The sequence below is a fragment of the Podarcis erhardii genome (genome assembly GCF_964252035.2).
Source record: "Podarcis erhardii genome assembly, chromosome: 4".
Classification (NCBI taxonomy): Eukaryota; Metazoa; Chordata; class Lepidosauria; order Squamata; family Lacertidae; genus Podarcis; species Podarcis erhardii.
Window position 1 is genome coordinate 72,566,604 of NC_138508.1, and position 144,179 is coordinate 72,710,782.

Below are 144,179 nucleotides of genomic sequence, written 5' to 3' on the forward strand. Positions count from 1 at the left end.
TTGTCATTTATTATTGGCAATTTATAATAAAAGAGAGTGCTCTTTAAAAGTGGTTAGTGGCCGTTGTGAGGTTTTGTTTTTGCAGTGTCTGGTGCCCTCTGGTGGTTTCAGTTTGATACATTTAAAGTTGCATTCAGCTCTCTTTCTAGACAACTGAAAGCTATAGAAGAGTAGTGGAGATAATCTCCTTAAATGCAAAATGAATGAGGATTATTGACAAATTCAGGCGGAGGGGATCTAAACTATGGACTAGTTCGCAAATGTTTATGCCATGGAAACAATTTAATGCCCTTCATTTGGCATGGAATTTGTATCACAGGTGTGCATTGGATTCAGACAAATCATGAATCCGAAATCAAAACAGGGTGATTCAGGAGTCATCAGAAGTGAGTCAAGGGTTCTCTGAATCAATCCAAACCAAGTCTGGTTCCCACAATGCTCCATTAATGATTCAGAGGTAAACAAGGGCATAGACAGTGTGTCCATAAATATTGAAACAGTTACATGTACACCACTCCTGAGCAGTGGCAGATTCCAAGGGTCCACTGCACACCTCAGGTGCCTTTGTGATATGTGGTGTTGCTTTCACATATGCACAGGCTAAGCATGAAATGGAAATGTGGTGCCTTCCCACTTGTGGCATGCTCTCCATGAAAGAGTTTGAATTTTAAGCCTAATTTCTCTGAAAACATTATCCTAATTTCATTATATCATTTCAGTGCAGATAGTTCTTCAGCTACCACATATTTTAGGTTCGTTGGAGTGTGCTGGCTATTCAGACAAGACCAGAAGACACCAGGCATGGATTATATACAAAGCTTGTTGTGATAAAGATACAGAAATGTGTTGCTTCAAAGTTATCGCCAATAGGACAAAGCTGATACTTGCAGCTGATGAAGTAGTAAACAGTAAGACAGGAAGACACCTTTGGGTATGTGGGAATCCAATTTTGGAACAGGCGGCTCTGAATCTGATGACACAGTCTGGGTCCTACCTCTTTGGATCTCTAAACTGTGACACTACCCTCTGGTATCTGATTGGCTAAGTACCGAAATAGCCCAACCCATCCCCTGGGGGGTGTCATACCTAGTTTTGATTTTCACAGATGCTCTTGAAACTGACAGTTCATCATTCTTGACATCTGTGGCGATCACACAGGGTCCCCAGACTTTTAACGATCTATTGATCCCTGTGCCACCATTGTGCTCGCTTCCCCGCTGCCACCAACCAGTTACTCTCTGGTAAAACACTGAGTCCAGTCAGTAGTTGAAAATGAACAAAACAAAACAAAAACATTAACAAATTTATTTTCCCCCCAGATAATATTCCTGTCAGTATCTTAACTTTAGTTTCTTTGCCGGCCTATACCTTCCTATTACCTTCTGACTGATTATCTTTTTTATATATATATACTTGGTTAACATTTTTTTATTTTTATTTTTTTAAATAATATTTTTATTAAGTTTCACAAAAGTTAACAACAATAAAATCAACTCAAATCACAAAAACCAACAAACGCACACATCAAAAATACAAACAAAAAGACAGAATAACAAAAATAAAAAAGACTCTTTCAAATTAATAGCCTTCCAGATCTTATTTTCCTTGCTTCCACCCGCCTTCCTTTCATGTATTCCACTTTAAAATTAGTTCAGCAATTATCATATTACTCTGACTGATTATCTCAACTGTTTGACTGACTCCTCTTAACAAATTCTCTCACTTTCTCACACCAGACTAGCCCAGCCCACAGACTTATCTTCTCTGTCTCTTCTAACTCCAGACTGTCTTCTCAACCACCCTAACTGGCCAAGGGAGCCTGCGTACAGCTTCCGGGTCACGTGGCCAGCATGACTATGCCACTTCTGGTGAACGAGAGCAGCTCACGGAAACGGCATTTACCTTCCCGCCAGAGCAGTACCTATTTATCTACTTGCACTTTGACATGCTTTCAGACTGCTATATATCTGACCACAATTTCTTACTCATACCCCTGTACAGTGGTACCTCGGGTTAAGTACTTAATTCGTTCCGGACAAAGTTAAGATCAATAAGGCCTTTAAGAACCATATTGTCAGGAAAGCAGTGTTTAATGTCTGGACAAAATATAAAGACTTATTGGAAAATAAAACTCCAAGGTGGCTTTCACCTCTGGAAGCTAAGGCCCGAAAAAGACCCAATATGGAGGCCAAATGGCCAAAATATTGGGAAATATTAGAAAAAGATGGAGACAATTGGAAATTGCAGAGTTTGGAGAAAATGAAGGATAAGGTGCGAGACTGGTTACATTATGCTCAGATTAAAGAAGTTTTTAAAAATGACAAAAAGTTAGGGTTCCAGGTGGAGAAATCGAAGTTAGAAACAGAATTGTTAGAACCAAAGACCAAGGTATTATCTAGAATGTATAACTTGCTGCTAAAGTGGAATACACAAGACGAAATGGTTAAATCGGCTATGATAAAATGGGCACAGGACATTGGGCATAACATTATGTTTGAGGACTGGGAAAGGTTGTGGACCACCGGGCTGAACTTCACCGCATGTAATGCTCTGAAGGAAAATGTTATGAAAATGATATATAGATGGTACATGACCCCAGTTAAACTTGCCAAAATATACCATTCGTCTGATAATAAATGTTGGAAATGTAAAGAAAATGAAGGAACATTCTTTCACCTCTGGTGGACATGCCCTAAGGTGAAGGTCTTCTGGGAAATGATATATAATGAGCTGAAAAAGGTATTTAAGTATACCTTCACAAAGAAACCAGAGGCCTTTCTTCTGGGCATTGTCGGCCAGAAGGTGTTAAAGAAGGATCGAACATTTTTCATGTATGCAACAACGGCAGCAAGGATTCTCATCGCAAAAAAACTGGAAAACTCAAGATCTACCCACACTGGAAGAGTGGCAGATGCAGCTGATGGACTATATGCAACTGGCCGAGATGACCGGCAGAATCCGTGATCTGGGAGAAGAGAAGTTGGAGGAAGACTGGGAGAAATTCAAGATGTATTTACAAAAACATTGTAATTTGGTTGAATGTTAAGAAGGATGCTAGATTATAAAAAACTGGTCACCACTAAACTAGATTTAAATTTGATGATAAGTGAGACTAAAGAAAATATAAAACTTTTTGGAAGAAGCGCTAGATTATATGTGTGAGTGGACATGAGATTGTAAACAAGTTGATAATTTGTTTGGAAAAAATTTTTTAACGATGTAAATGGGAGCGGGAGACGTGAGGGAGCCCAAAGAAGTGATGAAATTGTTGTGAAAGAAGTAAGATTGTTTATTATGTGTGCATTTATATTTAAAAACCTTAATAAATATTTATTTAAAAAAAAAAAGTACTTAATTCGTTCCGGAGGTCCGTTCTTAACCTGAAACTGTTTGTGACTTCCACAGAAAGGACTTGTAATATCAGAATATAAGAGCATCCATATATACCATAATCAGTAGGGGTCTAAGGTCCTGTACTCGCACACCCCAAGCCATAGCACTGGATTCAGAGCACAGAGAGCAAAATCATGGCTCTTTGCAGGTTCCCAGCTTCAACTGCAAGGACTGGCTGTTTTATTTTTCTTATATTCAGTAACAATATTACCTCCAGACATCTAGCCATTAAACTATTTACATGAAACCACAGAAAGAGGTTGTCCGGGGGTTTGGGGTTGGGTATCACCAGTATTCTGATAATATCCAGCTTTGTTTCTCCTTTCCACCTAAATCCAAGGAAGAAGTCTCGATTCTAAATTTAAAGGTGACTTGCACAAAAATACCTGCACCCATCTGTCTGATCTTTTACAGTGTTCATCTGAACAGAAGGTGCGAGCACACCTGCAAATTTCATCTGATTATGCTAAATGATAAAGTTTTAGACAACAAAAAGAAAAAGAAAGAAAGAAACACCCAGAACCTATTTATTTGATGATTGGTAGGCTTTATCTAACCAGGAGGGGCTAGTATGTCTGCAAATTCCATTAACTTGTAACAAAAAGCATTCCAAAGTGGAAGCTGGGCTCTGAATGTGCCATCTCATCTCTTGATTACCTGTGCAGGCATGAAAGAGAATCTCTTATAACATGCTTGCTGTTAAATATTTCAAATACTAAATACCATATACCATTACCTCCCAGCTGTCAAAGACATGCCAATCATCAAATATTGTCATATATGAAATACCATTGCATGTAAGCCATCAAGTCCCATTACATGCCAACTATTGTTAAACATCAAAAGTTGAAAGCAAAATGCTCTCCGGTGTTAAATATAGATGTCATATAGATTGCTTTTTGTACTTCTGCAAACTTTGGCATTTTCCTGAGCCTGCTGATACCCTTCCAAGTAGTTGAGGCTACATACCCAATGGGACTCAAAGCCTGAGCATCAGAAACAGAAGGATTGATTAAAAGGTTTCAGCGTAGTATTTAGTGAGCAAATTTGTTCTAGCTTTCAGTCAAACATTGCACAGATACTTTTGATGACTGAAGCAGTATTTTTTCAAAAAATGAAATGGATGCTGTGATACCATGAGCCACAGAGCTGCTGCTGGTACTACGATTAAGAAAATGTTGAGTGGCAGAAGGAAGCTAAAGTCCCTGCAGCAGATGCCATCTGTCCTATAAATACTCAGACAGATGCTACTGCTGTGCCAATTGCTCATGTCTTTCCTGGTGTGTTCAAGGTTCTCCTAACTTTCCTTTGACAAATGTGAAGCTTTTGCCAAGAACCTACCCTGCCAAATGACCATCTTTTATAACACGGAATCATTCCCCAGCTGCCAATTGCGCTCAAAGTCATGACGCTGGCACAGTTTACCAACATATGCATTCCGGAGGATAACTTTAACAACCAGAGTGCAACTGTGCTGTTATCACAGTTGTACACATAACCCTTTATGTGTTCCTGTTAATGTGAACTATGCAGCTCAGCTAAGATGCAGCTGCCAAGGCAACAAATATTCTCTCACATGCTGGGCACAATAACCATTTGGATCACATTTTAAAAGATAAATGTTTTCCTTAGTCCAAGCTAACAGGTGTGAAAATGTCTTGGCTGGGCAGGAAAGAAGCAGTTCATAAAACCAGCCACTAGAGGCACCATGCAAATATAACAAACAAATATTTAAAATTAATAAATAAATGTGTGTAAAGTAATACATTCAGAAATTATGGCACGATCAAGTGCTTAGCACTGAAAAAGTATAGTAGCACTCTAAAGAAAAGCATGCTTGGAAACTAATCCAGAGCAAATGTATGCTTAGCACTGAGGAGATAGAAAGCAATGGGCATGATCCAGCTAAATGTAAGCATTTTTGCTCAAATGGTTTTACAGGAAAGTAAAATATATACTACTTAAACCTCCCACTTGGGTGGGGGATGAGAACTTAGTGTCTGAATCATGTTCAAGCCTTATATGGTTTATGCCCATGCTATCTGAAGGACCATATTCCCTACTACAAACCTGCCCAGGGCCCAAATCTTCAGTGGAGGCTCTTCTCTCAGTCTCTCAGTGGAAGCACCAACAGGGGAATCTGCAAAGGAACTGCCAGGGGAAGAAGGATCAGTGCCAGGTGGTGGGACAACGCTGAGTGGTCAGAGGGAGAAGAAGGGACAGAGTGGGAGGAGGATGATTCAGAAGCTGAAGAGGCAACAGGGTTTAGTGAGCAGGGAGAGACTGTGGCAGATAGTAGCCCAGAATGAGATGCAGAAGCTGAGGTTGGAGAGGAGCGGGGCCAAGAGGCAGAGATGAGGCAGGCTGTTGAACAATTCCAGGGATTTCCCCCCTCCTGTTGCAACCAGCTCCCCTCCCCTCTGTTCTCCCAGAACACATAGAGGAATGAAGAGGGCAGAGCAAAGAGAGACAATGAAGGAGTCTTAGATTGCTTGGGAAGGGCCAGGGGGAGGGGGAGTCTTAGGGAGCAGTGGGAAGTCAGGGATCTTCAGTCCTCGCAACTGCCTCATTAGGGCAAGATCTACTGGGAAGAGTTGCTGTGATCACTAGGCCTGAGCTTTTTTAAAAAAATAAAAAATTAAAGAGTTAACTTCACTGACACCGCATGTTTTATTGCTATCCTACACCTTACTCCAGCTCCTGACATCCTAATGAGGCTAGACTGGCTCTCTATTTGTCCTTCCATCAGAAGGTGAAGGCAGTTTTATTCTGGCAGACTTTGGGGAACAGACTCATTCAAGGAAAGTGTGTTTAATGGTGCTGTGCTGTTTTTACTGGATAGGTTTACTAGATTTGTTTTACATTTTTAAAATTGTATTATAGTGCAATTATTTTTGAATTATTATCTGTTATATACTTTTAACTTTCTAAGTGAGTGCTGTATAATTGTAAATCAGAGGTGGGGAACCTGGGCTTCTCCAGCTATCACTAGAACGCAACTCCCATCATCCCCATTGGAAACTGGAGTTCAGCAAATTTTGAGGGCCACTGGTTTCCCACCCCTGATGTATGCGATTTCATTTGCTAACAGATCTATATTTAACTCTCTCTTTTTTAGAAATAAAAAAAAGCAGCGTGGTGCAATTCTCTTATTTGACAGATAGCTAAGGTTTGAGGTTAGGTGTACAGAAAGATGCTCACCTCATCCTGAACCTGCAGTTTCATTCTCTCAATCACTGTATTTTTAATCACTTCATCCAGCCCATTAATTGACTAAAGGTTTCTATAAAATACTTTCAGCTAATCAGTTAAGGAATCATTACTGTTTTACATTTGGTACCTGTCAAGAAGGAGAACAATGTAAATTATAGCTTAGTGAAACTTCTCCGCTTTAGGAACTTAGGAAACTTTAGGAACTTAGGAAACTGCCATATACTGAGCTTGCATTCACATGGCAGTTTATTCCATTTTCACGACCTTTTCCTAACTGTAAATTTCCACATTTTATATGAACTTTCACATGATGTAAAAGCCACTTCTACACGCATTTCCTTATTATTTGCAAATGGGTCTTTTCTGGAAGCAAATGACACAGAAACAAGCATTAAACCTAATTCCAGAAGTAGCTTACATCATGAGCTCAAATATAACACAGAATTCAACAGTTAGGGGAAAGTCGTGAACATGGAATAAACTATCATGTGAAGGCAGCCCAAGTCAGTGCTATTTTTCTAGAAAAAGAGGTTTCAGAACTCACCATGAGCGCCTCACTTGTTTGCTTATAATGTCAATGGCACCCACCTGATAGGTGTCAGAACTGAGTTTCGGATGAAAAAAAGCCCTGCCTTTAGCCCCTCAAGCCCAATATTGCAAACACTTAGTGACAATAACCCTCCAGAGTTTCAGACATGAATCTCTCCCCACCCACCCACCCCTACATCAAATACAGCTTATTAGTGAAGCTAAAGTTTATTTCCTATGGCTACAGGGTGTGGAACACCAGCTTGCAAGTGAGTACAGTGGTACCTCGGGTTACATACGCTTCAGGTTACATACGCTTCAGGTTACAGACTCCGCTAACCCAGAAATATTACCTCAGGTTAAGAACTTTGCTTCAGGATGAGAACAGAAATCGTGCTCCGGCGGCACGGCAGCAGCAGGAGGCCCCATTAGCTAAAGTGGTGCTTCAGGTTAAGAACAGTTTCAGGTTAAGAACGGACCTCCGGAATGTACTTAAGTCGAGGTACCACTGTATTTAGAAGTTTGAAGTGACTTTTTCTCCTTCTCTTTTGACAGGGAGACAGTTGTCTAATTCTTCCAGAAGAGGGTGCTGTTCTCTTTCAGGAGGTAAGGCGTCTCCATGCCTAAAGATTCTGGAAATGCAATACAGATTATGGGCACTTCTCATGGGCACTGTATCTTTAGCCATGGGATGGAAATACTGGGAAGTAAAATTACTGGGAAGGAAATGAAGCTTTTTAACCCTTTAAGGTATGTGCTTGTGTTGTGGGGAATATCTGAAACAAATCCAAAGTTTCATGTATTCTGCTCTTAAAGGTGTAGGAGCTTTTTCCTCATTTCAGCTGGCCATCCTAATAGAATTATGCTGGAAATCACTTGGATTTATGTGGGGGATACTGCATTAGTTTTCCTGCTTACAATGCTGGTGCATCTTCTTTCTAGCATTCATTTCAAACTGCAGTACCTGTTGTATTATGAAACTGTGGCTTTAGCATACCGGCATGTCATGCGAAATTTCATTCACCCCAGTGAGGATGGTGTGACACTATAACAATTGTCATTGGACAATGTTGCTACTCACCTATCCTTTCCACACAAGTGTGTACTTCAGTTTCCCAATGAAAGTAGCAGGAAAAAACCTATATGCCAGTATTTCATCCACACATTTTGTCACTTCTGCAATTTTGGGGGTTGATGGGGTTACTAATTGTTTTTTTCTGGAAGAGATTAACACAAAAATGAGAGTTAAACTGCCACTATATTCCATGTTGTTCGGATGTCTGATTATCTCCTTCCAAAGCAACTACTCTATTCCAAACTTAAAAATGAAAAGCGTAATGCTGGTGGTCAACAAAAGAAGTTTAAAGACTCTCTTGAGGCAAATCTTCAAAAATGTAGTTTAAACACCTACAACTGGGGAACACTGGCCTGCGAGCACTCCAGTTGGAGAACAGCCTTTACCAAAGGTGTCATGGGCTTTGAAGACACTCGAACTCAGGATGAAAGGGAGAAACATGCTAAGAGGAAGGCACATTTGGCAAACTCTCAACTTGATCAACTCTCACCCAGAAACCCATGTCCCCACTGTGGGAGGATGGGTGGATCCAGAATTAGGGACTCACTGCTAAAGCTGTGTTCATGGAAGACAATCTTAGTCGGCTATGAGTGGACGCTGAAAAAGAAGAAGAAATTCCACTAAATTTGCAGGAGTTGCTTTTGTATTGTGTGAAAGCTCAAATATATTGCAAAAGCTAACAGTTAACTCAGTCTTTGTGATTTATTGTTTTTACGTGTCTGTGATTGGCATTGACATGTGCCTTGTTTAAAAAATGGGTTCATAAATTAACATCAGCTGGTATTTCTCGGCTGGTCCTGTGTGACAGCAGAGCATTGAAGGCTAATATACTGCGGGTAAGGCTGATAATTAACTCCCCTGAGAAAACCATTTTCATCAAGGGATAGTGGCACTTAATTTCTAAATGAAAGAAAAATATATAATTTTCCTTCAAGAATTCCCATGTGATAAAGGCATATTCTGCTCTTGGTTCAGGAGTTAAATCAACATGAGTTCAAAAGACAAGTGAGAGGGGAAAGACCCGCTTTGTGTTTTTATTTCCTGTACCTATTTTTGGAAACATAACCCTCGTGACTTGATGTAACAGGATTTGATAGAGGATTCAGCATGACAATGTTGCAGTTGTTCTGTGTGCAGGAAAGCAAAGGGATTATTCTGAAAGCTGTACTTAAAATGAAGCCCTTATTTGGAATGCAGACACCATGTGAAATTCACGCTTGGCTTTAAGCTTCCCTGAAAAGAACACCTCTGTTTATAGGGAGGGACTGCAACTTGGTAGGCAGGCAGGCAGGCAAGGAACGCCTTCAGTTTCCAAACAGGGTTGCTAATTGACTGGGGAGAGGGGGTGCTGAGGTACCCAGACTAGTTTTGCCTCTAACACAATGGTGGTAAACCTTTGGCCCTCCAAGTATTGCTGGATTTCAGCTTCCATCCTATCTGATCACTGATCATGCGGACTAAGGCTGGTGGGATTCCAACAATACCTGTGGGATTCCACAGGGTCCCCCATCCTTTTTTTTAACAAATATGTAGGCACCAACACATAGATTGTGAGCAAATCAAAAATAATTTAAAGATGGATGACCAATTTGTTTTATTTGCCTATCATGGAAATTTATCACTGAACACCAGGATTTTCATAGCACACATTGTATCTGTTTGATAGAGGAAAGGTGATTGCATGCTTAAGGAACAGAGTCACAGACTAGGCACTAGTTTGAGTTCAAAAGAGCAAGGTGGGCAGAAGTCATGCAACCACTGCTTCCAAAAATCTATCAGCTATGGGGAGATAAAGCAGCTGCCAGACACCTGCCTTAGCATTTAACTCGGCAGGTGTGCTCTCAGATGGTGAAGAGTCAGCAACTTGGGAATTACTGTTGCACCTGCAGACATCTGAGCACCAATTACATCAAACAAATTCCATGCCGTGTATGAATTGACCAACAAAAAGGGGAACCCAAAAGAGCAGCTGGAAGCAAACAGCAGAAAACACTGGGTTCAATTTTTTGTTTTTGTTACCAGGTATGAATTGTATAGAACTTTCATTACTTGTTTAAACTATTGAGCAGGAGAACAATTCTTTTTCTAAATGCCACTTACATGCATTCTAAAGGAAATAAAACAATGGAAGACACACTGTCAGAGTCACCCGTGGTCCCAGCTCACAAGAGACCAAAGTCCAGTCCGGCTTATGTACAAAAGCTTTTATTGAAGAACATTCTTAGCTTCACAGCCGAGCTCCGTGACTATACGTCTGTTACGCTTAGACCGCTGAAGTCCCCTCTGAGTCAGTCCCGCCTCTACACCAGTTTAAGAGGCTTGTACTGGTCCACCTCTTCCTCTCTTTCCTTTTCCGCAGGGTCTTTCTGCCCCCCTGTGTTCTCTCCCTTCGGGACTCCCCAGAGGCTGAATCCTCTGGCGCCTCCTCCCCTCTCCTTCGGGCTTTGGGACCAGGCTCCTCCCCAGGACTCTCTTCACTTCCGCGCGCCTCCCATTTTGAACTTGGCGCGCGTACGTTGCTCCTGACCTTCCCTTCGACAGTTACACTGCCCTCGATACTACTTTCCTCCCCTTCCGGCAGGACGTCTTGCCCTGATCTCCTTCCCCTCTCTGCTTCCTGTTCTGCTCCTTCTGACACACTGGTCACTCCACCCCCTTCACTCCGTTCCGGCGGAGCAGCCGGTCCCGATCTCCAACTCCCACTGGGGGTTCCCCCTTCGTTTCCCTGCTCCTGACTGCTTCCCCCTCTAGCTCCCCTTGGCTTGACCAGAGGGGCTCCCTTTTGGGAGTCCTCCGATTCACTGGACGGACTCATGGACAATCTTGGGTCATTGTCGTCCTCTTCCTCGTCACCCTGGAATCCTTCCCCCTCGCTCTCTGTCTCCTCCCTCATCTGCGCCTCTCTCCCTGAACCCCTGACACACACGCACACACTTCACATGGTCAAATTACAAAATTGGCCAAATCACAAAAGGCTTAAACATTTTTTCATTGGTGATGGACATGACGGGTAGAGAGCTGCATGTTTGACTATTTCATAGAAGAAAGAAGTGCAATGCTTCCCTAAAAAATTATATACTGCTGTTTTTATTCGTATTATTATTATCGTCCCACTTGTATGCCAAAATGGCCTCTAAGCAGTTCACAGCTATAAAATGAATGTTATCTTAAATTGCAGAGAACTTTAAAGTACGGTATTCAATTAAACAAACCAGGTTAAAACAGTTAAAAACATTTAAAACAATAAGATTGAAAATTTAGAACATCATTTGTGCCCCTTCAAGGAGCTCTGAGCAGAATACACAGGGTGATCTCCTTTTATCTACATAGCCATCCAGTGACTTGCAGATTTCCTTCCGATGAGGAACATGGCCTGCTCTTGCTTTGAGGGACCATCAGTAAAATGCCCTCTTGTGGAACCACTCCTCCATTAGTTAGAATCATAGAATCATAGAGTTGGAAGAGACCACAAGGGCCATCGAGTCCAACCCCCTGCCAAGCAGGAAACACTATCAGAGCACTCCTGACATATGGTTGTCAAGCCTCTGCTTAAAGACCTCCAAAGAAGGAGACTCCACCACACTCCTTGGCAGCAAATTCCACTGTCGAACAGCTCTTACTGTCAGGAAGTTCTTCCTAATGTTTAGGTGGAATCTTCTTTCTTGTAGTTTGGAACCATTGCTCTGTGTCCGCTTCTCTGGAGCAGCAGAAAACAACCTTTCTCCCTCCTCTATGTGACATCCTTTTATATATTTGAACATGGCTATCATATCACCCCTTAACCTCCTCTTCTCCAGGCTAAACATGCCCAGCTCCCTTAGCCGTTCCTCATAAGGCATCGTTTCCAGGCCTTTGACCATTTTGGTTGCCCTCCTCTGGACACGTTCCAGTTTGTCAGTGTCCTTCTTGAACTGTGGTGCCCAGAACTGGACACAGTACTCCAGGTGAGGTCTGACCAGAGCAGAATACAGTGGCACTATTACTTCCCTTGATCTAGATGCTATACTCCTATTGATGCAGCCCAGAATTGCATTGGCTTTTTTAGCTGCCGTGTCACACTGTTGGCTCATGTCAAGTTTGTGGTCAACCAAGACTCCTAGATCCTAGTTGTCCCCTGGTGCCAGCCACAGACAGTAATGTGATCAGCACTGGGCACTGCAGCATCAATCTGGGGCACTGTGTGGAATGAACATGGTATTTGGTTGGCAAACATAGTAGGTCCAGCTGTGGCTCCAGAAGATGCCCAGTTGTGCCAGGTGCTGACACCAAACCTTCCAAAGAGACATGGCTGAAGTGGTACTACTCTGGCATGGATAACCACAGTGTTGCACCACAATGTCATGTTTCTCACAGCATCAGCAGCAAAACCACTGCTGTTGCCTTGAAATGCAGGACGATCTTTCATGCCAACTTGGCCTGCTACTTTACCCTAGATTGGAAGATTTGTCTAGTGAATTTAGACACTGCAATATTGCTCATCTGTTTAATATACAGCTTTACTCTTCAACTTCTGAAGCAAAGTTTATTTTAGTTCCAAGCCACTGCAATCTCCAAGCAGTCGTTTTAACCTTTCTTATCGCCCTTTCCAAACAATATTTGTATCAGAGGCCTTTGAATCATGTCACTGTATCCCCTGACTGGAGAGTGCATTGGAAAATAAATCCATATAGCTATGGCAACAAGAGAAGTATCAGATTCCACACCCTGCTCCCGCTACATGCTTCTGGTGTCAGAAAATGGAAATGCCTATGAATTGTTGCTTAAGACAGTGCTGCGCATTTGATATACCCAAGCAAGCTAACAAGAGAGAGTGTCTCTTAGCTAAAAGGGATACAGTTTTGAAAAGCAATTTTGGCGCGCGCGCGCACACACACACACACACACACGGGTATATTGCAGGCAGAGAATTACCGAGGGGGAAATAAAAGCGACATTTAAATGTTTAGAGAAAATACCACCCCCTCATAAAAGAGGTTCTTTACTGCCGGGGTGGGGGAGGGGATACACAATATTCTTCTAAACCTGTTTATATCAAAAGGAGACCTTTTCATAACAGAAACAAGTCCTCGTTCTCCCCCATAATGTATTTACACAGTTTCAGCCCTTGCTCTCTCATGCTGACTGATTCAAAGGCTGCACCTGCACTATGCATTTGAAGCCTCATCATCCCACTTTAAAAGGTCATTGCATCCCTCAAGGAATCCTGGGAACTGTAGTTTGTGAAGGGTGCAGAGAGCTTTTAGGAGACCCCTAGTCCCTCACAGGTTGGATAGCTCTGCCAGACAGAAGCAACTACAGTGGTACCTCGGGTTAAGTACTTAATTCGTTCTGGAGGTCCGTTCTTAACCTGAAACTGTTCTTAACCTGAAGCACCACTTTAGCTAATGGGGCCTCCTGCTGCCACCAGAGCACAATTTCTGTTCTCATCCTGAAGCAAAGTTCTTAACCTGAAGCACTATTTCTGGATTAGTGGAGTCTGTAACCTGAAGTGTATGTAACCTGAAGCATATGTAACTGTAGACTCATTGTTGGGAAGGGATATCCCCATCTTCCCCCTTCACAGGTTCAGGGCTGCCTTCCTCACGTGTCTGCCCTACCCCCATCAAGAGGCACCCGACTCTCTGACTCTCTGAGACTTCTGAGCTTTCAGGAGGAGTCTGGAAGCTTGCAGCATCCCCTCAGCCCCACCCTTTCCCAGCTGCCATCCAATTAAGCTGATTGCTGGTGATGATAGACATGAGTAAGCAGCTGGTCAGGCAGCTTCTTTTTCCCTTCCCTCACAAAGATCATGGATGAGCAACAACCCTCCTCAGACTCCCTCGCCATCTCAGAGTTGGCATCCAGAGTCATACTCTGCCTCTAAACATGGAGGTCCCATTTAGCCTTCATGGGGAATAGCTTCTGGTAGGCCTGTCTTTAATTCTTCTAACAAACCATGTTGTGGTAGCAAATTCTGTGTGTTGATTATGCAGCATGAAGAAATACACTTCTGAATCCATTGACGGGGCGTGGCCAACCATTGACCAATATGGCGGCATAGACCGTCTTGCCCCAGTCCTTAAATAAGCAAATGCAACTGAATTAAAAATTTCTATTTTTCTTAAACCAGGAGCCCCTGATGGGACACACTTTCTAGAAGAAAGAAAAACAAAGCAGACCCGCTTAACCTGTGGATCTCTCCTTCAGTAGCCGTGGAACATTCATCAGGCGTCTCAACCTCACAGAAAAGCAATATGGTGCCCAAGGTAGAAAGAAGCAGGAGCAGTAGACCTGGAAAGGTAAAAAAAAATTATGAACTAACTTCAACACAAAGTTTAGGTCCCTTAATCAGAAATTGATTAAGCTAAGACTGGTCACAAGCTCTTAAGCCCCTGAGGGAAGAGAAAGCAAACTTTCATGAAACTATAACAGAAGTAAAAAGAACTGCTAATGAAGCACTTGATCTGAATGTTAAAAACAGGATCTCAGTCCACTCTCTTAAGTGCTCTCAGACAAACTTCCAATTACAACTGAATGCATTGCCAATCTAGCCATGTGGTATGTCCCAAATGGCTGCTGTGCTCTCAAGGGAGAAAATGGGATGTCCCAATTTTTCCAGGGCAGTTGACAGGTTTGTATTTGTACGTGGCAAGTCTGTAGCCTATGGGCCTAGTTGGAGGCTGGCTTGCCAGGCCATTTTGGGCAAACCGCACCTACTTTATCCAACATCACAATGTCAAGCAGAAGAAATTGTATATCACAGCTGCAAACAAAAAAATACATCAGGTGCACACTCTAAGTGCACTCCTTGTTCTTCCTTTGAATTTGGCATCTTTTTCTTTTTTGCCAACCTTAGTTTTCACAGCCTGGGTTAACTATGCCCACAAAGGAACATTTCCCCCTTTGCTACATCTTGAACTCAAACTGGGCTGCAACAGAAAAAAGTCCCTTTGCAGGTGTGACTTAAATTAGCCATGTTTGCAAGGGAACATTTTTCCTTTGCAGCTTGGAATGTGTTCAAGCCATGGCTGCAAAAAGAAGAAAACACTGAAGCGCATTTTCTATTCTTTCCTCTAAAGTTGTGTCACTTGTTATTGTGATGTTAGCTGATTGCTGACTCACAGATGGACAGCTATTCCCACCTTTTGAAGCGGCTCATCTGGAGCTCAGAATCCAGCTCATTGGCAAGATCCTGTTTCCCATCCCTGACTTAAATAAACATGCGAGGAGGGGGAAAGGAAGGAAGGATCCATGTTACCTTACATGTATTCAAAGCACTGTGAACCCTGTGTTGTACAGAGTCACTCCTGAACACATGGAAAGTGGTGGCAGACAGACATGGATGTCCATGCATGCTGTCCCCTCTTTGCTTACTCATTTAAGCCTTATTTTGAACACATGACTAGGGATCATAAGACACCTCCATTTGGGATTAGGGAGTATGAAATCTCTCCTGTGAGTTCCAATGCTTCATTGGACCTCTGCATGCATAAGAACCTGCTCACTTGCAAAGAACCTGATCAAACTATTTTGAATTACTTCTGATCAATCAATTTTGATCCCATTGACCATTATCTTCATTGGGTTCTCAGCACTGATTAGAACTAGTTTCAATATACTGTATACTATTTACAATATGCTATTTACAAGTGGTGGAAGTTGCTGCTAACACAAAAAAATTATTATGGAAAAATGAATGCATTGCATCTCTCTTTGTGTGTAATGCTGGAGAAGGCACAACCCAAGCAATCTAAGGTTAGGTTTGATTCCCAAACTTACCGTAATTTGAAACTGGATCAACTCCTTGCTTTGTCTCAGGGTGGATTCTCCACCTAGTCAATTAATTTGCAAGTTGAAGGCGTTCAACTTCTGAGCCCTTGGGGATGCCAAGTGCTCTAACACTACAGTGAAGAGGGAGGATAGTTTTCCAAAATAAGCACACTGACGTCAGAAGCTTTTGTGTTGCTAAGAGAAAGAATGAGCATGGCTTGGGAAAAGCACGCTGTTTCAACAAATCCAGTCGAGTTGGCAGCCAAACCTGGCGAAAGACAATGGAAGCAGTTTGCCGCAATACATACCAGATTGTTACATCAGCCTAGGTTACATGAGCTAGCCACATATGTGAGGTTATTGAGGAGCATGCCAGAGAAGATGATCATCTTCTTGTTCATGCTTGCTACAGAGACTGCAGTAAAGGAAGGGATGGCCTACCAAAGGGTAATTATATACAGAGCACAGTGGTCATTTAACAAAAGGGAGGGAATTTCTTGATCAATTTCCTTTAATCAGCAAGTGTTCCAAGCTTTCATGGTCCATTAATTTTTAAGAACTGATCAGGAGATAGATGGCTTGGTTTCTGTAATTCTGCCTAGTGATTGTGGACTCTGTATTACCATTTAAATAGCATCATGGTCCATGGAGCAATATGCATATCACTTTCACTATGGTCCCTAACTGCTCAACAGATGTTCCATTATGATTACACCTCTTTCCCTCCAACAAACAAACAAACAAGGCAACTAACAAACTTGTAGTGTAGCCTTTCTATCGAATAACATTAACACAGCACATAAACTGAACTTTCAATGACTGAATGGAAAGCACAACTCAGCCCTGCTCTCAGGGGCAATGCCAGCGGTCAAGACACTGAAGACCTCCCCCTTCAGAAATGTTGCTCGCATGTTGCATCAATACCAGTGTGCCTCAGCAAGGATCTGCACCCCCAGTAATCCACATTCCATCTTATCATGCCCTCTGGCGGCCACTTGCACAATGCAAACATCCCTATCAGGGTCAGGAAGGCCTTCCCACATAGGATTCCGCACAGTTTGGAAAAACAGTTATGCAGCACTCCAGAACATGTGGGGACCTTCACAAACACTGCTGTATACACAAAAGCTTCTTTGCTGAAAATGTCTATGTTGCATGTGCAGATGCTTAGAGGTGAGACAAGCCGGTGTGCGCAGTATCAGGGGCGGGGCTAATCATTGTGAAACAATGAATAATACTGATGTGGTAGTAAGTCCCATGCTTCCATGGCACAAAGTCCGATTCTACTCATGATGATAAGATGATAGGATTTCATTGTAAAAACTAGCACTTTTTTAATATTGCAAGAGTTTTGTGTTAAATGACAAGGCAACCCCTTATATAACAAATGACAACAGCATACTTAATTCCCAAGATCCCCTATGCCACAAGGCAAGAGCATGAGCACAGGATGACACAGTTAGAAGCGTCATAAGTTAGACCATGGGCAGAATCGAACTAAACAGTTCCACCACTGCAAGGACTTTCAGCTGTGCAGAGGAACTTCCATGCCCTTTCTTGTCCATGTGTCCCCATATGACCCATAAATCTGTTTTAGAGTTTTCCCAAATCCTCCTAAGTAGATGCACAGAGCATGTGGGAGAGGAAAGGGGCAAGGAAGTTCCATCGGGAAGCTAAAAGTCCTTGCACTAGCAGAACTGTTTACTTCAGTACTGCCCTATGTACCTACCTAGTGAATCAGGAGGAAAGACATACAGATGTTATTAATACAGTGCATATTAAATAGTTTACTGAAAAGCAGGGTTGCCCGTTTGCAACAGGAGAAAATGTTTTTTTAAACAAACAAACAAACAAACAAACCCATGAAAGGACTTTAAACATATTTGATAGGTGACATTTCCATGCTTATTTATTTCATTAAAATTTGCAAATCATGAGAAAATGTCATAATATTTCTACAACTTTGCATTTAGGTGTGCATGTGGCTTTTTGTTTTGTGTTTTTTTTTTTAAAAAACAACCACAGCTTTGCTTTGCTCTAAGAGTGCCAAATTGTGTGATATATAAATTTGAATTCTTCAATATAACTGAAGGCGGGAACTTCTGCCTTCCAACTTGAATGAATTTGAATGCAAAATAAAAAAAATAAAATTGGGCTGTCTCTTGATTTCTTATTATGATTACCCAGAGCATCTGTGCAGTTTTTGTTAACTGTCCTGCAGTCTAATTAACGCCTCGTAAACTGCTGTTAGATGGCAGGAAACTCAGGTTTATTATAGAGCACAGATTTGACAGTGAATCACAGCAAGCTCTTTACTTGCATAATTCACAATTACAAGCACTTGTTTGGCACATGCACACTTTGATATTTTTGCATGTATGTTTCAAGTAGTATAGGAATATACCTAAAAGGCGTAAGGGCCAAAGAAGCCCTTATTCTGCTTTTAACCTAAAGAATGAATCTAGTCATTAACAGTGCAATTATAGGCATGTCTACTCAGAAGTAAGTCCTGCTGAGACTTACTTCCAGGTAAACATGTCTAAGACTGCAGTCTAATGGACAGTTTCAGTGCAATCCTAAGCATGTCCATTAGGGGTATTTCCTATTGAATTCCAGGTGAGTGGGGAGTATTGCAGCCTTATGTTCCCATCAGTAGATACTAGTCATGATCATGAATGTTATCTCCAGACGTGGGAGTTGCTCTTGTCTAAATCACTGAGCCTCTTGGGCTTGCCAATTGGAAGGTCGGCGGTTCAAATCCCTGTGATGGGGTGAGCTACCATTACTCTGTCCCAGCTCCTGCCAACCTAGCAGTTCCAAAGCACGCAAATGCAAGTAGATAAATAGGTACCACTGCAGCAGGAAGGTAAACAGCATTTCCATGCGCTCTGACTTCCATTGCAGTGTTCTGTTGTGCCAGAAGCGGTTCAGTCATGCTGGCCACACAACCCAGAAAGCTGTCTGTGAACAAATGCTGGCTCCCTCGGCCTGAAAGTGAGATGAGTGCTGCAACCCCATAGTCGCCTTTGTCTGGATGTAACCCTCCAGGGGTCCTTGACCTTTGACCTTTACTAGTCATGATCATTGGATATTATCTCCAGGATCAGAGGCAACATACCTCTGAATATCAGCTTCTGGGGAGCAGCAGAGCCAGAGAGATACTGCTTTCCTGTCTGGCTTGTGTGCTTGCCAGTGGTTGTTCTGGAAAACACAATGTATTAGATGATACTTTAAAAAAAAATATGTACACACTTGTATCTCACTTTAGAAGGGGTGTCTTTTTAAACCAATGAACTATGTCAGGGGTGGCCAACTCCCAAGAGATTGCGATCTACTCACAGAGTTAAAAACTGGCAATAATTTATCTATCATCTATTATTATTATTATTATTATTATTATTATTATTATTATTATTCCCCCTTTTGGGGGGTTCAGGTCAAAGTTGTGGAGCTTTTTTTAGGAAGGAAAACCCTGTGTTTTTTTTAGGGAGGAGGGAAGCCCCATTTTGGGGGGGTGCAGGACAAAGTAGTTGAGCTACTTTGGGGGGAGCCAGTGATCTACCAGTGATCTACCACAGACGTTCAGTGATCTACCAGTAGATCATGATCTACCTGTTGGACGTGCCTGAACTATGTGAGCCCCAATATTTCAGATGATAATAACCATTCAACAACAGTGTCATAAAATCAAGTCACCTGTAACTGCAAAAAAGCAAGCAAGAGCAGTTCAAAACCTAGCACAAACACTTCAGTGGAAAATACTACTAGTAAAGTAAAACCAGCAGTCTTGTGAAACCCAGCAACTGATGATGCAAACTAGGATGGAGAGGCAGTGGTGAGATCAGTGCAGTACAAAAAGGTTTGCCCTACACTTGCTGCTGCTCACTCTTCCCATTTTCATTCCCATTCCCAGCCAGAGGGAAGTCAGGGAACTGTGCAGCGCCATCATACCACCTGCTAATGCCTAGCACAACTCTTTAATTAAAAGTAGATTAAAATGCAGGCATTTTCAAAGCCTTTTTGCAACAGATAAGAACCTGCACCAGGCCAATGGCACATCCAGTGGCCACCTGGATGCCTATTCGAAACTGAGCAGGACCTGAGCACAAGAGCCCTCTCCCGTCTTGCATTTTGCAGCAAATGGTATTCCGCAGCATTACTGCCTCCAACCATGCCTGCAGAGGATAGACTTCATGTCTAGTAGCCATTGATGACCTTATCCTCCGTTAAATTCCTCATTCTTCTTTTAAAGATGGCCAAGTTGGGAGCCATCACTGCCCCCTGTGAGAACAAGTTCCATCGTTTATGTGCTGCATGCATTATAATATTCTCAATAATAATAAAGAAGGGGCTCTTGGGATGGAGACGCAAAGAGATGGGGCCACCACTGAAGATGTCTCTTTGGCTCACCGATCCATTAGATCTTGATGGAAAACCAATGGTCTGATCAACAGGATTCTTCTTATGTTATATTCTTCTGAACCTTAGGTGCTTACCTGCAGTGACCATGGGACCCTAATTTGCATTGCGGGGGGTGGGCGTGGTACCATAACCAGTGAGGCAGCAGCTATAAAAGTGTGTTATATGCAGTTTGATGTATGGCTTAAATAAGGAATATGTAAATCCTAGCTAAATTAAATGCCGTACATCAACACATAGGCTGCTGTGCCAAATTAGAACAGCTCATTTTTCCTCCCCTCTGAGACAGCTTGTGGCTGTAATTCAGACAGATGTATGAACACAATGCATGCAAGCAAAAGTGTATGAGATGATGTACAGATGTTGCTGCAAATTGGTCTAATCCTGTGTTTCCCATCCCCATTAAAAATTATCAGTTATATCAGTGATAAATTGCTTGCACATTCCTATTGGTTGTGACAACACAGTTTCGATTTTGCCTTTATCTTCCGTATATGTTGTAGATATACATTTAAAAACAGCTGCCTGACCTCTTATGCCCCGCACTTAAATTTGCTGATATTAACTTGGAGTTGAGTGCAGTTTCTGTAGTGGGAGGATTGCCAACTGAACATATTTTCTTTTAGGGGCAGGGGGAGATTTGAGTTCAGGCTGGAAATACCCAGGTGGCTGTGTGTTTTTGGATGGAAAGGTGTTTCTCAGGAAAAGAAACCTACATAAGGGAAAACACCTGACCTATATATCCCGTGCTCCATTCTCTTCCAACTTGCATAGCATACTTATTTCCAGTGAGAGAGCCATGTGGCAGACACATTCCTGCTCAGTAAAACTAGGCAGCTTGTAAGATTTATTTTTGATTATTATTATTTTTTTTAAAAAAAGGATAAAGACCATTTTACTCTGCATAGGCATATATTTATTCACAAATTTCATTATTATTAGTAGTAGTATTTTGTAGGCAAGCTTTGGCACTATACTTGCAAGACTTCAGAACTCATGCAGACAGAGGCTACATACACACCTAACAGTTAAAGCACATTGAAAGCACATAATTCCCACCCCCTCCAAGAATCCTGGGAACTGCAAGTTTGCCCCTCACAGAGCTATAATCCCCAGCACCCTTAACAAACTACAGTTCCCAGGATCCTTTGCAGGGGAAGTCATGTGCTTGAAATGTGGTTTAAAGATGCCGTGTGCGTGCGGGCTTAGATTCTGAACCTGCGTAGAAGATCACACACTACTGTGGGATACACTGGGACCATTGAGTAAGGATTATTTATGTCCCTATCAATTTAGGCTAGCCCTAGGCTGGGTAGTGACCCTGTGGCCCTTCATGTATCAGGGACTGGCAGGTTAGTGTGCATCAGGGGCAGGGGCTGGAGTCTTGGGACTTGGGAGAGGGGGAGCAGTGGTTTGTGGGGGCCTGTACCAGGCAGGAGGCAAGAATCAGAGGCAGGGAAAGTTTCAGAGCTGGAAGGTGGAGCAGAGCATGGGTCAGAAGAGGAGGAGGAAGAAGCAGGTCAGGGAACTGAAGGGCAGATGCTTGCCCACCCTCTCCTGCAACACTGTCTTCCAGAACCGGGGGGGAGGGGTTGAAACAGGATGCACAGAGGATGTTTCCACACAGGCTACATGCGTACAGCAGCCTGTCGGGGGAAGGTACATAAACGGATGGAGGTCCTTTTAAAGATTTTTTTCAATTCATTATATATCATTTCCCTTTTTTTATCTTCTCTACATTCCCACCACATATGATAAAAAGTACCTTATTTTTCTTTACATTTCCTATATTTGACCCAATTTTATACATTTTTGCTATTTGTACTGGTGTGATATACCATCTGTACATCATTTTCATATAATTTTCTTTTAAAAGAGAACAATCTGTAAATTTCAAATCTACTTTCCACAATTTTTCCCAGTCCTCAAATTGTATATTATGTCCTATATCTTGTGCCCATTTGATCATGACTGATTTGACCTCCTCATCTTTTGTTTCCCATTCTAGCAGAACACTATATGCTTTCTTCAGCAGCTTCACTGGGAATAGTTGCCTAGCCATTAGATTGGGGTGCGTAGATATCCAGAGCTGTAGAAGCGACTGCAAGTGTTATCTTTGACAATAAATACTTAACTCTCTGCCATGTGCGTTTCTCAGCTGGGAAGCCCCCTTGACACCAAGCGTTGTTGGACTCCCTACTCTCATCATCCCCATGGCGAATGGTCTAAAAAGGTGAGAGCTGTGGTCCAGCTCAGCAGGTGTTAGCTCTATGGTTGAAGGTGCCATGATAGTACAGTGGTACCTCGGGTTAAATATTTAATTCGTTCTGGAGGTCCGTACTTAACCTGAAACTGTACTTAACCTGAAGCACCACTTTAGTCTGTAATCTGAAGCGTATGTAACCTGAAGCGTATGTAACCCGAGGTACCACTGTACAAACTAATGTATGGTCACAGATAACTGGTGAAAGGAGTGACACCATGTGTGTCCCACTTCCCATCCAAACTGTAATACTGTATATAATAGGGCAAAGTATGTGATGATGTCACTGCAGTGTACTTTACCTCGTCCCTGCTCTTCTTCGTTGGTTGTTGCTTTCTGGAGCAAAGAAGGAAACTCCCTGTGTGAGTATGACATATCTTGTCCCCTGCCTTACTGAATGTTATATGTGAGGGTAAGAGGAGGAGGAGGAGGAGGAGAAGGAGGAGGAGAGTTGGTATTTGCTTTGGTTTATTTAATAGAATTTATATTCTAGTAAAGGGTAAAGAGACCCCTGACCATTAGGTCCAGTCGTGGCCGACTGGAGTTGCGGCACTCATCTTGCTTTACTGGCCAAGGGAGCCGGTGGACAGTTTCCAGGTCATGTGGCCAGCATGACTAAGCCATTTCTGGCGAACCAGAGCAGCGCACAGAAATGCCCTTTCCCACTGGAGCGGTACCTATTTATCTACTTGCACTTCATGCTTTCGAACTGCTAGGTTTGCAGGAGCAGGGACTGAGCAATGGGAGCTCACCCCGTCATGGGGATTCAAACTGCCAGCTTCGAACTTCTGATCGGCAAGCCCTAGGCTCTGTGGTTTAACCCACAGCGCCACCCACATCCCAATTTATATTCTACTTGATTGTAATAAAACCTCAAAGTGGCTTATAAAAAGTAAAACATTAAAATTAGTATTAAAAGACAGCTAATCTTGAAGCTTTGCAGAGGGCTGGAAGGGACAAGAGAAGGAGAGGGAGCTCTCCTGCATACATGGAAGTCTGTTGCTCTAGCAGAGCTGCAGCCCATAGAACTTGAGAACCAGCCTAATTATATTATTCTGTCATGTTCTGTTGGCATCTCTCTCTCTCTCTCTCTCTCTCTCTCTCTGTGTGTGTGTGTGTGTGTGTGTGTGTGTGGAGAGAGAGAGAGAGAGAGAGAGAGCGCACCTGTATGTATTTAGTAAGCAATGTGAGATGCAAATCTGAATCCCAATAGAGTTCAGGCAGTACTCAAGTGTTCTTCTGGTAAAAGTCCAGCTAAAATAAAAGGCATGTCGGAGGAAGGGAAGGAAGGAGAGGGAAAGGGAGAGGGAGAGGGAGAAGGAGAGAAACAAGGTCAAGCTGATTATCGAACAGAGAAAGACAAATCCTATACAATTTACTCTTTTATTTCCCTCATATTTTTCTTCCTGCTTATAGGAGGTTAATGTTATACACCCCCAAGCATCCAAGCAGGGAGAATTTTGACAGATTCTGGCATTTAACCTGGCTTTAGTTTCTTTCAGAATGAGGATGCCAGAGGTTTATTGATGTTTTGTAATACAGAGGTACCTCTGGTTACGTACTTAATTCATTCCGGAGGTCCGTTCTTAACCTGAAACTGTTCTTAACCTGAAGCACCACTTTAGCTAATGGGGCCTCCTGCTGCTGCTGTGCCGCCAGAGCACAATTTCTGTTCTCGTCCTGAAGCAAAGTTCTTAACCCGAGGAATATTTCTGGGTTAGGGGAGTCTGTAACCTGAAGCGTATGTAACCTGAAGCGTATGTAACCCAAGGTACCACTGTATTTGTATTTACAAATAGGCAAGTGGTGATACAGCACTGAACGCCTCAACTGATCCCCCAAAGTCAGCTGTTTCCTTATCAGACCTTCAGAGGGAAGGGATAATCAGCAACTACAGATTCTTTCAGAGAGCACCTTTATGTGTATTTTCAATAGGTCCATTGACACTTCTGTTTGTCCTGTGATTTCAAGTCATGGGGCTGAGAAGCCCTTTTTTTTGTCCTGCCACTTCCCCCAGGAAAACCTGCTGTTTACTGTTTCTGAATCAGAGCAAATGTGAATCGGGCTTTCCGTGGGTTGACATTTGTGCTGATTCAGCAGTAAACAGCAAGTTTTCCTCTTAGATGTCACAAACAGAAGTTTGGGTGGGTGTCTCTCTACCAGTTTGCCCCTGGCTTGCCTCATCCTTCTGGCAACTGTCATCTTGGCCTTCAGCCATTTTAGCTCTTATTCAGACGCATCACCTTAACGTCATGGGTTAACAGTGTCTCCTCAAGTCTTTAAGAGATATTGCCTTGAGGCTACATACACGGATAACTCTACTCACAGAACCCTGATAGGAAACCCATAAGAATGTGTGCTGTGAACATACGCCACTTAAGTCATGCTTTGTAATAGTGGAAATTGCAGACTAAGTCTGAACCTGGAAGAAAGCAGAAGGAATGCAACGTAATTCGGGCAATCCTTCTGGGCTCAAACATGCAGCCCATCCCACAGCGTCTTCATCCCAAACCCACAAGTCCTTTCCCCATGACTTTGTTCAAGAATGCATTTGGCGTTATGGTGCTGCCAATGTAAAATTCTTTATCTTTGATCTCGATGGAAAATAAATCAGCCATGTGGAAAACATACCATCCAGCTGCTGCAAGCTTGCTGATCATAAGTACTATGAAACGTGGTCCCTGGGAGATTCAGTTTGGATCTGTCTAGCATAATGGAAAGGATGAATCTCTTAGGACTGCATTTTTCCATGTTCTCTGCTTTTTTTATTTTACTCTGAGTTGGAAAAACTGGTTTCTCTTCCTTGAGAAAGGGTGGGGCTAGAGGGAAAACACAGGGAAAGACTGAAAAAAGGTCCTAAGATTCAACTTGTATCTGTGTTTTGTTTTTGTTTTTTAAAAAACTGGTCTCTTTCTTGGTCTTTCTATGCTCTCTCTGCTTCATTCTGTAATTTGGATTCTAAGCCACTCTATGTAAAGAAAGCTCTGTGTTCTCTATTCACTATAATGAGAAATAAATAGAGAAATAAAACTGTAACTTTCCCCCCTGGTCAAAGTGCATGAAATTTGCAGGCATAGGAGCCCAATTACAGGCAGGCAGACACATCTGGGAGTTGTTGTGCCGGGCTTCTCTAATGTTTGATTTTTCAAAAATAAAAAGTCTACAGCTTTTTCATCATCTTCCCAAATTGGATGCAGTTTGCAGCCACAGGTAGCTTTTATGGGAGCATGAAGCCTGCCAGATTTCAGAAGGATAGCTACGGGGTGTCTAAAATACTAGGAATTACTGAACCTACCCTAGTGTTTTGTGAGTAATCAGTCTGAAAACTGTTGGCATGAGAGAGGTGTCCCTGGTATAAAAACCCTGCAGACAGGTGCATCCAAGGGCTTTGGTGAGGGAAGTAAAAATGATTCACTTTCCTCCATACCCCATATTAGAGCCATACTTTTATTTTGTTCAGTAAAACTCCCAAATCCATTATTAGTTTTGCATTATTTGTTAATTCGTTTTTAAAAAACAATTAGAATTTAAAAAGAGAGATGCAAAGAATATTATTTAGAAGTGTGGAGGAGGAGATTTGTCTCTTGCTGTTTGATAGGTTAAAATGTTTTATTGGTTGTACTTTTTTTTTTAAAAAAAGAACTTTACAGCTTCACACTAGCCTTTCTGGTGCCTTTTGTGTGCTTTGATAGGCCCCACTACATGAGGCTGTCAAAGATTTTGCCTGCAAAGTTGTAAATTGCTTTGGTGTGTCTTTCTTTTCTTTTTTTCCTAGAGTGGTATATGACAGACAAAGTAACCTTCAATGAAGCTTTTAAATCTTTTTTAAAACAACAAAAACAACTGTTGACTGCTGTGCTCAAACAACAACCAAAATCTGGCACTTTTCAGTGTTCTCCAGGCAATATTTTGCACAGACTCCCTTCTTGAAAAGCCCATGGGCAGGGTGGAGACAGGGACTCAAGGATAAGAGCTGCAGAGTGCCTGCTTGTTGGGAATGGCTAGATGACACCTGAACAAAAGCCTTCCTTTTTGGAGGGAGAAAACACTGCAGCATTTTGTTGCAGATGCCACTTGTATGATTTGACTTCTGAGCTGGCAGACAGAAGCCTCAAACATCTGTGATTTGAACCCAGTATAATGAGCTGTGCTCTAAAAGAGTCTAGAGCAGGCTTTCCCAAACTTGGGTCTCCAGCTGTTTTTGAAGTATAGTTCCCATCATCCCTGTCCACTGGTCCTGCTATCTAGGGATGATGAGAGTTGCAGTCCAAAGACAGCTGGAGACCCATGTTTGGGAAACCCTGGTCTACAAACTTTCCTGGTTACTATATTTGATCACATGTTTATTTCTTGGCCAGGTGTGACTGTGACTGCTGGAACCCACCTGTCTAGGCACCATTATTTATTTTTTATTTATTCAATGTGTATACTGCCCTTCATCCGAAGATCCCAGGATGGTTCACAACAGACTATGAGAACATCCAGTGCTTTTACTTAACGATGTTGTTTGCTAAAAAGCAGCTGGAACATGTTGCAGAATTGCATGGAATCTGTGAATTAAAATTACATTAGTGTAATTTTACTATTAGAGTTCCTTCAGTATAGCTCACATCACAGCTGCTCCAGAGATGCCACTGATCTACATTCTTGCTACACTGGAAAAAATTGTGTAATAACTGAAACTATCAAGCTTTTAAAAAGAAAAAGGGGGGGGGACCAATCCAAGTCCACAACAGAGATTGCTATTTGTGGCAATTATTTTGTCCCTCTACTAAGAAAAAAATATCTATACCAAATGTTCACTTCTAATATCCTTGGCTTCTCTAAACTAAGGTTCAAATGAGCTCAGATGAATATCTTAAAGTGCATGTATGCCTTTAGGCATTTGATGAAGTAATCCATGTGGATTGCCAAATTGTCATATATGGAACTAATCAGACAGGTTGTTGCCAGTTTGAAATGCTGAATTCATTTGACTTTGTCTTCACAAGCAGGAGGTGATTACTTTTCAGTTGCCTGATCTCAAATATGCATCTATATCCCCATTCTTCTGAAAATGTAACAAGATGTTATGATTTCAGGCCAACACATTTAAAGAAAGCAAACATTTATTTATTTTTTAGTTACAAATGTTATTGTTTTTCATATTCATAAAAACAGTTAATTTTTTTTCCAAATATACATACAATATAAACAACAACATAACAACCTTGTTTCACACTCCCTAGCTTTCCCCAAGAGCTAGTGAGACAGGAAGGATGGGGGGGAAAGAATGAAGGAAGCAAAATATAAAGCTGCTTCAGGCATAATGTTAATTCATGGCTTAGTTTTGCATTCAGAAGTAGTCAGGCCAGGGGCCTCTAGTTTGCCTATTATTCCATCCTTCCTATTGTTAATTATTGTTGTGGTTGTTATTTATTAAATTTGCATACTGCCCTTCATCCATAGATCTCAGGGCGGTCCACAACATAAAAATACAAGAAGAAGAAGAAGAAGAGTTTGGATTTGATATCCCGCCTTTCACTCCCTTTAAGGAGTCTCAAAGCGGCTAACATTCTCCTTTCCCTTCCTCCCCCACAACAAACACTCTGTGAGGTGAGTGGGGCTGAGAGACTTCACAGAAGTGTGACTGGCCCAAGGTCACCCAGCAGCTGCATGTGGAGGAGCGGAGACGCGAACCCGGTTCCCCAGATTAGGAGACTACCGCTCTTAACCACTACACCACACTGGCAATATGTTCATGCAGTAGAATTGGAGGCATTTTTTGTGTGATTCCCCCTCTTGTTATTTATTTCTTTAAAATATTTATCCTTCCACAATTTTTGCTCACATAGCTGTAGGTGGCATTTTTACACACACTTTTCCTTAGTATATGGATTTTTGTAGACCAACACACACACACACACACACACACACACACACACACACACACACACACTGGTTCTCAAACTTAATCCGTTCCGGAAGTCTGTTCCAAAACCAAAGCGTTCCAAAACCAAGACTCCCATAGAAAGTAATGCAAAATGGATTAATCCATTACAGACTTTTAACAACCCCTAAAACAGCAATTTAACATGAATTTCACTATCTAACGAGACCACTGATCCATAAAATGAAAGCAATAAACAATGTACAGCAGTCACACAATCAATCAGTAGCTGAACAGAGTTCCACACAAAAACAAAACAAAAAGAGCTGCAAAAACAGAAACACAAAATAAATTGCAGAAACAGACAGACCTCAGCATACCACTCAAAACACAAGTACTCAAAATGGAAGTATAACGCTCAAAACGGAGCATGTTTGGCTTCCAAAAAAAGTTTGCAAACCAGAACACTTACTTCTGGGTTTGCAGTGTTTGGGTTCCAAGTTGTTTGAGTACCAAGGCGTTTGAGAACCAAGGTACCACTGTACACACAAGTTTTTACTGGATTGGAGTACAGCATTGCAAAATTAAGATGAGTGTAGATTTTGAAAGAAGGCTGTGCTTTGGTTCTCATATTGTTTTGGAAACGGTGGGAATACAATCTGAAGTGAGTTTTCACCACATCCCTACTTGTAAGTAAGTGGTATACGATTGCAGCCTGAGAGTGCATTCTTATACATGTTTACCAAATAAATCTGATGGCTTTCAAGGAGTTTTAGTCACAAGCGTGTGTGGGATTGAAGCCTCCCTCCCTCTTTCTCTTTATAGATGTGAAAAGAAAAACCTAAATGTTTTCAGATGTTGACATTGTATGACTTAAAGGAGATAAAAATATTCAGTAGGAAACACACTTTGTGAATAATAAAATACTAAACAGATCTCCCCCCCCAAAAAAAAAAATGCCTACAACAGAGTGTGTGAGCAATAACTGTTTTAGCATTAGGGTTTTACATTATTGTACTTACAGCATGTGGATTATAGTTCTTTCTAGAGACCCTTAAAATCCTATTGAGATGAGGATATCTTTAATCATGGAAGTAATCCACAGCTTAGAGCCTCTGTTGATGTGCGTTGCTATGAAAGACAACAACAGTAGTGAAACAGCTCCTGTGGTCTCTGGTGTCATCAGTGACTTTAGAGGCAAAATCCATTTGGAACCATTAAAGATTAATTTTCAGAATTGGAAATGCATCCTGGCAGGCATGTGCAGAGGCATTTTCCTTGCACTGGGCTGTTATATTACACTATTGCTATTGTCTTAAACCACTGCTTCAGTATATTAAATTTAACACCACACGCCCTCTCGGTTCTTGCCGCCCCATTTAGTTTGCCAGCTCTGCAAAATTCTATGGTGGTGGGAGGGGGTAAAAGTACTAGAATTTTGATTTGGAGGCAACTCTAAAAAGGCACACGAATGGTCACTAAAGTTGTGGATACAGCAATAGCATTCCCTTGTTGGCCTTTCATCCAGAAGCCCCATCGTTCCTTGTCTCTTCTCTCCCTTCTGCTGAGAACTCTGTCCCTAGACCCTGTGTTGTTATGTACTGAAGTTCTCACCCTGGGCCAGCAGGGGGATACTGTACATTTTCACTCAGGTCCACATATGCAAATAAGGGATTGAAAGTGACGTTCAGTGATTGGATAGTTACAGAAAGATTGTTACTGTTGTCTTGTAGTTGAGCTCTATATAAGCAGGTTGGCTGAACCCTTCAGTTCAGTTCTGTTCTGGCCTGTGAATATTGTTTAGCTGTTTATTGTTGAGCTGTCTGAAGAATCACTGTGTCGTCTGATATGTTCACCCACAACTTAACATGTGTGAAGGTTCCTGCCCCCATCTTATTCCTATTCTCCTTCCTTCCTTCCTTCCTTCCTTTCCACTACCCATAATTTCATTAGGCCCCTAGTTTTCTGGCAACTATCTACTCTGTTTCATTTTGTTTAAACCCTCCCAGCTAGCCTTCCTGCCTGCTCACCTTGCCTGTTTCTTCTCCTCTTATCTCACTGGCTTTCAGCAATACACTACTTCTGCCCTAAAATCACATATGAGCTGTTTTTTGCAGTTACTGACCTTTCGCTTCTTCAACTCCTCCTTATCTGTCCATCTGCTCCCCAGGGCCCTTTTTTGTGTCTCATGCACCTAATCTCCCTTTATCTTACTCCATGGTCTGTGTTCCTCCCCCCCCCCCCTTCCTTTCTTTCCTGCCTCTGCAGCTCAGCACTATGCTTCTTAGCTTTTTTTTTTACCTGTTCAAATCTTTTTACCTTCAGCTTTCCAACCTCCAGGCTGTCCACATACCACCCAGCTGCTCCTTTCCCAGGTGCACATATTAAATTTTAATCCCAGACAAACTGATGATTTCCTTTAGTGAAGCCCGAGTGCAGAGATCCTGTCAGCCGTGTCCCAGCATCTGAGCTAGAATGTTCATAAGCATTCTCTGATATCACAGTAGTTTAGCCAATGGAGGCTTTTTTAAATCAATCAACCAACCAATCAATCAATCAATCTCCATGTACAACACAGCATAATTAATTCAGTTTGCAACTTCTTTTGTAGATCGGATCAGCTACTGTCCAACAACAACAACAACAACAACAAAATTTATACACCGCCCATCTGGCTGGGCTTCTCCAGCCACTCTGGGCGGCTTCCAACAAAATATTAAAATACAGTAATGCATCAAACATTAAAAGCTTCCCTAAACAACATTCCACATCATCTCATACCAGCCTTACGTACTGTATTCAAATTTCATATACATATTGGAATGTCATTTATGTCAAGATGAACCTAGTAGTCTCATTCATTTCCATGCAACACTCTTAAGTGGCAAGTCATTCTGAATTCTGGTTTATATCATTAGTTGCCTCAATTAATTTATTGGTGGGGGAATAGTGTACTTATAGTGACTTTTCTATTACGCATACAACTCTTTAAAGCTCTTTTAAAAAAGTGTTTCTTCCCTTTCGGCTCTCTATCTTATTCACTAAAGGAGTATTGGTATGGGATGATAAAGAGGGATTTACTATTTGAAACAGCTCTCTTTTTTTCCCCTCCTCAAAAAAGGCCATCTGGTATCTTATCACTGTAATGCATGCACATACACGGCAAAGTATCTATTATAACGATAAACTGCTAGGGAGGTTTTCCATCCTCTTAATCCAGATGGTTTGTAATAACTTAGATCCACAACATTTTATACGGCCCTTTAGCTGTAAGGCTGAATTCATTACAATTATATCACACACACACACACACACACACACACACACACACACACACACAGAGCTTTCCTTGTAACAACATATTTTCACTTCAGTCTTATTTTTCTGATACTCTAAATCAGCCTTCACCAACCTGACGCCCTCAAGCTGTTTTAGACAACAACTCCCATCTTCCCAAGCCAGCACAGACATAAATATAGAGCTGAGCTAGAACTTTATTGAAGAATTTCCCACATGAAACATGGAGGTTCAGGGTGAAAGGTTTCGCAGAACTGTATCCCCTCTCAGGTTTTGCATGCCTACCTGTTTTCATGAGCCTCACAGCAGAGGTGATGGGGCTCATCACTGTCTTGTTAACTTTTTCTCTTGAAGGCTTCATGTACAGGAGTGAGAGAGAGCAAGAACCATTGCTGCCCTCACTCTGACTTGGCTTCTTAATTCTGCCCCTATTCCCCTCCCCACTACCTAAATCACCAAATATCTCCACACCCACCCACCCCTCAGCTTCAATGTCTGTGAGCAGAGCAGTGAAACTGCAGAGGCAGACAGGGATTACAGCTTCACTCTGCAGTAGATTCTGAAAACCTCTAAATAATAATGTCCTGTCTGAGCTGACAGAGCTGGTCTCAGAGGCAGTGTTGAGGACTCCTGGACTGTTGGTTTTGGGGGACATCAACATCCATGACTAGCCAACTGACTTGGGTGGCTCAGGACTTAATGGCTGTTCCAACATGTAATTGGCTCAATGCATGTGACAAGTCCCACTCTGGACCTTGTTTTCTCAACAGGGCAGGAAGAAGGTGATCTGAAATTGGGGGATATTGACATCAGTCTGTTCCAGGAGCTTGTGCTAAGTCATAGCTTGACTTAGTGTTACAAGTTAGCCAGGAAGCCAAGTATACAAGAGTAGTTACATGGGCCTGTATACCATGCGTGCATGCCAAAGGCACAAATAAATCTTGTTTCATTTAACAAAGTCAGTACCAGGACAATTATCTTTACAGAAATGTTTGACACCTCTGCTGATGCATTGTACCTGTTAATAGGAACTGTCATGTTGTAAATTTTACACAGCTTTGCACTCCCTGTTAGTGTTTAAGCAAATAGATGACTGACTGACTTTCCTATTTAAAGATCCCAAACTGAATAGCCACAAAAAGGTATTAGGCCTAGAGATGGGCAAGCACAGCTGTAGATCCCTTTTGTGATCCCATAGCCAGGATTGTTCTACGGATAATCATCTCTCCCCCCCCCTTTTTTTAAAGCATTCTGACCTGGCTTTGCCAAGTGCCACAATACAGCACCATCACTCCTGACATTCTGGCTTCCCTGAATGGAGGCCAGTCAGGGACTAATGCGATTACATGTCCAGGATCCTTTTAAGAGGAAAATGGTTTAGAAACCTGCAATTGGATTGAACCCATAATCCCTTGAAAGCAAGGTGGCTTTTCAAATCCCGATGCTGAACTAATGTGTCTAGGAGCCTTTTATAGGAAAGGCCGCAGAGGCCACAAAACCTGGTAAGGAGCTGTTTCTTTATTTTGCCTACAAGGCTGTAATATATTTTAGTGTTTATCTGTTGGGCATGAACTACGCTGGTATTCACCTCAGGCATCTGGGGGGGGGGGGGTTGAAGGAAAGAAACCATGCTGGTGCAGTCTGTGTGCTATCTGTGGAGAACCTAAATGGTTTGTGTTCCTTAAAATCTATCTTCCTCCTCTGCATTCCAGCAGTATTAGAAAGCAGCCACAGGCAAAGGTCTTGATACGCAGAACCCCCTTCCATCCCGCTGTGTGTTTGCAATGCAGCCTGGCCTCAATTACATGCATTGGAAGACTGTTTTATTTTCTCTGCATGAAGACACAAAATATTGAGACCTGTTTACTGAAGCCTGCTCAGCTTAACCAAGCCACTTTCACATGAAGGAGTAGCTTACTTGAACTGGATTTTGCCTCTTCTCTTACTGGGCTCACTCCTGTGCTTTAACAATAGTCTTTTTCTTATTCTTTAAAGAAGCTTTTCCTGGCAAGGAGACAACTGGGAGCGAAAAGTTCACTTGCAAATAAAAATAAACAAACACGGAGCCAATATATTACATATGTTTGCTGGCTGCTCCTTCAAGTGAGACATTTTTGTCTGGTGGCTCACCAAATAATCATTCCAGGTGGCTTTTCTGGATCTGGGGTGAGGAACCTTCAACCTGGGGCACAAATGTGACTCTTAGGGTTAGAGATATCTGGCACTGATTTACACCGTCCTCCAGTTCTTTTGCGAGGATGGATGGAATATGGCCTTGAACTGTAACATTGCCCTCTTGACTACCTGGATGGTGAGATATACATATAGAAAGCTCTGGCTTTTTCATGGTTGGACTATAACCTGCTAAACAAATACAAGAGTCATATCAATTGCCCAACCCACCACTGGCATTATTTATTGCATAAAATTTATATACCGCTTGATTGCATGTGGCCAGCAGAGGGTTGCCCATGAGGAAATGCGCCCTGTGGAATGAAAAATGTTCCACACCCCTAAGTCTCAAAGATGTCACCACCAAATATTCCTCCTAACCATGTGAGATGCACTGATGGAATGAGGGCGGGGGAAGCTGCCATTCCATGTGATACCAGTGACAAGCCACACAGAGCAGCCACCATGTGGGCGCAATTTATTTTTATTCATTAAATGTCATGTGACATCCAACTAGTGACCATGTTGGGTGAACGGAGCCTTCAAATAACACAGGATAAATTATACAGAAGTATGTGGCCAAGTCCAGGACTCATAAGGGTTTTCAAGTTCGTAAAGTTGGTATGTTTACAATCATACGAAGGTTGTTGTTTTTTCCAACTCAAAGGATTAGATCTTATTTCAGCTTGAGACTAGAGTCAGCCGGTAGCCTTCAGGAATGTAGTCAAATACCTCAGAAGCCTGGTCATGTTCGCTTGCTAGGCCCCTTAACAAAAGCTATCTCAATCTTATTCTGTGTGATGTAATCAATATGGTGTTTCCCTATAGTCTGTGGTCTTGCTGAGTATCATGGCATTTAAAAAAAGCATTCCATAGTACTTGACTCAATAATATAGTTGCTAGCCCAACTGGCATGTGACCAAAACACTGGAGCTATTTTTACCCACTGCCCACACACATTCCGCTTACAGTGTCAGTCAGGTTTAGGGAACTTGTCGCTTCTTGTTTTGGATATCTCATAGGGTGCAATTCTTTGTTGTATGAGAAAACACCCACATGATTCCTACTGCAGTAATGGCTGGCTTTCAGCTGTGGTGGGTGGGAGTGGAGTGATCTGTATAATTTGATCCAAAAAACTGCTTTGCCTTGAAACCTCCTGCAAACCAGGTTCGCTGCTGCCACAATCGCTGAGCATCAGCCAGGGGGATAGCCAGAGACCTGCTGTGTAGCAGCCAAGACAGGGGTGCTAATCTGTCAGCACTGTTTAGGGCAGGCATAGGCAAACTCGGCCCTCCAGAGGTTTTGAGACTACAAATCCCATCATCCCTGACCACTAGTCCTGTTAGCTAGGGATGGTGGGAGCTGTAGTCCCAAAACATCTGGAGGACCGAGTTTGCCTATGCCTGGTTTAGGGTATGACTACAAATGATCACAAGCCCCTCACATTGGTGTGTGTTCTTATGTGTCAGCAGCAACAACACAAGGTGCTGTTGGCCCTTCAGAAGTCATGGACTTGTATGCTGTCACCACAGCTGGGCCTTGCCATGGAGCTGTTTTCTTCTGAGTAAGGACATCCTCATTCCTTTGTTTTTCATGATCACTGGCAGTGTAAAGTACTGACATCAGATTTAAAGACATAATATTTTTTCTGGACCACCAATTTGGCAACCATATTTATGGACAATTTAACATGTCTCAAATAAAATTTACATATGGACGGGCTACAGTGAGGAATGGCCTATACACTCTTTAGTGGCTGTCTTTTAAAATAGTATAGTATAAGGCTGTAAATACCTTGTTGGCTTGCACATGTCCACTAGCTATTCAATCAGTGATAATAATGGCAAAGATCCCTAACCTATCATCTCTTGGTATGAGCTTTCGTGTGCATGCACACTTCTTCAGATACACGTGTATCTGAAGAAGTGTGCATGCACACGAAAGCTCATACCTAGAACTAACTCAGTTGGTCTTTAAGGTGCTACTGGAAGGAATTTTTTTATTTTGTTTTGACCATGGCAGACCAACACGGCTACCTATCTGTAACTATCATCTCTTATTGATCACCAGTTTCCATAGCACTCTATTTGCTTCTCATTGGTCGCATCCAAATACTTCCCAACAACCTTCACAAACTACAGTTCCGAGGTTTTTTGGGGGAAAGCTGTGACTCTTAAATTTCCACAAGAATTCTTTAAATCAGGCTTCCTCAACCTCGCCCCTCCATATGTTTTTGGCCTACAACTCCCATGATCCCTAGTTAGCAGGACCAGTGGTCAGGGATGCTGGGAATTTTAGTCTCAAAACATCTGGAGGGCCTAGGTTGATGAAGCCTGCTTTAAATGTATGTGATGGATGTGCCCTTCATTGATGGCCTGCAATCCTTCATGTGAAAATCATACGATGATTTCAGTTTTTTTCTACAAGTATTACTGTAGTACACTAAGGCTGCAACCCTGTATATGTTTTCCTGAAAGTAAGGCTAATTGAACACAATGGGGTTTAATTCTGAGTAGACATGCCCATCATAGTAACTAAGTAGGTGTGGTTGGGAAAACAATGAAGGGCAGGGATGAATTTGGTCTTCTGCAAAAGGAAGGCATATCATGAAGCAAATGATCAATAGCTTGAAAAAAATGTAACCAGGAGAAATGGCAAGGCCCACTTTCCCCAAATCATCTCTTTTAAATTTTATACCTTGAGAGTCTGCTCTAAAGGTACTCTGCTCTTAACCACCTGAGCTATCACAATCTTCAGGAAAATAATGTATGGTAATTGCTGGCAAGAGTAGCCAAGTTCACTTGCAGAGTTTTTCACATGTCAACCCAAGTGTAGTTGATAATAAGACAGAAGAATGCTTGAGGGACAGCAGTGTTTTGGAAAGCCAACAATTATCCAATGGCAGCTTAAAGTTATTATGATCTGACAGACACTTGCCAAGGGCAGTGCATGCTAAAAATATACCCTGCACACATTCCTGGGTTTTACTACCAGGACGTTATGATGAACATAGACTGCAGCCCAACTTCAGAGTATCTTAAAATTATTACTTCTAATCACATACAGACACTTAAGCTGTGCAGTAGTTCCTGCCACCTTCATTTCCTCCCTTTGCATTCAAGGATAGCTTTAGTCTGATTGTGTTGATTGGAGCCTATTGATTCACAGAGTCTTGGGTGTTGCTGATGTTTTAAAGGAAATCCCTTGGTTCCAGCATGCAAATGGATCTCCCTGCTACCCCACATACATTAAGTACATACAGTATTGTCAGAGCATTCCATGGTAGATCTTCTGCATATCCTTTCAGGGAATCTCATCTCCTGGAATTAGTCTAGCAGTCACATGCTCAGATGGCTCAGATCTTCCACACGATGTATGTGTGTGAAAAGACACACTACAGGTATGCTGTGTATCTGAAGAAGTGTGCATGCACATGAAATCTCATACCTAGAACTAACTCAGTTGGTCTTTAAGGTGCTACTGGAAGGAATTTTTTTATTTTGTTTTGACCATGGCAGACCAACACGGCTACCTATCTGTTACAGGTATGCTGGATAGAGTACCCACAGCTAGGGGGATCAATCTGAATTAGTTTGCACTTGAAGGTGAAGCAAACAAATGAGCACTTTTTGAAACAATGAACAAACACAGCCCTACTATGAGATTTGCACATCTCTGAATTTTGCAGTACGAGTTCTGCCAAGTAACATACACAAAAATGCAAATACCAGGCTAAAGTGTGCATAAAATACATATCTTTATAAACATAATCTACAAAAATGCATTATATTAGGCAAAATTGCATTGCAAAATATGTATATTAGGAGAAATTCACACTAAAATACCGGTGGATTTTCATGGGAACTTTTAAAAACAATATTCACCAACCAATATGGAAAAATGGAAAAAATTAACTTAAGACTAGAAAACTGAGAAAATGAGAGACACCAAAATAGATTGATTCGCCCATCCCTATCCACACCACACCTTGAAGTTTTGTATATACAAACCTTGTGGACATTAGCCCAGGCATTGACAATATGTGGCAGGACGCTCCTGAAGAGCTGATTCTCCTGGCTCCTATCCCTTCATTTCCAGCTTTAGGATACTGCTTGTGATGGGCTATCTAAGTTTCTTCACAGCATGGGTACCTCTCCCCTGGGATGCACAAGACATACAGTTTGGGATGCACAACTGAGGGACTGTTCTGTGAATCAGGAAAGACTTCATTCAAATCTGTCGTTGACCATAAGCTACTGCTTACCTTGCAAGTTTGGCATATGGATTGTTGAGACAATGGCCAAAAATGTTCATTTACCCACCACTTTATGAACCCCTCCTTTCTTTCTGCCACACACCAGTTTTGGCACAGAGACTCTGACTCACATAAAGCTTGGGTACCTTGGAATTTGCTGCAACATCTGAACCAGGGAACTCTGGTTTAGTGTCAGGAATAAACCAGATAGTAAATCAGATTGTGGTTTATGAAGCTATGGACGAATGCCCAAATTCAGTCAACACATAAGAAGAGGGTGGTAATCTAAAGTGTTATTTAAATGTGAAATATTAGATATATATTTTTAGAATGAATACTGCACCACATTGTGTTTATTGTGAAGCCAAAATTATTACAAGGTTTTGCTTTCATTGTCAACATCCATATCTTCCTCTTTAACAAATGCATTTCCTGAGCACAACTGAATCAGAAAGCCATTTCTAATAAATATTCATGATAGCCTCTCACTACCACAAGTACCTGTGTAGCAACAGCCAAGAGGGTGAAGAATGAGATGCTGAAAAGTGATCAACAAATGCGCTCTCAGTAGCAAAGGAAGAAGGCTGCAAAATCAATTCAGCTGTAGAGCCAAGATGAGATGGCTCAGCAAAAGCAAAGTGCTCAGGATTGTTTTGGGAAATCATTACTGCAGCTTGTTTTGGAATCTAAAATACACAAGCTTAAAATGCCATGATAGAAATAATATTCTCTTTCAGCAGTTCCAGAAGAAAAAAGTGTCCTCACTGTGAGATACTCAAGAGGCATAATGAACAATTTAAGACAGAAACACTCACCGGGGGGTGGGGGTGGGTGATGACAAATTTCAAAGATAAATACAAACAATCTAACACTTGTCATGAAGCAAGTGATATATGGGAGAACAATCATATACCAATGAACTCTGAAGTTCATTAGCATTTACTCTTGAGTAAGGGGGAGCTCCCGTTGCTCGGTCCCTGCTCCTGCCAACCTAGCAGTTTAAAAGCATGTCAAAGTGCAAGTAGATAAATAGGTACCGCTCTGGCAGGAAGGTAAACGGTGTTTCCATGTGCTGCTCTGGTTCACCAGAAGCAGCTTAGTCATGCTGGCCACATGACCCAGAAGCTGTACGCCGGCTCCCTCGGCCAGTAAAGCCAGATGAGCGCCACAACCCCAGAGTTGTCCGTGACTGGACTTAATGGTCAGGGGTCCCTTTACCTTTACGGATGTTTAGCAGGCTTTCCAAAACTGTGGTCCACAAATGTCAGTCAGGTGATCTGTAAATATATAATAAAAATCATACACCAACTAACAGAGAACATGACAATTGTGAAAAAAGCAAAAAAAGGGGGGGGGGTCTGCCAAGACCCTTAATAATTTTGGTGTATAGGATTCCACAGTGCTATTCTTCTAGAAAACAAGGTGCCAGAACTCACCATGAATGCCTCCCTTGTTCTCTTATGATGGCAATGGCATCCACCTGAGAGGTGCTGGAACTGAGTTCTGGTGAGTTCTTGCTAAAAAAGAAGCCCTGGGATTCCAGCCTAAAAGGATTAATCCTAGATGGGAGTTGGGGAGAAGCACATTGAATAGCTAAGGGTCTAGAGATTCATAAAGGAAGATCCAGGTAAAAGGTGATTTGATATTTAGATAGATAAATTAAACAAATAATTGTATCCAGTATAAGTCATACTTACAGTGGACCTCAGCTGGTGATATTCATTAATTAAATGAGTCTACTCTGAGTATGGCCAACAGATACAACCCACAGCTTATCTGTAAAAAAAACCATATGAAGTCCATTCTATCATAGTTGAACCCTTTCTATGATGCGGGTGGCGCTGTGGGTTAAACCACAGAGCATAGGGCTTGCCAATTAGAAGGTCGGCAGTTCAAATCCCCGCAATGGGGTGAGCTCCCTTTGCTTGGTCCCTGCTCCTGCCAACCTAGCAGTTCAAAAGCACATCAAAGTGCAAGTAGCTAAATAGGTACCGCTCCGGCAGGAAGGTAAACGTTGTTTCCGTGTGCTGCTCTGGTTCGCCAGAAGTGGCTTAGTCATGCTGGCCACATGACCCAGAAGCTGTCTGCAGTCAAACACCGGCTCCCTCGGCCAATAAAGCGAGATGAGGGCGCAACCCCAGAGTCGGCCATGACTGGACCTAATGGTCAGGGGTCCCTTTACCTTTACCTTTATGAGCTGAATAGAGAAACAGATAAAACACTGGCAACAAGCAGATTCCAGCATTTAAGAATCAAGTATGCTTTTCTTTGTTTGGTCTTATTCTGATTTGTGTTTCCCAGTCACTTTAGAGGCATGAGAAAAACAAGAAATGCGAATTTTACCTTTTTAGTGGTACCTAGTTTTTGCACACACCCCTCTCTATCCTCCATCTGGGCAAGCAATAAGCAGTAAGGAAACATTCTAGCCAAGGAAAAATATCCCAGAAGGGTGCAAAGTGAGGAGGAAGGGTGAGGAGTATGGCCTGAGAAGAGTCCTGAGGGCCAGAAAGAGATGCTGTGGACAGGCACATTTGGTCCCCAGGCCTGAGTATCCCCATCCCCATGCAAAGTGTGATAGAACAGTGGTAGCTTTTAGATGGATTTGTGTCTATCTGATAATTTACTTTGGGGTGTGGGAGAAATGATCTGGCAAGCCAAGGATGTCCCAGCTTCTCAGCTGGGCGGTGCGAGCCTTTGATCTTAGATGACAGCAGGTAGCATTGCCCATCACTATGCCTTCTTCCAAGACCCAGCAATTCCCAAAGAGAATCTATTTAACGATGCAACTGCAATGAGCTGCTTTAGAACACACTTGTACTGTGTCGGAATGAGGACGGTAATTGCCTTCAGCTATCTAAGGAGGGTGACACTGACAGAAAACAAAAGTAAATATTTAATACTGAAAGGAGTGCATAAATGTTAAGGACTAAGTACATTTCTAGATCTGCAAGGGCAATTAACTTTTGGCCTGTTTAGATGTTGCTGGAACTGTCTACATTAATAGCCTGATTTATAGAGGATGCCTTGTAAGCTTTTGCGCTAATGCCTCTTTGATTGTACAATTGTTGGAACTATGTATGCTTGCCAGAACAATAACATTTGAAGGGCTGGGTTTTAAAGTTCACAAAAATGCAAGTGCAGAATTCATCTCTTGTGCAACTCAGAAAGGATTCTCCATATTCTGCATGACTGACCCAGAAATGCTTTTCTTTTGCTGGGGTAGGATGTTTCTGTTCTAAGTGATTGTCCTGGAGTCAAACCTTGATTCTAAACTACAACTTAATTAACCACGATCTTAAAAAGAACCTGTTTTGCCAGCGCTTTAAGCATGACTCAGTGTCATTGTGAGCAAAGGATGCTTTGTTCAATGTAGAAACATGAAAGGGACTGACTATATCATTAGAATACGCCATATTATGTAGATTTACTTCTAGAACTTATATGTCCACCAAATGGTGGAAATGTGAGCATAATCTTACCATAGGAAGGATATCGCTGGGAAGGCAAGTTGCAGTCAACATTCCTCTTTGTAACCAGTACTGACCCATCATCCTTCCTCTTAATGCTTTATATGCCAATCCTTTGAGATCCCATACTCCTTCGATTTCTCCTTTGCTACCTCCCTCTCTTTCCAGATTTATCTTCTCTGTTCCTTTCGACCAGGGGCAGGCAGGAAACTTTGTTCAGCCCAGTAGCCACAGTCCATCTTACACAACCATCTAAGGACAGTGGGGAAAGCTTGCAACAAAGGTGAGTGGAGCAGTGAGTGCAACTCTTATCTTTGCACAGTCAGCTATATTCCAGATGTGCAAAAGTCAAAGATTTCTATACACACCTCTCTCCATCCAGACAAGCAAAAAGCACTGTCAGAGTCTAAGGACACATTCCAGTCAGGCCAAGCGCTTAAGGAGAATGTGGAACAGGACTTGTGATGGATTAGGTAGAGTCTCAATGGTCAGATAGAAAGGGCTGAAGGGGCACCTGCCCACAGGCTAGAAGTTCCTCATACCTGTCTTATATCTCTGTCACCTCCTCTCTTTCATCAGCCTCCAGTTATTCATATCCCACCTTTCTGTCTCTTACCCTTCTGATTCCTCTGCACTGCCTTTCCTCCCTGCTTTCTCTTACCACCTTAGCTTGGCATCTTTACTTCTGTGCCAATTTGTCCAGTCTAAATTCATCCCTCTGCCTCTCGGCATCCCGGTCTTCAATCCTGCTCAGCTGTTGCCACAGAGTTTAAAGATTTGTAATCATGCAAATGGGACTGTATAAGAAGGTTGTTGTTGGCATCTGTCTGTCTCAGGAGGAGTGCACCTTTAAGGGGTGAAGTCAAACTGTCAGAAGGTTGAAGCACCAGCTGTGGCTGTAGAGAAAGCTATGGGAGAGAGATGGGAGAGAGATGTTTTGTTGCAGCTGGGGCAGATGGAGGCAGCTAGTTGTGTTGATGCAGATGCACCATGGTGTTTCTTCTCTCTGTGCCCCTCACAGTGGTTATTCCTCTTCTGCTCACTATTATGGACCTGACTGCCATTGGTACAAATACTTGCAGCCCTACTTATTCTGTCAGCTATACTATTTTTTAACCACTGCAGTTCTTAATAGGGGAAGTTGAGGACGTTATTCTTGGATGTTAAATGTTCCCTCCGGACTATTAAGTCTCCCTTCCTTTCAGATTTTTGATATCATAGCTTTTCTCTTGTTGGGCTGTGAGACCCCACATGCAGAACTCCATCTGTGGGCTTCACCTAGTGCTTACCTAGGGCCTTAAAGTTTTTTTTAAGTACTTTTGAGTAATCACCTTCTGCTGTTGTTTTATGCTGTTTGTTTTGCTGATGGCTGCACATTGTTTTAATACATTGCACACTGCCTTGCAATAGATAATAAAGGACAGTATAGGAGTTTTTTTCGAATAAAGATTGCTCCAACCTGTGCTTGCAAAGTGGCTCAGTAGAAGAGGGCATGCAGTAATACAGGCATACAGAACATTATGTAGCTATGTGTTCTCAACTCAATCTACAAACCCATCAAAAAACAATTCTTACTAGACTAGCTAATTCTAAAAAAAAAAGTCAATGCATACTGAGTTGACAAGTAATTGAAGAAGTTGCCTGTGCCCGCATATCTCATGAATATTATACGGTTCAAAGTATTAGTCCTTTCACCCTAATTCACACACTAACAAAATTTATACAATAAATACTAAAATGAGGAAATAGTCACAAGAAATGTTATAAAATTTATCTTCATTTTTGTCAACGTTAAGGCGGTTTTAAAGCAAAATGAACACTAAATTAGAAAATAAAACGTGATTAATTGAAATCATATGTAAACTCTGGACTAGCACAATTGCCATCTGCAGAAGAAACTCTGACTCATTAATCTCATGCGTATGTTTGAACAAGGTCCAGAGTCTAGTGGTTGTGTTTATATGATAAATTGGATGGTAAACTTGACATAACTCATGAATCACAGAAGTCAAACAATGCAGAGTCACAAATAGAAACACCATACAGTCTGCTCCCCATTCTTCTTCCTTATATATATGAAAAGAAACTTCACCATGGTCCCCACGTTGTACAATCATGTGAACCTCATTGATTTCCAAACAAATAACAGCCTGTTTGACAATGAGTTCAAATGTCAAGACAGGTCCATTGGCCTTGATGCTTCACTGTTCAACTAGGCACACAGTCAGAAAAGGATAATTCAGTTATTCCCTCATATACATATTTATTAAGAAACTGAGATGACATTTCTCTCCCATTTTCAGTAAGAAAGCAAATGTAACTTTTACTAACTCTGGAGAGTAGCAATATGGTTGGTGTAGGTCAATAAGCAGATAAGTTTTGAATAATGTGCCCCTGTTCTTAAGATATTTGAATTGGATGCAATCAGAAAATGTATGATATTGAAAACTAATGTAACGCCTTTGAAAATGACAGGCAGGAATCCAGGAGCTAGGGAGGCTCACAACTAGGAATGGAAGGATCTGCCAATTTCCATTCTCCAGTTTCTAATTTTTCCCAATCTTAAATTTAGTTCTTCACATTTCTACAGCAACTTGCCATTTTAAAAAAAGGAATGAACATTCATCAGCACTTTAGTTTGACTTTCTCCTAATAAACCCAGTTTTGTATGCAGTTTTAACCAATATGCATATTTTTGCTAGCAATTTTCCTGAGACTACAAAGCCATTTCCGACCCGACTGGGAGGAGAGGGGGTTGCAGGCAGAACCCTCCTCCCACTCACGCGGGGGCGGGACCTTGCCCCCACGTGAAGAGGGAATCCCCGGGCGTGCCTTCCACCCCACCCGCCAATCGGCAGGCCGGGGAGGTGTGGCCTAGCCCATTTAAGGCCAGGCACGCCCGGGGACCGCCCTCTTTCACCTTTCCCGGCCGAGCGGCATTTTTGTATGCTCTTTTGAGTGATTTGTTTATGCATGCTTTCTGCTAATACACTGGTACCTCGGGTTAAGTACTTAATTTGTTCCGGAGATCCGTTCTTAACCTGAAACTGTTCTTAACTTGAAGCACCACTTTAGATAACGGGGCCTTCCGCTGCTGCTGTGCCACCGGAGCATGATTTCTGTTCTCATCCTGAAGCAAAGTTCTTAACCTGAGGTACTATTTCTGAGTTAGCAGAGTCTGTAACCTGAAGCATATGTAACCCGAGGTACCACTGTACATGCATTTTGTAAATACTGGTTTGAAAACTGCATTGCAAAATTCAGATTAAGTCAAGTTTTAGAGGATTTCTGCTTTGATTTTCATAGTGTTTTGGAAGGTGTGAATTTGGCAGAGTTACCTATAAATGTGAACTGCATTGAATTTCTCCCCATTGAATTTCTCCCCATCTTCACATAACACAGTATCTAAGTTTGTGATAGACATCAGCCATTGTCAGTGGCACAGTTCTCAGCATTGACAGGTATGCCCACCCTCACTAGGCAAATCTAGTGGTGACAGAACTGTCCCACCCTCCACAGATCACTTTGGACAGATGGATGGCTCCTATGGTATCAATGATTCCATTCAAAGGAAGAATTGGGAGCACACTCTAAGAGCGTTCTCCCAATTCTTCCTTTCTTCCTTTGCAGTCATGGCTTGAATTCAAGTTTCCACTCCACAAATTCCTGCCAAAAACAAAATGTAACTCTTGCTTTCAGCAGGCTCCACCCAGGAGCTGCTAAGTGGAGTCGATCTCGATGGGACTTGCAGCTGGCACAGAAATAAAAAAGATGCAGAACCTCCTGCATAGAACCAATCCCGGCAATGCTTGCATTTGGCACCAAATTCAAAAGGTGCTGAATGCAAACCCTATGCTCCAAATGATGTCATATAATGCCAGCTGTGGGGCAGACGGATGTGGTGAGGGAAATTGTCTTATGGGCCAAACTAGGACCACTGGCAGGCTTTATTCAACCCATGGTCTGGAGGTTCCCACTTCCTAGTTTATGGCTACCATTTGCATGTTTAAATGCAAGGCTGAGTTATGTATTTTATAAAAATGCAGCCCAAAGTTCACGTTTTACCTGGAGGTACGACTGACCCACTGAACTCAGAGGAAAATACTCTTAAGCAAACATGCATAGAACTGCAGTTGTGCAGCCCAGTTCTGTGTTTGTTTATATAGAAGTAAGCTCCACTTTGTTCAGGAAAGCTTACTCTCAAGTATGTACTTAACAGAATTGCAGTGCTAGCCTTGCAGTTAATTATTTACTTGGGACAAGTAGCAATTCCTTCTGGGCAACTAGCCTGCTATGCCTGCTGCACAAGCTTCTGTAAGCTGTGACACATGTGCAGATGTTCTGGTCTATGGGAACCAGCGTATTATCATTCTTATTTGTCTGATGAAAAAAGATATTGTAACAGGATGCTATTAGGACACCACATGGAGACTGAAGGCTCTTCTATTGATTCATTGCAACTATTTGGGCTTCTGCCTCCAGTTCAGTGGAATGCAAACTTCTGTGTCATAGAAGGAGGCTTATTAAAACATGAGTCATATTGGAAAACCATTACGTATGAAAAAGAAAAAAACGATTTTGAAAATTTCCAGCCAGAAAAGTCAGACTGATAAAAACAAATAATATTTTATTGCCTTTATATAAATGACAGCAATGAAATACACAGCGCACAATCTATCCAAAATAAAGCAATTTTAAAATTATTACAATAGGAAATATTTAAGCAGGTGGTTAAGTCTGCTAGTTTAATTCAGTGGCAGTTAATAGTACTACACTTTGGCCTGGCTTGTCCGTAGCAATTGACATTCTTGAGCAGTGCTCTTCCTGTTGACTTCAGCTAAGTGTGATTTCACACACACAGAAAAGCTTTTGCATACTGAATGTTTACAACAGGGCTAGTTGCAGTTTTTTATTAGATCATGGCATCTCAGGCAGTAGGTCTCCTTAGTGGTCTTGGGAGCAATTGTACAGTTGTTCACACAAATGCCCCAGATATCCAATGGTATGGTTGTAGTGGGTACAAGCAGACCCAGCCAAATCAGTAGTAGTGAACAAATAACTGAAATAATTCCTCTAAGATCTTATATGGCAAGAAAGGAGTCTGTGATACAGAAATGGTGTCGGTCAACACTGCCTCCAGTCAAACTGGCTGGATGATTACATGAACTGTTAATGTGTCTTAGAGCCCCCCACCCCGCAAAGTGCCATTTTTAATTTCACTTGGTATGACATCAAGAAAAGTCAGAGGAACACATTTTGTTTCTTAACTGGCTGAGCCCCACCTAAACTGGGAGCAGAGCATAACAACCTCTTAGCCATTTTCCAACTCAAACTAAAGTTTTCAATCCAACACATCAGAAGCCAGCAGAGACACCCACGTTATACTGTCTTGTCTGGTATTTTACATACTGAGATTACAGGGTGAAACACAGAATGTATATATAGATGAGTAAAGGGAAACTAGGAGTTACCTAAGTAAATTAAACAGAAGTTATGTTACCAGAATAAAACCTTGTTGAAGAATGAAACATAGCACATCTTATTCTTTTATTTATGCTTGGATTTAAAATGGTTATGTTATTTGCCTATTTAACTGTGATGTAATTCAGGCACTACTTCCTGAAAACTTGTTTGCTGCAATTCTGGCTTCATCCTATTAGTTTCACTGTGTAGAATGACCTTTGCTCATTAGGTACAATCAATTACTAGGGTGAGAGGCATCTTTAAATATTTATGAACATTTGCATTATCAAGATTACTGCTCCTCATGAAAACTGCATTAGCACACAACAACGCATATTTTATACACACACACACACACACACACACACACACACACACTGTATAATACTCAACAAATCAAGATTCCCCCACCATACTTTTGCAATATGGAAATTTGGATGGAGCTTAGGGCTTACCTTTTGTTCTAGGTTTCAAATATATATTAGGAGCATGCATAGGTTGAGCAAATAGGACTGAGCAAACCTGTGTGCAGGTTTTCAGACCAAACCTTCAACCCCTTACTTCAAGCTTTGGAAAATGTGGTGCTGTGTTTTTAAATTTCATTTTAAATAGCTTCATTTCCTCCCATTGCACTATTTTTGTTGCTCCCTGCACATTTGAACATTCTATCACTATCCCTCCCCAAAAGCACACATTGACAAATCTGTGGCTATTAGTCAAGAAAAATCAGCCATAGTTAGCCAGTGGCCTTGATTCAAACATTTACTGCTAATAGCCCCAATTAACAATAATTCACTGCATGGCAGCTGTAATTCGGGCCTAATCCTCATGACCATTTTCTTACAAGGTGAGCAAATTGCCTGTTGAAATTGCCCCTATTAAGCAGCAGGCAAATTTATATATAATCTATTTATAAACCCCTTTTTATTATGCCAGGCTTCGAGCATTGAAGCTGGCTTGAGCAGTGGAAACACCCAATGGACATCGAGAAAAATGGCTTTGAGGGTCAAAATGCAGAGCTAAAATAGTTGTGCTTGAACACCTTCCATGGGTGTAGCCGGGTTTTAAGTTGGGGGACGAAGAGCCTCAGTTAGTTTAAGTACTTTTATTGATTTACTTGATTGGGGGGGGGGGGGGAGCAGCTGCCCCGCCTGCCTCCCTTGGCTCCGCCCACGCACACCTCTTTGTCCAATAGCCACTGAGGTAATGAGGTCTCCCACTCTCAGACGGGGGCGGGAGGATTGCCTTGAAGACCAATCAAGGAAAATGCAACTGGCGGCGTCTAAACCTAAGGGGAAGAGAAGCGCGCGCTTCTCAGGAATTTCCACAGCTCCTCCAAAGCACCGAGAAAGGTGCACGAAAAGGGCCGGGGTGTGCGTGGGGGGGGGGTGGTGCACCCCTCGCCCTTCAGCTTCTGACAGGATTATTTTAAAAAGGAGGGCAGGGGGAGACCGCGTCAGCAGCTGCAAGAGCCATGTGCAAAAGGCAGGCAGCAGCGTTGCGGCGTGTTTTCGTTGTAAATTTCAAGCAGCAGCTCCCTCCAGCCGGTCGTTTGTTGCTCCTCCTCCCGCTTTTCTCTCTCGCCTCGCCCGCGCGCCCCGCCCTCTCTCCGGCTCTTGCCGCAGCTGCAGGAAGCCAAGCCCCGCCCTCTCATCCCCGCGTGCGACCGACCGACCGGCTGGCTGGCTGGCGGGCGGGCGAGTGAGGCAGAGAGAGAGCGAGACTCGGGCCAGCCCCATTGTCTGCGCTGAGGCGCCGGCGGGAAGCGCGCGAGGAGCGAAGGCGCACGACCGGTCTCCAGAGAGCCAGGCGAGCGCGCGCGCACATCGCACACGCAAGCAGGCAAGCCAAGAAGCTGCGCCCGGGCGCGATGCGGGGCGCCAGCCGCCGCTTTGCAGCTGCCGAGAGGCTCCCCCGACACCCGGGCCGGGCTCGGGGCAGCGGCAGCTGCTGAAGAGGGAAGGAGGCCGGGCCGGCGCCGGCGCCCCAAACTTCGCCCCTTTGCCTGGACAGGGCGCGCCTTTTCTTCCTCCCTCCCCTCGCCGCCCCATGGAGACGCTGAGCGCCGTGCGGGCGAAAGTAGGGGCCAGGAGCCCCGGCGGCTGCGAGGCGGGCGGCACCGGCGAGCCCCAGCCCGCGCCGTCTTCCAGTCCTGCCGGCCGAGGCTCTCCGGCGCACCCGGCGCCGGACTCGCCCGCTTATCGACTGGAGGATCTGGAGACCTTAGCCACTGTTGGTGAGTGAGGCTGGGCGCCAGCCAATGAAAAACAAAGGAAGGGGGGATAGAACGTCTGCAGCCGCAGCCGCCCCCCCATGACCACCCACCAGGTTTAAGAGGCGTCTCTGACTGGCAAGGGACACCCCCCTCCTTTTTAGCGCCCTCGCGATACGTAATTCTGGTCACCTCTGGACTCACAATGCCATACCTCTGGGGCGCTCCCTAGACCAGGTAGTGAAATACAACCTTGCGGTGTCCCTCCTTTTGGAGATCATTCTCTCTGAGAGCCAAGGCAACCGGAAAGCTGTTGCTACTGCTTTCCTTCCCCAGGGCAGAGCCCCAAAGGATGCTGCCAGCTGCTAACACTGTGCCATCTCCACAAGCATGGATGGGCGCACCTCATGCCCAGGAAACAGTTTGTTTCTTTGGCGTCCAGGCTCACTTCTTAACACGATCTGGGCTTGGTGTCTTCCTTCCTGTTTTCGTATCCGGAAAGCTTCCCCAGTACTTTTTATCAGAGAGAAACAGAACAAGCTTTTTGCAGATGGCAGTTGAGAAGCAGGCAGGTGCCCAGCGGTGCTTGAGAACTGTCAAACCCAATGTGGAGAAGTCTGCTGTTTGGTCTCTGTTTTTCTGCCAGTAGTCTGGATTTTGCCCAAATCTGTCTGGTGGCAAAAAGCTGAACTGGTTTTGTAAACAGTGTGTGGTCCTGTTTATCCCAGAAACTACTCTGAGTTTGCAACCCACAAACCCTTTGAACAAAAATATTAGCATGTAAATTGCTCTGAGTCCTGGCGACATCATTGAGCTTTCAGCCTGTTTAACTGAATAATATGCTGTTTAAGCAGTGCATCAGTCATAACCTTATGTTGCAAGTAACTTTGATGCTTGCTTTCACAAGTGTTGTGTGTGAAGTAATTATGCAAGTTGATGTATGTTTATAGCTCTTTATGCTTATACTGAGTGTGTGCGCTCTTCCTACAGTTCGCTTGCAAATTCCATCCAAGCTCCTGTTAATATTAAACATGGCTTGCAACTGTGGGCTTGTTCTTCTGTTCAGCGGCTCGGGTTTCATGATATCCAAAGCATTTTAGTATTGCTCACGTGATGAGCTGGAATGTGTATTCCATTTTAAAGGCAGATAATCTGTCAAATCTTAAACAGGACCCAGGACCAAGGGAGTCTTTCACTTGGACATGACTTTCTTCCCCAAATTTCCCCTCTTGAGGGATGTTTGCATCTGATCTGCGTAGATGGTTTTGTTAGCAGGCATTGGCTGCAGTGGGAGAGGAAGGAGAAGGGACACAGGGGAGGAGAGGATATGATTACAGTGCCATATGACACATGGGGAAATCTGATGTGAAATACTCTGTAAGAGAGGGCACCTGACATAAACAACCGCTGCCATTTGTTTCGACTTAAAAGGCCCTTTCATACATTACTCTCTGTATTTTGTACAGTAGATCCCAACCTCTTGGTGCCTAGCACTGCTTAGGGTGGCGAACACCAAATAAAACCTGCCATCAGATGAGTTCATATTTATAAAAGTACATAGGAGGGGGAGGGGCAGAGTTCCTCGTTGCATGGGTTGTATTCAGTATGGCTCTAAGGTGATTTCTTCTTGCACAACAGAATGTTCTGCTTGTCTCCTCCCCCTGGCTTTGGAGCCCACCCCCCAACTGCTCAGGATTTCCCCCCAATCCTCTGGAGCAGATTTGGGGATGGCTCAGAGTCCATGAAGGAGGAGAGAGGATCTCGTTGCATTGGCGCTAATGCAGTGGTACCTCAGGTTAAGTTCCGGAGATCCGTACTTAAACTGAAACTGTTCTTAACCTGAAGCACCACTTTAGCTAATGATGCCGCCAGAGCCTGATTTCTGTTCTCATCCTGAAGCAAAGTTTTTAACCTGAAGCACTATTTCTGGGTTAACGGAGTCTGTAACCTGAAGCGTATGTAACCTGAGGTACCACTGTACTTACACTAATGCACAAATGCTGCCCTTGGAGAAAAGTGTATGACCATAAGTGTCATTTGATATAGTAAAATGAATTGGTGTAGGTTTAGGGGCACAGCCAGCCATATTGAAGATACCCCATCCCACATATGTGCATTTGTTTAGTGACAGAGTAACATCTGGTAGCAAGGAATTCATACAGGTGAATGATCAGGCTGGCAGTGAAGGGGTGTATCTCTCTGCCCCTCTGCAAGACTGTGGGCAGGAATATAGCTTGCTATGAAGCTAGTATCCTTTCTGTCTGCAGAGAAGGGTAAGACAGTAGTACATCACAGCCACAATGAAAACACAGGGTACTAGGGTCTTACCTGGCTGGTAACTTTGGGGTTTATCTACAAGATTGGCCCATAATCTTCCTGCTACAGCTCTTGGGAAGCTATATTAATTTTTTGTGCCAGTGTTATTCTGATCAATTTGGGTCTCAGCTGGTGGATAAACAAACTGTTTTGTCTTCAAATTAAGGAATTTATAGCATGGCTTGATTTGCCTGCTAGGCACATGGTTTTCATGTAAGGTGAACCTCCTAAAAAAGTTCTGGCAACTAGGAGGGAGCTGTAAACTATATATGTGTCGAATGGGTCAAGAGGCATGATCATTATTGGATACCCTGGGTCAACTAAGAGCGTCTGCAGTAAGGGCATCCCTGGGGGCCATGTGATAGGTTGCATCTTTCCCTCTGGCATTGGAGAGGGAGTTCTGATATCAAAGCCTCCTTCCCCAACTGTCCCAGCTCCTTGTCCAACTGGCATTGATTGCAGTAGAGCCAAAAGGGGTGTGTGCTAGGAAGTGGCTTGGATCTGAATGATAGAATGCCCAACATACCAACATACATACCAACAACACACCACAAACGGGTGGAAGATTTAAACACACTTCTGAACAGGTGCTAAATCTCTCCATGGGAAACAATGGGAGAGAAAATGAATACTATTGACATGATATGTGAATGGATATAGGAACATCCCTCCTTCCTTGCTTCTGCCCTGTGGGTAGAGCCAGGCAGAGCTTTGGATGGGCTGTTAGCCATCTTTGTATTTCCTGCCACCAGTTGTTCATGTATTGTGTGTATACCTCCTGTATACACCGTCTGTATACCCAGACAGTGCTAAAATACATAATGACAGTAACTCACTTCAGACATACTATCAAAGTGTTGTGACTTTCATGACTCTATTTTTATCTGTAAGCTAACCTACCTTGAGTTCTGTCATGGACAAAGGTCGGGTAGCAGTGCTAGAAACTCAGATATATAAGCTAGGTGATAAATGGCTCCTTAAACTAAGTTGACAGTCGCCAAAACGAAATGCCTCATTGCCATTTTGGGGCCAGACGCTTCGAAAGTCATTTTCAATACGACCTTTAGGTTCCTGAAATTCATTCTGATTGTGGAGATAAAATATAATGGATAGGATTCTACAGAATGTGTTGCTAGTGTATGAAAACAGTCAGGATCCAAGGAATCCCCAGCATGCACCTCCAGATGGTGGAGACGTCAGGTACCATTCTGGTGCCTGGGCATCTTTACTTGGTCACAAGTGGCTAATAGCCAGGTGTAAAATGTGCCTGGTGAATTTCAAATGCTGTGGGGTTGGAATAAAGAAATAAAGGCTCTGCTAAATGACATTCACACATTTGAATGGGTATCTAAGCAATGGAACCCTTTGCATGCAGAGATATACACCCGTTGGTCAACTTGTTTAGATGCCCATGAGCAAACATAAAGAGTGAGAACTAGGAAGCTTTATGACATTCAAGGTGGGACCAGCAGGATGACATTCAGTGTGTGGACCCAATTCATATGTGTAATGTGCTTATTGGCTCATGAGTTAGTGCGTGCCTTGTTTAGAATCCTAGGATTTTGGTTTTGCATCCAAATATTTTTTCAAGATATGGAGGACTACTTGACACTTTTAAAGATGCAGTTAAACTTACTCAGGTAGACCATAACACATATTTTGATGGGGCAAAATGAGCGTTTTCCAAACAAGCTTTTGAAATTTTTTTTTTTTTTTTTTTTTTGCTGGAAGAAAAAAGATGAAATTACTTATTTTATTTGCTTCTTCGTGTATTTAAAGAAAACCATGTTCACACCTATGTCTTACATTTTCACCAAAGTTTTCCCTTAAAACATCAGTTTTATTATCCTGCAGAGTGTTATCTCAAATGAGTGGGATGGATATGCTGAGAAAATGTGTTGTGCTCTATCCATTTACTGAACATTTCAACTAGGAAACTGTCAGCTTAAAGCGTAGATTTGATCTTTAATTCTCTGAGCACTTGGGTGTCCTCCCATTGATACCAAAGGGAATTTATATAAAGTATAGCTTTGTGCACAGCAGAGGTAATATCACTCCTACATACCTAGTCAGAAATTTGAATTCTGACATGTGCTACACCAAATGCAAGCAGAACTACATATCTGCATTCATTTTGATGCTTGGAGCAAGTTCTCGCATTCATTTGATAAAACAGTATTTGTGACTGCACAAGAGAATTGAGGATGGAGGAGGCATACTCTTCAATTAATTGAACAAATATATATATATAATCTTAAGTAGCAGTGTTTCTCTGAAGTTTGGAATTTATCTCTTCAGATATTGTCATTATTTATGGTTCTTTTTAGTGGGTGTAACATCTGGACTGGATACAAATTTTTCTAGCTATGCCTCAAACACATGGCTTTTATTGGCAGTCAGAACTTGCAGAATAAGTAAGATCACTTGCTAGGGTTATTTGCATGATTCCCCTATGAAAAACATGGCACACTTATCTGGCAATAAACTCTCTTGAACAAAGTGGAACTTAACTATGAACAAACATACCCTGGATTGCACTGTAAATTTGTGACATAACCAAAAGGTGTTATGGTGTTGACTTTCTTTCTATTGGCCAAACCTATAATGTAACAATGGCTACAATTCTGTAGACAAGTTGTTTAAGTCCCATGGATTTAAGTGGGATTGAACCAGCCCAATTATGTATGCTTTAATCTTCAAAAATAAAGATCCTATTGTCATTCAGGAATCCCTGTGAATAGTTAGGAAATAGAAAATTGGCTGATACAATCCTTAAACAAGGAATTATAAAAATAGTGAATTGGGTGATTGTTTCAGCTATAGAATAAAGACACAGACTTTTCATTTCCACAACATAGCATACTGCAAAAAGGTTCAGGCAAAGGCAATTAATCCTTATGTCTTGTTTTACCCATATGTTTCCAACACAATTGCTTTCAAGTTGTACTGAGTTACACTAGAAACAGTCATACCTTGGTTCTTGAACAAAATCTATTCCGGAAGTCCATTTGATTTCCAAAACATTTGAAAACCAAGGCACGCCTTCTGATTGGCTGCAGGAGCTTCCTGCACTCAAATGGAAGCTGCGTCAGACATTCAGCTTCCGAAAAACATTCAAAAACTGGAACACTTCCAGGTTTTTGGCATTCAGGAGCCAAAACTTATGAGTACCAAGGCGTTTGAAAACCAAGGTACAACTGTATTATTACCGTATTTTTCGCCCTATAGGACGTACTTTTTCCCCTCCAAAAATGAAGAGGACATCCTGCGGTCTCCCAACCTGGTTTGGAGGCTGTCAGAGGGCTTCCCCCTCCCCCAGCCCCGCAAGCTCCCAGAGCGATGCCAAAGCTGCACGCAGCTTCGGCATGGCTCTGGATCCCGTTCTGGGGGCTGGGGCCGGGGGAAGCTCGGGCTTGCGGAGAGCTTCCTGTTCTGGGAGCTGGGGTCGGGGGAAGCTCGGGCTTCCCCCGCCCCAGCCCTGTGCCTGGGGGGGGGGATAATTCCCCCCCTTTATTTCCCCTCCCACCCAAAAAAATTTAGGTGCGTCCTATGGGCCGGTGCGTCCTATAGGGCGAAAAATACGGTAATTACATTTCTATCCCACCCTTCCCCCATAGAGCTCATGGCAGCATACATGGTTCTTCTTTTATCATTCTTTGTATTCACAGACCTGTGTAGTAGGTTAGGTTGAGAGACAATTACTGGTCCAATTTCACTCAGTACATGATATATCTGAATGGGGAGTTGAACCTGGGTCTGCCTGATCCTAGTCCAAGGCTCTAAGAACTACTATATGTTGAAGTTTAAACATGCTCTGATAGGTGGTACGACCTTGAGCAGGCTTTCTCAACTGTGGGTCCACATATGTTGGACTACAACTCCCATCATCCCTAGCTTGCAGGATCAGTTGTCAGGATATGGGTTGTAGTCCAACAACATATGGGGACCCAAGTTTGAGTCAATATTGTGGACTACAACTCTAATGCCTAACCACTTGCTATGCTGGCTGGATCGGATAGGAGTTACAATCCAAAACACATGGAGTCCACCGTGTTGGCTACCCTGATCTTGAAAGTGCAAATTTGTCTATAGACTGGTCCACAGATTTTGGCTACGCTTATGTAGTTAGTTGTTTCTGACTTCTGCAAAGTCCCTCTTCTCAGGGGAAGAGTTCTTTTATGTCTTGCTTTGCAACAGGCATTGAAGGAGAGCAAAAACAGCAATAGGCTCACTGCTGCTTACCTTTTCCTATGCCAGGCATGTGAAGTGGAAGAAAAGATCCACATCTCCACTGATAATCCTGAACCATCTGGCAGTGAGAACCATCTAGCACTGAGCTTGCTGGCTCAGTCTCTCCTATCGCTTGTGCCTTTCTAAAGTTTAGAGCAAAGTAAAGACTTGATGGAGAGAATCTTTGGAGTTGGGGAATGTTGGAAAGGAAGTCTCTCCCAGTGGCCATGTTTGTGGCCCTGTATTGCTATTGTTTGTCACTATGGTATATATTTTTGAATTTCTATTTTGTAAACTGCCCTGTGATCCTTGGATGAAGGGCAGTATAGAAATTTAATAAATAATAATAGTAATAAATAATGTTACTGTCAACATGCATGTATTGTAATTGTAGACTTTAGCCGGCTAGTTTTTATGCCTATAAGATAAGAGGTCCATTGATTCAATGGGCCTTAAGTGTTGTTGAGTCCTCTTTTCCCTCAGTGGTCCTGCAGTATCTGGTCTGCAATGCACCTTTCTCTACATGCTTCAACTTTTTTGATGCCGTGAAGTACTGCTCTGCTTTTAGTGTCTGCTGCCTGACCCTATGTTTACAAGTCTCTTTGTGATATTATCCGCGAACTGTCATAGACTTCTCATCTGCTTTTTCTTGCTTTTCCCTTGTTAAAAAGGGCCTTGTATAGTTACTCAGGGAGCAGATTGCTTAAGGGCATTGGCCAAACCTTTGATTTTCTGTTCAAAGATCCTTCATCTAAGTGAAATTGTGCTGGAGGATATTTACATTATGGACTCCTGAATGATACCTTATGGGTGCAGTGGTCACAGATCTGTAATGTTACGGCTTTTTCTTAGGGCTGAGTGAAAAGCATTCCAAATTATCCATGCTATTTGTGGGTGACAAAATTTAGAGGGGCCATTTTTGCTTAATATTCTCTGGGATGAGGAGGTTGAATTCTCCAATAGTTTGCATAGGGGGGAAAACCAAAAAGCACAGAAAAGTCATCTTGTGATTCCCACCCCCCAACTTAATGTTAAATGAAACACTGTTGTTTATATTGATAGATGAAGGACTCCATGTTGTAAGAGTAAGACATGAAGGAGTAGCATCAAACCATAAGTGCCAACTTCCTGGGTGCCCGAGCACCCACAAAATTCCCCATGAAGGGGCCGGGCACCCACAAATTTCAGTGCCAGGATCATGCACATTGCATGGCACCCATGGCCCTGGGCACCCATGGTCGCGGGGCCAAGCTGACACTCCTGCATTAAACCCATTTTTTTCCTTCAGCAAATATTAAACTATATTGGGCTGGATATACAGTTGTACTCAGAATTCCCCATTCTGCATACTGGGAAATTGTACCAGCTCTGTGCATGTCCTAAATATCAAGGCAAAATGCAATGATTTCGGGGCAAATGCACATATTCCCGAGTTGGATTGTTCTGTTAACATGGAATGTTGTGATGGACCCTGGAATCCCAAACCATTTGAATAGGTTGCAAGAAAGTTGCAACAACCCCCCACATTTTCTGAGAAATGAAACCAAGCTGGCCAGGAAAACTCCCAGAGCTTGAATGACAAGGGAGATTGCAGAAATAAGGTGAATCTTGTAGTCACTGCACACATCTACCACAGATTCATGGAGAATTCAGGAGAACTATTCTGCTGAGACATCCTTTAACATATTTGGGTTTCTTTTTTTGTGGGGTGTATATGTGTTGTGTTCCAAAGAAAAGTATATTACCAGTTAGTTCTCAGAATGTTCCTTTTCTGATATATTTATCAGAGTTCAAGCCTGGTTTTCAGCCTTTTAAAAAACTATTATATTGCCGCATCTTTATTTTCATAAGTGAAGTGTTATGCTATGTTGCAGGGCATGTTCTATTAAAAGAGAAGAGGTATTGGAAAGGACACTCGCAGCACAATCCTATGCATCAGAGCTTTCCAAACTGTGTGTTGTGACACATTAGTGTGTCAGCTGCAGTGTGTACAGTAGTTGTGTCATGCAAACACTCCCCACGCTCATCTCATGGCTCAAAACACTCCCCACGCTCATCTCATGGCTCAAAAGGGCTTAGTTTAACCTCTGGTTTGCTAGTAAAACTGAATTACTATGTCACGAAATGATGCAAAACTGAATTACTGTGTTGCGAAATGATGCATGTCCAAATATGAATAGTTTGGAAAGCTCTGCTATACATGTTTATTCAGAAGTTAGTCACATTGATTTCCATGAGGATTACCCTCAGTTAAATGGATTACCCTCAGTTAAACGGCATTGAATGTGTTGGCCTAGTGTGGGGCTCCGAGGTGAGCTTGGCTGTCTGGCTGGTGTACCGGCCACCTAGCACACCAGCAGCCACCCTGTCAGGCCTGCTGGAGGCGGTGGCTGGCTGGGCCTTGGAGTTCCCTAACCTATTGGTATTGGGGGACTTCAACATCCATGCTGATGCCACTCCCTCCTCACAGGCTCTGGACCTGGTGTCTTCCATGGCGACACTAGGGCTCTCCCAGTTTGTTTCGGGCCCCACACATCAAGCAGGCCACACGCTGGATTTGATCTTTGGCATCGGTATAGATGTGATCATGTTTCCTTCAATGAAGGTGCCATGGTCTGATCACTATGCTCTGAAAGCCAGGATTGACGTTCCACCCCCACCCTGCTTGGGTGGCGAGCCAATTTGGGCTCGCCCGCAGAGGCTGATGGACCCTGATAGATTCCGTCAAGCCTTGCGGGACCTTTCTCCCCCTGGCGACTCATTGACTGAGCTTGTTGAGGCCTGGAATACCCAGCTCCTGGCAGCCATCGATGAGATCGCACCTAAGCGCCCTCTGCGACCCCGCAGAAACCGGGCTCCCTGGTTTACCGAGGAGCTCCGGAAAATGAAGCGGGACCTCAGACGGCTAGAGCGAGTATGGCGGGGTGCCCGTGACGGAGCTTCAAGAACATCTTATAGGGTTTTTATGAAAACCTATGAGATGGCAGTGAAGGCCGCTAAGAAGTCCTACTTCTCGGCCTCCATTGCATCCGCTAGCTCTCGCCCGGCGCAATTATTTAGTATAATTCGGTCTTTAACGTCCCTTGAAGGACAGCCAAATTTAAATAACAATTCGACACACAGCTGTGAGGCATTCGCGAGCTTTTTTGCGGAGAAGGTCTTGTTGCTCCGCCATGACCTCCCTGCCAATTTGGATACAATAAAGGAACTGGAGGCCCCTCGACTGTCCTCGGGTTCAGTATTAGACCACTTTGACTGGATATCCCCAGCTGATGTGGACAGACTCCTCCGAGCTGGAAAGCCCACCACCTGTCCTCTCGACCCGTGCCCGTCCTGGCTGATTAGAGCGTGTCCAGACGAGGTGCGGGGCCCCCTGGGGGATATCATCAATCTGTCTCTTGGCGCTGGGACATTCCCAGGGGAACTGAAGGAGGCAGTGGTGCGCCCGCTCTTAAAGAAAACATCATTAGATCCTTTAGATCTATCCAATTACCGCCCGGTTTCGAATCTTCCATTCCTGGGTAAGGTGATTGAGAGAGCGGTTGCTGAACAGCTTGGTAGGTTTCTGGATGAAACATCAGCTCTGGATCCATTCCAGTCCGGCTTCCGCGCTGGTCATGGGACCGAGACGGCTCTGGTCGCCCTAACAGATGATCTCCGCAGGCAGCTGGATCGAGGCGGGTCGGGGCTGCTGATTCTTCTAGACCTGTCAGCAGCCTTCGACATGGTCGATCACGAACTCCTAGACCACCGCCTTGCCGACGTGGGGATCCAGGGCACAGTCCTTCAATGGCTGCGCTCGTTTCTCTCTGGTCGGGGACAGAGGGTGGCGCTTGGGGGGGAATTGTCATCCCGCCACTCCTTGGTGTGTGGTGTGCCCCAGGGTGCAATACTCTCCCCGATGCTTTTTAACATCTTTATGCGCCCCCTCGCCCAGCTTGTCCGGAGTTTTGGGCTGGGCTGCCATCAGTATGCTGATGACACCCAACTCTATCTGTTGATGGACGGCCACCCGGACTCGGCCCCAGACACACTGATCAGATGCTTGGAGGCTGTGGCTGGATGGTTTCGTGGGAGCCGGTTGAAGTTAAATCCTTCGAAGACAGAGGTCCTCTGGCTGGGACGGGACGACTTGGGACTGAGGGGGCAACTCCCATCTCTTGCGGGGGTGCAATTAGTGCCAGCACCGTCCGTTAAGAGTTTGGGTGTAATCTTCGATACCTCCCTCTCTATGGAGGCGCAGATTGCAGCTATAACAAAGGCGGCATTTTTTCATCTCCGCCAAGCTAAGCAGTTGGCTCCTTACCTCTCTCGCCCTGACCTAGCCACTGTGATCCACGCGACGGTCACCTCCAGACTGGATTATTGTAACTCGCTCTACGTGGGGCTGCCCTTGAGACTGACCCAGAAACTCCAACGGGTGCAGAATGCCGCAGCGAGACTCCTTACGGGGTCTTCGCTTAGAGATCACATTCATCCGGTGCTATACAAGCTGCACTGGCTCCCGGTGGAGTACAGGATCAGGTTTAAGGTGCTGGTTTTAACCTTCAAAGCCCTATACGGCCTAGGGCCCTCGTACCTACGGGACCGCCTCTCCTGGTATGCCCCACAGAGGAACTTACGGTCTTCAAATAAAAACACCTTGAAGGTCCCAAGCCACAGAGAGGTTAGGCTGGCCTCAACCAGAGCCAGGGCTTTTTCGGCTGCGGCTCCAACCTGGTGGAACGCTCTGTCACAAGAGACAAGGGCCCTGCAGGACTTGACATCTTTCCGCAGGGCCTGCAAGACAGAGCTGTTCCACCTGGCCTTTTGTTAGGGCGCAGCCTGACTCCCTCCTTTGGCAATCTTTTCAAGACTTTAGCTTATGGTTGCCATTAATTTTGTTTTTAACTCATTTTTATAATGTTTTATAATGTTGTATTGTTTTAGTGTTGTTAGCCGCCCTGAGCCCGGCTTCGGCTGGGGAGGGCGGGATATAAATAAAATTTATTATTATTATTATTATAGGAATGCAGCCTCAGAGGGAGACTGGGCTTTTATCTGGGGTTTTTTTGGGGGGGGGTGTGGTATGGTTGTGTTGCAAGTTTAAAAGGCTCAAATGCTATGGAAATGTAACTTTTCTTCAACAGGAAGCTAGCATATTTATAGCCTCATCCTCTTTTTTATGTTTGTGATACACAGTTGCATCGTTTCCTTACTCCCTTTATGTCCTGAGATCTACAGTGTAGCATTAAATTTATTTATTATCTTTCTTTGTTGTCGCTTGGCACACATTCACTGATGCAAACTATCGTAGACTTGTGTGTTTAGTTTCAAGAAAACTCTTGTTTCCTTTTGTTGAATTGTTTTGTTTTGTTTTTTTGTCACAGTTACCTCCTAGCATTGCTTAGGTTGCCCTGTGCTTAGTCTTGAAAATGCCCTCTGGAATGGGAATTGTGAGAGCATGTGAGCTTGATCATTTTCAGAGAGGAAGAAGACTTTAAACAACACACAAACACACCATCCCGTTTTCAGTGGCTATAACTAATAAATGGGACAAATAACAGTGGAATAAATAATAGTTGAATTCAATGTATTTATATAATTTATTATTAACTAAGTATTTTAATATCTAACCTGATCCAAAGGATTGAGCAGAGATAGAAACAACATTAATAATAGGGAGTTGCTTTCTAGAACTATGAATAAACACAATATCATCTCTCTACTCCTCAACAGTTGTTGCAATGCTAAAATCTTAAGACTGCTTTTTGTTCTTCTTTTGTATACCATAATTCGTCCCCACCACCACCACTCTCAGCTAAAGATCATCCTGTAAGCTGGTCTGCACATTAAAGCCAAACCATAGAACAAGCCTTATGTTCTTCAGTTAATAGTAGTTAAGATAACAAAATTGAGATATGAAAATTCTGCTTTAAGGTTAAGAAACAAACTGAAGCAGGTGTTTCACCTTACAGTATTGAGTTGCTCCCTTTTTATTCCAAGTTTCACATTGGTTTCTTTATGGTAACTCAATGGTTCATGTTCGAAAGTTCTACTAATGCCCTAAATAAGAATAGTGTTAGTGGATATCTGACACAGAAAATAAAGCTGGATTGTTATGTACCATTGGTTTTCTTAGTGAGCATGGGTAATACTGGGTTCAGTTTCCCCAACCTAGAATGAACCACTCTTGCATGATATTTTTTAACCATCAAGGACCTTGTCTGTGGAGCATTCCTTGCATTTGAGGAGAGTTATTAGCTTATATGATTCTCATTAAACCTCGGGTCAACTGTAGATAAGTTGTGCGATTATCTTTTAACAGAATGGTGCTGAAATGGAACATGTTCACAATAGTTCCGTTAATTTTTTTTTTTTCTTGAGTCACTTTCAATGTAACTCAGTATCAAATATTAATGTATTCATTCTGGTTACAGATAGGTAGCCGTGTTGGTCTGCCATAGTCAAAACAAAAAAATTCCTTCCAGTAGCACCTTAAAGACCAACTAAGTCAGTTCTTGGTATGAGCTTTCGTGTGCATGCACACTTCTTCAGATACACTGAAACAGAAGTTTCCAGACCTTTCTATATAGTGAGAAGGTGGGGAGGGGTATTACTCAGAAGTTATAAATAGCAGAAAGATGCTATAAACAAGCTATAAATAGCAGAAAGATGCAGCAAACACACAAGTGGGAAGAAGGCCTCTTCACACAGAAGTCTTTTTTTAGAAGCAAACAATTAAAATTGGGTATGTTTCTATAGCATGAAAAATACAGATGTTGCTTAAAAACACCTGTCTTTATGTACTAAACGTATGTGTAAGGTAAAGGAAAGAATGATCCATCTCTAAAGGCTGTGGCACTCCAGAAGTCTTCCAGCTCCCATTATCCCAGCCTGCCCTTGCAGGATGGGGCTGATGAACTACAGCTTATCCACCCCTGGAATGAGGTTGAGCAATGTGTTTCTAGTAGCCAGCCAGGCACCTTTAAGAAGGTTACCAGCAGGGCAGTGGAGGTGATTGTTTCCTTCCATCCCTATGATCTGACATTCTGAGAGAAATAGCTTTTCAACATTTGTGCTGTTGCTTAATGACTGTGGCTGATTTATGTCTGCTCCACACAAATTTGCCACATCATTTTCAAAAGGCTTCTAGGGTAGCAGCTATTGCCATATTTTGGACTAATGACTTCTCCAAGTTGGGTCTACTTGTCCCTCAAAGTCATCCTGGAGTAGATCCTAAAATCAAAAGAATTCTATAGATGTGTGAGGATTGTTTAAATGTTTAAAACTATTGCCTGAGGAAGGGGTTGTGTTGACCATCCTTCCCCTGTCCTGTCAGTTAAGATTTGGTAGGCAAAAGGTCACAAAGTCTGCTTGCATTTAGAAAGGAATGAATGGGTGAATGTTTTGCCTCTTGGCTAAAGGCAAGAGAGAGAAAACAGTTTTGAAAGGAAACATGGAACTAGTTATATGTTCCTTTGTAGACCAACCTTATGCTAGGAGAAATGTGGCTCTAGAGTGGACATGGGGAACCTTTAGTTCTCCAGATGTTGCTGAACTACAGTTTCCATAATCCCTGGCTAGTGGCTATGCTTGCTAGGGCTGATGTGAATTGTAGTTCAGCAACATCTGGAGGACCAAAGTTCCCCCACTCCTGCTCTAGAGGAACAGTGACATCTTCTGTATTTTTCTTGATTCTTGCCTTTTGCAGGGCAGGAGATAAATTCAGTACAGTAAATAAATAAAATTAAATAAGTTAGATTGTGTTGTATACTGGTAAACCATAATGCTAAACTGCTGAACGTCAAATGATATTTCTTAACCACATTTATTTTTAGTATTTCTCTTTCTGCAGTGACTTGTCAGTCTTAAGTGCCTGAATTAAATTGGAGTTTTGAGCTCTGTTGCCTACTACTCAGGTTGCTCCAAGTGAAATAGCATGTTTAATATGAGTTTGAAGTAGTATTCATTCAAATCTTCCACAGATGAAATGTTCTCTGTGATACTCATTTAAACGTTGCTTTGAATTAAGCTGCAGCCCAGCCCATAATTAGGTGCAGCAACTTCATTAAAGGCAGTGGGACTTTCATTTGCTTACTTTGTGCATGGGATTGTAGCTTTGAACTCTGCTTAGTTTTGCAACATATGTATAATTTTAATAACCGGTGGACTTTGGATCATTTGCCATGGAATTGCATATTGCTTGTTGGCGTAAGAGAGCTTGCATAGCTCTGACCTGTATGATCCCTGCTCTTCTCTTGCAATATTTCATACTGATGGACAACTTGTGCTCAAAAGGCCAGTACATATCAGATTTTTGTCTGCAAAACTACATTTTAAAAAGTAAGTAGTTTGGCAACTTAATATCTGCATATGTGTGGTCCAATACACTACCAAACCAGTTCAGCAGCATTTTCTCTGAGTTCATGTTCTGCAAGGGACAAAGCGTGGCCAGTGTTGCATTGTGGTAATATCAATGACACAACTGCAAAGTTTATTCAAGGTTTACTGCTTAACTTCCTCCAGAGTTCTCATGCAATTTTGGGAAATACAGCCAGATGTCTCTCTGTGTTTTCAGTTATTAGTGTGGAACTGACACTGCAAAGCATGTGCTTTTGTAGAGGAGACAATGCGTATTGCCCAGCCTTGCCAGTCAATCCACAAACATTACTAGCCCCAAATGTTTTTACTTTCTCATTTGATCACATATAACAAATGAACTCATATGTCTTTTTAGCACAGTTCTTGTTGTTATCTGTGAGTCGCCTTGAGTCATGTGAGGGGAAAAGGTGGCAAATTGCTACTACTGCTACTATTTATTATTATTATTATTATTATTATTATTATTATTATTATTATTTGTTGTTGTTGTTGTTGTTGTTGTTGTTATTACCACCAGTTGTCTAAAAGGTGAAACATATGGCCCACTTTGTCCGGAGGCAGTTCTTACACATGAGTAGAAGCCTGCTGTATGGTGAGACTTGCGCTAGAGCCCACACATATTTTCCTTGAGATCAATGTGCACAGTTAAAGCTCCAGCATTCAGCTTTCAGGCACCTTTGGCTGAGGTGTGTCTCCAGAGAACACACGTGTAAAATGGCATTGCCACTGTTATGAAGGCTTCCATACTGGATGCTGATGATATTAGGTACTGCTGTCTCTTCATGAGATCCTGGTTGCATTCCCCACCCCCACCCCAGTTTGGCTATGAAGAACATTTTGTACCCTTCTTCTCCCATTAAAAAAGCAATATAAATTAGATGATATGGCTTTCAGGTATTGCTTGCTGATAAATAATAAGGCGACCAATAGCTACTAATCATTTGGTTGTGTGATACTTTCGGTGTATGAGGCAATATGCCTCTTAATAGCTGTTGCACTCATGTCCTATTTGTGTGCTTCTCGTGGGCACCTGGTTGGCCACTGTAAGCACAAGATGCTGAACTAGGTGGCCTTTGATCTGACCCAGTAGGCTTTCTCTTACGATCATGCAAAAGCACAAGAAGTTTGAAATTACAGAGATTTTTTAAGCATGATATTTCTTGTCCTTATGAATTTGAATATAATGCTTGTGGTGTCCAGGAACTGTGGTTTCCTCTCCCTTTCCCAAATCTTCCAAAGCACTTCCCCATTTGCATTTGCAGGTGTAACTTTTTATTGGTTTAGCAACAATAAAATATTATGTTTTAATTGGTCTGGTACTAAATGTATTAGGTCACAAAGGGTGTCTGTCTGGAGTATTTTGTATATGTCAATCCTGATAGGTTTCAAGTTCCCTGTGCCCAAACAGCCATGAGTAAATTCTAAATCTCCTTCCTGTTTAGCTGAATGAGTTCTTATAGGCTTACAAAATTTTGGCAAAGTTGAACTTGTTTGGAATGACAAACATGCTTTACTTTTGGAAGATCATAGCTTTGTTCCATATAAGAAACAGAATATCGTTGATGGAATCATGGTTTGTGGTGAGTGAATTTAAAGGAGCAGCTTTGAGTTGTTTAAGTTCCTGTCACCATGTTTTTGCCTTGCCTGTTAGAAGAATCATGTTCTGTCCCATAAGAATAATTCACTAATTATGTCTTACTGAATTCTGTACTGTTCTCCCTAATGTGAGCCAGGAGTAGCAATTTGACAATGAATTTGAAGGGGTGTGTGAGAGAGAGAGAGGGGGAGGGGGGGATACATACCATCCTTTTTTAATTCCACATATTTTTTTTATTTTTTATGCTACAGATGTGTGACCAAGATTACAAACAGAAAAGTAATACTCTTAATAAAGGTTTAAAGTTCTCCAGTAATGCTTCAGGGAATATGTTCAAGAGACTCTTGACTGTACTGAAGAGAACAGGATCATACGCTTTTTCCCTTGTGAATGCCTAACCAGTTACAGTGGTACCTCGGGTTAAGAACTTAATTCGTTCTGGAGGTCCATTCTTAACCTGAAACTGTTGTTAACCTGAAGTACCACTTCAGCTAATGGGGCCTCCTGCTGCCGCTGAGCCGCTGCCGCACAATTTCTGTTCTCATCCTGAAGCAAAGTTCTTAACCCAAGGAGCTATTTCTGGGTTAGCAGAGTCTGTAACCTGAAGCGTCTGTAACCCAAGGTACCACTGTATTACAGTATACTGCAAGGAATTTTAGCTTGCCTGGATACAATAGCACCACTAGTAATTTGGGATACACTTTTAAAATGTGTGGGACTCCTCTGTTTTGGAATGGGCAGAACTTGTTTTGCGACATTCAAATTAGGAAAGAAGGGTGGAGAGCAAGGCATAACTTGGAGACACTTAGCTGCATCCTCCTCCCAAGGGTGCATCAGCCTCCTTTCTTGCTGTGCACTTTAATTACTATAGCATGCACTCATTAGTAGATGGACAAGGTGTGGAATGTCTTGCTTCACATGAGACAGGCTTGAGTAGGAGGTGGGGGAGATGATGAAGGAGAAGGGAGGAAGATCCCCTTCTGATTCCTGCCTTAAAATTGTGTGAGTGAGGTCTGTCAGTTTCACTTCTGCTGTCAAAACTGGGAAGTGAGACTGACAGGGTTTGACTTCCTTCATAGTGTGAAGTGGAACTTGGAAATCTCAGTCAGTGCTGTGAGCCAGTTCCCTTCCTAAATTAAGTTATGTATCCAAGCCAAAATGAAACTAAAGGTTTCCTATGTATTTGCTTTGGACTTTTAAGTAACAAATCATTAGAAAAACAAAATGGAAAGCACAGATAATACAACCAAACATCAACCAAATGTTCACATAATGATATAAAAATGAATGGGAATATTTTTGCTCATCCCAAGTGACAGAGGCCAGTCACATTTATACAAACATGTCTTCCATAGCACTCATAACTGTAGTGGACAAAAAAGAGGAGGGGAATTACATCTTCCCCAGAAAAATATCTTCTATTATTATTATTATTATTATTATTATTATTATTATTATATCCCATTTTGCCTCCAAGGAGCTCAAGGTGGTATACATAGTTCTCACCCACTCCATTTTATCATCACAAAAACCCAATGGGGTAGGTTAGGCTGAGAGACTGTGACTGGCCCAAGGTCACCCAGTGAGCTTTGTGGTTGAGTGGGGAGTAGAACCCAGGTTTCCCAGGTCTTAGTCTAGCAATCTAACCACTACACCACACTGTAGCATGAGTACTTGGGGACTGCTGCAGGTGGAGCACTTGTATGAGTTTAAGCCTTCTTGCAACTAATCTGTATATTTTTATGCTGGAAAAAGAATTGTTTGAAAAGTCCTAAAGAGCCACCTTACACTAGTTCATGGTGTTTAATGAAATGGAATGGAATGAAATGTTTGGTGTAGTTAATCATGTACAGGCATTAAAATGCACTCATATAATGACACTTTTTAAGTGTGAAAGCAAAAGAAAGAGGGAGGACAATCGTAGCATAAAATGTGGCCTACGTGAATGTGCACACAGTGGAATGTTGTATGTACTTGCGGGTTTCTGGCAAGATAACACCTGCAGCACTTCACTGAGATGGAATTTGTCCTAAGGTGCTTGCCAGAGTTGAACAGGTACATACACTATTTCTAGATATGTCTACCAGATAAGAGGCATTTTAGACTACTTATTTGCTGATGGAGCAGAACAGTAACATGGAGTCCATTATCTTGTGTTGTGGCCATTGATAATATGCCTTGTCTTCAGCTGTTCTGTGTGTAAGTCTGGAAGTGCATTTCAGATTCTCTTAACGATTTGAACTCCTGAGCAGGAAGTGAAGGCAGAAAGTGATGGCTATACTGGTCTTGTAAGATCAGTGTGTTTGACATAGTGCCTACAATAATTCATGCACTTTAATGTTCCCCTCTCTACCTTTTATATCCTGCATAATGCACCAAATAGGATGAAGACAGACACAACAGACAGACAAGAGAAGTGTCACTATTAGCATATGGCTGCACTTAATTCTAGAATTAGTTACTGTGTTCTTCTTTGAATTTTGAACTTTACAAACCTTGTGCTGGTAATCACTGTGCAGATAGTATCTGAAAGAATGCACAAAAAATGTTGTGTTTGTCATAATCCAATGTCATAATGAAATCCCTTGTCAAACACTAGCCAAAGCTGGGAATTGATAAAACCTGATCTCCCAGCCCACATATGTAGTAATATTGCTAAGGAATGAACATTTAAAAGAGAAAATTATTCTAAATTCTGAAGCATCCTAGAGGTATTTTGAGCCATCAGGATGTCAAGCTTTTAGGAAACTGGAGATTGCCAATTCACTCACAATATGGCAAATTTAGAACTTTCCAGGTTAGAAGTCTTGAGATATGGAGACAGGAAGGTACATCAAAGATCAAAATGTGTGTTTATGCATGATGCAGGCTGGCTTAGATTCTAATTTGAGTTTTCCTGGTAATTCAAGTTACTTCTGCGATGTACAGGTTCTGTCTGTTTTGCAAACACCTATTGGATAGTGCCTTTGGCAATCAGTCATAAGAGTAGGGATCCACCCAAATGTTTACTTCTGGTGAACACCTGCCTATTCTGAAAAAGATGAGGAGAATCTCCAATAACTCATGTTAATTCCCCTCCAAGCCTTAGTGTGACAAAGAGAAACCATTTCCACAGCTTAAAGCTGGGGAGGAGGCAAGAGTTTGACCTATTATGGGGTGTAATAGGTGTTTTGAGTGTCTTTCAAAAGTGCAGAGTGATGTCACAATCAAGAGCCTACCTTTTCCTTCTTGAAGGAGAAACATGATTTGTGGTAGCACAAATTATGGCTTGGTACCAGGCTTATGCACAATTTTTTGGACTCCTGGGGAACAGTTACTATCTTTCTTCCTAATGCCTCTGCTTTGTTTTATTTAAACCAACACCCTAGCAGTGAACACTTCTCTATTGCAGCATATAAGCATTTACGTAAAGAGAATGAAAAGCTGCCCATGAGCACGACTGCTTTGTTCTCCCTTCCCAAGTGAATGTTTAACCTCTCTGATATTCACATCATATTGGTTAAAAGGGGAGTGGGTGAACATCCTTATCTCCGCAGTATGACTGTAGCTCACTTCTGTGTTACTGTGTGACTCTTCAGCTACTAGAACATAATCAAGGTTGCAACATAACCTTCAAAGTCCCTGACAGGAGTTGTAGCATTCGATCAATCTGTTCAGTTTCATGATCTCATCAGTCAGAATGTGTGTGAAACTGTTATGGCATCATGTCAATTTGACCAATAACTGAAGAGCTTTCACTGCCACTACGTGGGAATTTGCAGTATAGTTTGAGATGCTTGAGGAGAAAAGAGATAGGACTTTTATATTACTATGGGGGGGTTTTTGTTATTGTTTTTGGTGTGTTTATATATTACTATCCAAGCAGATTGCTAAGAGTTTGATTAGCTTGCTTCTTTTCAAAAAATATTTGCAAATTATTTTGTAACCTTTTCTAATGTAAAGAAAAGGAAGATGACTCATTGAGACTGGAGGAATTCATTTGCTATACAGTAGTGACAAAAGGGCACACAATTAACACTTCTTCTTTTTTACTGCAATACATGCTTTGCAAATAATTACTTCTCGAATACAGCAAATTTGGCTAAATTTAAGTGGCTAAATATATCACCTTCCAAAGAGTGTGAAAATTCCTTCATCTTGATATCTAAGCTTTTACAGCTTTAAGACAAAACCTTAAGAAGTAAAGGTCTTTTATCAGTTGAACGCTTGCTTCAGGGAAGTGTTTTTTTAAATATTTATATTTTATTAAGGTGGTTTCAGTTAAAAGAAATAAAGTGATATAGAAAAAGAAGGAAAAGTGAGATGGAGAAAAACAATAACAAAGATACATATAAAAGAGAAAATGTGCAAAAAAGAGAGCAATATACGATATTCCTGTATATTCTTGTATAAATTGGGATAGTGTTATTGTCCTAGTGCTTATGTAAATGTTAATAGCGTACCACATTTTGTATAAATTCATTCCAAATTTTATATTTATCCATACAGACTACACCTATAAGCAGTCCATTCATAAACTGTGAGTGATCTCATATTGTCAGTTCATAGGATTGGAGGGAACCATATCTTTATTTTTCCAATTCCTCAGTATCAGTCTATTGCCACCATTGGGGCACAGAAAATCCATTTGCATTGTCCCATTGATAGTTTTCATACTGCAGGTATATAGTTCAATAAAATATTCTCTGCTGAAAGATTTAACTTTTTCTGCAGTCATAGCTACACGGTCCATCACTTTCTCCTAAAGCTTGTTATGTACAGAAAATTGTCTAAACATGTTTCAGAGAGGCATTGTCCTTGCCACATCTCCAACACTGAGCTGTCTTAGCTAACCCTTTTTAATACAACTGTAAAGGAGTCCAATAAACTCTAAATATTATTTTCTGTTGTATTAGTCTTAATTTCAAATCTAATGACACCTTAGGTATTGAAGTTAATACATGTCTGGGAAGCAGTGGCGTAGCGTGGGGGGTGCAGGGGGGGCCGGCCGCACCGGGCGCAACATCTGGGGGTTAGGGTTAGGGGGCGCAAATCCACGGGTTAGGGGTTGCAAATTACTTGCCTTGCCCCAGGTGCTGACAACCCACGCTATCCCACTGCTGGGAAGTTGATAGTCCCAATTCTTTATTCCAATTATCTCTTACAGTCTGCATAATGAACTTGTGTATTGTTAATAGATATCTATAAACAGTAATTGTTGGCTTTTTATTTTTGAATGAGTGGTCCAGTTGCTCCAATATCTCTGGTATCTTAGAAGCTGAAAGGGCTGATGGCCCAAACACACTTGTTAGGAGATGTTGTAATTGAAGATAATGCCATTGGGCTGTATCTGATGATATTTTTGTCTTAAAACAGCAAAAGTATAAAATTCATCTTCCCCATCTATCAGTTGGTCCAATGTCAATACACCTGTTTCTATCTAATTTTTCCATATCAGCATCTTTAGGGAAGTGTTGGTAGCACTTAATTTGCCCCTTTTACGGGGATTCAGGGTATATATTTGTCATCTATTCCTATTTGGCAAATTACCCCTTTTGTATCAGTGGATTCAAAATTATGTCATTAAAATACTTAGTGTACACTTAGACAGCACTTTGATTCAGTCCCAGTGAATTGGGGCATAAGTTGATATGCTTATAGAGGTATATGTGTTTCTATAAATGCACATTTAATAACATTAGAACCTGTCTGGCTGACGCTTGTATTAGTAAGCAAGAGGTAATATGATCATATATTGCTTCTGTGCATATTTTCTTTCTGTAAATACATGTCTTTAAGTTAAAAATTCTGAGGTTACATGTCTTCAAGTGAAAAATTGACGTAAGCATTCATTCACCTTTTCCCACCTCATGTTGTCTGCTGAGCCGCTCTCCAGGCTGATGTGTTGACTTCCTCTTACTATGTAAAATGTATTATTTTTATCTATTTATTCCCTCATTGGGTACAGTATGGTCTATCTGCAAGAGCAAATAATCAGGAGTTTGATTGTCTAGTGTGCTATGCTATAAGTTGAAACAGGCCCGGCTACATCTAGCTTCTGAGTAGTTTTAGAGTTAGGTAAAAAAGGTAAATGACCCCTGGACGGTTACATCCAGTCAAAGGCGACTATGGGGTTGCGACGCTCATCTCGCTTTCAGGCCAAGGGAGCTTTCCGGGTCATGAGGCCAGCATGGCTAAACCGCTTCTCGCACGACAGAAAACAGAGCGCACAGAAATGGCATTTACCTTCCTGCCGCAGCGGTACCTATTTATCTACTTGCACTTTGACAGGCTTTCGAACTGCTAGTTTGACAGGAGCCGGGACAGAGCAACGGGAGCTCACCCCATTGCAGGGATTTGAACCGTCGACCTTCTGATCAGCAAGCCCAAGAGGCTCAGTGGGTTTAGACCACAGTGCCACCCACGTCGGTTTCAGAGTGTAAACCAGTTTGGTTGCACAATATTGGTGGATGACCTTGACCTTGTGATAGATAGGGGGAGTGTATAAAATAGTACAGTCAGTATAGAATGAGACTCTTAGTCTCAGGGTTGTGGGTTTGAGTCCCACAGTGGGCAAAAAGATGCCTGCATTGCAAGGAGTTGGACTAGATGACCCTTGTGGTCCCTTCCAATGTTACAGTTTCATTATTCTATGGCCATTTGGCTTCCTCTACAAAGAAGGGGATTTTACAGGGGGTGAGCAGTGTGAGGGATGTGTGCTTTTGTAGCAACCCACCCTTCCAATATGTGATATGGATGCTGTGTGCTAGCACAAGATACCAGCACATGCCTGTTTGAAAGAGGCACTGATGATCTAGCAACTCCTCTCTCATAACTATATAAAAGTTGTAAGTTATTAAACAGCCACAGATGGTCAGGGTGAAGGTTTTAAAAAAAACACACACACACACATACCAAATCTGAACAGGGAATTTAAAAGTGCAAAGTATGAAACAGTTGGTGAGGAAGTGACACCCACAAAACGGAGATACCACTTTCATCCACACATCTGTCTCTTGTTACAAACCTGTTGTAGCACACACGCGCGCGCGCACACACACACACACACCAGTTTGGGTGCAGGTTGGATGCATATTGCCCAAAATTGAGCAGCATTTGAAGTGAAGAAGAGGTGGTGAGGAATCAAGTTAGTGTGGAACCAGTCATTCAGAGTTATACCCAGTGCTAATTCATACTAAGAGTAGATCTGTTGAAATAACTTGTCTTAAGTTACTGACGTTGATTCATTTTCACTGGGTTTACTTGGTGTATTCTTCATTGGGCACCCCCTTTTATTCCTGGTGTTGGTGGGGAGATTTTGAAAATGAAATCAATAGTGTTTGGGTGGGGGTATTTGTACTATAGTTGTGGACCCTGGAAAGCTCATAGTTTTCAGTAACATTCTGAGTTTCCAATCAAAGTCTAGCTGTATCTTTTTTGTTAAATGTTGCACTGATACTATTTAAGAGTCTGAAAGCACTGTTGTATGACTTTGCAGATGATGATAGGTTGAGGTTTTTTAATGGCCATTTCCCCTCCTTTGTTGCTATGATCAAAGGGTAAAACAAATATTTTATTTTAGGAACGTGTGAATAGCAATGCCATTCAGATAGGACTCTTATGGAATGAATGGGTGTGTAACATGGTGAGTGAAATTTAGGGATTAAAGAATTGTTCGTGCATTAGTGTCCTGGCATCTAATAATGGTTTGTGTTGACATCAGTCTTCCAGGAATTATAATTGGAATGAAACTCAGCATCACACATGCTTGTCATATTACTGGTCACACTTTGCTTATGTCTGATATCCTGTTTTCATATCTACTTGTCACTTGTCACAGGGAAGAATCAAGGGTTCATTTGTCTAGAGAGCCATTTCCCACATCTCAGCTGTTGTGAAATGAGACACCAAAGAACAATGAGATGGCAATAAACAGGTCACTATTTTGCTGGGTTTGAACTTGTGACTTGTAGGGATGGAAATGTATACTCTGGAGCATTGTATACTCAAATTGTGGTTGAGGATGTTAACACTGAGAAAGGTGTTGACAGATCTGGTCAACAAAATGAAGCATGGCCATGAAAGCAGGATGTCAAACTTAAGAAAAATGTGGCGAGCCATATGACAGCCATGCATGATGTCTGTGAGTTCATTGTAGTTGCAGTTCCAAAAATATCAAAGTGAGGTAAATGGTTAGTGAAGGTAAGAGTAGGATTGAAGCATGGAGAGGAAGGGATGGTGTTTAGGAGAAGATACATGTCCGGTGTTGAGCATTGTAGGTTATGCTGGAGTTACTCAGAATGCAGAGCTGACAACATCCAGAAGATTTACATGAAAGAAAAGAGTGTGTTTCTGTAACCTATTAGCCACATGACTTGCAGATTCACCATACTTGCTGCCAAGTTCCCAGAGAAGTTTGGTTTTCTTGATTCTAGGTCTCAACTAAAGACCTGCTGGTAAAGAGACTAGCCTGCTCCCTATGGATATGGATTAGGAAACTCTGTAGCACCTCTGATGGCTGTCCTAAATATGAAAGGTAAAGGTAAAGGGACCCCTGACCATTAGGTCCAGTCATTTTAATACAAACTCCAGGCTGTGAAAATTGTCCTCAACAGTTATATTGCATGGCCTGAACAAGATGAAGATTATAGAAAGACTCTTCTGTAGAGTAAAATGTCTAGAATGCACCATAGAATTGGTTGTATCTCATGGAGGCATTGGGCTTCTGCTAGTGTAAGGTGAGGCATCTCTTTTTCACTAATTCCCCACACAATTTGCAGCCCTCTGCCACACCACAAACTGTTCCAGAGGGCCCTCCCCCTCCCTTAGGAAAAGTGCATATTGGAAAGGGAGGTTGGTCTGCATTGGATGGAAGGGATCATGGAAAATCAGGTGCCATGCCTTTCACAAGTGAAACCACTTCTCCATAGCAGAACACCACCGTTGGATACAACCCCCGAAAATTAAATGCTTCTGTATTTTTAGCTTTTCTGAATTGTTGTTTGTCAACAGCTCATCATCCCTAATACAGTGGTGCCTCGGGTTACAGACGCTTCAGGTTACAGATGCTTCAGGTTACAGACTCCACTAACCCAGAAATAGTGCTTCAGGTTAAGAACTTTGCTTCAGGGTGAGAACAGAAATTGTGCGGCGGCAGTGCAGCAGCAATGGGAGGCCCCATTAGCTAAAGTGGTACCTCAGCTTAAGAACAATTTCAGGTTAAGAACGGACCTCCAGAACGAATTAAGTTCTTAACCCGAGATACCACTGTAACTGCAAAACCTGTTTAAGGCTAAGAGTTCTAAGGGATCGTTTGGGACATTGTATCAACTACAAAATCTCTCTGATGCTTTTGAGGAAAGGGGGGCCATTCCTCTATTAGCAGAGCCTGCATGGAGGGAAAGATGGGGCCTAGGGAAATAATGGCTTTGCTTATCGCCAGAGGCAAAGCAAGGAGGATGCAGTGGGGGCAGTCCACCCTGGCTGTCATCCCTGAGGAGGGGTGACATCACTGTGAGGCTAGCCACCACTGGTGCACCCCCGTGGGCAGCTAGCCCCGCCCAGCATGTGCACCACTTCGGGTGCCGGAGCAGCTAGCTCTGCCACTGCATATAGCAAAGCTCTAGGGTGCAATTAGCTATGGTCTTGCAAGACTTGGATGTCTGTTGATATAACTGACCCCATCTAGCCACTTGGGCAACAAAGCCTGTGACTAATCACTCTGCATAAAAGATGGGAAAGGTTTTTAAAAATTCTTTTTGGCTATTAGGCTGGTATTGTTTCTTCCAGGTGGTGGTTGTGGTCTGGCTTCTGCCAACTTCAACTGAAGGGCCAGTCTGGATGGGAAAATTGCCCCCACGTTAGCATGAATAGGAAGGTGTCTGTGAAGTCCACTTTGGTTGAGACTGGGGGTGGTTTCCAGGGTTATGAAGGAATCATATGACCATAAAGTTTTAGGTGATTCATTTGGGGAAACTACTTCACACCTGCCTCCCCTTGCTATGGAAATAGCTTACAGTCCATCAGGCATAGTTTAGGATTGAGCTTTGAAGCAGTAGTGGGACTACTGACTGCAACTGACTATCCATGCCACTCTTCCTGGCCTACTGTTTGTGATTAGGTTAGAGCCACACCCTCCACATTTGGTTGAGAATGATGTATGGAATATTATTTCAGTGGTGTGTTCATTTCAGCTATTAGTGCATAGTACATACTTCTTCCTTTTTTTACATTCACACTGTCTTGTTTGCACAGCACTTTGCCTGATATATCAAAGGGGACTGTGTGATGGCCACTCCTTCCCCCTGCTGTGGCAGTCGCTTCTTCATGCACTCACATATCTGAAAGCCGAGTGATTGAAATAGTCCTGAATGGCTTCATAGTGTTTGCAGTACATTATTTTTCTTAGTCTCTCCACTGTTTCCTTTGGCTCTTCATAGTACCATAGCACTGTTAGTCTGTTCCCACCTTTAGAACTATGTGATCACATATGGCCATTTGACTGCATCTGGCATTCCAATGAAGAAGCACTCAGTGAAGCTGATGTTCAAATTTGCGTTCCTTTTCTATGTACAGTGGTACCTCGGGTTACATACGCTTCAGGTTACATACGCTTCAGGTTATAGACTCCGCAAACCCAGAAAAAGTGTTTCAAGTTAAGAACTTTGCTTCAGGATAAGAAAAGAAATCATGCACCAGTGGCGTGACAGCAGCAGGAGGCCCCATTAGCTAAAGTGGTGCTTCAGGTTAAGAACAGTTTCAGGTTAAGAACGGACCTCCGGAACGAATTAAGTACTTAACCCGAGGTACCACTGCATTAGTCTCTTTTGTCGGAACGATTTCCTTGCCCTTTGATGTAGATCTACCCCAAATCTCCCTTCTTCCTCCTCCTTATTTGGGTGAGGTGACTATTTTTTTCATTATTGAAGGGGTATGCAAAATTTGCTCCAGGTTTTGGACTGTTTACCATGTTGGGGCAGCAGTTTTGTTTTGTTTCCATTAGTGTGTAGTGCTGCTAAAAACTTCCATAACCATCCCACTCTACTAGTACACCTTTGAAACATTCAGTCCCCTGTAGTGTAATAGTTTGGCCCTCAAAGGCAGCTCAGTTAGCTCAAGACTGTGCCTGGAAAACAACACCACTTGGTATTTTTCACTGAAGAAAATTGCAGCACTCTTTAAAATTAATAAGGCCCTTCCTCCTCATCTTTAATGTAGGTTCCTAAAGCTAGTAGTAGCTTTTTTAAAAGGTCCCCCCCCCCTCCGTAGTACAACCACAAGAAGATTTTACTCATTAAACACATTTGAACTGAAGTAGACAAACTTGACTACTGAGCTAATGTAAATCTTGATAACAAAGTGATAACTTTGTTGAGCAAAGCATTTTGAGTTGCACTTGTTCAACTCAAGGTGTATCTCTCAGAAGTGCTTCATGTCTGTTCCAATTCATTGCAATACAAATTTGTCCCTGTTTTTCAAATGTATTTTGGAATCTTAACCCTGAACCATGTGGATTTTAAAACAGGTGGCAATGATATTATAGTTGCATATCCCTGGTTTGTTTGTTTTTGTAACTTAATTATTATTATTATTATTATTATTATTATTATTATTATTATTATTTATTATTTGTACCCCGCCCATCTGGCTGGGTTTCCCCAGCCACTCTGGGCGGCTTCCATAGAAACCAAAAATACAGTAAAATATCACAGATTAAAAACTTCCCTGAACAGGGCTGCCTTAATGCTTTTACTTTAAATTTGTTTACCGTAATTCTTGACAAATTAAGCTGGCTGAAAGATCACTATTGCTTAATATGTTCTGGATTGAGTGCATATTTCTTGCTAAATTGTGGATCTGGTCAGTTTTTTGGGCAGATGTTTTGTTTATATCCAGAACTTGTTGTTATATGAACGAATGCTAGACACATTGCAATGAGCCAATTCTGAACACTATTATGTAAACAATACTGGCTATCCACGCATCTGAAGTGTTTGAGCAATGAAGGAATTACGTTCCGAGTACATAATTAAATGACGTTGTTAGATATCACTGGAATAGTTGAGAGCTGTCAACATTTAGCAGTTTACAAAGCAAACTGAAAATACCAGTAGTTCCTCATTAAGTACTAAATTAAAATACTTGTGATAGAACTTGTTTCCCATGCTTGTGCTTGATTAAAATGAAGATAAACTTTTATAATATTTTAAGCTTCTTCTTTTTTAAAAAAAAGATTAGCTTCCTTATAACACTGGCAAAGCAGAACATTGTTCCCGTATAATACAAAGTGGTTTTTTATTGCTCTTCAACAGTAATAAAAAGCCTTTGTACATTCCAAGACTTGTGTTTGCTTTCTCAAGGACCCATTTAAGATTATTAGGTAAGATATTCTGGTGTAAAAATAACTATTCTAAGAAAGGATTCTTCTAATTCAGATGAGTTCATTGATTTCAGATTTCTAATTCAGTTTTCAGTTTTCCAATCTTATATGTGCTGTAGACAATTTGCATAGTGGGGGATCTTACCAATTTATCAAGCTTAGGAGCATATGGTTCCTGAATGCGGCAACCATATCAATCACATATTTGCAAGCTTACAAGCCCCAATTTTGCTGACCCGACATTATGTCCCATTATGTCCCTTTCTAGCAACAAGACACACACACACACACACACACACACACACACACACACTGTTCATTGAAATTTCAATGTAGGAAGTGAAATGTTGACACTGACTCTAAGCTGGTTGCTGGATAGGAGGTTGGAATTCTTCATCTTAGAGAGGAACACAGAAATAGTGCTCATAACAGGAACCTTGTGGAATGGAGAGAAGCAGTGGAACATAGTTTTCTCTGAATACAAACTCTATAGAAAGGATAGGGTAGGGTATCCTGGATGCAGTGTCACTCTGTTGCAATCCCAACAAGTTAAAAATTCCCAAAGCGGCACGCTCTACTACAGAATTGGTGTGGGTGGTGATGCCAGGCCCCAATGCAAATCATGTTCCAATGAGGAAAATGAAAGTTACCACATACTTTGGAAAAAGAAATGCAAGGAGACAATAAGGAATGCCAAATAGAATAAGAGAAGCATGAAGACTGCCAACAAAACACTATTTATTTACTCTGTGTTAGCATGAGAAGAGCTAGGGAGACAGTTGTACCTTTGAACGATGAGGAAGTCATAGGTGTGCTAAAGGGGATTGCAAAGAAGCTGAATGAATTATTAGCGACTTTCTTCACAGCGGAAGATGTAGAGCAGATCTGTGCCTGAATTAACATTCTAGGTCTGATCAATTAAAGCAAACCATGGTGAAGTTCTAGAATTGGCAGTCAATCCAGCTCTCTTTGCTGAGGGGTTATATGGTGTTGAGAGGGTATCTCAAGGGAAGCACCATACAGAGCATACAGTGCCAGGACCACGGTGGTTAAGCTGCCTCAGACCAGCAATGGCTTTAGCTGTCTTATCAGCCAAAGCTAGCCAAAGGCACTCCTAACCACTAAGGCCACATGGGCTTCAAGTAATAATAACGTTGGGTTCAGGATCACCCCAGACTGTGTACCTGTTCCTTAGTACTAGTAATGCGTGAAAACCTCATTTGGCTTAGTTTATAATGGCAAGTAAGAAACTGCATTCTGACATCCCACAGCACTGTGAACCTTATCAGAGTCTGGCTTCGTAACCATATAACTATGTTATGCAAGACAGTCCCATAGAGATTAGAAATTTGAGTGCTGGGTGGAGGGGGAAGGCAAAGTGAGTAAAAGAAGGCATGCTAAATGCTTTCAGCATCAATGTCTTGCACATTCCTGTGAGCATCAATGCTCTCCACTTAGCTAAAATGTTTACAGTATGTTTAAAGCAGCAGTTTATTGCAGCACCCTCTGTAAAAGTAAAAAAAATAAAAATGACACTAATGCTTGAGGCCTTCAACAAGCATACAATTAAAATCACAAGTTTGGAAAGGTGTGTGAGGGACCATTGTTGTCTCCTACTTTGTCATTAAAGTAGCCACTTTGCTGTAGGCAAATTTAATAACTTCTTGGATGCATTTTCCTCAGAGGAAAATAGGATTGAGTGTAATTGGCTGAAGTCTTCAAGATAAAACTGAATTCTGTACAAAAGAGTTTGCTTGTTGTATGCTTTTTCTGTGTTAATATTGGCTCAGACACAGACATTTTTTCAGTAGTCAGTATAGAAGTAATAGGTTTGTTTTCAAGACCATGACCTTGTTTGGTCTCTCTCGTCAGGCAGAAGGCTGCTTGGGATGGTTGTGCATTCTTGCATGGCTACTGGCTTCTCTTCCACCCCTAGAGGATAGAAAGCAAGGTGGTGTGCTACGTGTCTGAAATAACCTGTCAAATTGTTTCTGTAGATTTATAAATAGCAAAGCTATTTTTATTTAATAGAAGGGTATTAGAACCTTGCTTGGAGCAAGTATCCATCATTTAGGAATGCTCTGCTGGAAGGATGGTAATACAGTGGTACCTCAGGTTAAGTACTTAATTCATTCCGGAGGTCCGTTCTTAACCTGAAACTGTTCTTCACCTGAAGCACCACTTTAGCTAATGGGGCATCCTGCTGCTGCCGCGCTGCCGGAGCCCGATTTCTGTTGTCATTCTGAAGCAAAGTTCTTAACCCGAGATACTATTTCCGGGTTAGCGGAGTCTGTAACCTGAAGCCGTATGTAACCTGAAGCGTATGTAACCCAAGGTACCACTGTATAACTAGTTGCAAAAGCAAAACTTCATGCCATGGGACTTGTCACAAACATATTCCTATTATGACCATCCCAGAGGGGAGCAAAGGCTGACATTTCTGGCATCTACCAGTTGATAGAGCATGAGATTCCTAATCTCAGGGTCATGGATTCAAGGCAATGTTAGGCAAAAGATTCCTGCATTGCAGGGTTTGGACTAGATGACCTGTGAGAATCAACCTGTGAGAATTATTGGTTTGCACATTCGGACTCTTGCAAATTAAGAGGCTCACATAAAGTGTCTTGTTTTAGTGTTTCCCAAATCACAGAATCCTATAAACATAGGACTGCTGGCATCACTTGACTTGCACATATATTTCTGCAAATGCTTCTGTAACAAACCTGTGCACTTCCATGCATTTCTCTTAACAACTTCTTAACACTGCTTTGCTACTATGTAATTATTTTTTTAAAAAGTTTCTACTTAACAATTGGCAGCAGAACTACTATGTTTAAAAAGTTGAACACTTAACTCTTCCACTATTTAAATCTGTAAGGGACTCACAACGGCATAGATCATTGTTTCAGTTGTGTTACTCAGGTACAGTGTTGACCAAATTATTATTTTGTTGCAAGCCCACCGTGAAAACAAGGTTGTTTACTGGTATCTGCATGCAACGTGACAACAGTATTAAGGGATTTAATCACATGTTCAATTTCCCAGGGTAGTTAGATGACATAGTTGAATATGTTAAGAAGCCTTTTCTGAATGCTGTTTATAGTTCTATGTTTAAATCAAAGCACTGTAGCTCAAGCAGGATGTGACAAGCTACTGCTGTCAAATCAGTTTGCATTTAGAGGCTTTTTCAGTATTCCATGACTTTGCATGGCTATAGTTTTCCCGTTTATTTATTGACAAGTGTGTTAAATAACTCTTTAGCAGTTCTGCATAGAGGGAGATACATTTGTGTGGTCCTGATTTTTATGTAGCTGTGAGGAAGGCCACACCCCCCTTCATGATGATCTGTCAAGGGTGCAGATTTCATGCCCATGATGGAATGGGCTGAAACCAATGATGGAGGCAAAAGTATGCAGTGCCCCCGTCTTCTCTCTGCCACCCCACTTTCTCTGTGACACCCCCTTTTCCTAGCTACCATCACGAAGCTAGACCAAGGGCAACATTTTCTCCCTGGATTATACACCTTAGATTATACACCTCTGTTTTAATGCATAATAACTTATTTCTCGGGAGTAGTTGGTATATAGACAACTGTTTTATCATGCATGCATTGTACTTCATTGAAAACCATTTTAAAAGCATATAATTGAGAGAAGCGAGCTAAAAAAATTAAGCATGTAGATTCATATAGCAAATCTATCTAAGTTGCATAGCAGGAAATCTTCACCTCAGGATCAGTTTGTGGCGAGATTCTGTTTAATCTTTTAAGTTGACGAGTCTTAATCAGAGTTATGATTTGACTTCATAGGGTGGAGCTTTCCACTTAGGGCTAAAAATGCCACAAGAGTTAAGCTCTTATCCATCTGTCTGTGCAGCTTCACATAGATGTTCCCCCTCTATGTACTTGCATTATAGCTATGGTTAACTGATGATGCTGTATTTTTAAGAATTAATAAGTGGGTGGAGTGGAAGATGAATGTGCCCTTTTTAACCTTGATGTTTGCCTCAGGGAAGCTTCTGCTTTCAGCTTCTGTCCTCATTAATTTGAATTACCTTATTTTAGAGAACAGGATTTTGATGTGCTTCAGAAGAGTATAATCACTAGTTTAAATCTTGCGTTCAGCATTAATACATTTTTTTAAAAAAGTATTAAAGATCTCACTCTATGTATTCATAAAAATACAGTATGGCAAGTGTAAAACAAAGAAACTTCCTAATGAGGTAAACAATGGTGTAGTAATTTGCTGCTGTATTCTCAATATGAAGATGGCAAGACAGGAAGTACATTATATGACATCCCCTGGCCTTTTGTGTTATAGTGAGTGCTATAAGTACAGAATACATCCATAATTTCCTATGAATTTATTTTCAAACCAAGACTTTTGTCCTCCGTCTATTCCATCTATTTTAGGGTTTCCAAAAGTGGTTGATATTGACTCCCTGGGGACAGTGGGACTGGGCAGGGGATGAAATGGGGGTGGAGTGTTAAAAAGGGCAGGGGGTAAAAAAAGAAGTATACTGTGAAAATTTTAATTAGGAACTAAGAGCCTTGGAAATAGAGGGCAAGGGCATGTACAAAAGGAACCTCTAATCTTCTATCTCATTAGGGAAGATGAAAAATACGGTATCATTATTTTCACTTGTTTTACCTCCATATATATGTGTATGTAAAACACGCACATTTTTATTGGTGATTGGTGATTAATAAATGTTGATTATAGATAGATGGATAGATAGATATTTCTTGACTATTTCATGTACATTCCTAAGAATTTGGGTTGAGGTTGATGACAACTTTACAAGCTCAACAATGGGTCATTGAGTCTAAGAAGTTTGGGAAGCCAGAACTAGGCTTTATTTCCGAGACATTGCTACAATCCAAGAAAAGAGATGGCAGTATTTATTTATTTTATTAAATTTTTATACCACCCTTCATCCAAAAATCACAGGGCAGTTTACAGCATAAAAGTAAAAAATGTAAATACAAAAGAGGTTAACATAATAAAAACAAGCAAACAGAAAAACCAAAAGAACAATTCCACAAACACATTTAAGAGTCCATAGATTGTTTAATCAGTCAAAGGCCTGATTATGGAGGAACGTTTTCTGCCTGATGCCAGAGCTGGGTGCTGAATCATTTAATGTGATCAGGTTTCTGCACAGAGCAGCTTGTCTGTGGTTCCACTTGAAACCGCCACTACATTGCTATTTGTATGAATCAGGGTTTACTCTACTCATAACTAGGAAACATACCTCATTGTGATATGGACTCTCAAGTGCTTTTAAATTAGAATGCTTAGATCTTGCCTGCTTTGCTCCTAGTTTGGTTTTGTACCTCTTCAACTGATAACCTTATCCCTGGTATTAAGTGCTCTGTAGACAGCTAGCTTTTTTCAAATGGAATGCATCTCACTTCAGAAGCATGCCTCTTGAGTTTCTTAGCTAGCAAAAGAGAGTCATAGGCTGCTCTGTGTTTATAACAGTGTGCTGCTCATCCACTCGAATGCTTGCTAACTAAATCCAACTGCAGATTTTCTTTGTCTCTCTGTGTGTCTTTTTAATGCTGGTGTACAGAAGCTGTTCCATCTGTTCCTCCTTAAATTAATTGGATTTGTTGAGAGAATTGTCAAGAAAATGAAAAATAACCAAGGGATATTGCTCTGCAAGTGATACTTAGGGTGGATATCCAATCTATGGGCAATATATGTTTGACATAGAAAATAATAGTCTGAGGACTGTGAAGAGAGTTATGGCAGCTTGGCTCCCCAAATGCATTGTTCAGCTGCCACTAGAGCCAGACCATAGCAGCTCAGTGAGGAATTAACATCTGGCTGTTAGCCCATCTTGCAGCAATAAGAGCATAGGAGCCTTCTGGATTAGCCACTGGTCCATCTAGTCCAACATCCTTTCCTCGCAACAGCCAACCAGATTTCTGTGTGAAGCTCACAAGCAGCACCTGAGCTCAGCAGCATACTTTCCACTGGTGGTTCCCAGCAGCTCATATTCAGAGACATGCTGCCTCCAACAGGGGAGGTATTTCCAGGCTGCTGAGTGGCTGTTGGACTGGGAGGAAAGCTTTTACATGCATTTGCCCTGCATTACCAACAGTTGTGCTACTAGCTGTTTCATTGTGTTTTAGATATTTTGTAAGCTGCTGCAAGGACCTCAGTTAACAAGAAGGGTATAAATATTCAAATGCACAATGTCTTGCAATGCTTTTTTTCATTTTCATCAGACTCCACAAAATGCTTAATTATATAAAATATATGCAATGTGCAACTTTACTCTGAGCAGCAATTTCTAGAGTGAGGGAGAAAACATAAATGGTTGCATTTAGCTCTTCTCATTTCCGATCCCTCCCTGCTGCTACAACACTCCTTCCCGTACAGAAAGAGGAACACAGATTTTTGTGCAGACAAAGCCACCCTGTGTGCTTGTCAGCATGCTGATAACTAGCCTGACCAGAGAGAAAGTTAAAAAGCACTTCAGGTACCTCTTCTTAGTATGAACAGCAAGCAAGAGAAATATGGTTATATACATTCTAGCTATTATAGAGGTCTATTGCTCACAAACCCAGCATTTAAAATGCCCCAACATCTCCAAGGAGGACTAGGAATATGTCCTGTCAAAAACCCTGGAGAGCTGCTACCAATAAGTGTAAATTGGGGGTATAGCCAACTTAATCCTTTCCAGATGTTTTGGACTATATCGGCCCCAGTCAGTACAGCCAATAACATGGGTGATGGGAGTTATAGTCCACAACATCTGATGGTCTACTTGTCTACTCCTGATGTGGATGCACCAGTGTTCCAACTTGGTATACGGTAGCTTCTTAGGTATCTGATATGCTCACATCCATTCACAAACCCAAAGCCTAGGGAAGGGCAGTGGGCAGTAGAGGTATCTGAAGGAAGGGCTGTAGCCACTGTTGATGGATGAAGGGGGTAAAGAGTTCTTTGCCTTGATTTCTGTAGATGTGAGGGAGTAGGTGGAGCTGACTGTTTAGCCTGTTCCCTGTTAAAATTGTCATGAAGTATTTAGGATTAGAAGGGCCAAAGCTATGAAGGAATATATAATGCCTACCACTTGCTTTTATATTGATTTCTTGCATTTGTACATATCCTTATACATCTTAACTGCAAGATAATGTTCTTTGCAACTGACACATTTTGCTCTTTTATTTTCAGGGACAGGTACTTTTGGGCGGGTTCATTTGGTGAAAGAGAAATCAGCCAAATGCTACTTTGCATTGAAAGTAATGAGCATTCCAGATGTCATTCGACTAAAACAAGAACAGCATGTGCACAATGAAAAAGCGGTCTTGAAAGAAGTGAATCATCCATTTCTGATCAGATTGTAAGCTCTCTTCTCTCCCATTCCACCCCCCCCCCCTTTTATAGCTTTTGTGGCATAATGTTCAATTCTAGCATTCGATCTCTCGTCAGTTTGGATTAATTCAAAGTCTTTTGGGTGGCAAATGCTACACTTGTTTTATCCTTCTTTTGAAGAAATACTTTAAACAATATTGTGTTCATATTTTTTAAAGGGGGGGAAATAATCTAGAAAAGCTAGGAAACAAAATGTGTTACAGAAAATGTATTTGATGGAGAACTGCTCCTTGGAACATACACAACATGATGTAGTAGTCGTGGCTGCCTGTTGTGTGTTTGATTCCACTTCAGAATGTTCCATTGTCTTTTTACTAAGGCGCAGGTGTTCACAAACTGCACTAACAGCTGTCGTGGTTAAGCAAGCAAGCAAACAAAAACTATAGTAAGGGGGAAATATGCCATAGGTGGTGACATATTAATGGAAGCTGCCACCCTTCAAATTAGGGTGATTCCTATAGCTATTAACGATGTAGTCATGTATGCTAATTATTCAAATACGTCTACTACTACAGTGTTCCAGAGAACCCTCAACCTTCTTGAACATATTTTGGGGTGGGGTGGGGGGTGAACAGAGTGCTGCAGAAAGAAGGGGGAATCAGTGCATTCTAGGCAGAATTTTATTCATCTCTCACTGTCTTTGATGCATCTCTGACAAATCATAAGCTAATTTTTGGTCATGCATCCCTATGTTCTTTCATGTGTTTAATAGAACAACCTAAGAGTTGTTGATAGCCTTCATTGGCAAAGAAAGGACTTTGGTTCTACCCTGACCCCAGAGGAAATGTGGCAGCAGTCCATGGAGGACTTTAATATTGACCATTGCACTTGCTGGTGGTACAGTGGATTTAACATGCCACTCTGTTTCCCTGCGTTTGAAAACTTCATGAAATCTGATCCCTGTGCATATGCTTCATTGCTTGTTTTGAATATCTTGTGGTAAAAGGTGGAGTAATGCACGCCACCGGAAATGTCAGCATTTCACTGAAAACTGATAGGAACAGAAGGGGTGTGGGTACGTATTGCAAAAGTAATTTCGACATAGCAAGATTGCTTCCTGATAAGGCAAAGGGGAGGAAGAGAATACAAAGCAAACCCAGTTAAAATGAAAAGTCCTGTCCAGTGTTCAAGTAAAGGCTCCCAAGTTAATTAAACCAGGGGGAAATGAACGCATTAATTCTGAGCTCACCACGACTAGTTTTTCATGACAACCTGTTAAGCAATTATGGGTGAAAGAGTTTTGAAAGAGGTAGAGTGGCAAGAGAAAACATAAAGCAGAGAAGCACCTGATGACTGAAGAGTTATAGGATTGTTTCTAGTGGACAGCTTTGTGCCAGCAGAAAGCACATCCACTAGGAACCTCAAGCAAACAGAACTCATACCAGATGGTGCATCCTGTTTTTACTCATTCCCTTTACCCATTATAGCTGCTGCACCCCTGAAAAACTGTTCCTGAAGATTGGGAGACCCTCAAACAACAGACTATGGTAGAGCACAAAGCGCTACCATAGGTAGGTAGGACCAGCAAAAAAAGTTGTGTCCTACCTTGCGCTTTATGCTAGCCAAAAGCGGATATAACCTGTATCGGGTGCACTGAACCTGTATCTGCTTGCTTTCTCTCACCTCCCAGTATATAGCTTTTTATTTACATGTCAATAAGTTTCCCAGGTTAAACAGCAGCAAGGATGAAAATTACTCCTTAATTAACAAAGTATAGAAATTCCTCCGGCCAGAAAAATAAAAATAAATGATCTTTTCTCAATGCAATCTACTACTAATAATAATCCATTTCCAAGTGTTTGCATAAAGCCTTACAAAACAAATTTCGAGATGGCTCACACAAGAAGAATAAAAGCAAATCTAAAAACAGATACAGTAAAACAGTTTGATAGACTAATGTATATAAGCAACATAAAAACAAGTCACAAATAAAAAAAATACAATTTAGATCTAGAGCAGATTATAATGAAATGTTAGAGGAAAGAAATGTGCATTGTCTGGGTGTTGTGACTGAAATGCCCCTTCTGCGGTAGCTGCTGCTTTTGCTGCTGCTGCTGCTGCTGCTGCTGTTACTGTTTTGTTTTTACTTTTACTTTTACTTTACTTTTATATGCCATTTATTTGCCAAAATGGCTTAAAAGCAGTATACAACTACATGATCAATTGCTTGGCAATGACACCTGAAGAATGGCCTCAAAATTCCTTAGCAGTCTGTTACTTTTATGTCTTTCCCCTGTTTATACTGGTGGTGGCACTTCATTTGTGATGCCAAAATGCACAGCCGATTAACCCATAGCTGTAATTCAATCCTGTCTAAACCAACTGAGAATATTCACAGAGCTGCCATGTGTCACGTTTCCCCCCAAATCCCCCAACTGCTTTTTGCTGTGGTGCTGTGGAGCTTCTCTTCCATTTTGAGCTATGATGCCTCTATCAACCCACAGGAGCTCCATGAGTCAATTGAGGTCTAGTGTCGGGACCTCCACAAATGCCGAAAATATCTTGAGGGGTTTCAGGCCTTGGGTGGCAGAACAGTTTCTCATGACCACACTGCTGAGCTTGTGCTTCACTACATCTTCTGTTTTGAATATTGGAAATTCTTCATTCATATTTCAAACCCTTAAAAAACAAATCATTTTATGCTTTTCTGACAAGTTGTTCTCTTAGTATTTTTTAAAACACGTATCTCTTTCATTGCAGATTTTGGACTTACCATGATGAACGCTTTCTATATATGCTGATGGAATATGTACCTGGGGGTGAACTTTTTAGTTATCTGCGCAACATGGGACGCTTTAATAACAGCACTGGACTGTTTTACTCTGCAGAGATTATTTGTGCAATAGAATATCTTCACTCAAAAGAAATTGTTTACAGAGACTTAAAGCCTGAAAATATTTTATTAGACAAAGAGGGGCATATAAAACTCACCGATTTTGGATTTGCTAAAAAGCTGGTTGATAGGTAAGCTCTTTTTTTGACTGAAATTTTATTTTACTTTATTATTTTTGGGGGGTATGCAAGTATGGTGGGAAGAGGACAGAGAATGAAATTTTGAACATGACTAGCGCTATCAACCATGATTAACATTTTCAGTTTTTAGTCTGTTTGGTTAACTGCTATACATACATGCAACATGCATTAAAACATATGTATTTATATTTATTAAGAAGGTTTCACATAGCCTGCGAAAGATGACAAAGTAGGCTCCAACAGACCTTCTGCGGCAGAGCATTCAATAATCAAGGTACCACTAGATTAACATGTCTTGCAAATCCTCAGAGATTTTCTTAACTTTATATTTTTAAAAAATAAATAATTTATATACTACACTTTCTGCTAAAGGAGCCGAGGTTAGTAAGCACATCTGTGATACAACAATTAAAATTAAAATGTATTTAAAAACATAAACATCTAAAAGCAATAAGCACAGTAAATCATTAGATGGATGAGATATTATTATTATTATTATTAATCACATTTAAAGTTTTCTAGGCTTCCCTTCAAGTTCACATATCTTACCTGGCAATAGGATCTTTCCCTACAATGTTAAAGAACTGTTGGCTCTCAGGGTACATATTACTGTATTAAATAGAGCACTGGTTAGATTTAAGATGTTGATATAAACTGGTACCTTCTCCTCATGTTGTGGAAATCATGCCTTGGTTCTTGTTGTTATTATTTATTATTACTATTTTTTATTCCTGAAATCCAAAAATACTTCTATCCCCATCTAAAAACTTCTAATGCACAAGCCAAATATATTTGTATGTATATGAAAACAGCAATTATTGTAATTTGTGAGTGAATAAGTAGTAGTTTTGAACAAATGATGAGGGAATATGAAAGGGAGACAAAAGAGACTGCAGTTCAAAAACAGTGTAAGTATACACAAGATAGGTAGCTGTTTCATTTTGTGCTTACAACTCACCCCCACCACTGTTTTATGTAACAGGGAAACATATGAATATCTGTACTGCCTTCTGTAAATATCCACTCAGTATAAATACCCCTCTTGTGAAGGTTATTCTGAGACCCATGTGTGTGTGCAATCGCCACACTGTCCAGCTCACCTTTTGTGAGCACATGTGCTTTAATGTATACTTTCCCTTCACCCTAAAAATCTGTAGAAGAGCAGAAGCTCTCCCTGATCTCCAAAATTAGTATGAGAGACTTGAAAAAACAGCAAAATGAATTGCTGTCTCCCAAACCCCTCTAAGCCTTCCTCTCCAGGTCAAGGTTGGAGGAAGGGGTGATGAGCTTCCCCTCACAATCATGTTGGGTCACAAATGTCTCAGATGCTTAGAGGAACATTGCAGAAGACCAGCAGCTGTCTACCCATCCTTGGTGAGAAAAATACAACTTTGCTCTCCATCCATTAACTTCTATGGATGCAGGTTAAAAATATTAATTGACCAACAATTATTGCTAAAGCTTAGTGAAATTGGCTCACTTAATTTAATACCTTAAATATGCAGTCCTACCAAAGCTACACATTTTTCAGCCTTGCTTCTTTCCCTGCTACTGAAATCAGACAGTGTAAAGTGCTTTTTCTTATTCGTATTCTGGATAAGGCAGTGTGCATATGATTCCAGGTTATCTCCTATCCAGACAGTACGGTGCATATATTTGGCAGTAGCTTGTCCTAAAAACATGACATGAAATCTAGATGTTTGAAATCTAGATGTTTTTCAGTCTGATTCGTTAGGCAAAAAAATGATATCTAGCTCTTTAAATTTTTAACTAGCATTCTTTTTTATGGAGGAATGATTGGTATTGCAATGCTAAGCTAGATGGAATGAGAAAGAAAAAGGTTTACATACTGCAAATTACTGACAATCTTTTGGAGTTATTTGGGAAATATATGTTGCAACAGAGTGGTTTGATCTGTGTTCTCTTGTTTGTTTGCATCTCTGAAGTTGGCCTTGCAACTGCAGAGAGTTTTAATGTTTGTTTTTAACTTTGTGCAGAAGTCACAACTTGTCGTCAGCTTCCTGGAATGTTTGCATTCGGATTTTCAAAGTATTTTGTATAAGCATGGAAAAAAATTGCTCTGTCTTCCATAGAAAGTTGTGTAGGTGCTGGTTACAATATTACTTTTAGAAGTGATGAGCAGATTATGCCTTCATTAGGAAGTCAATTTTACTGTTGAATCCAATGCATACTGAACAAGGCTTGTAAAATATCATCAGGTTGCAGGTAGCCAGATTGTGAGTCAACTTGTACTCCAGAAATAAATGAAGATTGCCTCTGTATCCTAATGAGGAGGCAGCAAGCCTTCGTTAGATAGATATTTTTTAAAGTAAAATACTATACAGGTATTAATCTATACCCAGTTACATTTGAGGACAAGCATTGCTTACAAAAGGTCTGGTTAGAGATAGAGGATATGAAGCTGTTGGCTGTGATCCACCCAGGAGGGGATGAGTCCGCCTATCGGGACGAGGTGGAGCGGCTCTGTGTTTGGTGTGGAGAGAACAATCTGGCTCTTAATACAGCTAAGACCAAGGAATTGGTGGTGGATTACAGGACAAAAAAGGCGGTCATTCAGCCCTTGTATATCAACGGGGAACGGGTGGAGAGGGTGGCGGAATTCAGGTTTTTGGGAGTGACTATCGATCAGGGCATGACTTGGAGCGCAAATACCACTGCTCTGGTGAAGAAGGCTCAGCAGAGAATTTATTTCCTCAGACTTTTAAAGAAGAACAATCTGAGTGAGAAACTGCTGGTGTCCTTCTACCGAGGCTCCATAGAGAGCATTCTCACATACTGTATTTGTGCTTGGTTCTCCAGTTGTACAGCTAGGGAGAAGAAGGTGCTCCAGAAGGTCATAACCACAGCCCAAAGGATTATTGGTCATCCTCTCCCATCTTTGGAAGAACTGTACGGTTCCCGTTGTCTTAGGAAAGCAAACAACATCATGCAGGATTCATCTCACCCGGGATACAGTCTGTTTGCACTACTGCCTTCTGGCAGGAGATATAGAAACATCAAGTCAAGGACAAATAGACTGAAAAATAGTTTCTATCCAAGAGCTGTGGCCTTTTTGAATGCTGTAACTCGATAGTGTGACCTGGAAGTTTGATGGGTGTGGGTGTGGGTGTGGCTGGAATGTGGTTTGTTTGGTTGTTGTTGCTGTTTTGCTTTTGTTGTTTTTTTAAGGGATGGCATCCAATTTCGTTGCACTGTGCAATGTTGCACTTGTGTAATGACAATAAAGAATCTATCTATCTATCTATCTATCTATCTATCTATCTATCTATCTATCTAGAGATAGAGGATATGAAGCTGTTGGCTGTGATCCACCCAGAGTCGAGCATTTATAACCCCCCCCCCCCCGGTAAGAGTTAAGTGCATTCTTTAATCAATGGGATTGACACGGGCTTAATGTTTGGCTGGATCACAGCATTTGTGGGATGTTGGCAATGCATGTATGCTCCTCAGTATTAACCACATTCAAAATGTAAATACAGCAGTACCTCGGTTTACAAACTTAATCCATTCTAGGAGTCCGTTCCTAAACCGAAACAGTTCTTAAACCAAGATGTGCTTTCCCATATGAGGCCTCCTGCCCCCCGGTGGCCTTCCACCATTTGGATTCTGCTCTTAGACCGAGGAAAAGTTCTCAAACTGGGACACTATTTCTGAGTTTGTAGACCAATTCATTCTTAAACTGGACTCTTCTTAAACCGAGGTACCACTGTAGTCCATAACTCCCCATCCCATACTCTATAAGGTGTTTTGTCTCCCATGTATCATCAGTGAGCTTAGAAGTATACCATCTGACAAGGGAAGATCTAAAGTAAGATACTGGGTGTTTAAGTTTACTTGCAAGTTCAGTTCTTCCAGAAGGTGAATATTACAGGCATACTTACCTAAAAGGCAGACTGCCCACCATTACTGGTCCTCTTCAGCTTCATGAGGCTGCTGGAGAGAACTCTTATAAGACTACCCTGTCCTCACAGTGGCCAGCCACATGCTTATGGAAAGCACAATAGGAGAACCAGAGTTCAGTAGTACTTATGATTCCCAGAAACTGGTATTCAAAGGCATCCTTCATCCAACAGTGAAGGTGGAACATAGCCGCCATGGCTAGTAGCTTTTGAAAACCTTGTTTATATATTTAAAAATACTTGCATGCTGAAATTTCATTTTTTGAAAAAATCAAAACAGTTTACAACAACGGTTATGCAATTAAAAAACCACACAAAAAAGATCATCAGCTTACTATTATGGGAAACGTTTATCTCAATTTTCTGCATCAGCCTGGCAGTAGAGAAAAGTTTTCAGCAGAAGTCTGAAGGTTAATATGGAAAGTTGCTGCTGAAGAGCATTCCATGAAAGTGGACCACTAGCATTGAAAGCTGGATTTTGCATTGAGGTCAAATGAGCCTCACCAATTCAAGTAAAGCTCCTACAAATGATCTCATTGATTCAGCTGGGATATAGTGCCTATGCTCTATGTGCAAGGATTCTTCAGCAGCCCAAAAATATGGAAACTGCTACTTGAAAGCAGAAAGTTTGAAAATGACTTCTGTAGCTTTTAGTTTGGATGTTAATACAATCTTGATTGGAGACTATATTTAACTGAAGGTACAATGTGAAAGTTCTACACCTGTGGTCCACATTCTTGCCCACCCCCTCACCAGAGCTGAGTGTTTTCATAGCCCTCTGGTGAGAGCAAGGAGAGGACCCCTAGCTTTCTTCTGTAGCTTGGTGCTGGGAAAGGGAACCTCCTGTGGAAGCACAAAGTCAGGCAGTGGAGCTAAATGGAAGGCTTGCTGTAATACAACTGAAAATAGGAATAAATCTATTTTAGTCCTATGTGAGAAAGAGCCACCAACTATTAGGCTGTGTGTGTGTTAAGTAAAACCATTGCTCATTATTACAAGGTCAAGCTCCTGGATAATCTGCCTTGTTGTGTTATCCTTTGTGCAACAGTCATGACTCAGTGTCTCTTGGGCATCTTTCGTCTTTATGCTTAGTGTGATTTACTGGGGAACTGAGGGGGATTAAGTAGGAGGGCAGATGACTACAGAGCAGTTGGTGCTTGATTCATGCTGATAACAGATTGCGGTGTGTGTGTGTTTTTAAGGTTATGAGTGCCACAGTGTTTACAGAAGCAAAGGCGACTTTACTCTGTAGGTGAAATGCCATCCAGCAGATAGGCCCTAGGTTATGAATGGCCTGTCAAAAGCTAAGCTGCCTCTCTACCTGGAGGCTGAAACCATCCCCTTCTCACTGTGATAGTTGCCTGTTGCTGTGCAGAACACAGTTGCAGTCTTCCATATATTTTCATGAAAGTAAACCCACTAAACACAGAGAGACAGGGTTATTAGGTGAACAAGCCAATGATTGCTCTATTAATCATTGATGGTTGAGACACTGGCTGAAGATTGATAGAACACAGAAAGGGCCTGTGACACATTCACAACACTGTAAGCCCACCTTGGCAACAGATGTGACCAAGTCTTGCTCACCGCTGCCACTTCTACACATGGGAAAAGTTCACAAGGTATTATTTCCCTGTGATCCAAGTCTTGCAGTGCTGACTACCCAGCATCTGGCCGTGAGAATGGACTGGATATGGGACAGTTCATTTAATCCGTATAAGGCTCAGATAAGGCTAGCTAGCAGCTTTTGTGACTTGCAGTAGTGGCTTCAGCTGATGCAGAGCATAGTATCCTCATGGGGTTGGATTGCAGAGAGCACATTGCAACTGTTAATTGGCTCCCTGTGCATGCACACACATGCCTGCCTATGAACTGCTTGTGTACTAAATGCTGCAGATACTATCACCTCTCTGATTTTACATTGCAGCTGATTCTTGACATGGCAAGTGTTTTAGCATCCTTGGGCAAAAAGGATGAGAGGGAGCTCCAGCTCATCCTCTGCAGAGGAAGATAGTGGGTTGGGGATTGTGTCTATAGTTGCATGGGGCTTCAGAGGGCTCAGTGCAAATATGAAAAGGACTCCTCTCCCCTTTCCAGCTGCAAGCTACAGAGGAAGGATGCGGCTGGAAGTTTTAGTAACAGAGGGTGCAGAACATCTTAATGGGACAGCACAGAAACAACTCTGTTCCCCTCCTGCAGCTCCAAAAGATTGGGCTGAAGAGGAGAGCAAGGCATAGCCCCTTCTTCCAGTGGAGGTCCAGCACAAGGCTACAGACTAAGGAAGCAATGCTCTGTACATTAACTTGGGAGAACGCCCCGCTGGACACCATGGGAGTAATGTTTGAATAGACTTGTAGTCAAAACCTGGGGACCCTTGAAGATGGATGTTGCTTAATGACTGCCTTGGATTAAAAAAAAATATATATCCTAGAGACTTGCTAAGTTCAGGCTTTGAAGCAATATTTAAGTGCTGCAATACTGCTTTGTTTTATTTGGCATGCTTTTTTGGGGACGGGGGTGTTAAGCAGCGATAGGGCAATTTTAATCCTGATAATCTATTCTGATGTTTAATATTTTATTGATCTATTGAGTTTTGAATTTAGTGTTGCTATTGGGCTGAGGTTCTTAGGAAGGAGGTTAAAAAAAAATCCAATAAGAGGGATTTTTCATTTTTTCAAAGGTAATAACATGAGGAAACAATGTATCATAAATTCAGAACACTTCATTCCTTCTAATTTGAATATACAGTTTTCCAGGATGGATGGATTTTAAGTGAAGCGTGGTTTATATCCAGATTTAAATTGCCAAGCAAAAAATTCTCATCTAAATACTGTACTTGATTTAAATCATTTTTAGTTTTTGTTTTTGCAATATCCTTATTTTATTGGAAGCATGTTACTAGCCAGTTGCTGGAATAACTAAAACATGATTGTTTGTAAATAAATATAGCCTAAGTACAGACATTTTTTAAAAATTTCAGGAAGCATTTTAAGTAAACTTTCCTGGATTATGGTTAATTTTAACTCATTTTTAATCTTTTGCATCTCTTTTATAACTTCTTGGTACACAGCTTAGAAACTACAGTAGTAAGCAATATATAAATTGTTGAAGTAAGTAAATGCAATCTTAGAAGTAGGCTTGAAATTGCATAAATTGCAGAATTATTGCCTCAAAAAAAAGAGATTGGGTATATTTGGTCTTTAGTTTGGTACACTCAGAAATATTAAGTGTGATTGCTCATTGGGACAGCTTATAACTCTTATATTAAACTGGGATAAGTTCCTATAGAAAACTTGGAATGGTAGAGTGCATTATCCTCTGGGAGCTCTAACCTAGCTGCTGTGTAGCATATAAGAGAGTTTTAAATCCAGGGTTGTTTCTAGCTTCAAATAAGTATTTTAAACGGATTAGTGATTGGCCCTTGGCTACTTTTTGCAGTGGAGAATGTTTTTTATGCAGCATGTGTTTGATCTCTAAAACTTTTAAAAAGGAGCTTGCCTTGTATAAATTCGCACGGTCCACTTACATTGTGACAAAAGTCTTCATATGCATAGTGTATTTATTGGCAGCTGTGATCGGTTGAGTAGATCTTGTAGATGACAGATTACTATAACAGTGTCAGTAAGAATAGATAGCCAATGTAAATACCCTCCAGATGCTGTTGGACTACAACTCCCATCAACCCTGACCAGTGTCCATGCTGACTATGGCTGATGGGATGTGGAGTCCCAGCAACATCCAGAACACACCATATTGTCAATCCCTGCAGCTCTTATTAAAGTATGCTACCCAGTGTACAAGCATTAGTGCTGCTATGATTTCCTGTTTTCAAAAGTTGATTTTGAACTTCATATTGAAGAGTGATGTTAAGTTCAAATGTGCAGAAGTTGATAAACTTCTAGTCAGGAGTTGATGTTGTGCCTTAAAAAGGCAGACTTGATCATTATCTTTCTCATAAAGGAGGAAGAGGAGACCCACCATAGAGTATATAGATGGTCTTTTCAAAATCTGTCAGTTATCTAGATCAGGGAGCTTCCTGGAGTTTGGTCAGACAAGCTCAAGGATTTCACAGATGCTTGTTCACAGTTTCTGTGAGCTTCCTTGGGTTTTTCCTTGGTTCTCTATAGCATTAAAATTATCCTTGTTTGCATAACTCCAGTGTAAATTACTTTTGTCTGGGACTAAAGTAAATTGAATCTACCAGCAGAGAAATGCCCTCAAAATCTGTTTGATTAGCTTTTCTATTCCAGTAAAAGATTCTCCCTCATTAAAACAGACACGTGTGCCTAAAAAGCAGCTTTATAAGTGGATTTGCAGAATCTTGGTGTATATTTTGAAGTAGAGAATAACATCAGGTGTGCAGTTAGGCTCATTTTGTCATTCATGCACTCACTGTCAACGGGACACATTCCTATTCCGTACTAGATAATTACAAATATGGCTACATCATTGATTAAGATAGTTATCGTAAATATATTTTCTTCTTGTGCTAAGTCGAGGTCTTCTCTCTTTTTTGTAAATTTTGTTCAAAATACCTAGCTTAACCTATTAAATACTTACTAGTACAGCAACAGGTTAGGAATCTGATTGGACAGAATGGTCTGGTGGCCAAAATCCCTGGGATAAAATCAGTACCATTTGGTTCTGGGTACACTGTTATCCCTGAGCTGTGACCAAGCATTTGTGGCCATTTTGCTTAAGCCTCCTGCTTCAGGTGATAAATTGGAGTTCTGCTCCACTTAGTCTGTGAGAGTTACTGCTCACTTGCTTTCAGTGTGGAGTATAAACATTTAGGAGGAAATTCTAATCGTATTCACTAAGTATTAACTTCATTTATCTATCTTTTTGTAATCTTTTATATATTCTCATCCATAACAATACCAAGGTGGTTTACAACCTTTAAAAAAACCCAATAAACAAAAATGTTAAACTAATATAAGCAGCATTACAATAAATACAAATAACCATAAATTCAGTAACCAGAACAGTTCTCAGAGCCTCATCAATTTTATAAGAGGTTATGCCATTTATATGGGATTGTAACGTGGCTGTGATTCTCCTAAAACTTTAAACATGCTGAACTGTTTCTGATTACAAGCCTTTAGGTCTTGGGTAGCCCAGTTTCAATGAAAGCTTAATCCATCACAAATATGAAATGTAATTTTAGCTTCCTGTTCCTTGTTATTTTTTTCTTAGGACATGGACGCTCTGTGGGACCCCAGAATATCTTGCCCCAGAAGTCATCCAGAGTAAAGGTCACGGAAGAGCAGTAGATTGGTGGGCCCTCGGCATTCTGATATTTGAGATGCTGTCTGGGTAAGTTGAATGGGGAATATAAAATTAAGTGAAGTACGGATATTTTTCGTTTTCTCACAGTGTACTAATATGGAAAATCTGGTTCTTTTACATGTCCCAGCTTTGCTTTCGTGTTGTGTGGAAAAACAATTTTGGAGACAGAAAATGAGACTGTTCTGCACAACATCAGCATACTTAACTGCACAGAATTCCCGTCTTCTAAAATTGAGATGATAAATATTTGTTTCCTTGTGAGAAAACAGTGCCTTTTAACATTCAGTCTCGTGGTATTACGTATCCATGGGAGACTCCCACACAACTGGAACAACATCTAAGTGACCTAGGCATATGGTTGGGACTAATTGTGTGTGCCTTTCCCATGCAATAGGTAGTGGCCCCTTCCTGGCAAGGTGCCAGTTTCATAGAATAGAACCATGTAATTGGTGCCCTCATATGGCTGAATTGTTTGTGGCAGGAGTAGGGGACCCGTGGCTTTGCAGATGTTGTTGCATTGCAGTTCCATCATCCCTGATCATCAGCCATCCTAGTTGGGGTTGATAGGAGCTGGAGTCAAATAACATCTAGAGCTTTCCAGAGCTTTCCAAATTTTTCATGTTGATGACACACTTTTTGGACATGCATCATTTAGTGACACAATAATTCAGTTTTACTAGCAAACCGGAGGTTAAACTAACCCCTTTCCAGCCAGGGAAGTGCATTCACATGACACATCTACACACTGCAACTGACACACTAACATGTTATGACACACAGTTTGGAAAGCTCTGATCTAGACAGTCACAGGTTCCCCATCCCTGTTTTAGATACATCCTGTAGCCATGTCATAGCCACCCATAGACAAATGCAAGAATATTTCAGTTGAGTGATGATTCAGGGGCACATATATTACCAGTAACTTGGAATTCAAAAAGAATCCCATGTTCATCACTTAGAACCACTTGTGTCATTGGGTGGTAGGTTTCATGCCTTGCTAACTAGTTTTAATTGAAATAGATCACACTTTTAATTTTAAAAAATCAATACATCTTTTAAAAACATTCTCACATTTATTTTAAGAAGTTTTAACTCATCAGGCATGCTCTTTTCAAAGAGAATCTGTTTTGGGAAAAGAGAACAAATCCCACCTATGCATTCAGTATTTCAGTATGAGAAGATACATCTGATAATCTTATGTTTCTATGCTAGATTGGGGCTCGTGCTGTTTGAGTTTGTTGGGCTTCTTGCTGGTACCTGTTGAATCAACATTTTTTGCTGCATGTACACCTCTCTGTGTGTTACAGCGAGAATATTATAATTCAATATCCCATAAATCCATGAATATTTGAATCCACTAGATGGCAGCATTTTCAGAATAATGCGTAGATGATTTAACTAGCTTTGTTGCAGAAAGGCTTTCTTAGAAATTTCCTACACTAGTTAAAGATAAATTTGTTATGCAGGCATTTGAATTAGATTTATCCCAGCGAAGTCAATAGGGTTGGATCCAAGTTAGGTGAACTATATTCTCATTGAGAAATTATGATTTCAGTTCAGCTAACTTAATCTAGATCTAATCCTTTGCATTTTAAAAAAGATGGAGGTGCAATTATAAAAGAATTGTGTAAAGTATCATTGCTTAATGTTGCATTAGTATAACTTTGCAGAAATGGTATGCGTACCAGATCATTTATCCATGCATTTTCCCTTCAACTCTTATTATCTCTTGGAGGTAAGGCATTTCAAACATAGATCTGTGTCCTGAATGTGCACACCAATTTTCATTCCTACAGTTAAAGTGATGTTGGTTTTTTTTACAAGCAAACCAGCTAAAAAGATGGTCAAACTTAAGGCAGTAATCTACTCAATCAGTTACAAACAATTCGCAGGAATCAGTGCAAAAATCTGTTTGGTCTTAAATATTAAGAAAAATTCCACTGAATAATATGGATTCATTAGGATTCTGACAGAATTGTATGCTTTTCAGAAACAGTCTAAAATAGAGAGCCTGTGCACATAAGACTTAAATGAGGCCTGCAGTCTTTTCCTTTCTGGCTTTGTCTTTCTTATAGAAGAACCTTCTATAAAAAGATAAAAACAAGTCAAACCAACATGTGGTCTGCTAGTATCAAAGTACTTCCTGCAGAAACATTACTGTGAATCTGTTATACAAATCAGCTAAAGAGGCACAGACATGTTTTTTAAAAATAGAAGCAATTTCCTAAGTAGTATTTTTAACACACCCACACGGTGTTGCCTGATTAAATGCACATCAAAAGAATATTATACCATAGGCTTTTAAAGCTGATCTGAGCTGTATCTTACTCTGAATTATGTTTAAAGAATCTGAAAAGCTTGCTTGATGGAATCCTCCATTAATAAAGAAAATTCCACTTCTGCTTTGGCTCACAGGTCCCAATACTGCAGTCAGCAGACGGCACACTAAAAAAACCAATTCCTAACTCCAGCTGTGCTTGCTTGATACCGAACTTATGTGACAAAGGAAAACATCCTTAAAGGGAAGGGCAGGCTAGAGGGACTTATTAAAATCTGGAGAACTTCAATTTTTATTTAATTTGTTAGCTCTCTCAGTTGGATCAGAATGTTTCAATACGTGCCAGCAACCTTTCGGATGCATTATCCCTGAACTGGAAGATACACTAATGATATTTTGACCTGTAGGCAAATACTAGAGCAGAGTTGGGAGCCTTTTTGAGGCCAGAGGCCACATTTATTTCTGGGCAGCCTTTTGAGGACCACATTCCAGTGATGAGTGAGGCCAGAGGCAATAGTGGATGGAGGAGCAACAGATATACATTTCCCCCTTTGTACAGTTTCTACAGACACCAACATCCTCCTCCACTTGCACAAGCAAAAGGCATTACGAGTTCAAGGATACATTTCAGCCAGGCAAAAACTCACCCACTCAGAGTACAGTGGTACCTCAGATTAAAGGACAGTGGTAAAATTATTGAATAAGCATATTTGCTTCATGCACATTCACTAAATATATTGTCTGTTATCTTAGAAATGGTTCACTTTAGGCAGTCTTAAGGGCTTAGGTAGGGATGCGGGTGGCGCTGTGATCTAAACCACAGAGCCTAGGGCTTGCCGATCAGAAGGTCAGCGGTTCAAATCCCCGTGATGGGGTGAGCTCCCACTGCTCAGTCCCTGCTCCTGCCCACCTAGCAGTTTGAAAGCACGTCACAGTACAAGTAGATAAATAGGTACCGCTCCGGCAGGAAGGTAAACGGCGTTTCCGTGTGCTGTTCTGGTTTGCCAGAAGTGGCTTAGTCCTGCTGGCAACATGACCCAGAAGCTGTACGCCAGCTCCCTCGGCCAGTAAAGCTAGATGAGCACCGCAACCCCAGAGTCATCCACAACTGGACCTAATGGTCAGGGGTCCCTTTACCTTTACATTTAAGGGCTTAGGTATGGTAAATGCGATTTCTGACCTTTTATTACTTTAAGCAGAAGAAATGTCTCCCCCCGTTCCAGCAACGCATCAGAATATGCAATGGGGGGGGTGCTGTTTGAAAAGGCATACCCCGAGTTCTTTTGACCATGAGGAATTAGTTGAAAGATACTTTCCAATTCCACCTAACTGATTTGGAAAGAAAAGGTTTTTCCTGCTCCTCAATAGCTGCTCTTATAATAGTGTTAGCCATTAAACTGGACTCGACTTCTCCAACAATAAATCAAACACTTCCATTTTTAACTGATCTATTACTACAGAACATCAACCATTCCAAAATACCCATGAAGCTGATTTCTTAAATTGGAACAGCAGGAGGAATTATTCCCAAGATGGACAAAATTTACAAGACACATGAGGATCTAAGGCTTAAAAACATGTTTCTGAAGAGGTCTTGGGTGTTTTGTTAGAGCTCCTTTATGCTTAAGTGCTAAATATTTGTACTAAGTTTATTAACTAAAGTAATATCCTCATGGCACAGATATGCTGCTTCGCCAGTATTTAAAACATGCCACCCCAGGTCTTGCTAGCATAGCAAGCTTTATGATCAGACCCCTATTCATCACAAGCTAGCACTTAATAAATCAGACCTATTTCTTTAACAGATGCCCTGTACCTCAATTGTGAGGAATGTATACAGCAAGGCATAAAAACCCCAGCCTGTTAACAAGAGGACTGACTTCACTGTGACGCAGGGTGCTTCAGAGGGCAAAAGCGAAGGCTGCAAGGCAACCCAAAGTGTTTTTAAAAAAAACCATTCATAATTTTGTCACTCGTTGCATGGTATAAGCATACTGTCATTCTCTATGCTTTATGTATGTTTCTAGAAAGTGTATTCTTTGGTTTACACCAGGCGAAAGGGCAGCAGAAGTAGTCAATATGTGTATGTGTTTAAGAAGTAACTTTTCTGGACTTCAGTAAGTACAATACAGCTGTATGCATAAATAATTGCAGGTCTAATATTGGGAAGCAGATGGCATTTAAAATAGGCTATATTACAATATACTTTCAAAGATTTTTAAACTTATAGCTGTGTGGTTTCGTGTGTCTTCCTCCTCTTGATTAGGTTTCCTCCATTCTTTGATGACAACCCTTTTGGAATATATCAGAAGATTCTTGCTGGTAAAATAGATTTCCCCAGGCATCTGGATTTATATGTAAAGTAAGTGCATTCACCTTAATCGCTGGTTTATTCTATTTTGGTTCTACCTTAGCTTTACTTTAAAGTGCCATTCAAAGTACAGTGTATGAAGCCGCTTGTCACATGCAGCCACTATTTGTACAGTGCGCACTGTCTATGGATTCTGGGGAGAGAACACTCTAATTTATATACTTGACATTAATTAAATTCTAGGGGGCTCTAATGTGAATTCAGAGTTTTAAATATTTAACTTTAATTAGAGCTGAGCCTAATTAGTAGCATTAGTTCTGGATTTCATATAGCAATTTGCATGTTTGATGAAGATTTCCACCCAACAGCTTAGCAAATCTCATAAAATCAGACACTACTTTGCCTTCTATAGCTCAGACAGAGCCTATTTTTAAGACTCCAGGGAGCTCTGTTGTCCCTGAGCTGGCATATAGGGCACAGCTCAGGGAAACTGACAACCCTTGAGAACAAGGGAGGCGTAGAGCCCCTGAGCTTTTCTGACAAAGCTTTGGGAAGGTTTCCAGTGTGAACTGAAACCCCAGCAGGATCTTTTTGTCTATACTTTATGTAAGCAGTCGGGTCATAGCCCTGACTCAGCCAAGTGGGCTTGAGAGTAGGGCTTTACAGAGAATATCTTAAAGGTGTCTGCCTGACCTTCAACTGCACAGTTCCTTTGCTCCTAAACCACTAGAGCAAGTATGGCGACCTCTCTGCAGGAAATGCCTCTCCCAGACCATGCCCCTCCCCAGTCTGCAGCAAGGATTAATAGAGTAGAAACTATATATCGCATGGCTGAAAAACGATACAACTATACTAGTTCAGCCGTGGCAGCTGTGTGCTTAATATGTATTTATAAGGGGTCACTTAATCAAACTGGAATGCTGACTAAATGGTTTGAGTAGATCAGCGAAGAATTTAATAATTGTGAAATATGTACCTGCCCTCTCCATATGTTTTCTTGGCAACTCAGCTTTCAGTTACTCTGTCTGCATCCCTGTCAAAGGTGTGTTGAAAGGTGGATTTATTGCTCACCTTCCCCAGCTGCACCCCAGTTATCTCAACTGGAGTATTAAGCATTGGAGGTTTGTTGCTCAAGCTACAATCTCTCTCCACTTGAAAGCTGATAACTGCAGGGAAAATGTTAGCCTTTTCACATTACTACTACTACTACTACTACTACTTTCACTATTATTCGATGCCTTTATATATTTTCTGTCATCTTGAACCCAAATACAACTTCAAAAATTAATTTTTACCACCCCTTGTCCAGGGACCTTATTAAAAAGCTTCTTGTGGTTGACCGAACAAGACGGCTAGGAAACATGAAGGTAAGCTTTAAATGCTACTTTTAAATCTCAGCACATCCTAACCATTGGCATAAAACGTTTTCCTTATCTTCGGTTTCCAGAAATGCTCTTTTTGCTTAAAACCAAATTCTAATACATTTGATTTATTTTGTGGAGGGGGGGGGGATCTTATTAATGTATTCTTAAGTGTGGGAAAGCTGTATCGTTCTAGAGTTAGGGGTGAGCAGTGGGGCTCAAGGCAATGCTATTTTTCTAGAAAAAGAGGTGCCGGAACTCACCATGACTGCCTCCCTTGTTCTCTTATAATGGCAATGGCGCCCACCTGAGAGGTGCCAGAACTGAGTTCCAGCAAGTTCTGGATGGAAAGAAAGCCCTGGTCCAAGATTCCTAAAAGAAAAAGGGATTGCAAAAAGTTCCAAACAGGCATATCCAAACTTGAGTGAATAGGTAGCAAATGCTATTCGGTGTAAACAAGCATAAAGTTATGCATGTTAGTGCAAGACACCTTATGCTGATGGGACCTAAACTGGCAGTGACTTGGCCAGGAATGAAACCTTGGGGTCATAGTGGATAGTTTGATGGAGATGTTGATTCTATGTAGAAAGCAGCTATGAGAAAGGCAAATTTCATGCTGGAGATCATTAGGAGACAATTTTAAAATAAAACTGCTGCTATTCCAGTCTGTGATCTAACTGCAATTTGGAATACTGTGTGCAGTTCTGTTCATTCAGTAGGACTCCAGTCATGTGTTCCTCAAAAAGGAACAACCCATAGTATACCAATTTCAAATTTGAGATCAGTTTCAAAAACTTGTACTATTGCATGTGGGTCTGCTACTTAAGGGTAAAAGAATCAAAACCTTACTCAGTATATGCTTTGTAGAAATCATTCCCAATCTCACAATATTACTTGCATTCGGTATGTAAAAGGATGATTTGTGACCAGCAGAATCCAAATTTGGTACAGGAAAAACTGCTGGGGAATCCAGTATTTAAGAGAGAACCAGAAAAATTGTGTGCACTACAGTGTGCCTTCAAAATGCAGATGGCAGAAATACATATGGGTCTGCATAAAGTGTTTGCTAGAATATATTTTGGCATTTCCTGTCAGTGAATAAACATCTAATTTGATTTTTCTTCAAAAGAATGGAGCTGATGATGTGAAGAGGCACAGATGGTTCAGGTCTGTAGACTGGGATGCTGTACCACAGAGAAAATTAAAGGTGAATTGTGCAAAAACAAATGCAGCTTTGAGATAATTCATTATACTTCTGCTTCATTTGATTCTTTTTCAGCTAAAAAAAAAAAAAATCTGTTTGGAAGGTTGTCCTAGAATTATAGTGAAGGTCATATGCCTGAGTTCTTTATGTTGAAATCCCAGAGCCATCACACCAAACATTTCCCAAACTTAGTATAAGTTAGGATTCCAATGGACAAAAAGAAGTTAGTGATAGGACTCTCAGGAGGCAGGTAAGATATCCACCCAGCTGGAGCAAAGCAGATTTGGGTTCAAGTCAGAGCCTAGATAGGAACTTAAGTTCCATAATGAAAGAAAGGTGGGATATAAATGTACTGTAATATAGATAAATAACTGATCAGGCCAAGCAATTGTGCTAAAACTAATCTGTGATAATGAGCTAACTTTATGCCAAGCAAAAAAAATTGGGGAGGGGGTGAAAAATTCTAGACTATACTTCATTTGACATGGGATTTAAATTGATTATTATTTTCCTTTTTTAATTCAGCCTCCTATAGTCCCGAAGGTATCAAATGATGGTGATACATCCAACTTTGAAGCTTATCCTGAAGATGACTGGAACAAAATGCCTCCTGTACCTCCTAAAGATTTAGAAATTTTCAAGAACTTCTAAATGTCAGACACAAAATGTCATTAAGGTATTGGATACTCATCTTCCCTAAGTTCTACTTCCTTTTTATTCCATTATAACATCTATAGGAAAGCTCTGGCACATGACCTAATTAGACCCACCTTTCCAAGCCACACCTATCATATATTGTATCACTTGTGAGGCAGGTAAAGATGCAGCTGAGCCAAAAGGGGGCTTTGCAGGCACACAAAGTCCCAGTGATCAGCTGATTGTCAGGGCTTGCAAAGCACTGAACATTTGCCTTCATGGAGTGATTTCAAGACACACTGGTGAAAACAGGTCACCTGACATTGTGATGTCACACGATTGGCAGGTTGGTAGGCCCACTCACTTGTCAAACTTATCTGTTGGGTGTAAAGAAATGAAAAGGATCAGATCCGTTTCCTCTGCATTGTAAAAGCATCCATGATGATCTTGATGTTTTTATTCATTCCTGTTGCACTTACGCATTTTTCAGCAGATAACGTTTATGAATGTCCACTCTCGTACCTTATAGAATCACCCTTTCCTTGCAGAGATTTTCTTGTGGTTATGTCTCCTACAGTGCATAAAGTCCAGAACTTTGAATAAGGAGATTCAAGTATCCACTACTCTGAAATATCAATTAATCGAACACTTGTTTTTATTTATTTTGTAGAAACTGGAAGATTATTAATGTGCTAGTTGGGAACCGGCAAGGAAGAACTTGAAAAAAGTTATGAAGAATTTCTTTGAAATGAGTGAAAGAATGTTACTTCATTATTCATAAAGAAATAATGTTAAAAGTTGGGAAAGGGTCGATAAGTTTAGTTGTATGGATTTGGCATTAGTTCAGTAAACTAAAATACTGAAGCACCTACCCTGAGGTGTAGACTTTAAAACTGTTATAGTTTTTTGGGGTTGTTGTTTTTTTAAAAAAGAAACAGTTATTTTTAGTTTTGTTTCTTGCTATGCCCAAATATTTTTGCATAGTTATCTCATTGACTAACTTTATAAGTTTATACTAAGATTGTCATTTAAAGCACAGATTAGAATATGTGTATATAAAGAAATCAATACAGAAAAAGGCACAGAAACTGTGCTGAAATGTAAATTTTTGTACTTTACAGAGTCTATGGTTTTTATTCTTAAATGTTTTTTCAAGATGCCCCATAGAAGAAGAAAATCTTAAAATGATCAATAGGTTTTTCAGCATCTTCTATACGTTTTATAATTCTTTGTAAAAAGAAATATACAAGTAAATTTTGAGAAAATTGTATCATTTCCAGTGCTCCACACCTGCAGCCCTACTATTTGAAAGCTGAAAGATAAAGGGCCTTTATGTTTTGTTTAGATCACACAATGTTTTCTTTATGAAGTTGAGTTGAAATTTTGTCGATGCAAATCATGATTCTTGATTACAGCAGACTATGTAAAGTGTTTTTCATTAACTATATGAAATCATGGCAGAATCGTACCTATTGGTAAGGTGTGTTCTCTGAGTTTAGGTTTAGAATCGTTGCACTTACAGGGACCTGAAGATCATCTAATAAATCTTCCACCATATGCACTGTTTCATACATGAATTACCATCACTGAACAACTGCAACCTTAGGTGATGGTTTGGTGCGTGAAACATTCACCACAGATCAACTGCTACGATCAGATTTCCACATTACATAAGTATCACTTCAGGAAACAAGGCTATTCACATGGTCTTCTGAGTCATCATGATGAAAATTAATGAACTTCCTTGTGTGTAAATTAAAATTCTACAGATTCTGAAGTAGAATCTTCTACATGTCAATTAATGTCATTTATACTGCTGAAATAAACCAGAATATGTAGAATTGGGACTATATACTTACATGATCCCAAGGTTGAGCTCAACAGGCAAGGAGAACCTGTGGCCTTCTAGAAATGGCTGAGCTACAAGTCCCATCCCTTTGATCATTGGCCATATCAGCTGGGACTGACTAGAGTTGGAAATCCAACATATGAAGGGTTATGATGTGTTCTTTGAGCTGTTCACACCTAGTACCACTACTAGGATTTAAGCTTACTGTACTTATTTCTGGCAAGCTTAACTTTGAACTGGCATGTATGTTTAAAAATAAAATTGCAGCAGTTGTGCATTCAGAGAAAGATTTGTTGTATGTGAAATTCTCTCCAATGATGGCTTTAGACACCTACCATGGTTATAGATGTTTGGTCTGTACATTTGAAGAAGTTGTTTAAAAAAATCAATGACTGATTCTTCTCCCCATAGTCTGCAAATCCTCACTGTTAGGTGGCTCATGCATATGCAATTTATAAATGTAAAGACTTGTCCATCTTTCTGCTCTCTTCTGGTCAGTTTTCCCCACAGACCTTTACTGTGACTATTTGAACCTGAGATGCTACAAAAAACCCATATTTCTCTTATTGTACATAATATCACATTTTTTTAGACCACATTGTGAGGAAAACTGACTCCAAAAAGAGGAGATAGTGTGTCTTGCAAGTGGCAGGGGATTGAAACTTTTCACAGTTTCCTGTCACCTACTCATTATCAAATGAGCTCTAGTGCTTTTCCTTCCGTACTTTTCGCAGTTAGTACAATCTATCCGCCAGAGAATAAGTGACTGTTTTGCTGTTACTGCATCTACTGATTCTGAACACACAACGTTTGTGTGTCTTGCATAATTCTTCCGAGATGAACCTTCCAAATCTTGACTTCCTGTGTTGCAGAATCTTGGCATTTGATGTGCAGTATATTAAGGTGCTTGCAAACAGAGTACTTCTGTTTGTTTCTAGCTTGCAGCAGTTTTAACAGTTGGAACCACGCTAAGCAAGAAAAACAGTGGATACAGGAAGACATACTGCTTAATTTGCACATAACACTCAGCCAAACCACAACTTGGCATGAAGGCACATGTTCCCGGACAGGAGGTTGTGAGCTGTAAACCAAGAACAAACCCTGGTGCAGCTCATAATTTGTCTAAAATGAAAGAAACAATCAGCCCAGGTTTGCATGACACACTAAGCCAAACCATGGGTAGCTCAAAACAGGAAGAATGGAACAGCCTCTTCTTGTGGGAGTAGCATGTTCATGCTAAGCCATGATTTGCCTTATTGTTATATTTAAATTGAGCCAATGTATTCTGTGACTTGGTCTGCTATTCCATAAATTTATATCCTCTGAATTCAGTTATACTATTACAACTTCTTTCTCAAGGGGGAAAAAATACTGAAATAGTGCTTCCGATAAGTAAGTAGGACAGTAACATTTCCTTAGCTGTAAAAGTTATACCAGAGAATTGTGGCTTTCATTTGGCAAGTTAATCATCCATAAAAGAAATCAATTATGTATTGTAAATTAAATTCTGCACAGGAAGAAACTGAATCTTCATTTGTATGAAAGACAGGTGCATTTTAGAATATAGCTTCCCTTAGCATAAACAACAATATAAAGGAGCTGTTCTGGTGCATCTGTTCACAAGGCACTGGTGATGCTTAACAAATATTGTGCACTGAAGTCTGAAGCCTGCCTTATGGTTAATTTAGCAGGATACCACCAAACTGGAAACAGCAAAAGGCTGCCTCAAAAGGTGATAATGCAATATGGGTGTTGTGCTTTTATCTTCCAATTTTCTGCTGTAAGCTGCCCTGGGGAAATAGTTATTGACAGTTTATATAAATAAAACGAGTAAATAAAAAAAAATCAACTGGAGCTGCACACATTGGGCTAGATCCAGACTGAGTTAGTTGAACATGGTCCAGTTGAAGTAAATTGAACAATTTAGCTTTGACTTGGTTATCATTGAAATCAGTGGGTGTCAAGTTCATCTAAACCTCTATTTGGGCATTATAGCCCCTATGAAGGAGCAATGCAGGATCAGTGAGTATCTATGCCTCTCGTGTCTGCACATGGCACATGGCATCTACTGGGAAATGTATCTTTTCAAATGCAGAGGTGCGCACAAAAGCTTCCATGTGATCTGGAACCACAGCCCAGTTTTGCTGCTCCCATGTTGCTTTATATGGGAACTATAATGCCCGAAGATGGCTTAGGCTGCAGTCCTATATGCCAGGAAGAGGAAACATGTTTCTCTCCAGATGTTGGATTCCAAATTTCATAGCTTCAACCCTCATGTCCAGTGATCAGGAATGAGAGGGTTTGTAGTCAAATAACATGTGGCAGGCCACAGATTCATTTCACAGCCCTAGCTTCTCCTAAATTCCACTTAAAATTTTTCATATACCTATTGATTTATTTTTATTAGAATTCTTATTCTTCATGCCTTATTTTTATAATGGTTAGATCTTTTTTAAGTGACTCGAAACAAAAATTCCCCTTTTCACATCAACACACAGCTTTCGTGATATGGATGAAACCAAAACAAATCGCCCCTACAGCCTTCTCTGTATTCAATTATAAGGTGGATAATGGGCATAATTTTGTAACCAAACATGATGCAGTATAATTGAAATGGGGGTCATGCCTTAAATTGCCTAGATGTACTTGCTTGCTCAAACGTTTGTGCTGTTGTTGAATTTAACAAAGGTGATCTGCTGTAGAAGAGCAAATTTAATTTATTGAAATGTAGGTACTAAACTGTTTAACTGGATGGACAAATCTTGGAAAGTGGAAGATAGCAAGCCAGTCATCTTGCCATCCTGGAAAACTAAGATTCAGTGATTCCTATACTACAGAATTTTTCAGCTTTCAAGAACTGTAGCATAATTCCTTTGTACTGTACTGTGTACAGATTTCCTATGTTTTGCACTTTTCTATGGCAAACATGACAGCTTTATAAATACTCTGTTGTACAGTAAGTAAGGGATAGTTACATTTGTGTAAAAAACCAAATTGAACAGATTTGACTTCCAACGCTGACTTGGACTGATGTCGGAGAAGTTGCTTGCTTGTTTGAACTCATGTGTATAAGTACTGTACAAATATATAAGTCAGTCCTCATTGCACAATGAAAATCACTGTGATCTGTAAATAAAACTTAGTCCAAAAATTATTCAGCTCTTTAATTGTATATCAGTTCTGAAATTAATTACATTTGACCTTTGTAACTTCCAATAGGGTAAAAATGTCTCAAAGTGTTTTGAATCTCTTATAACAGGGGTGGCCAATTCCCAAGAGACTGCGATCTACTCACAGAATTAAAAATTAGCAGCACACAGTAGAAGGCAGAGACAGGTTGTGCTGTCATTTATTGGATAATGAATCCTTCTCAAAGTATTAGTAACTTCATAGACCAAATCTATTCATTCCTTGTGGGCCTGAACCTTTTAGACAAAATCAAGTGGATAAAATATGATAGAGTTCAGCTTGTGGGAGCTGCTCTGTTATCTACGCGACCTTGGAATAAAACAGACCCTGTAAGCAGATTCTCCTTCGCCATCCATCCTCTTAACCTCAAAGAAGAAACAAGATGACAGGCACAGAGAAATTTGCTCACTGTTACTGGGAGATCTACAACTGTAGCAACAACCTGCTCATGCAACATTTCCCTAGCGGGAATTGGTTGCTTGTAATTACCGTATTTTTTGCTCTATAAGACTCACTTTTTCCCTCCTAAAAGGCGAAATGTGTGTGCGTCTTATGGAGCGAATGCAGGCTGCGCAGCTATCCCAGAAGCCAGAACAGGAAGAGGGATTGCTGGTTTCACTGCGCAGCGATCCCTCTTGCTGTTCTGGCTTCTGAGATTCAGTTTGTTTTTTTTTCTTGTTTTCCTCCTCCAAAAACTAGGTGCGTCTTGTGGTCTGGTGCATCTTATAGAGCGAAAAATACGGTAGTTGATTGCTTGCAATTGGTTTCTTGCACTTGTGAAAATTCTTGTGCAACCCGTGGCTTACTTGTGCCGTCATTTCCACAACAATGATAATTCTCCAACCTCTTGCACTAGCCTGACATTGGACCTCACCCACTGTGTTGATTTGCTGAATTAAATAAAAATAAATAGGCATATATACATCTGTAGTATGTTGAGCCAAGACGAGGAAGGTAAAGAAACATTGTCTAATAATAAAAAGAAAAAATGAAGGCATGGCTTTAGTTCTGCAATCAGACCATGTTTCCCAGAAGGAATATAGGTCGTAATTTCTTAAATGTTTGACTGCATCTGTATGCTTTTTCATTTTTCATACCCACTTTAAATTAGAGTAGACTCATTGAAAGTAATGAACCCAAGTTTGTCATGTCCATTTGTTTTCTGAATAGAACTTACACTGGAAACGACCCATTTGTTTTGAAATGGATATTGAAGGTAAATTCCATATAGTAGAATGTTTCATAGACAATGAAAATGAATTCTTAGAATGGCTATTCCTGGTGGTCTCATTTTAACCACCCCACATAAAAAGCAAAAGCCACATCCTTTTCTTATTCCCTCTTTAAATACAAAGACTAGTTCATCACAATATTCTTAAGACAAAATCTGCAATAATGGGGGGGGGGAGAGATTGTTGGCATGATATGGCATATTCTTGTCACATCGCTCCATTTATCCATTATTTTCAAGTTATGTGGAACAGAATGGAGAGCCCATTCTTGGCAGCTTTCCTCCTTGGTGTTTTTGGGAAAGCTACATTTTGATGTGAACCTCATGAAATGCATTACTGCAACCTGTTTGGCTGGGAGCATTGGGGGCCATGTCTACTCTTGGCAACAGTCCTACTCGTAATACGCATGGCCCACAGATTAAAATAAATCAAAAGTGATGTTTTAAATAACTTCCAGAGCTTCCATGTCAGAGCTAGATGCACTTATCTGGAATTTCTCAGCCATGTCTCCTTCCATGGCAAAACCTTCTGATGTCATTCTAAAGCTGGGGTGGCATGTCCATTATCTCTTCCTCTACCCTGTGCTACTTACTGCAACCCTGGTTATGGTTAGAAATATTATTCTATTCATAAATGCAACATTTCTATCAGAACTATGTTTCGTGGAAGCCACGTTTCTTTGGAAAGGGGCAATTGGCCCTGTGGAATTCGATTGCAAATTTATGTACACAATGGTGTGCTCTGTTACTAGCTGTGAGAAACACAGTGGCATGGGTGTTGGAAGTGGTATAAAGATTAAAAGCACACCAAGGCACTGGGACAGCATGCAAGTTTATCAAACTTGGGGAACCTGTGGCCCTCCAGATGATGTCAGACACCAACACCCATCATCCTCAACCAGCACAGTCAATAGCCAAGGATCCTGGGAGTTGCACAGTGGTACCTTGGTTTAAGAACAGCTTAGTTTATGAACAACTTGGATTAAGAATGCTGCAAACCTGGAAGTAAGTGTTTTGGTTTGCGAACTTTGCCTTGGAAGCAGAACATGTTCCGCTTCCTGTTGAGTGTGTTCCATTTGTACATTGAGTCCCCCACTGCTATGGAAAAGCATGCTTTGGTTTAAGAAGGCCTTGGTTTAAGAACGGACTTCCAGAATGGATTAAGTTAATAAACCATGGTATCACTGTACAGTGCTACCTCAGGCTACATACGCCTGAAATAGTGCTTCAGGTTAAGAACTTTGCTTCAGGATGAGAACAAAAACTGTGCTCCGGTGGCACGGCAGCAGCAGGAGGCCCCATTAGCTAAAGTGGTCTTCAGGTTAAGAACAGTTTCAGATTAAGTACGGACCTCCGGAACAAATTAAGTACTTAACCCGAGGTACCACTGTACTCCCATCACATATGGCACCTTTTTATGAAACACTTCAGAAGTGCCCCCTTCTACTGTGCTAGGGTGAAGGGCTTGTTGATGTGTGAGGAAAGGTAACAATATAGAAACACACTGCATGTTTCAGCCATATAGTGCAGAAGTACTTCTATACAAGTATGCAGAACATGCTCCTTACAACCGTTCGAGTTAGAATATTCAGACTGAGAGATCTGTGGCTACTGGAGTGGATTGATGACACTGTATGAATGTTCCCTGTGGGCATTCACTTTTGCTTATTTTTACACTGGTCAGAAGAGGAAAATTTGGAGCTCAGAACATTGGGACACAACTGGTGTGCAAGCACCGGATGTTTTCGATCTGCTTGGAACATAGGAAGCGTCTATCTACCTGACTAGATGATTTCTCTAGGTAGGTCAGAATGAGCTATGCTAACTTGCAATGGTTCTACACTCCTGGGTCTTTCATATCATCTCTTTCTCTATCCACCATCATCCTCATCCATAAACATCCTTCCAATATCACAATATTCACCTTTTGTCTTCTGACATAAATAGGATTTCATATATTCTATATTCTCCTTACACTTTCATTTAATACAACATTTTATTATATACTATATACCGAGGCCGAACATGAGGAGTGCCATGCTTGTGCTGCTTGAGGAAAGTGATAGTATACATGTTTTAGGGTATATTGTGATAATAAGTGTGGTATAGTGGTTAGAGCATCAGACTAGGGTCTGAGAGACCCGGTTTCAAATTGTCAGTCATGAATCTCACTGGGAGACCTTGATTTACTTCATAGACTCTCTGATTTACTTCACAAAGTTGTTATGAGAGTAAAATTAGGATACGGAGAACCATGAGTGGCAGCTTGAGCACCTTATAGAAAAAGTGGGATATAAATGTAAAGCAAAATAGATAAATATTTCTCATTTCAGAATACCCAATGTACACTTTGGTCCCAGAGGATTTTGGGGGCTTTTAAATTCTGAATCTGAGAGCTTCTCAGTGGCTGCAATCAGATCATGGAACATTTCACCCCATAAAATGTGGTTGGTCCCTCAACATCTTTCTGATTACCAGAGACCTTTATATTCCAGCAGACATTTATTTTACAAGGCATAAAATGTCTTACTGATGTTTTTAACTGCTGATCCTGACTTCTTTGGCCATTATTTGACATTGCTTTATTGAACTGTAATGTTATATATCTGAGTGATTATGCTACAAGGGTGGAATATAAGTGCTTTAATTGTGTGTGTGTGGTAAAACATTTCCTGAATTTAAATCTCATGACTGCCTATTACTATTTATTCCTCATATTTTTAAAAATACAGATGCTTATAAATATCTCTTCGATTTTAACACAATTCTCTAATGCCTTTTATTCACCAAAATACGAACAGCGAACAGCAGTTACCTATGAAACTTAAAGCTGCTTCTCCCCCACTTTTTTGTTTCTATTAAAAATTGCAGGAAAATATAGTCCATTAATAACATCTTTAAAACGTCTTGGCACACTTTGAAACAACTGAAAAGACAAAAGCTTCAAAAAGTGAGTGGAAACAATAAGTGATTCTCAAAACATGTGTTGCCTAAAGTTTTTCTCCTCTTGTGAATTTTGTTTTACTAACTATAACCTCATCGTAACATCCTGTACCTTGAAAAAAGCCATGTGGTACGTGTGTCTTGACAATCGGATTGCCCGTTTTTGCACCTAAAATATATGTATGACCATAGTTATTATTTCCCCTTTATGTGGCTTCCTTTACAAAATCAATACTTCATTGTTCCTCTTTCGTTTGGGAAGCGCCTGCTTCATTTTCATGATTGCCCCCCAGGCTACACTCAGTGACGTTAAGTTATTCTTGTTTGATCAAGAAGTCCTTCATCTGTGCCTCCTCACAAAACTAGTCTGACAAGTTAGGGGCAAGAAACTTCAGAGTGAAATCCTACTTTGATATTCTTGTGCATCCCACTGAAGTGTTTCAAAAAGGAAATGGATTGCAGCGTACCAAGATTGAACAACTTATGCCAGCGATGTTCTTCTAACGATAGATTTCCAGTCATCACTTAAGGCTAAGATCTCTAAGAATGGGGAATTTCAGTCATCACACTTGAATCACATCCTTATCTGAGGCCAGAGTCCCAGTGGTTATGCGGCATTATCTTCCTAACAGCTCAATGCAGTAAACAATCACTTTTCCAAGGCTACACATTGAGTTCCATGAACAATCCTGGGGCCCCATTTTATGGTGCTATATAAATGTTAATCATCATCATCATCACTAAGGTGCTGGGTTAAATATAAAATAGAGTTAAATAAAAGATAGGTAACATAAGCGATATTGGGTTAAATATAAGCTAGGTGCTCGGGTGGGAAAAGCTAAAATTAGAATCTAGAGACGATGAAAGGGAACACATATTTCTGTGTTCCCTTTCATCCTTGTTTGGTCAGCCAAGTAGTTTAAGAGTGCGCTTCTGTATCAAAAAATATTATCTTTCTGCTGTAAAAGATTCCTAGATGAATGGGGAAAGCATTTTATGGGGTAGACATGAATTAATATTTGAATATTTAAACTCTGGGCAATGCAATCCAGAGCCTAAGTAGCTTCCTTTCAAGTTCTTTCAGCTTAAATATGATGGTGATGTATCTCAGCTTGAGGCTACTTAAAGCTAGAGGAGAGAGTGGGGACATAAGGGCTGCTTATAGCAGCGCAGATGATACCATTGATTCTCTCCTGTGCTATTAGCATGGCATCAAAAGCAATCAAGTGTATCCCAGGTATAGAGCAGACATATGCTTTAAAACCACATGTCAGCTTTAGCCAGTGAACACTGCAATACAGAGCATTATACTGAGTCAGAAGATGGGTCCATCTAGCTCTGCATTGTCTGTGTTGAGTGGCAAAGGCTCTCCAGGGTTTCAGGTAAGGAGTCGATCTCAGCCCCTACTTGGAGAGGCTGGAGATCGAATCTGGGACTTTCTGTGTGCTAAGCAGATCCTCTGCCACCGACCTATGTCTTTCTCCAAGAAAACACCATGGGCTTCTGTTACAGATTAAAGGACTATAGCTCAGCGACAGAGCATCTAGCTTTGCATACCTAGCTCCTAGATTCAATGCCTAGTACCAGCATGGGGAAGTTCCCCATCTGGAAATCCAGAAAGCTGCTGCCATTCAGTGTCAACCATTCTGAACTAGATGCACCAATGTTCTTGCTTGGTATGAAAACAGCTTCCTATTTCGCAGTGTTAGCTAGCAAAATAAGGTGTGTGAGTTTAAAGCGCAGTTCTGAAACAGTGGGTCTCCTATTTTGTTCACCCTACTGTGTTTCCCTTGTATAATGTGGATTATAATTTGTGGGGGGCCCTTGCATAAAGTGGACAAGACAAAATATACGGCTTTTCTGCATTATTAATGACATCTTTTGATGAAACTGGAAGCTTTTAGATTTAATAGCAGGTCTGGTAAAGGCTTTTGTTGTGTGTTGTAAAGATCTCATGTGCTGTTGCTTGGCAGATATCATCTCTAGACACCTACTACACCTTATTTGTACCCATGGCCTATGTGTAATAAGGTAAAGGCTTCTGGCAAACCAGAGCAATGCACAGAGACGCTCTTTACCTTCCCGCCGGTGCGGTACCTATTTATCTACTTGCACTTTGACGTGCTTTCAAACTGCTAGGTTGGCAGGAGCAGGGACTGAGCAACAGGAGCTCACCCCGTCGCGGGGATTCGAACCGCCAACCTTCTGATCAGCAAGTCCTAGGCTCTGTGGTTTAACCCACAGTGCCACCCGTGTCCCTTAATGTGTAATAGTAAACCTTTAAGTTTATTGACTTTTGTACTTGCACAGCTGTGACTCATCTCTCTCGTTACTTTGAAAAAGGAACTAAAATGCTTCCTAAGGGCTCTAAATCCCTAGGTTCTGATGCCTTTTACTCTAAATCTTAAATGTTTTCTTTTCCAAAGGGAGTATGAATACCATTTTGTATTCAATTTTGCATACCTCAAAGAAGTGTCTATGGATAAACAACATGATTTTGTGTGCGTAAAAACAGCTCCTTTTCCACAGGAGGAGATGATGGCATTGAAACATGCATTGTTAATTTTCTGTTCTGTTCGTGTAACTCCAGGCAGTGACTTTGATCTTTTTCCTCCACCTCTAACGTTAAATCCATTTATAGCTCAGCTAAACTAGGATGCATTTTAATTTGGGCTATATTGAATGATTGCCTGCAAACAATTTGGGGCTGAATATGGCTTTTTCAAGGCTATTTTCCCCTTCAAAAGCCTTGGCTCCCCGTCTTTGGAGGTGGCATCATTTGCAACCTGGGCTGGATCTAGACATAACAAAGAAGCGTTTCAGTTAAACGTGTTGTAATCTTTGTATGAGAAATCAGGTTGGCAAAAATGGAACTCCACAGCGTCATCTGGTGTCACAGTGTTGTTGTTGTTTAGTCGTTTAGTCGTGTCCGACTCCTCATGACCCCATGGACCAGAGCACGCCAGGCACTTCTGTCTTCCACTGCCTCCCGCAGTTTGGTCAGACTCATGTTTGTAGCTTCAAGAACACTGTCCAACCATCTCGTCCTCTGCCGTCCCCTTCTCCTTGTACCCTCTATCTTCCCCAACATCAGGGTCTTTTCCAGGGAGTCTTCTCTTCTCATGGGGTGGCCAAAGTACTGGAGCCTCAGCTTCACGATCTGTCCTTCGAGTGAGCACTCAGGGCTGATTTCCTTAAGAATGGAGAGGTTTGATCTTCTTGCAGTCCATGGGACTCTCAAGAGTCTCCTCCAGCACCATAATTCAAAAGCATCAATTCTTCGGCGATCAGCCTTCTTTATGGTCCAGCTCTCACTTTCATACATCACTACTGGGAAAACCATGGCTTTAACTATACGGACCTTTGTTGGCAAGGTGATGTCTCTGCTTTTTAAGATACTGTCTAGGTTTGCCATCGCCTTTCTCCCAAGGAGCAGGCGTCTTTTAATTTCGTGACTGCTGTCACCATCTGCAGTGATCATGGAGCCCAGAAAAGTAAAATCTCTCACTGCCTCCATTTCTTCCCCTTCTGTTTGCCAGGAGGTGATGGGACCAGTGGCCACGATCTTCGTTTTTTTGATGTTGAGCTTCAGACCATATTTTGCGCTCTCCTCTTTCACCCTCATTAAAAGGTTCTTTAATTCTTCCTCACTTTCTGCCATCAAGGTTGTGTCACCTGCATATCTGAGGTTGTTGATATTTCTTCCGGCAATCTTAATTCCAGTTTGGAATTAATCCAGCCCAGCCTTTCGCATGATGAATTCTGCATATAAGTTAAATAAGCAGGGAGACAATATACAGCCTTACCGTACTCCTTTCCCAATTTTGAACCAATCAGTTGTTCCATATCCAGCTCTAACTGTAGCTTCTTGTCCCACATAGAGATTTCTCAGGAGACAGATGAGGTGATCAGGCACTCCCATTTCTTTAAGAACTTGGTATAGTTTGCTGTAGTCAACACAGTCAAAGGCTTTTGCATAGGCAATAAAGCAGAAGTAGATGTCTTTCTGGAACTCTCTAGCTTTCTCCATAATCCAGCGCATGTTTGCAATTTGGTCTCTGGTTCCTCGGCGCCTTTGAAATCCAACTTGCACTTCTGGGAGTTCTCGGTCCACATACTGCTTAAGCCTGCCTTGTAGAATTTTAAGCATAACCTTGCTAGCGTGTGAAATGAGTGCAATTGTGCGGTAGTTGGAGCATTCTTTGGCACTGCCCTTCTTTGGGATTGGGATGTAGACTGATCTTCTCCAATCCTCTGGCCACTGCTGAGTTTTCCAAACTTGCTGGCATATTGAGTGTAGCACCTTAACAGCTGGAATACCATCACTTCCACTGGCCTTGTTATTAGCAGTGCTTTCTAAGGCCCATTTGACTTCACTCTCCAGGATGTCTGGCTCAAGGTCAGCAACCACACTACCTGGGGTGTACGAGACATCCATTTCTTTCTGGTATAGTTCCTCTGTGCATTCTTGCCACCTCTTCTTGATGTCTTCTGCTTCTGTTAGGTCCTTTCCACTTTTGTCTTTTATTATGGCAATCTTTGTACGAAATGTTCCTTTCATATCTCCAATTTTCTTGAACAGATCTCTGGTTTTTCCCATTCTATTGTTTTCCTCTATTTCTTTGCATTGCTCATTTAAGAAGGCCTTCTTGTCTCTCCTTGCTATTCTTTGGAAATCTGCATTCAATTTCCTGTATCTTTCACTATCTCCCTTGCATTTTGCTTGCCTTCTCTCCCCCGCTATTTGTAAGGCCTCGTTGGACAGCCACTTTGCTTTCTTGCATTTCCTTTTCGTTGGGATGGTTTTAGTTGCTGCCTCCTGTATAATGTTACAAGCCTCCATCCATAGTTCTTCAGGCACTCTGTCCACCAAATCTAAATCCTTAAACCTGTTCCTCACTTCCACTGTGTATTCATAAGGGATTTGACTTAGACTGTATCTTACAGGCCCAGTGGTTTTTCCTACTTTCTTCAGTTTAAGCTTGAATTTTGCTATAAGAAGCTGATGATCGGAGCCACAGTCAGCTCCATGTCTTGTTTTTGCTGACTGTATAGAGCTTCTCCATCTTTGGCTGCAGAGAATATAATCAATCTGATTTCGATGCTGCCCATCTGGTGATGTCCATGTGTAGAGTCGTCTCTTGTGTTTTTGGAAAAGAGTGTTTGTGATGACCAGCTTGTTCTCTTGGCAGAACTCTATTAGCCTATGCCCTGCTTTGTTTTGAACTCCAAGGCCAAACTTGCCAGTTGTTCCTTTTATCTCTTGACTCCCTACTTTAGCATTCCAATCCCCTATAATGAGAAGAACATCCTTCTTTGGTGTCATTTCTATAAGGTGTTGTAAGTCTTCATAGAACTGGTCAATTTCAGTTTCTTCAGCACCAGTGGTTGGTGCATAAACTTGGATTACTGTGATGTTAAAAGGTCTGCCTTGGATTCGTATTGAGATCATTCTATCATTTTTGAGATTGCATCCCAGTACAGCTTTCGCCACTCTTTTGTTGACTATGAGGGCCACTCCATTTCTTTTACAGGATTCTTGCCCACAGTAATAGATATGATGGTCATCCAAACTGAATTCACCCATTCCCGTCCATTTTAGTTCACTGATGCCCAGGATGTCAATATTTATTCTTGCCATCTCATTTTTGACCACATCCAACTTACCCAGGTTCATGGTTCTTACATTCCAGGCTCCTATGCAATATTTTTCTTTACAGCATTGGACTTTCCTTTCACTTCCAGGCATATCCGCAGCTGAGCGTCCTTTCGGCTTTGGCCCAGCCGCTTCATCAGCTCTGAATCTACTTATACTTGTCCTCCACTCTTCCTCAGTAGCATGTTGGACGCCTTCCGACCTGAGGGGCTCATCTTCCAGCGTCATGACTTTTATATGCCTGTTGCCTTTGTCCATGGAGTTTTCTTGGCAGGGATACTGGAGTGGCTTGCTGGTTCCTCCTCCAGGTGGATCATGTTTGGTCAAAACTCTCCACTATGACCTGTCCATCTTGGGTGGCCCTGCACGAAGCTCATAGCTTCTCTGAGTTATTCAAGCCCCTTCGCCACGGCAAGGCAGTGATCCATGAAGGGGATCACAGTGTTACATAATGTATAATACATGTATAATACATATAAAGCACATATAAAGTGCTTTTTCTTTGCCAGTGTAGCTGAGTCCCTGGACTACAGTGGTCAAGTATGAAATGTCAACAGATTCTCCCACCCCTTATTTGCAAAATGTCCAAGAGAGAGGGGAAGCTATTGTAAACATTTTTATCCCTGCTGTGTGTTCCTTAAAGACTACTGAAACAGAATACCCATTTTGCAGTGGATGTTCCCCAAAGCTCTCCCCCAGTCTTACTCCTTCATAATTTTAATGTTTTAGCTTCTAGGATTTCTTTTTTGTTTCTATTTTAATTTTCCCTCAGGCTAACAACTTGGACAGAGTCATTCAAAGCTCCTGGCCTATCTCATAAGCCTAAACGCACGTGATACACCGTCACTTAAATAATATTTGATAGGAGAATGAATTACAGGATGCATGGTGTTCGTAAAGCGAACAAAATGATTCCCATGAACCTTCTTTTTACTGCTCTTTTACTTCCCATTGTAAATAATGGGGGATTTTGAATGTGTACTGGTGATCCCGAACAGTTGACACAACAGGGCCTCACAATTTCCATTTTTCCTCCTGTCTATATTTTCCAAAGGGAGCACCAGGAAGTGAAGGATTTGTTATGATTCATAATATGGCTGCTTCTTGACATGACCTCATAGAACAGAAAAGCTTTCCTAATACACTAGGTATTTTTTCATATCCAGCTTCTGTATATTAATACTAAGGAAAACATTTTTGGACTTAGCAGACTAAAAAAATCCATCCGCCTAAAGGATGCTTTTATTTTATATGTCCAAAACCTCATCTTCTGATTTCATCTTTCCCCACCGTCATGTCCTAGAAGATGTAGATTCTAAAATGAACTGTTCAGCTTCCAGTAACCAATCAGAACACTTATTTCCAAGAGACCTGAGAGCTGAAAGCTAGATCAGAACATTTTAGAATGTCGTTTTCCATGCATCTCAGTTATTCCCACTGGATGCAGTTCTGTGATAATACTTTTACTTGGAAACTTTTTAATGTTCTGTTTTGGCTAAGCAAAAACACAAGCGTAACTGAAGTGGTACAGCTATGTGCCAGAAGAATGTACACAACTTAATCCAATTCTTCTGAAGCTTCTCCTGCTGACTTAGAGGGCTTCCAATGAAGAGCCTTTAATATGCAATTGTCATAGATAATAGTTGTCATGCCTCTCTCCTTCAGATATTTTTTTTGCAAGGTGGGGGGGGGGGGCAAATTTTGCTGTAAACCAATTATAACCCTACTGTGTTTTCCCACTGCTTCTTTGGCCTTTGTTTTCTGCTAGGGCTTTCCTGATTTTCACTATTTTCAGGTCGGATTCAATCACATACTGGACAATTCAGCTTGTGCAATTATAGTTGATCTGGAAGCCTTGTGCAATCAATCCACTTCCCCAAAAGAATGGTCTTTCTGAGATAAGGAAAGTGCACTGGAAAATGAACTAGAAAATGGATCAGAATGAATACGCATTGAATGATTAATGTTGCCATGTTTGGCTGCAAACAAATTAGGAAGCATGCTCAATAAACAGGTTGTCTGAAAGCACCCTTACTGTCGAAACCACAGTCTAGTTAAAAAGAAGGAATCACTGCAAAATTTCTCAAGTCCCAAGCAAAGCAGTGTGATGCAGCAAAATTGGTGCAACCTAAGTACCTGAATGGGAGGTACTTAAAATTGGTGCAACCTAAGTACCTGAATGGGAGACAGTTTTGAAAATGAATGTATGAAACCTTGCTTTCTACAGAAGAAACAGAAGAGAAGATTATTGGTTTGTCTTTGTTTTTATTATGTATTTTCTTTTATATATATATTGTGATTTTATGTTGCAAACTGCCCTGAGATCCATGGGTATATGGCAGTATACATAATAATAATAATAATAATAATAATAATAATAATAATAATAATAATAATAATAATAATATTGTCAGTACCCAAATTAGAAGGTGGCAAAAGAGGGCACAGTCCCCTTACATTTTTTGGTGGGTATTTATCTTTGGGGGGGGGAGCCAAGGGGCTGGGGGGGCAGAGCAAGATGTAACTTAAATTGGGGGAGTTAGGGCTGAGTGCAATGATACTACCATTGCATTGGGTGCAATGATACTTTCTACCACTAGGTATCCAAGGAGTTCAAGGTGGTATACATGTCCACCTTCCCACTACATCATAAAAACCCTGTGGTTTTGCAGAGAGAGAGAACTGGAAAATTGCCACCACTTGCTGAAGTAGCAGCAGCCAGTATAAACCCTGGTGTTCCACACAAAGGGCGTTATTTAACTTCTCTCTTTCCTTCAGCTCTCCACTGTATATAATTTCTTTTCCAGCTAAAGCAGTTCTAGATCATCAATTTCTGGTGTTCTGTAAAACCAAGCTGAAATCTTTCAGAAGGATATATCTGAAGAATATCATGGAAAGATAGCGGTCTCTGGCATTTCGCACAAGTCGCCAGTGGTGGACACATGCGTCTCCTCTTCAGATTCATTGGGAAGTTTCTTGCTTGAGTAAGCAGCAGTAAATTTGGTCCAGAGGCTGAAGGAAGTGTATTATAGTGAAATTTGAAGATATAGGGAAAGAGTGCCAATAAGACCCAAATGCTTCAGGATTCTTTTAAGGTGAAATGCAGATGCAGACAATGGCTCAGGGAGTGTTGTTGAACGTTCAAAATAGACAGGAAATGGGGGAGGGCTGAGCAAAACACTAAAACAGCTGGAGAGGAGTGGAGGTTTGATAGAGGAGCAGTGAAAATAATTAATCTTTAAAAGATATTTGCAGCGCCCAGGGCTCAGTTTGCTCAACATCAAGGTAAAGCAAGTTCTGTGCCAAGAACAGCTGAACTCTGTAGCCTATTTAAAGCACGTGCATTCAGCATATTTGCATAGTTTTGCTTTTGTTAGCTGCAATGAAGGGTTTGAACCATGCAGGTCATGGGATGCCTGCCTGCTAACCATGGGAAGTATTGCTCAGTCCTTTCTCTAGCTTGACATTTCATCTAGGCATTGGTTACACATAGAATCATAGAATTGGAGAGTTGGAAGGGACCCTAAGGGTCATCTAGCCTAACCCCCAGCAATGCAGGAATCTCGACCAAAGTATCCAAGAGAGATGACCATCCAAGCTTTGCTTAAAACCTCCAATATAAGGAGAGTCCACCACCTTCTGAGAAAGTCCATGTAACCATTTTTATTTTGTAAAATAACTTTACAACTGGGCCCCAATACATATGCATTTAATCATAACCATTCACACACACACCCTACACATGTAGTAACATCTTTGATCGCAACAGTGAAAATGTTGTGACCACACTAGAAGCGGGAAACAATCAAGCATAAACTTCTTCATGAAAATTAACATTATAGTGCGGATTTCTCCTAATATACACATTTTTGTATGCAGCTTTGCTCAATAAGCATTTTTGCAGTGAAATTCCCCTAATCTAATGCCTTTCGTATGCTATTTTCACTAACAAATGCATTCTCATGTACACCGTACCTCAGAATATGCAAATTGCTGCACATTGCTTGGCTGGAGAACTGCATTGCAAAATTCAGGGGAAGTGTGAATTTCAGAGATTGGCTGTATTTTGGTTCGCATATTGTTTTGGAAAGTGTGAATTAGCCGGGTTCATATTTAGAAGTGAGCTGAATCTCCCCAATCCCCTTAGGTAAGTTTATTTTTATAGTCATGGAATGAGAACTCACGCCTGCCTCATCATTGAACAGGACGTGGAGCCTCCATTTTCTCTTTCCTTCTCTGGTACGTTGCATCACTGATCTCATTCCTCCTGTAGGAAACAAAGGGATTTAGAGAAATGGAAGCAATACATCAAGATGAGATCACTTTTTTGAAAAAGCAGGAACATCTGTTAATTCCAAGTAGTGCAATGCTTGGATACATCAGCCAAGAAGTCATAGTCTCTGCTAAGCATTACTAGAAGGTGATACTTTGATCAACAGGAAAGTTGAAGGAAATAAGATGTATGAATAACAGAAACTTTCTGGTGTGAACCAGGATAGCAACTGCTTTTGCTCAGCCGCAAAGAAATGACTTTGCGGCTGTTGAACCTCTGTTTGACTACACTGGTGGGTTAGCTTTTTGTGTACAATTCTGGGTTTCATTTATGGATGAGATGTAACCGGGTCAAAACCTTCACCTGCCAAGATGTTTGACAGAAACATTGTGTTGATGGTTGCAAGCCAATGCAAATGACTAATGGTTTAATTTTGCTCTTAACCTGGCTTGTATTTTTTGTTGTGCCTCCACCTTCCGAAGTAGGGATAAGCTGTTTGTATTCATGAAATACCATATTTTTGCTTGTATAAGACTAGGGGATTTTTTACCCAAAAATTAGGTTTAAAATCTTATACACGGGTAGTGCTAAGGGATGTTTTCTTACTTTGGAGTCGCACAAAATAGGGATAATCTTATACATGGGGGCACCTTGTAGACAGAAAAATATGGTACTCTCCCTATTAGACATGAGTGGTGGAGAGAGATATTCTTGCACTTTGATGTTTTTGTCCTCAAAGTGATTCCCAGTCTTCATATAAATGTTCTCAAGAGTGTGGGGTTTAATTTTAATGACTATCTCTTCAAAGACTTGGAAATATCAAAGTTTTGTTTGTTTCTACTAGATGCTTTCCCATATATGTTATGGGGCTGCATCTTCCTTAGCGTTTGTAGCAGGAGAAGCCAAGATAATCCAAAAGGCTCCTATAATATTTGCTAGAAATTGTTGACCGCACAGTGAATCATTATGGATTCTGCAGAGATGGGCACCTGTATGCATTCCCCTATGGGGACGTGGGTGACTCTGTGGGTTAAACCACAGAGCCTAGGACTTGCTGATCAGAAGGTCAGCGGTTCGAATCCCTGCGACGGGGTGAGCTCCCATTGCTCAGTCCCAGCTCCTGCCAACCTAGCAGTTCGAAAGCATGCAGTGCAATTAGATAAATAGGTACCGCTCCAGCGGGAAGGTAAACAGCATTTCTGTGCGCGCTCTGGTTCGCCAGAAGCGGCTTAGTCATGCTGGCCACATGACTTGGAAGCTGTACACCGGCTCCCTCGGCCAATAAAGTGAGATGAGCGCCACAACCCCAGAGTCGTCCACGACTGGACCTAATGGTCAGGAGTCCCTTTACCCTTTACCTTTATGCATTCCCCTATTGCAGGCATGGAGAATTTCTGACGAGAGGACTAAATATGACCCTGCTCAGGACTGTCTTTCCAGTCCTCAGGACCAGGGCAACCCCATCTCCTCAGACCTCCACCACCCCTGTCTCCTCTGCATTCTCCTTGAATGTTTTTGGCTGGCTCAAATGTGCCCTTGAACTATGAACACACCTCTGCTTGCCTGGAAGAAGGTGTGTGTGGCTTTTGCGCGGGTGCAATGTATCTTGTTGTACAAAGGTTAAGACTTGTATCTGTTTGTCTAGCCACTTTTACCTCTGACCCCACTCACCAGTGACATATGGCCCCTGTAAGGTTGCCCATGGTGAAAAGTGCTGTTGGGGGCTGGGGAATGTTTTTCCACTCTCGTCTTACAGGGGAAATAGCAGTTCCCAGCAGATGACATTTAGACTCGGAAAACAGCATGGGGAGTAACCCCAGTGCCTTGACTTCAATCACATCCCTTTTTCCAGCATGACAGTTTAACTTTCTAAAAAGCTGCAGACTGCTTCAGAAGTCAGATAACTCTCCATCGATGGAAGTTTTTAAGCTGGGGTTGGATGGCCACCTATCAAGAATACTACAGTGGTACCTCGGGTTACAGGCGCTTCAGGTTACAGACTCCGCTAACCCAGAAATATTACCTCAGGTTAAGAACTTTGCTTCAGGATGAGAACAGAAATCACGTGGCGGCGGCGGCGCAGCAGCAGGAGGCCCCATTAGCTAATGTGGTGCTTCAGGTTAAGAACAGATCTCCAGAACGAATTAAGTTCTTAACCTGAGGTACCACTGTATAGATTTCCTGTTTGGACTACAGCTCCCATCAACCCTGGCTAATTGGGGTTGATGGGAGATGTAGTCCAAAATACCTGTAGGGCACCAGCATGAGGGGTGTGTGTAGACTAGCTGATGTACTTCCAACTCACTCATTCAAAGTACACAGCTTCCCCCAAAGAATCCTGGGAACTGTAGTTTTATTAACTGTGCTTGCAGTTTTATCCCTGTGAGGGAGTAAACTGCAATCCCCAAGATTCTTGGGGGAAGCCATGCGATTTAAATGTATAAGAGCATAAGAAGGACACAAGAAGAGCCACTGGTTTAGCCATTGGTCCATCGAGTCCAGCATCTTGTTAGCGACCAACCAGATGCCAGAGGAAAGCCTGAAGGCAGCAGATAAGCTCAAGAGCACTCTCTTCTGCTATAGTTTCCAGGAACTGGTATTCAGAAGCATTACTGCCTCTGACTGTGGAGGCAGAGCATAGCCATCCTGGCTAGCAGTCTTCTCCATGAATTTGTCTAATCCTCTTTTAAAGCCATCCAAGTTCTCCATCACTGCCTCTTGTGGGAACGGAGCCCATGAAGAAGGAATTTGTTTTGCCTGCCCTGAATCTCCCAACCTTAAGTATCAGTGGATGCCAAAAGCTCTAGCATTATGAGAGAAAGTTAAATACTTTTCTTAATAATAATAATAATAACAACAACAATAATAAATTATTTATATCCTACCCTTCCCAGCTGAAGCCGGGCTCAGAGAGGCTAACAACAGTAAAAATAGCACAGTTTACTTAAAATCACAATCAATTAATTGAAATACATTATAAAATCAATTCATTTTAAAATTAATTCAGTGTCAAATTGGGCTAGAGTTCTGTGAAGATTGCCAAAGGAGGGAGTCAGGTTGTGCCCTGGCCAAAGGCCTGGTGGAACAGCTTTGCCTTGCAGGTCCTGCAGAAAGATGTCAAGTCCTGCAGGGCCCTGGTCTCTTGTGACAGAGCGTTCCACCACATCGGGGCCACAGCCAAAAAAGCCCTGGCTCTGGTTGAGGCCAGCCTAACCTCCCTGTGGCCCGGGATCTCCAAGATGTTTTCATTTGAAGACCGTAAGGTCCTCCGTGGGACATACCAGGAGACATGGTTTCGTGTTTACAAGGGCCCTAGGCCATATAAGGCTTTAAAGGTTAAAACCACTATCCACTTTCTCCATGCACAACACAATTTTATAAACTTCTATCATGCCCCCTCTTATTTGCCTTTTTTTCTAAATTAAAAAGGCCCAACTGCTGCAACCCTTCCTCCTAGTGTCGCTGCCACATTCCCAGTGTGGATGCGATGAAGGTGGCAAGATGAAAAAGCAGAAAGGTTTTCTGCACCTTCAGTGGTGACTAGAAAAGGCAATTTTGGCAGGTATAGGTTGTCATGCAAGCTGCACCTGTTGAATTTCTTTCTGGAACCTCTGAGAATCAGTAAACTGGTTCAAGAGACAGGGCTGGACACAGAGGACTCAGCTACATTAGTAAAGATGCAGCAATTTGAATGCGCTATAAACATGCAACACGAGATGGCGCCAGAGAGCAGGAAAATATAAAACGTGGTTTTTCTATAGAAATTTATTTCTTTTGTTATAATGATCTAATTTCTGACTTATTTATAGCATTTCCCCCCATGTCTAGATGCTCTCAGGTGAAAATGTAGATGTGGGAAATCTTTACTATTCTAAACTTTAAAAAAGGCTTGATATTTGATGTTTATTTCCATTTACTGTTTTTGTGTTTTTTTTGTACTTTCAAGTCTTAATAACAATAAAGGATATAGTCTAAAAGTTTGCCAAAGGAGAAGGAATAGGTAGGGAGACAGAAGGGAAACTGCAAGAGAAAAGTATCATGAAGTGGAAGTCAAGGAAATGTTAGAGGCAGGGGGATAAAACTTTTGAGAATAGGCAGGAAAAGGTCAAAATAAACATGTTTTAAATAACAAACGCAAAAGCAGTGGGACAATGTAAAAATATCAGTAGCATATAAATCGAAACTAAATTCAAAGGGCTAAGCAAAAGAACAGTGAGCCTCTTTGGGGAGAGTTCTACAGGTGCCTTGAACTTTTCCCTGGTTACCTTCAAATATAACTACCCAGAGAAAAGTCCCTAAGACTGATCTCAGCACTGGAGCAAAATTGGTGGGGGAGAAGGAACTTCCCTCGATGTCAAGGTCCAGGGTTTCATAGTCTTCAAAAGTTAAAACCAGCACATTGAATGCTGCTCTGAAATGAACCAGGAGCCAGTCATGCTACTGCTTATGATGGGGTCAGATGTTCTAGTCAACAATCTAGCAGCTGTTTTGGGGGTGCTAAAGTATCCAGTTTGGGCTGATATGGCTGTCAAGCTCTTATCTAGGATATAAAATTACCTGTGAGCAAGATTTCTTTCTAATTCTCCACTGCAACTGTATAATAATAATAATAATAATAATAATAATAATAATAATGTGCAGTCATTTTTATTGTGCAACCACTATGGTACCATGGAAGGAAATGTGCAAAAAGGTTAGTATAGCCCTCTTTGGCTTGTTCTAATTTGCAGTGCTTTGGCTCAGAAAGAAGAGAAACACTTCTTTCATCATGCTGACAATTTCCGTGCTCTCTCTGGATGCTGCTGCATGTGTAAAAGATGAAGCATTAAAGTCCTTCAGCCTCTTTATAGAGAACAGCAATTAATCGCTTAGGGTGCTCCAAGAAACAGGAAATGTAAGTGATGTTGGCAAAAGTCAGCAGCAGTAATCCCAAACATCTGAAGTTCTTTTGTGGGAAGGCTCAGGAATCCTCCAGGGGACATCTGAATTAGTAAACACAGCTCAGCTAAACTCAGATGTTCGATAGTTTAATGGTTACATCATTTAAACGATAAATTGCCTTTATCTCCTAAATTTATACGGTGCTCACCAACAGATACTGATTTATGTGACACCCTTCTGCTCCGTGGATCAGTTCCCATAATAGCAGCCAGAGTTTTGCAGTGCTAAATGTGTTTAAAAAAACAAAAACGCTTGTGCTTAGTTCTTAGCTCCCAAATGACAAATGTAGGTCAAGCATCTTAAAAATATAGCATGCATTCCACCCCCACCCCCTATTCATAGGGTGCCTATAGATGTATTTCTTTAGCAGTAGAGAGAAAAATGTCTGCTGTAAGTTTAGGGATGGATGAGTTGTTGTATAGCTGGACGAGCTGCTCCATAACTCCATAAATCTGGAATACAAAACCACTGGAGGCTTCCTATGGCAGTCTGTGAAGTTAGGGGGTGTCTTGTCCATCTCTAAACTACCAGCAGGCAACCGTATCTCGAATGCCGCTAAAGTTGTAAATAACCCTCCTGCCAGTTTTTCATATGTTGAACGAAATGTTGGGAGGGGTGGGGAAGGAAAGTTTGAAGAACCCATTTGTCAAATAGGTCGGATTCAGCTGCACAGCAGATAGAACAGCAGAAGGTTCCAATCCACCATTGGGCTAAGACAGGGGTAGGGAATCTTTTTTTAAACCATAGGCCAGCAGTGGGCAGGGTCATTGGCAAAAGTGGTAGGTGGAACCAGAGTTGTGACAAGTTACAAGAAAGCAGATTCCGATTAAACACCAGGAAAAACTTTCTCATAGTAAGAGCTGTTTGACAGTGGAACAATCTCCCTTGGGAGATGGTGGACTCTCCATCCTTGAAGGTTTTCAAGCAGTGTTTGGATGGACATTTATCTTGGATGCTTTAGGTGAGACTTCCACATTGCAGGGGTTGAACCAGATGACCCTCAAGTCCCTTTCAACTGTGATTGTATGATTCTATGACTCTTAGATTTGCCTGGTGTTGTGTAGCATCTGTAAGCAAGACATCAACCTTGGAAACTGCCCACCCATCAGAAATGATCATGCGGGTATTGGTACCAACAAAGATAGAACGGCTAGCCAAATTATTGGAGTACTACAATATATCCAATACAATGGGAGAAATTGGAAGGATCTCAAAAGAGAAGGCAGACAGGGACTGGAAGGTGTTTAAAAGATACTTGCAAAACTATATCGAAAAATCAGAACTCCTATTAGAATAAACAAGGCCCGTTTCAAATATTAGAATACTAAATAAGATGGATAACAATGTGTAATAGAAAAAGAAGTATGAAATTAGGTTAAAGGTGTGTGAAAGAAAGTAATAGAAGTGGAAAGAAATTGCAATTGAGTAGATTGGAAGTCTAACACAAAGGGTGAGGGGTGGTGGATGGTGATGGGAATTATCTGTGGGATTGAGTGTAGGTATGTTGTAGGTATGTTGTATGTATGTAGGTATGTTGTATGAAATGTATGTTTGTATGTGTATTAATGTTGAATTATTTTAACAATAAAAAATAGAAAAAAAAAAAAGAAAAAAAGAAATGATTGTGCCAATTCATTAATCATCAAGCCACTGTGGCTTTTGCTAGTGGAAAATCACAACAGCGAACATGCAATTTCAGTTGAATTTGGGGGAGCCACTGGAAGCATCTGTTGGGTTGAGCTATTTCAATTGCTTTTGTTTGATTTGCTCATTGCAAACAGCTGAAAGTCTGTACATTTTGATAATAAACCTGATTTGCAATGGGAGCTGAATAATTTCAATTGCAACTGTGGGGGGGGGGGGGAAGAGGCTCCTCTCCTTTCCAGTTTGTCAACGTATTTCGTAAGTTAGCACCCCATCTTTGATTCAGTTGGTAGTTTCCATTTGATAAGATGCTCCTTTCAACCCAACTCAGAAATGCACATATATACATTTGCTGCATTACAACTCTTTGATTCATTCAGATGATCCATATTAACCATAGGTTACTAGGCCAATATGTTGCTCTCTAGATGTTGTGAACTACAACCCACATCAACACCCCTTACCATTGGCCATGTGAACCGAGGCTGATGCAAGTTGTAATCCAAAACATCTGCAGGGCACCATGCTGGCTGCCCTGGCCATAAGCAATGCTGACAGCTTCCACACATCATATCTGAACTCATTTAAATTCTTTTTTGGGAGGAGGTTTAGCCACCCATCTCACATGCATGTAGGTCTCAGAATTTTCAGTTAAGAAACTTGTGACGGAAATCAGCAGATCTCACTTTCTTCTACTGAGAAAGATTGTTCAGAGCTGGAAGAGTAAGAATGTTAAAAATTCAGAATTTCTAAAAGTCCTTAGCCAAGCTTTTATAATGAAATGGTACCTCATTCCTTGGTGATTATATTCAAATGTATGATTTTTCTAGGAAGACAGTGAGGTAAACCAGGTGGAGGTTGTTAAAACAAAAACTTTTAGAGTGGATATGTGTCTAGAGAGGGAAAGATGCTCTTAGCCATATAAAAGCTATAGAAGAGGTCAAAATGTCATCCAAGGTTTATTTATGTGGAATATAAAACAGTACTGTATCATAAACCAGAACAATACAGGAGAGGCTAATTCAAATTCTGGATTTGATATTTGCAGCAAGCCACAGACTATTTTATCTATACCACTTGAAAAGTTCTATATGGTCATTAAAGTAGATAATCTCTTGTTTTGAAATAATGAGTCATGTATATTTCTCCTTGTGACTCCCCCCCCCCCCGTGTCAGACATTTTGAACCTGAATTAGCCACTGCATTTGATATTGTATGTATGTGTAGATGGAAGTGGGGGAGAGAGATTCAGATGCATAAACTACATGAAAGAGCTCCCCAGTGACCAATCACATTTCACTGGGAACTGCTGTGTGGGATTAGGAGGCCTTCTGCAAAAACCCAGAAGGGCAGAAAAAAAACAAACTGTGCATCCTTGTGTCCTGAGGCAATGTCTGACAGTCCATTCTAGACTTCCCTGAGCCCAGAAGCACAACCTAGCAGCATTTGAGACTCAATTTATTAATGAGCCCTTCCGAAATGTGAGAGACTTAAATATTTGCAGCTAGGTTTGATAGCTGCAGCCCTTGGGGGGTGGGCTGGGGGTCTCTGATGATGTTGCTATACCTCCGTAGAAGAAAAAGCATTATAATATAATAAAAAGCATTATTATTATTATTATTATTATTATTATTATTATTATTATTATTTTATTAATCCCCTTCTATGCAATTGTCTCAAGGTGATGTATGATGTACAATAAAAACAGCAAAAAACAATTAAACACATGCAAACAGCACATACATTTAAAACAAAACTAAAACCACACAAAATATACACTCCTGGCAAAGACCCAATTATCCAGCTAAGAAAATCTGTTGGAACAAAAAATATGTTCAGAAGTTTCCAGAAAATACAGTTGTATTTTGAAAGGAATTCTATTCCACAGGATAGGGGCAGCTACACTAGAAGCCCTACTTTGAATTAATGCTGAGTAACCACCTATCACTTTTTAAACATTTTTGGCAAAATTGGATGAAGTTTGCAGGTGTTCTGAGGGGGGAGAGGCATTGAGCTTGTCTAGGAACCATTAGATCAGGTGACAGCATCATCTCTGTGACAGCTCCAGGCTGACACAAGGATCTTCATATATTCTACCTTCTGGCCCTCCCAGGCTATAGCCCATTAGGATTTTCCCCTTAATCCTTCTATTTCACTGGATAGAAATGGAAAACAGTGTTTTCTGGAAATATATTGAATCTGTAGATGATCAGTATAAAGAATCCTTTCTTTAAATCAGAGACAAGGAACCTGAAACCTTCGAAATGTTGATGGACTCCAACTCACATCTGCCACAGCCAGCACTGTCAGTGGTCAGGACCTTAGTCCTACAACATCTGGAGAGCTATAAGTTAGCCTGCCCCATACATGGCAACTCCTAGGGACCAAGGCAGTTTTTTTAAAAAAGGGGGGGCAGGCCCCCTCAGTGTTCAGAGGGTGTTCAGCTCTGCCCCTGGCTCCTCATAATATCACTACATAGGGTTGGGCTCCCTCAATCAACTTGTGAGGCTGGCTCCTGCTCTGCCCTGCCTGAAATATTATTATAGTTACAGTGTTCTGTTGTTTGATCCAAAGAGATGGTCACATGTGAGGTTTTATCTATGTGTCAGCTAATGGTAAACCATAGATAACTTAATTGTGTTCTTTTTTCCCCACAAACCAACTTTGGTTGCATATTGAATCTTCTCCACCCACCAATGAAACTAAACATTTTTTTCCATCTCTGGCAGAGCTTCTGGGACTGTCTGGGAGATCTTCTAGGACAGTAGAGCACAAAAGCAGCAGGGTTTGTCATGAGAAGAGAAATGTGAGAAAAAGTCTTCTAAATCCTGTATTTCCTGTGTGCTTGCCTCTGCATCCCATAATGCCTATTCAAACTGTACATTTGCATTTGTAAATGAGCTTCTTATAAATATTCTATAAGAAATTTCAGGGTAAATGACCTTCTACTTTTGGAGAAGGTGTGGCAGGAACCCTTATATGCATATGTGATACTGGAATGTTTCAGGCTATTTTTTAAAAAAGAAACAATGCAAGACAGGGAGAGAGAGAAATAGACCAGTAGCATCACCATTCTCTTCAGATGCTCTTTATAGCCTTTATTAGAAATGATTCCAGATCATTAAAGGTTTCAGCTGACAATGTCTTGTTTCTTAAAATATATGAAAAATGAACCTTGGCTTCACATAATAATAACCAAACCCATGACAAAAGCACAGTGTAACAAAACGTTATTCTGTGTGTGCAATCGGAGAAGATCTGGAATTTGTAAGCAGTAGCTTGGTTGAGTTCCCGCCTTTAAAGCAAAGGCTGAATTGCTCAGTTATGGATGAGAACAATGGTGGCTTTTTAAAGAACGACGTGTGGAACATTGGCTTTTATGTAGCGCAAGATGCAAGTCTAAAGTGGCTGAGGAGCTGGGCCAGTTCTCTGCATTGTGTAAATTTCAGCTTCAAGCTTGCAGAAAGCAGACCACTGTAATGGCTCCAGTCCCATGCTAATCTAAGACAGGCGAGAGACAAGAGTTCCCCTTCACACACATGGCGCTGTGTTTAAAAAGGGTGCCTGGGTTATAAAGCACATTGAATAGATTCCATTTGGCTCGGTGGAAAAGCCTACTCTTTTGTTTGTCACATGAAGGTTTTAATTAAAGGCAATCTTTGGATCCAAGTCCTACCGCTGGTGATGTCTGTCCAGCTTCCTTATGCTAAAAGATGCATGATGCAAAGTTTCGATGGAGTGGGAAGTCACTTGGAACGCTGAAAATATAAAATACAGAAGAGCAACAGAAGTACATTGTTGAGTTGACTGACCAAAATAACATTGCATCTGCTGAACCGTTTAATGTGTGCCTTAGTGGAAAATCTCAAATGTGTAGGTGGGTATACAGCACAAAGGATATAGAGGCAACACTCAAAGAGTGCTCAGAACAGTCAGTCATTCCAGCAAATGTTGAATGGGGATCAAAGTTGTATGAGGACACCGTTAATGGAAAAGCCTCCTCATTATATAAGATAAAGAAGGTCAACCAAAGAATATTAAATATGTACAGCACTGGGAAACCTTTATTACTATTTGCAATACTAGAGCACATTCCTCGAAAGATGGGAGATATTTATGTTGTCAACTGCATACTTACTAAATTATATGTAACTGTATAGATTGTTGTGCTAAATACATGGAACTAAAATGATTCGTTAACAAAAGAGATGTGAAATGGTTTATTATTTGCAGTCGTATCTTAAGGGGAATTTTTTAAAAAAAGTTTATATTTTTTGTACTTTTTTTGTTGAAATAGTAATGTGTGTAATTTTTTACACTACAGCAAAAAGGCTTCCCCCACTTTTGAGCACTTGAATATTGCAGCTGGCTCTCTAAATCTCTCTCTCTCTCTCTCTCTCTCTCGTATGTGTGTGTGTGTGTGTGGAACATTTACATCTTTCTCAGCATGCAAAGAATACTCATGGTCACTTAGGACCAAAAAGCACATCATCTGGGGGAAATGTGACTGGATCTCCCCAAGTTTTTATTGTTTCTTAGAAGCAGAAATTGGGGCTAGCATTATCCAGCTGTACTATTTACCCAATCTATACCTTCTACCATTCCACAAAGCTGCTGTTTGCCTCACTGGGGAAGGCATATATAATGGTGCAAACAACAATCTGGGAAAGAGCAATTTAAAACAGAAACACCAGGAAATCATTAATTTCCTGCCTAATGCGCTGTTTAGTCTTGAGTGTGGATTAGTTGCCCTTTTTACGCCCTTTAACTTGTCTGCTTTTTTCACAGTAAGTGGTGATTCTAACTGATGAAGCTAGCATTCCAGTTTGCATTTAGTGATCAGAGCAGCACTTAGTTCCAGAAGCTTAAGGACTTACGGTAATGTAGTAGTTTGCATGGTAATTTTGGGGGTGCTGGAGTATTTGAAAATGTTCTTCCACAATCCAAAAACAGACCCATTTTAGATCTGGCTCCAGAGTTGTCTGGGTCTGATTCAAAGGGCAGGGAAAGAAATCAAGATCTATGTCCTAGTTTTGGATCCCACTCTGTATTTGCTGCAAAACTGATTAACTGAAAGTTAATGTTTCTGTGCTGTGGAGTTATGAAAAATGCAGCAGGAATCAATGTTGCAATTCTCTTGCATACACTTTTGGGATATCTTTGGGGTTTGACATACAGTTTATGACAAAATTCACTTATATATTTAAGATGGTAGACACAAACACATCCCAGCATGGCCAAGAATGAAGACCATAGTTGTGTTTGAAATATTTGTTAACTCCAAGGTTGCATTTCTGTTCTTTGTTAGTCCTGTGATGTCTGCAGAAGCCATTTGGGTCAGACTCCTGGCAAGAAATATCCAGACCTTCATAGTATACATTGCTCCATTGCTTTCACTGGACACTTACCAGGCCCAAACAGAGGCATTCAGGGAAAACTATCCTTCACCTACCACCTGGTGAGAGCAGTAGTTTTGTCTGGCAGCATAGCTGGGTTTGAAAACAGGGAGGTCAACTTGGGGATTTATTGTAGGAAGCTAAACTGCTGTTGAACCTGGAACAGGGGAATCAATGTGTGTTTGTAAAAAATGTAAAAGGGCACTCTACTCATCCATACCACTTATCCATTGTGACAGCCAACATATGGGTGTGTTATGAGCTAAAACCTTTTGAAATAGTTTAACAGTCATGTGTTTCCCCAAGGAATTCTGGGAACTCTTGTTTTCTTAGGGCCTTCACAATGAACTACATTTCTCAAGATTTTTTATTTTTTTAGTGTAAACATGCTCTCAGATTCCTAGTTGACAAGTGCCAACTTTATAGATTTGCATGGGTTGTAATCCAGCACATAGTTAAAGTCATAACTGTCTGAGAGTCACTGGAAGCTTTCTGTAGTCATGTGTTATATGGGAGGTCTTTGACTGAGATTCTATTTTGTATTTGTGTAATGTAGCTCTTGGTGGCACTGTGGGTTTAACTACAGAGCCTAGGACTTGCCGATCAGAAGGTCAGTGGTTCGAATCCCTGTGACGGGGTGAGCTCCCGTTGCTCGGTCCCTGCTCCTGTCAACCTAGCAGTTCAAAAGCACATCAAAGTGCAAGTAGATAAATAGGTACTGCTCCGGCAGGAAGGTAAATGGCGTTTCTGTGCGCTGCTCTGGTTCACCAGAAGTGGCTTAGTCATGCTGGCCACATGACCCGGAAGCTGTATGCTGGCTCACTCGGCCAATAAAGCGAGATGAGCGCCGCAACCCCAGAGTCGGCCACGACTGGACCTAATGGTCAGGGGTCCCTTTACCTTTACCTTTAATGTAGCTCTTATTTGGATACCACCCCTTTCTTTGTCTCCATTCATTGCATTTGGTCAAGAATTGATGCTTTGGACATTGAATCAAAACTTGTAGGCATATCCCACAAAGCTAACATGTCATTCAGATGGCCATTTATTGCACTGTGATAACCAGTTCATAAGACTGAGCTTATGGCATCATCTCTGGAACAGCTAGCAAACAGCATACTCCTACATCCAAAGACTTGCTGGAGTTTCTTGAACTCCTTTATGCTCCTTTCCTCTGTTTTTGGCTTTAATATTTTCTTCCGAATGATATTTCAAGCAAACCGTTGGAAAGACATTCCGTGAAAATTATGTAAAGGTCAGTTCTGCTCTCTCAGATCCTTGCTCTTGAGTCTTGCCTTCACATGATGAAGTGATGTCCCACATTACCTCATCTTTTAACCTACTTTTACATAAAATTGGAAACCTGTTCCTGGAAAGTACACATGCAGCTATATGGAGCATGAGAACATAAGAAAAGCCCTGCTGGATCAGGTCAAAGGCATATTTAATCTAGCATGCTTTTCTCACAGCCTTTGGGAAGTTCACAAGCATGGCCTGAGCTCATCCACTCTCCTCATTTGTGGTTCAGAGTTACTTGTTTCAGAGACAAAAAGCCAAGATATCAACACCTCTCTGATCTCGTTCTTCTCTGCTTCATCCATTTGTTATCAGTGCTGGAAAGGACAGCTATCCATTTTTGGCCAAATCTTCATCACCCGGCAATCATTTTTTACAAGGACTTTGCAGAAGGCTTTATTCTGCTACAACTGGGATGAGGAACCTTTGGCCCTCCACATGCTGTTTGGCAAATTTCCCATTATCTCTGGCTATTGACTACGCTGACTGAGACTGATAGGAGTTGAATTCCAATAACATATGGACAACCAAAGATTTCCCATCCCTGTCCTAGAGCTTTTCATTTTCTTTCAGAGTACAGAAGGCTAAAGCAAAAATTTAGAGCATGATGCTGGTACTGCTAGGTCACCTGAATAATATTTGGCCCCAATTATCCTGCGTGAAGCCTGAAAAATGACTTTGTCAACTTGCAAAAGCCTCTCTGTGGTGAAATGTAAGAACTGCCTGATCTTGAGCTATTGCTTGTCCATGCTAATATGAGAAAACAACATTATGATGTTTGGAATGATTGTTATATAGTGTGTTCTGCAAAAGAGCACATATACAGTGGTACCTCGGGTTACATATGCTTCAGGTTACATATGCTTCAGGTTACAGACTCCGCTAACCCAGAAATAGTATCTCGGGTTAAGAATTTTGCTTCAGAATGAGAACAGAAATCGTGCTCCAGCGGCGCGGCAGCAGCGGGAGGCCCCATTAGCTAAAGTGGTGCTTCAGGTTAAGAACAGTTTTAGGTTAAGAACGGACCTCCGAGATCCCACTGTATTGGAGTACTCCGAGTACTTAACCCGAGGTACCACTGTATTGGACATTTCTTCCCATATTCCATTGTGAATGGAAATTTTGAACGCAGGCCCCAAGGTTACTGTTTCAAATCCCCAGGCAGCCACAAACTGTGCTTTATGATCTTGAGCCTGGAAGTAAGCCCATTTAAATTCAATAGGACTTAATTCATAATAGGATTGCACTGTGCAGATATTTTAACATTTTAACAAAAAACAGTGTCTTGATTATTTAAGCATTTTATACTTATCTGTGTGAAAATGAGGCAGACTACTACGCACTCTATAATATAAAGAAAACCACATCATCTATGTTCCTCCTTGGTTTCAACAGCAAATATTAAGTGTCTTGGTAAGTCTGCACAGAGAGATATAACTGTTTGTTTGTTTTTTATTATCAGATGGGTGACAAACCAGAAACAAAGCAATGTCACATTGATATTTCTATTTCCAAGCATTTTTGTGTGAGAGAATATTCCCACCAACATCAAAAGCTGGGTACTTTCTGATGATATTTGTGGTTTGATTTTAATATAAGATGCTAGATCTGATTTATTTCCTTTCTGAACATTGGAATGCACCCACAGAGTGGAGCAGGGAGCATGAATCTGATTAAAATATGACCTCAGAAAGGATTTCTGCTGTAAGGAATGTTCTCCTTATGCTTTGGGTGTTGTGGTTAGTGATGAGCTTTGGCACTGAATCAAGAGGGGAAAATGGGTTCAAGTGAGATGATGCTGATTTATCAATATGCATATTCAATATGAAAACAAATAAAGTGCCAATCAGATAACAGTCCCCTGGATCTAACGGAGCAATTCACCCAGGATTAAGGTTCAGAACCTATGGCCCTCCAGACCGACTCCATTTCTGATCATTGCCCATGTTGGTTGGGGTTAATGGGAGCTGGATTCCAAAGATATCTGGAAGAATACATGTCCTTGATCCCTGAGCCAGAAAGCACTTATTCCTCCTATTAGAGTAATAACAAAATACTTCTTGTTATGCTGAAGACCTGTCAATCAAGAAGTGTTCTTAAGCACTTTAATGATGATTTATCAAGCCATGCGTTTCCCTCAACATCCGGAGGATTTCAGTATGACATGTAGCACAAATATGTATTAAGACTGAGTCAAAAGGTGGGGTTCTTTTTAGGGAAACCGTTCTCTTGAAATTGGTGGGTTTCAGTAGGCAAAGGGTTACACAAAACTGTCTCACCTTTTTCAGTTGCTGTTGCCTCTGCCTGTGTCATTGGTCCAGAGAGTCTAAAATTACCTAAGTGTGCTACTGATTTCTCAAGCCTTTATCTGAATGAAGCTTGTATGGGAAAGGGTTAGTGTGAACTGGCATGTCCACAGCTATAGCTACAACCATTCTGGCAGGATGCACCATCTAGAGCATTGGGTGTTATTTTCTTTTGGCCCAGAGGGGATCCTGAGTTATGGAACCAACGCCTAACACAATATGTGAACTCTATTAAGCATATATGCATGTGTCCTGCTTTTAAATTATACTGTTGGTTGGGGAGGGGAGCCATGACACTCAGGCCAGTAGACTGGTGGATTAAACTAAATCCAGCCAGGAGAATTGAAAAAAAAGCATTTGGAACTTTAAAAGGCATGTCTGAAGCCAGGCTATAAGCCTTTATAAATGAATGGTATGTATCCTCTCCATCCCTGTTCTTGGAACTGGAACTAAGATTCTTGGTTTGTGTAGTAAATACACGCGATGGGTTATCTATTGAAAGGGTGTTGAAAAGCAAGTGGAGCATCTACAGCTGCTGGTGGAAAAAAAGATGAAACAAGCCAGTTTGATCTTAAATCCGAGCAGCATAAACTTTCTGGACTGCAATTAAATGGTAGATGAAATTTATTAGTATCTGGAAAAGACGCTGCTGCAGGTCTTTAGTTTATCAGTGACCCTCTCTGGAATAATGAAGAAATATACAAGGAAAGACCTTATCCATTAGTTTTTAATCATTGGCAAACTGGCAATTGCCCCTTGCATTGGGGGTCTTAATGAAAACTTGACATTATGTATAATGAGTTAAGGTTAAAAGAACTACGATCCTGGGATGGATGGGGTATTGCTTTTGTTGCAAGTGTATCACCATTAGGAATGCACTTTCCTGAATATCAAATTTTATCTGGTCCCCTGCCTGAGCAATATTAATCAGAATCACCTGAGTGGGGGCCCCCCTAGATCAAGTCATTTTGGGCATGGTTGGTGGGAGATTGGCTTACCAGTTAATGGGATGGGGGGCGTGTCTCAGATATCTGTCTCCCTTAATGGCCCATCCCCCAGCTAAGGTGACATGGAGCTACTCTGTCAACTTGATCTGCAGCAGTGCCGTGCTGCTGTTCAGTGCCGGTCCTTATCAAAGAGGCTAGGAGTCTATCTTTGCATATATGAGTCAAGCTGGCTTGTCTCACTATGAGCTGAGTATGTGAGCTGGGTGGACTTAATGCTCATCTACTGAATTCCACATCATTTCTCGGTGCAGTACCAACTAGTGGTGCCTGGTGCTGGAATATTATCTCCCTAGCCAGGATCACTCTCTAGGTGTGTTTGCATCTAATATTAGGCAATCATATCAGCAGGGATTTCACTGGTGTATCAACCATCCCATAAGCCAAGAGTTTACCTCCCTGAGCTAATAAAAGTGGTCTCAGATTTGGCCCTCCTTTTTAAATTTTGTTTTGTGCTTATATCCATTTTGCAGTGGAGGGATTATCATTAGTTCTAAAAGATAGGAAAAGCAACAAACTTAAATTCCAAATATAAATGTGCTGGCTGACAAATTGCCTTGTTTTCTCCCTCCATCCTCACAACTGCATTGGTCCTCCCCAGTGGGAAAAAAAGAGTTATCCTTGGAAAATTGAAAATGTAGGTAACAGAAATCTTGAATCAGATTCTAGGTCATACTAGAATTTCCTAAGCAACTCATTGAACAACATGGTTTTGTCCAGCTAGAATGAGTCATAGGAAAGAAACATTGTATGTTACTTTGGTGTGGCACCACCAATGGCATGTCCTTTCAAGACTGCTGGCATAGGATGGGCTGGAAGAATTTGAAATGCAGGAGTTGTGCAGAGGGGATGATGTAAGCATTTGTCTGGCTCAGATCTAAACATAGAGAGACACAACTCCAAACCAGATGTGATTTTTCCAACCCCTGAATGTCCCCCAAGAACTGGAAATCAGAGTAGGAAAGTTCTCTGCTGCCAACCCACCTTTACTGCCCACCTACTACCCACAAGGCCTTCTTGACCACCTCTCAGCAGTCAAATATACCTCTCTTATCCTCCTATACTTTCTCAGTAGAGCAGGACCAGTAGCAGTAGCATAGACAACATGGGAGAGACAAAAGGAATCCCCCTCCCTCTTTCTCCTTCCCATCATTGCCAAGATGGGTTGCCTAGGGGCAGTAGACTCTGGGTAGCTCATTCAAGAATTCCTGCAACTTCAAAAGATGAGTTTGGGATACCTAAGCAAGGGATACTGGTGATACACATAACTTTGAAGTTTGGGGTATTGTAGTGCTCATTACAATGAGGAGGTGAGCATCAGGGCCATGATTTCTTCTCTGGCTCAGGTTCAAATCTGTGTTGGAGAAGAATTCTAAGTTGGCCCTTCCCAATCCAATCCCCCTCATTCCCCAACCTTCCTGTCTTTAAACCCGACTTGCTAACTATGCCATGGGTAGCTGAAAAAGCAGTGCTGCTCAAGCTGCAGGGAAATTAAAGGCAGTATGTCTCCCTCCTTACCCTTCTACTCTGTTTGCTACATGGCAGTGTGCCAGCATAAAGAGTTCCAGTGGCCCCTTAGAAATGTAGTTTTCCTAAAGGCTGCTGGAATGTGTACATTTTCAAAGGACAACTGTGTCCTGGTGCTAGGGAGGGAAGAAGAGACATCTTCTTTTCCTTCAGGTGGAATGCCAACCTTGTCATTATTCCTGCCAGCCCAGCCACTAAGTAGAGTTTAAAAGCAAGGGGGAAGGGTTTGGGGGACCTAGTGGCTAGACTATTGGTAAGGGGACAGGAATTTCGGGTTTCCTAGGTACATGATTTGGATTTGAAATAAGCTAAAACAACCACTTTGCCCAGGTTTCTCACCCATTACTAGTCTAGTCTACCATGAGATCCATCTTTTCTTCACCAAGTGCCAAGCTACAGCTTTTTCTAGCTTTAGGGTATATGCAGATTTACAGTGACTCCTACACTCAAGAAGAAGAAAATGGGTTTTCATGTGAAGCTAAAATAGTGCCTTCCAGCCAGCCTTGCCCAGTCCTTGACAAATCACACCCTACAAGTTCAAAGGGGTTTCACCAGTAATGACTACAGCCTATTTCCTATAAACATGAGCAATGATTTGGCTGAATTGTGAGCTGTTCCCCTTCCAAGCATCATTCCTGACTCATTGGAATAGGCAGAAATGTAGAAACAGCAAGGCACACATGCAAAGGCATAATTTGATTAGTTTGACAATGTGGCAGGGAGGTTATTAGGTAGCATTTGAAAAAGAGATTTGCTCTTCCAGCAAGCCTCCTTGTTAAAGCAAGGCCTCCAGCATCTGTTGGACTCTAAAACCCATCAGCCTCAGCCAACATGGTCAATGGTCAGGGATGATGGAAACTTTGGACTGGGGATGGATGGATCTGTCAGTTCCACTTCTCTCAGTTTGACACCTTTCCTGTCCTAAATTCAGTTCTCTATACTTCTGCAGCTATTTGTAAATGATTACAGTCTGTGTATATATATATTTAAAGCCTCATGGAAGGTGCCCTTTCTCCTAATAAACACATTTTTGTATGCAATTTTGCACATCCCTTCTAATGGATTTTACGGCACTTTTAGTGATATATGCATTCTTATGCGCCCTTTGCCCTAGTCATACATTTTTGCATTGCAAAATTTGGAGAAGTGCAAATTTCAAAGGACAGCTGTGTTTTGGTTCACACCTTGCTTTGGAAAGTGCAATTTTTGCAAGTTCACCTTTAAATGCAATCTGAATCCAATTTCTCCCCCATCACTGTTTTAACTCAGCTCCATCTGGAGGGTCACCAGAAACCCACCCTGTTGCAGAGGTTTGCCTGTTATC

At 41.3% G+C, this 144,179-nt stretch overlaps 1 protein-coding gene across 1 annotated transcript; it reads left to right on the forward strand.

Annotated features, from left to right (window-relative positions):
- The first annotated feature begins 48,810 nt into the window (after positions 1-48,810).
- On the forward strand, positions 48,811-110,603 carry PRKX (protein kinase cAMP-dependent X-linked catalytic subunit). Its single transcript, XM_081858703.1, has 9 exons — positions 48,811-49,399; positions 85,428-85,596; positions 88,329-88,592; positions 97,718-97,837; positions 102,355-102,450; positions 103,709-103,766; positions 104,890-104,967; positions 105,490-105,640; positions 106,271-110,603. Exons 1-8 carry the CDS (start codon positions 49,213-49,215, stop codon positions 105,613-105,615), a joined length of 1,098 nt encoding a protein of 365 aa, XP_081714829.1. The 5' UTR covers positions 48,811-49,212; the 3' UTR covers positions 105,616-105,640; positions 106,271-110,603.
- Positions 110,604-144,179: the final 33,576 nt, after the last annotated feature.

Excerpts from the sequence above, each read along its gene's own strand:
- PRKX (XM_081858703.1), top strand. The coding sequence starts at position 49,213 with ATGGAGACGCTGAGCGCCGTGCGGGCGAAAGTAGGGGCCAGGAGCCCC. Across the intron at positions 102,451-103,708 it reads CATCTGGATTTATATGTAAA|GGACCTTATTAAAAAGCTTC; the intron begins GTAAGTGCATTC and ends CCCCTTGTCCAG. Across the intron at positions 104,968-105,489 it reads TACCACAGAGAAAATTAAAG|CCTCCTATAGTCCCGAAGGT; the intron begins GTGAATTGTGCA and ends TTTTTAATTCAG.